Genomic DNA, 123,522 nt, shown 5'->3' on the forward strand with positions numbered 1-123,522 from the left:
ATAAGCATATCACGATGAAGTAGTAATTGGTGAAGCTCCATGGTTACGTGGGTTGTTATGGAAACAAATGAAAATCTAAAAGATATGGAGGCTCCTTTTGGAGATGCATCTGTTCCTTAGGTCTGACCAGATGATCTCAAATGTGGTTCTTCTCACAGTGTAAGAGAGCAGACACCCAAAGAGAGGTGCTGGCAGTCTGGTTCTTTCCGGAGACCTTGGGGAGAAATGAGTTCCATCTCTCTGGCTTCAGGTGGTCTCAATCACATTGGATGTGTGGTCCACCTAACACATCATTACTTCACTAGTTAGCTCTGTGAAGACTCCATTTCTAGGTAAATTCACATACTGAGGTCTCAGAAAGTTTGAGGGTATTTTTCTCAACCCGGTGCAAAAGCCGAGTTTATCTGCACATTGGTTTATCCAGGATTCTTTCACTGCATGTATCAGAAACCACCAAGTCCAGAAGGATTGCACATGCTTGTGATCCCAGCATTTGAAAGCCCAAAGCAGGAGGATCGTGGGTTTGAGGCTAATCTTAGATAAAAAATCATCTCTTGTTTGAGAAAACACCTGCAGTGAAGGGAACTGATAGCCTGCTGGGATGCCTGGGAGGTGTCCAGCTTCAACTGCAGTGTGAATTTGATGCTCAAGGCTCTCAGGAGCCTCACTCCTCATGACTGCCTCTGCTTGCCTTCCATGTACCAATCCAGAGCTGTGTCTAAACTCAGTCAGCCTAACCCCAGAGCTCACAGTTTGCCATCCCCTCCCATATGATAGCGGTGACTGTCAGACATATCCTCTTCCCATTGCTCTGCAGCAAACCCTATAGACTTCACAGCTTCAAACAACACCTGAAGTCCAGCCACAGAGAAGTTGGGGGGGGGGGAGAGGGCTCTCTGCTCAGGGCCTCCCAAGACCAAACTCAGTACACTAATTAGGCCATGCTCCCTCCTGGAGGCTCTGAGGAAGATGCCACCTCCAAGCTCATTCAGGTTGTGACTAGAATTTCTCTCCCACTACTCTGTGGATCCACTACTCTGTGGTCCCTGTTTCCCCACTAGCTGCCTGTCAGCGAGGAATGTCTTAGCACGCTGACTGCTTTCCTCAGTACACAGTATCCATTCATGTAGCCCTCTCAGGACCCACGTGCCCTACTTTTCTGCTCCCAGCCGGTCCTACTTTTAAACTAAAATAATCTTTTTTAATAAGTCTACAGTGAACGAAGTATATGCACACACACACACACACACACACACACACACACATATGAACTCTGGATGTTTAATAGGCTCCTGTGATGAATTCAGAGGCATCGTTTCCCTTTGGTCATGTAATAGGTACTGTGTGACATAATCTAATCACAGGAATTTCATGTATCATATCCTCACTTCAAGGGGTTACACAGTGAGTGTGTGCACACCGGTAGTGAGGGAAGCTATCCTTGGGAGGAGCCTGGGGTCCTTTCTAGCATGTCCCCAATTGCTTCTCCACCAGTAGGAGGCTAGTGTCTCAGGCAGCGTACATCTAATGAAGCCTGTTTTACCAGTGGAGAGAGGAAGTCCAAACTACCAGAACTACCTTCTGGTTTCTGTCTCCACTGTTAGATTTCTTTACTTCCTTCCCTGGGGGACTCAGCAGACAGCCTGTGGATACATATGTGCCCCCTGTGTTGTATATGTATGTGGGGGGAGTGGACTGTCCTTCCCTTGAAAGGTCTCCATTTGCTGCAGCAGCACAGGAGGTCACTATGAAATGTCGCCATCATGATCAACCTTGGTGACGTCCTGCAGGGCAAACAGTATCATGTCTGAGACATGAGTGTCTGCAGGTACCACAGGCTCTGTGGCACTAACCAGGAGAGGAAGCAGCTTGGAGTTTGGGGAAGGACTTTGAGCTAGCTAGCAATGGAGTAAGGAGGGAAGGGGAATGCCTTGGACAGGGCAAGAGAGGAAAGTCACAAGGGGGATAAGATCATAAGATAGACAGGGATGGGGAAGGAGGAACTAGAACATAGGAAGGCAAGGGAAACAACTGTGATGGATCAGGGTGATCTGTGGGGCTAAGGCCATCATTCATGGCTTCCTGGTGCCCATCCAGGGAAGGTTTTCAGAGTGTACTCCCTTCTATCAGGGAACCTAGAGCAAGCCAATGAGGAGCTGCGGGCCATCATCAAGAAAATCTGGAAGAGGACCAGCATGAAGCTGTTGGACCAGGTGGTGCCCCCTGCAGGTGGTAAGTACTCCCTGCATTCCCAGACCAGGGCTATGTGCTTTCTCCACTTTCTTGCCCTCCAGCTATGCTGTCATTAACAGGGCAGACACAGCCCTTGAGACTTCCATGCTTGAGTCTCTAGTGTTTCTGGATCCTTCTATTCTGGACCCTTCTGTGGACTCAGGGGCCCTACTAGGTTGCAATGTCCTACACACACTTGGATGCAAACCATCAAGTTAGAAATCTGCTGTAACCCCACGTACCTACATGGGAACAGGCAAACCCTTCCTTGCTATGGGTTTGGCAGAACTTTCCTGGGAACTCTATAGAATATGGATATATGTTTTCCCATAGGCCACTAGGCTAGCTGCTCTAGAGTTGTTCTAGAGCTCTGGAAGGAAAGGTGCCTGAGATTCACCATAGCTTTTCTAAAAGCTCATTTCTCCCCCAGAGTAGCGTTTCTCATGCCTACCAAGCCACAAGCCCCTTTTCCTAGCAAGTACTTCGCCCCAGCTGCAATCCCAAGGTGATATCATAAGTAACGTGCCTGCACTTGTAATTGCCACAGCACTAGTAGGATGCCTAGAGTGGAGTGTGCTAAAAGCAACTGCATCCAATCTACAAATGCTTGGTACGAGGCCTGTACAAAGAGCTACAGCAACTGATGGAGGTTACACACAGGCCTTAGAATGAGTAACTGTTGAAAGAAACAAGACCATGAATATTGTCAACACTTTCATTTTTTGAAATAAAATTTTATTGAATATTTTATGCACTTACATTTCAAATGTTATCCCCTTTCCCTGCTCTCCCACTCTCCCTCCCTTCTCCCCCTGCTTCTATGGTGATGCTCCCACTTCGACCCACCCACTCCCACCTCAACACCCTGGCATTCCCCTACACTGGGGAAACGAGCCTTCACAGAACCAAGAGCCATTCCTCCTATTGATGCCAACGTTTATTTTGTTAACATGCTAGATGAACCCACACATTCTGGAAACATCCTTAGGAGGTGATTCTTCCTGTTTGAGAGCCACCTCTGAAAGGGAGGCTATGAGTCACCGTGTGTCATCTCATGGTCTGCTGCACTGTTTTCCTTGCTGCCCGAAGCATCTCTGTGAGGTTCACACTAGGCACTGGTGTTCTTAGAAGGAATGCAGGTTTCCCAGTGAGTTCAGTGTAGACTTAGGCATCCAGCTCAGGCCTGAAGGAACCTAGGACTCCAAGTTCATTCTCAGTTTCCCTCATCAGGAGTCTACAGGGTTTTCTCTTCCATGTAGAAATGAGTCCCAGCTCCATGGCAAGCCCAGAACTTCTGTAGAGTAAGCTACTCGAGTTGGCTACTCTCAAGGAACAGCGAGGATCAGGAAAGCCATCACGGGTCCCGCGGCTCAGCCCAGCCATCTGTCTCTCTTACACATGGCAGGAGACAAGATGAAGGGGCCACTTGCTTGGCATGAAACATTCCCCTGGGAGCTTATAGTTTCCCTACCAGTTAGCTCACTCCTAAGATCTAGACTAGGTCATGTGTGATCTGGTGCACCCAACCTAGCAAGGACACCCGTCAAGCCAGTCTACCTGGCTGGAAGGGAAATCAACCTTGTGTTGGCAGTTAGGAGACTGACCATTTCATGGTAAGTGGAATCAAACAAGACTTAGTAATGTTCATTCTGGAGAGGTGAAAACTAAGATGGGAAATAACCTTGACAAGATCCTACTTTTTCTGTGAGGGGAAAAATGAAGAAAACAAAAGAGCCAGGTACAGACAGGAACGTATGTTTCTGGCTCCAGCTACCCAGATGGGTCACTTGATCCCAGGACTTGGAGGCCAGCTGGGCAAGATAGGGAGAACTTGTCTCAATTAAAAAGGATAAGAACATGCTTGCTTGTTTCTGGAGAGGTACTTGAGAAACTAATGTGATGAGCAGTCAAGGTGGTGAGTACGGAGACAGGGATGTGGTCTACTGAAAAATGGATAAAGCCAATATGCTAAAGAAATTTTAGGTGCTGAAAAAGAAAATCAAGGTGACCTGGTGGGATCTCTCATCTTTTTCTCCTCTCCGTGTGCCTTAGATGACGAGGTCACAGTGGGCAAATTCTATGCCACCTTCCTGATCCAAGAATACTTCAGGAAATTCAAGAAGAGAAAAGAACAGGGGCTAGTGGGCAGGCCCTCACAGAGGAACGCACTGTCCTTGCAGGTAAGGGGTTAGAGGGGATACCCACACTCAAAGGTCCTGGTTACAACTCTGTGACCCTATTAAGGGTCCAAACCCTGCTAGCTACCTAGAGGCTAGGTCCCCTCACAGCATTTGTGAGCACTGTAAACCTTCCTGAAGACAGCTATGAGAAGGCAATGTGCCCCCCACTTGCATTCTGGCCTGCATGTTTCCCTCAACAGTCCTGATGGCTTTCCCAGCCCCTGGTTCTTGCTGATCCTGTAACATGCCTTCATCCCCACTAGACAGACAAATAGATTCTTCTGCTCTAGAATGATGGGGGCAGAAGTGTCCAAGGGAAGCCTGTCATCTGGTGTGGGGTCCCAGCTGCCCGCAGAGCAGAGAGGCAGGGACTTGGGGAGAAGCAGCAAGGTCCTGGCCAACCAAAGATCAGTAAACAGGACTTGGATCTTCACGCGCCCTTCTGGGTTCCAGGCTGGCTTACGCACCTTGCATGACATTGGGCCTGAGATCCGGCGGGCCATCTCTGGGGACCTGACTGCTGAGGAGGAGCTGGACAAGGCTATGAAGGAGGCGGTGTCTGCTGCCTCTGAAGATGACATCTTCAGGGTAAGTGCCATGACTGGTGTCCTTCAGGAAGTTCAGTCTGGGACAACAGTGCACTAAGTCAGTGTTTTGCCTGGTCTCTCCGAGGAGTGCCCCACTCTTCCTAGTCAGCCATCTCCTGATCCCCTCTCCCCTTTCTGAGCCAACACCATGCCATCCTCCTAGGACACAGCAGATCTCAGAGAACAAAAGGACCCTGTTTCTAGAAAGACGTTTGCCTAGAGAAGTTTCTCATCAGAAGGTGTGGAGTAGGACCTTCCTGAGCCACATCTAATCTGAAGACCTGTTTTACTAACAACATTTGAATATCTGGCATATCTAAGTATAAATATAAACTTATGGCTTTTCTTGGAGGAAACAGGTTAAGTGGCCACACTGGGTGTGGGTTCTCACGTGGCAGCTAGACAAACAGCAGCTGCCCTGTCAAGATGGAGCTTGTGATATCCAGGTCACAGCGGTGCCCTCTAGGCCTCTTTTCCTAGAGTAATATTAATGCAGTGTGAAAGATCACACACTGCTGTGCCCTAAGACTCCAGTCTCCCATCTTCCTCCCTCTCTTGTTTTGTTGCCAATCCCAGTCCCCAGATCAGTTTTCAAGACTATAAAGCACACAGGGAAGCAAGCCCAGCACACCCTGCTATGGCCAGCCTTGCCATCTTATTGGCCTCACTAAGATGTCATCAGTGAATGGCTTCAGAGATACAGAACACCACTCTTACAGGACCCTAGAAACGCAAGAACCAGAACCCAAGGACCTTCAGATGTCAAGGGTTAGACAAACCTTACAAACCACCACTTCCCCCAGTGCTCACTCTGGAACGAAGTGGGAATATTGGAGAAAAACACATATCCCTGACTTCAAATCTCAGAGAATCCCCTACAGGAAAGGGAGCCATGCTATAACTGACCCAGCATATAAGCAGCTGGCTTCTGCAGAGGACAGCCATCTCAGACTTGTCCCTGAAACCCAACCTCAGTCTCCAGTGCTCTTTCGGGAACAAACTTCCAGGGAGGCTTCTAGACCAGCAACCTTCTGCCTGTCTGGGCACATAAGGAATTCCTGTCCTGGTGCTGTGTGGGAACTGTGGGGCTTTGAGCATCTAAGTCCCTCCCTTTACCGTGTGTCCAGAGTGTGACAGAGGTCAAGCTCGCCCCATGTGTCCTGTGCCTCTCAACCACTGCCATACAAGGGAGGCAGGGATGAGTGGGAGGGAGCTGTAATGGAAAAGCCTTCTCCACCTACACCTCTGTCTCTTCTACAGAGGGCTGGAGGCCTGTTTGGCAACCATGTCACCTACTATCAGAGTGACAGCAGGAGCAACTTTCCTCAGACGTTTGCCACCCAGCGCCCGCTGCACATCAACAAGACAGGGAACAACCAAGCTGACACCGAATCACCGTCCCATGAGAAGCTGGTGGACTCCACTTTCACCCCCAGCAGCTACTCATCCACGGGTTCCAATGCCAACATCAACAATGCTAACAACACTGCCCTGGGCCGCTTCCCCCATCCCGCCGGCTACCCCAGCACAGTCAGCACGGTGGAGGGCCATGGGCTTCCCCTGTCTCCTGCTGTCCGGGTACAGGAGGCAGCATGGAAGCTCAGCTCCAAGAGGTAAGCAGGAGGGTAGGCCTGGGCATGAGGCCTGAGGGCTCACACACCCTAACGAGATGACACCAGGGAAGATGGACTTAGAACCTAGGCCTTCTGCTCAGCCTTTGAGCTCCAGTGGTAGAGGTTGAAGCCAGCTTGCTACCCACAGCTGCCCTGCTCACACATGGCAGTCACAGTGAAGACAGCACTGCTCTGTTTCCCAGATGTGCTCCAAGATGCCACACCTCTGACAGTCCTCTCTCCTCTCATCCATCCTCAGCATGTTAACCTGTGACCCTCTAAGATGTGTGACTTGGGCTTATATAACAAAGCCTCTGCCCTTTCCCAAATCCCTAATGATGTCTTATTACATCACCCTTAACTAGCTGCCCTTGCAGCCCCCAGCAGGCTGCACAGATCCTCAGCCCATGGGTTCTTAGGGAGGCTGCCCTTTTTCTTGCCCTCTGTCCCAGAATACAATCAAGAATCTCAAGCATCTTTTCTGAATCCCAGACGCCCTGATCTGCTGTTCACGGAGTGACATACTTGCTCACTGGTTCTCACGAGATCCCACTTGCAAATGGTTACAAGTCTCCACGGCCATGCATTTGCCCAACTGAGTCCAGAAATGTTAATATGGTATCCATCCTACCTACTGTTCACTCGGGAACTCTGGCTGCTTTAACTGCTCAACAACAGTACAGCTGAACCACACACAGGGCACCAGACTGTGTGTTGCTCTAACAGCTGGCTCCCTAGGAGATTACTAAAATGAAGCAGTTATCCCATGCCTATTTTGGTGGCCCCACTCTTTTCTGCCTGTCCCACCCCGCCTTTTCCTGCCTGTCCCTCGAGCCTCGGAAGGGCTGATGCAGATGTCTCCTTAACACTAAGTACCCAAGACCATTTTGACCACTTTCAGCAAAAAGAAGCTTCTCCAGCCAAGGCTGAGAGGAGCACTAAGTGGGTACAAATGTAAATATTTAGGAGCTATTTGGCAGCATAGCCATGTCGTAGGGCAGTAGTAGGTTCCTGTAGGCCTAGAGCCCTGACACACTGGGTGTCTGAGACAGAGCTGCAGGGAGGTACTGAGCCACACACAGACAGGAAGAGGAAGAACACCTGGCCAGAGGGGCAGGAGGCCCTGTCCCAGAAAAGAACAGTGTTCTCCTCAAAGGCACAACCAGCTTCCGGGGAGTGGGGGTGGGGGGTGTTCTTAGCTCAGGAAGTACCCAGACTCAGAAGAGACTCAGGCTTATTCTATCTGCTCAGATAAGCCTTCTGTGTGGAGCCTCTTCTCTGTGCCTTCACTTCAGGGTGGGAACAGAGAAGTGCAGAATGTGATTCCAGGGACTTCTCAGTTGGGTTGAGCCACCTCCTCAAGGCTCTGCTGCCCACAGCTAGCTTGTGATTCTCTTTGACTTTCCACTCCAGGATGCTGCTTCAAAACCAACTCTCCACTTCTGTCTTTATATGTTCCAGTTTGTGTAGGGGTACATGTGCTTGTATGTACCAAGCCATGATTGATATCCAATATCTCCCTCACTTACTTTCCACTGAGCTGGGACATCTCACTGAACCCGAGGCTCACCAGTTCAGCTGGCTGATCTCATGTCCTCACGGATACTAGGGATCGAGCTTGGGCCCTCATGCTTCTGACAACTGCATTCCTGCCTAAGCCCCAGAGTCAGCCATGTTTCTCTATCCACTACTATACAGAAGAAAACTGAGGCATGGGGTGAGCTAAAGATCTTGGGCCAAAGAGTAAAAGTTGGGAGCAGAATTCAGACCTCGAATCTCCCACATGGAACCTTAACACAGCTTGGGCATCTATGTCTCTGTGGCTTCATCAGAAGCTGTGGGCTGTGTCTCTGTGTGTGCCCAATGTCATCTTACTTGCTGGGGAGGAGGCAAGAGACCTGATGGATTCTGATACTTTCCTCACCCTGCAGGTGCCACTCCCGAGAGAGCCAGGCGGCCATGGTGAGTCAGGAGATGTTTCCAGATGAGACCCGCAGTGTGAGGATGAGTGAAGAAGCTGAGTACTGCAGTGAGCCCAGCCTGCTCTCCACAGATATGTGAGCCTCCTGCCCCAGTGACCCTAAGTATAGGACAGAGTGGGGACTGAGCAGTACTGAGATCCCACCTCTAGGCCAGACAATGGCATGTCTGTAACACCTACCCAGGATTCCCTCTACAGCTTGGATTGCCTCACTGCAGAACACTCTCAGGAAACCTTTGAAATAGCGCTTTTTAAACTTTGGGACTGTGATCAAGGTGTATTTCCTAGTGTGAGTCAGTATACTTGTATACTGATGCTTGCATAAATGTGTTATGGAACAGCTTCTTTTAAGGCTGCCCTGAAGGGGAACAGTTGGCACACTTAGGGATGCTAGCACAGTTCTCTTGAGAATGTTTAGCTCCCATCTAGCTCTCCGAGTGGCTGTAATGCCCATCTGGTGAGCAGTGGTACTCTGAAGAGTTGGACTGACATACAGTTTATAAATAACTAAACAAGAGGGCTTCAAAGGTGCCAAACATGAAAGAAAATAAAAGGGGGCTCTTAACGTTTAAAAAACAAGATGAAGAGATTCTTGTTCTTACTAAATACTTTCCTGACTCCGAATAAACCAACTCTGAATCCAGGAGGTTTGTGCTAACCAGTTAGGGAGCTAAGAGATCACAGAAGTGGGAGAAATGTGGAGCTTTGAACCAGCTACCCACAGACTGCTATCAGTGCCGAGGGCCACAGACATGCACAAGTCCGTCAGCAGGGTAGCCAGAGTTGGGTGCCAGGCCAAGCAGAAGTCAGGTCTGCGGGAGAGTGGGCACAACTGAGGAAGAAGAAAATGTGCCGGAGTGGGCTGATCTAGTCAGGGATGGAAGCAAGGCTGGGCAGCGTCGGCACATGAGATCCTCATGTCCCAGTCTTTCCCTGCAGATAAATGCATTGCCGGAATCAGTGTGCTCGATTGCAGGGTGGAATTCAAATCAGACAGGCTGTAAAAGTGTCAGACTTCAAGATGTAAAGAGTTCTTAAAGCATAGCTTAGTGGTAGAGCATTTGCTTGGCGTGCTTGGGGTCCTGAATTCCATCATCAGTATTGCAAGGAAACAAAAATAAACTAGACACAGTCTGTGATCCTATCTACACTGAGGTTTGGGCTACGTCTGGGCTTCCCAAACTGAAGACTGGTCGGTGGAGGGTCATGCAGGAATGTCAGTGGGTGATAACAGTCTGAAAAAAAATACCAACTAAAGTAGTCCAGAAATGGAGAATAGGGTACATGCAGCTGAGGGAGTGTCTTCCTGTGGCTGGGAATGTCTATGATAGCAGGGATTCGTGTATAATAAATTTCTCATTGTGATACAGCATCAAAAAGTTTGGAAGCCATTAACTAGACAACCCTAAGGTCTGCTCTACTGTCTGCTGACTGGACGGTTACATGACCACTCTAGGCAGTGGCTTGTGTGGTTTTGGTAGTGAAGGGATAGCCATGCAGAAGTGTTGGAGGGGTAGGGGATGTCGTGGTAACACTGAGAATGGCCGTAGAGAACAGTATAGACCTATAGACAGGCATTTAAGGTCCTTTTTAAGAGAATGTTATATGGGTCTAGAATTCTTTCTCCAACTTTCTCTATACCCAAGAAAGTCTCCACTGGCTGAAATCAGAAATGCAAGAAAGGCTAGGGTCTAGGATAGGAGCTCAGTGGTAGGATGCTTATCCAGCATGCGTGAGACTGCATTCCTGTCCTCAACCTTGCGGGGGAGGGACAAACAAAAAATCGACACGAGGTTCTTGCACTGGATATATATCAAGAGCTGGGACCCCTGACAAGCAGCATATCCTGACACCTACTCCCCACAACACAGTGTAGGCACACAAACAGACATTGCCTTCACTGAGGAAAGCAGAAACTGCTTTCTGGGGATAGCAGCTGTCCTGACAGGCCGCAGCTCTGGGCCAGTCTTCCCGAATAAGCATTAATGCCTCTCCGTTCCAGACTCTCTTACCAGGAGGATGAAAACCGACAACTGACCTGTCCAGAGGAGGACAAGAGGGAGATCCAGCCATCTCCAAAGAGGAGTTTCCTTCGCTCTGCCTCTCTAGGTAAACTCACACCTGGCTCTGCAAATGTAGACGTAGTCACCTCCAAGATGGCAATGGTCAGACAGCGAGTGGCAACCGAGAAACTATTTGGGCCTCACTCAGACAACCTCTAGAGATGGCCCGGTAGACATGCAAAGTGACAAGCTAGCTCTTCAAAGACGTAGTCTGTTGGAAAGGGACATAGACATTGGCTACTCAGATGCCTCAGACACAAAAAAAAAAGAGCTTGGGGCTGACGGCACTGACCCTTGTACCTCAGCAGAGAGTGAGCCTGTCTTAGCTTTCTGACTGTATTAGCTTAAACATGAGAAAGACTAATTTGAACTCACAGATTTGGAGGCTTGGCTCGTTACTTTGGGGCCTGTGTCAAGGAGGCACATCATGATGGGAAATGTGTCCTTTGCCTCCTGGCCCGGAAAGAGACCAGTGTCCCCTGTTCACTTTGAAAGACATTCCCCCTGGTAGAAAGCTTCCCATGAAGCTTCACTTTTTAAACAGTCAATCAGTCTTTCAACCCTACCAAACTGGGGACCCAGCCTTTAATGCATGGCCCCGGTAAACATTGTGACCAAACTGTAGCGGAGCTGTCATGGGCCGGTGCCATCACCTGAGTCCTGATTCTGCTTCTCTGGCTACTTTTGCAGGTCGAAGGGCCTCCTTCCATCTGGAGTGTCTAAAGCGACAGAAGGATCAAGGGGGAGACATCTCTCAGAAGACAGCCTTGCCCTTGCATCTGGTTCATCATCAGGTATCAACATCTATGAACAGGCCACAGCCGCACACCCTTGGATGACAGTAGTTCCCCCAGATACCCTTCTGGCTTCCCTTCTCAGACCTCTGTGCATCAGCCCCTGAGCAAGGCTGACCACTTCTCTACACACAGGCAGATCTTCATGAAGTCACAGTGAGGATTCCTGGGGGGGGGGGGGGTCTAACTGGAAGCTTCAGGGCTCGTGAGCTTTCTCCTCACAGTGCACAGATATCCCTCCCCCGTCCCCACACTGCCTTACCCTGCATTTACCCAAATGGATACAGTATACCTGGGGATTGATGGGACCTGGAACTTGGACTTAAGAACAGTCTGTCTGTCCACTGCAGTGTAGATATGATGGTAGCACCGTCAGCAACACGGTTGAGGGTAGGAAATGCTGGGCATGGCTTGTTGTAATCACAGCATTCAAGAGACTAAGACACAAGGATAGACTGTTTTAGACTAGGCTAGACTGACAAAAAAAAAAAAAAAAAAAAAAAAAAAGACCCAGAGAGACTCATTTTACACAATCCGTCCTGGTACAGCCAGGAGTAGAAGCACCTACACCATACTCACTCTGAGAACGAGGAAAAACATTTACACTATGGCCAGTATGTTACCTGTGGCAAATGGGCTTCTACCTGAGCACCCCAGGTTACCTTTTTAATTACAAACTCCCTTTGGGGCATGTGCTTTCAACGTGTGTGTGTGTGTGTGTGTGTGTGTGTGTGTGTGTGTGTGTGTGTGTGTGTGTGTGCATATGCATATGTGTGTGCATGCATGCGCATGTGTGTTTGCTAAACTGATATCACTTCAGCTCAAAGCCAAAGCACGGTCTAAATAGGGATTATAGTCATAAACTTTTCCAACATAATGCACATAGCATTGTGCTCCCCTTAGATTTCCTGGTACCCAGAAGCTGGGAACCCTCATGAGCTGAGAAGTAGGAAGAAAAGCAGGCTGTAGAGACGCTATGTGTGCTATTTAAAAAGATTTCTCCAGCTCGGCTCGCCTGTCTGCCCTCAGGCCATGGGAAGGAAACCGTTTCCCCTGCTTATCTTTCTGCGGCCTCCAACCCATCCTCTCTGTCTCCCAGAGATGGACATTCCCACCATGTGGTGACATTCTTTTCAACAAGTGTATCACACCTGAACAGTGGACAGTGCTGAGACAGTCACAGTGACAGTGGGAATTCAGACCTACCCACAGGAGTCTCAGAAGCATTCGAGGACAGAAGGCAGGCGTGGATTCCTTTAGTCATGGGGCAGTCTAGTAAGAGTCCACAACACACTCTGTGGAGAATGACAAGAGTGCTACCAACCGGCCTATCTCACTGTAAACGTTAAAATTATGGGGGGCTGGAGAGATGGCTCAGTGGTTAAGAGCACTGACTGCTCTTCCAGAGGTCCTGAGTTATGGTGGCTCACAACCATCTGTAATGGGATCTGATGCCCTCTTCTGGTGTGTCTGAAGACAGCTACAGTGTACTCGTATATAATAAATAGATCTTTTTTTAAGAAGTTAAAATTATGGCTACTGGCTACTGGTGTTCCTAGGTCTCTCTGATGGACACTGTCTCTAAAAAGCCTTATTCTACTTGACATCACAAGGACCTATAGGTCAGTTCGTAGAGAGGGCTCTGGTGAACTGCAGCTCTGTGTACCACACATCATCATTGTCCTCTCTGTTCTGATGGGAAAGCCAGAGTGACCGAATCTAGATGGTAGAGCCAAATGTGGGATGATTTATGCTGTACTCAGTTGTAAGGTCCTGAGCTAAAGGGAACTGCTATTATGTCAGAAGGAAATGCTCGTGAAACTATATCTGGATATTATTAAATGTTACACCAGGTCTCGGTGAGGTAGGCAGAATCTTGACTTCCAGAATTCTAAGCAGAACTCACTGGAAAAACATTAGCTTCAAAGTTCCTCAGAAGGCAGAGGGGTGAAGCCTCCTGGTAACTCCTGTTTCTTATGTCCACAGGCATTGGCAGTGGCAGGCTTGAGCCCCCTCCTGCAGAGAAGCCATTCTCCTCCCACATTCCCCAGGCCTTGCCCCACACCCCCTGTCACTCCTGGCAGCCGGGGCAGGCCCCTACAGCCCATCCCTACCCTAAGGCTGGAGGGGGCGGAGTCCAGCGAGAAACTCAACAGCAGCTTCCCATCCATCCACTGCAGCTCCTGGTCTGAGGAGACTACAGCCTGTAGTGGGGGCAGCGTGGCCAGGAGAACCCGGCCCGTCTCTCTCACCGTGCCCAGCCAGGCTGGAGCTCCAGGGAGACAATTCCATGGCAGCGCCAGCAGCCTGGTGGAAGCGGTATGTAAATTCAAGCTGGGGGGGGGGGGAGGCGGGGGACAGAGAGGGCCCAGAAAGCAAGAGACTTTGGTGCAGAGAAGAAAGCCTGACTCCTTCCCAGGTAGATTGGGTGTCAAGTGTATAAACTAGAGAAATGCTGAGGGAGGGAGGGAGGGCATGGTCTGCAGCCAATCACCACCATGACCTACAAGACGATGACCACTGGTCGTGATGCTGAGGGAGAAAGCCCTTAAATCGAGGGTCCAGTGGACCCTGTGAAAAGCTCCACTGCTTTCCGGTGCTCACATTTCTCCTACCAAGAGGGCCACGCTTCACTATGCTCAGCTCTGACAGCTCAGGAGAGCACCCCCCCAGCTTTGGAAGCTTACCAAAGGAAACTGGCACTTTTCAGGGCTTCCTGCAATTCTAATGCGCGAATGGTCATGTTCACGGTGGCATCTTTTTTCCCTTCCTGGGCTTCTGTCTTTTCCTTTAGAGATATCTGAGTGGCACCAGTCCTCTGCCCTTGAGGACCATCTATTCCAACCCTAGCACCGCATTTTCAAAGCGGTTGACAAACTGTAACAAACCGTGGTCCTTAGAAACCATCTCCTAGGAGAACTGGTGGAGGGAAGACTTGGCAACAGAGATCTCTCCAGTATGAGGCCTGTAATGGAGTCAGCCTCCATCACTGGACATGTCAAGCAGAAGCTGCATCTGTCCTGTGGTCAGACAGACCTACGAGTGGAATTCACTCGAGTAACCTCTGGTGCTTTCTAGCTCTGAAATCCTGAGTTTCCCTCTGAGCTGGGATGTTCCTTATTCATCTCAGAGATCTGAGGCTCTTTCTACTTGCAGGGACTGTAGTGGAGGAAGACATTGGGAGACACGAGTTTTAGCTTTCTAGTTGCAGGGACTGTAGTGGAGGAAGACATTGGGAGACACGAGTTTTAGCTTTCACGAGCTCCCACTGTGGTGCTGAGGACAAACAGAAATAAACACAGTGTGACCAGAACAGGCAGGGTGTCTGTGCAAAATAAGGAGAGATGCAGGCAGAGGAGGAGGAACAGGATCCTGGGGGAAAGAGACCACTGGGACTCGGCCATGTTCCTCGGCCCCTAGGCTCAGAGACTTAATCTTCCCTCTAACTAGTCACTTAAGCAGCTGTCAGGAAGGACGGACACATCTGCAAACCTCCTAAACAAAAGCTAAGAGTGCATCTTACCCTGAGGCAGACAGCCTGCCAGAGGTAGGAGACAGGGCTTGACACTCACCAAACCAAAGTGAAGGCTTCTTGGACTGATAGGGCAATGTGAAAGATGCCTTTGGGGGGGGGGGGGTGGCAAAGAGGAGAAAAAAAGAAGGCTACTAAAATCTGTCTGTAAAAATGCAAAGCAGAGCCCCACTGCAAGTTTCTCCTTATTTGGTGATAGTGGCTGAATCCTCTAAAACCCTCTCCTCTGACCTGTGCATGCCCACTTCCGTTCAGACCATACTCCATCTCTATATTCCTGTGAGTGTCTCTCCTAGCACACAAATACAAACACACAAACGTACATACACACGCCGCACCCACATGCACACATATTCACAGCCCACACACATACCCACATGCTCGTGCATAGATGTGCTGCCTGAGTACCAGCCTGCAACTTCCTCCCCAGGGAACTTGGAACTCCAGTGACCACGCCCCTCTCCTGTTCTTGCCCCTCCTGTTCAGGTCTTGATTTCAGAAGGACTGGGACAGTTTGCTCAAGATCCCAAGTTCATCGAGGTCACCACACAAGAGCTGGCCGACGCCTGTGACATGACAATAGAAGAGATGGAGAATGCAGCAGACAACATCCTCAGTGGGGGCGCCCAGCAGAGCCCCAACGGCACCCTCCTACCTTTTGTGAACTGCAGGGACCCGGGACAGGACAGGGCTGTGGTCCCAGAGGACGAAAGCTGCGCGTATGCCCTGGGGCGAGGCCGGAGCGAGGAGGCGCTCCCGGACAGCAGGTCCTACGTCAGCAACCTGTAGTCCACGGGGCTGGCGAGACGCGGGTGTTTTTTATTCGTTTCAATGTTCCTAATGGGTTCGTTTCAGAAGTGCCTCACTGTTCTCGTGACCTGGAGGTAACCGGAACAGCGTCTTCATTCACTGCTGTCGGGATAAGCCTCAGAGCTGGGCGGTGTACGGAGTCGGCTTTTCAGGGGAGAAGGCCAAGGCCGTGGTGCGGGGGCTCCAGCACCTTCCCACGGCAGCACCGCCCAAAGGACCCCACCCCACCCCCTAAGCAAAAGGGTGTTTTCCCCTTGCTTGTATAAACAGTCATTTGCACATGTTCTGTCTGAGCCTGGCCTTCTCTATGGAGCAGGGCCCCAGGGATCTATGGCAGGAATGGGCCAGTGCCCCCAGTAGGAGCCAGGAGGTGGCTGCAAGGTTCCCAGCAGTGCAGATCTGGTCCCTATGGTCCCTTCAGGGACCCTTCCCCTGCAGGAGCTGAGATGCAGGTGGCAGGAGCCAGTGCAGACCACACCACCAGCCCCCAGCTAGCCAGGGGCGCAGGCTGCTGCCTGGTGCTCTGAGTTACATAGTTTGATGGTACTTGTTAGCATGTTGCGGTTTTCTGGGTTTTGATTTCTTTATTACTATTTGTTGCGTTTTCCCACAGGGAGGGGAGGAAGAAGAGCGTTTACAACTGTGCAGCCTCACTTCACTGTCTCCACACTTGCATATTTAAGTCGGATTTGGTTTTCTTGTATTCTTTAAATGGTGCGATCCACCCCCCACCCCCACCCGCATTAAAATAAGGGTTCAATATCACCACAGGGAGGTTTTACCTGCTCTGTGTATGCCCAGTAACATGTTACAATTTCCTTAAGTAAAAGCAATTTTATTTTTCTTTCGGGTTTGGTTGAGCATCACACTCTGCAGGTTAACAGTCAGTTAGATAAGGTAGTGTGTGCCTGGGTGACTGAGCCTGGCTCCTTCCTATGCTGGGCATACGGATTGGTACAGGAGAGAAGAAATATGGGCATCTTTGTGTCACACGTGTGTCCATAGTAGGTCGTCTGTGTGTCTGTGCACCCACACGGTATGTGAGCACCCCACCCCGCCCCCACACATAGTCTGTAGATCCCCGTTTGACTGCAGGGAGTTCTAAATCTGGGGCTATTCGAAAGCAAGAACAAATCACTGTCTCTGCTTCTGCTTCTGAAACGAGAATCGGTAACTGCATTTTCTGTCCCACGAGATATGCAAAAGCAATGCAATAATATCCATTTTAAAATATGATTGTGAGTTGTGTCAGCATTAAAATTCTATTTTAAAAAAAACACAAAATTTAAGGGAAAACTCAAGAAGACATTTTGCTTCGATATATTCTGTGTAATGTTTTATTGCATTGATAATGTTTCTGTTGAAGAAACTGTTATACTTGAATTCAGGTCAGTTTCAGTATTTTTCAAATATTTTTTTAAAACTGAATTGCAATTGTGCCAAGCAAATATAATGACTTAAGTTTGTTTTAAAATTCACTTCTTGTATATTTTGCTGCATGTAAAGTAAATCATTTTGTATTTGGAGTGTGACAAGCTTTACCTTTGAGCTCTTAAGTGCTTTTTCTATATGCGGTGGGGGAAAGATGGTTTTTCTTTCATTTGCAAAGTGAACAAAGGTCCCCCCCACCCCGTGTAAGTCCTCACGCTGCTCTCTACAGGCAGGTCTGGGAGGTGCCATTTTGCATATCTTGTGTTTTGCTTCCATATCCCTCAGTATTTCCAAAACCCCAGCCGTGAGATTGCTCATGCGGCATCTTGCTTTGCGAGGTCAGGATGTGTTCCACCCGGGTCTTCTGCTGACTTCGGCTGCTCTCTGTGGATACTTGTCCAAGATGCTCCAGCATCCTGTGGGAAGAGGTGGATGGCTTTCCCAAGCACTCCCACAGCATACATCTCAACTGAGAGAATGAGGTGACCATCAGACTGGGGCAGTTCTGGGATAGACTCACCTTTGACCCAAACACAGACAACCATAGTTGGGGGCTGGCGAACAGTGACTGGATGGACTTGTATCCCTTCCAGAAGATATTCATCCTTTCCTTCTTCTGAAGCAGGGAGGCAGAGAAGCGGGGGATCTCGACCAGCATGGAAGCATCAGGATCTCACAGGAGTGAAAGGAACAGATGTGTGGGGCTTTTATTTAGGATCCTCTGTATCTGCCTTCAACAACCCTTAGTGCTAGGCCCTTCTATTGTGTCTTAATAAGAATGGTTGAAGAGGAGGGGCTTTAAGGAAAATAAGACTCAACCATTCACTCAGAATTTACCTACGGAGTAGCTTCCAGTCCCAGTGTCCTTCCAGCCATTTATGGAGATTGTATGAGAATCTGCTAGAAATTTCAGCAAGGATATTCCTCAGTGGCAATGAGTCTGTTCTTGCGAGTTGTTGCATGAAAATGCAGAGAGAGGTACCCAATGTTTGCAGGTTAACCGGAGCCTAGAAGCAGCTTCTCTCCTTGGATTACCATGTGCCACTGATCAAGCATTTATGTATCCTTGTAGCACCCATAAGGGCTTCTAGAGACAATAATTAGATGGTGTCCTTTGTCTTGTTTCTGTGAAGTTCTGCAACTGTGTTAATGAGGCTTTAGTGGTAGAAAGAGAGCCCTACTGACTGGTCTTGTGGTTCTTGTTTGCATCTGTGCTCCCAGGAATATGTGGTATTCTGATTGATCCTACACACAAGTGTGCATTCTCAGTCTACCTGTGCCGCCTTCTGTTTTCCTCTGGACACTTTGATCCACATTGCTAGATTCCATTGACCAAGGACATAAGCAAGCTACAAGCTGAGTTCTTGCAGCCCCTGCCAAAACTCTGCCCAGCATCATTCCCAACTCACACCCCTTTCACCAGCCATACCCACACAGGTTGCTTTCTCTTTATGGCCAAGAAAACCAGAATAGCCTTTCACTCCTATAGGGACAATGGGCCCCTGGTCTTTCATGCTTGGCTTCAGGACCACCTGCATGTCACCAGACAGTGGGAAACAGTGTCTAAGAAAGCCAGTGAACATCTACACCAGACTATCTACTCTTCCCAACATGAAATTTCCCCAATGACTATTTTGAACATAATTATCAAACCTTGTGAAATCCTGACAGTTCCTGGATGGCAGGGGGATTAATGTGCAGCTAGGAACCAAAGGGACACAAAGGAGTGTAGATCATATGTTTTTATCTGTCCTGTGACTGGCTCTTTCTCTTTTGTTTCTGATCTTGTCATGTGTGTGGCCATGACATAGTCCAAGTAGCAGACAAGTTCAGTTAAGTTCCTTTCTGCCTAATCCTAGGTTCTTTGTATCTTCAGATGGAATAGAGATTTATTTTTCCTAGACCTTGTTTAATTCATAAATGTTTTTTCTATTAATTGGGGTTCCCATCTTCATAATCTGACTAGGAACCCAAGGCACAACTGTGTCTTTTACCCTCCTCTGGTGCCTTGGTTCCAAATTCTGGAACTTGTATGAAGAGAAGGTCTTAATTCCTTTCTAACAGTTCTCAAACATCCAGAGCTCTAGAGAAATCCAACTGAACATCGACAGCCCTTCTTTTGCCAAAGTCAGCACATTTCTGGAACACACTGGAAGTCAGTAGAAGGAATGTGGCTGGTGTATAGAGTCCTGGGGACATGCCCCTGCTGCTCCTAAATGTGGGCCAAGAGAGCAAGGATCTAGGTCAAGTACCGTGTAAACTCTGATAATCAGGGTTTTTAGCCTTATCACACAACTTTTCAGATGTCTCCAAGGAGAAGGATGGCCCCTTCATTCTGGGACCCTGAGTGACTGAGATGTCCTCAATCATGAGCTAGGGAAAGGAAAATGAGCAAGGAGCTGAGGAAGGACTGTCTGGATTTCAGAAGAGCTACTCAGAGGCCAGAAAAGCTGATATTACGTGTCCTGACTGATTCTGTTCTTCGACAAGCCCTGGCTCTGAAGCAGGTGTCTGCAGAGAGAGAACTAGAGGGATGAGGAGTGAGGAGAGGTCATGGCTCGACCCCCTCTGGGTCATCTCACTGTATGAAAAGCTCTTTTGTGTGGTCACCCTGATGCCAGCCTTGGCAAAGGCTGAAGGCTCACTCCATAAGCTGCTTTGCAAGTTACAGGAAGAAACAATCCTCACCCCGGGTGTTTTCCCAGCCAAATCAACCCAGCTATAGAAGTGTGGTTCTTGCCTGGCCATGTGACACTTCTCTACTGTGTCTGCCAAAGAATTTGCCAATGGGGAAGTCGTTGGGGGAACTTGGCTCTTGCTCACCAAAGTCCGTGTTCTACAGCAGCTGCCCTGGGGAAAGGCATCCTGGAAGCTGTGAGGAAAAAGTATCCTATCTATGATGTCAGGAAGGGGCACCTTCGCCTCCTTCAGCATTTCGTTATTCTTCTCTCTCCTCTTCCCCTTCCTCCTCTCTCTCGTTTCCCCTCTTCCTCTCCTCCTCTTCCTTCTCTACAAACCCAGTGAAGGAAACAGAGGTGAAAGGAACCCATTGGATATTCTTACAATGTTTTGGGGGGCGTTTGTTTGTTTTCATATGCCATATTGTCACCTTGCTAGGGAGTCAGTTGAATGCACACACACACACACACACACACACACACACACACACACACACCCTAAGATACAAGTGCTGGAGGTGATGGCCACATAGTAATCTTTTTTTTCTACAGAAGGGAAGGGCTGTGGTAGGCATGTTGAACCCTTCAATCTGTGTATCCCAGAACGCCTATGAAGGTGACCCAGCACGTTTACAGATGATGTCCTGTTATAACAGAAAAGCACAGGGTGCCTTTGAAGAGGGACACAAGGAAGAAACTAGAACAATTTCCACGGGTAGACATGGCACTAGTGTTCTTCATCTAAAGTGAGGAAACACTGCCATTCTTATGCTCACCCTCCTCCAAGCATCTTAAAAACTTTGATCCACGTAGAATGTTAGAAAGACGCTGGTCTTCCTGGCGTGTTAGCAAAACCTGTTAAGCCATCTCTGAAAGGGAGTTGGAGAATGGAGCCAAACAAATCAAGCATTGCAAATCAATCCAATGCCATGAGCAGAGTGAACTGAGATCTATCTAGTATGTTTCTCATAGGTCTCTGCTAGCAATAAGGAAGACCAGGCCAGGTAAAACTCAGTGCAGATGTGAAATGTCATATCACCAGAACCAAGTTTTCTCAGATGCTCACTGATTTGAGGTATAAATCTTGCATCCCCATGGGAAATCCTAGGCACTGCACTTCCCCAGAATCTAAATGACTTGATGGTGTAAAGCTTACAGAATAGGTGACCCATCACTTGTTCCAGCAAAACTGAGGCAATTATTGCAAATTTGCCACCTAATATCCCCTCATGCCGTGCTCAGTAGGTTCATTGCAGAGACAGTTTGGGAACGCAGAAGCTATAGGGGACTGGAGGACTGCTTTGGGAATGCAGAAGCTATAGGGAATTGTAGGGTTGTTCTGTTTCTTGTATTTTTCCCCCCTTTTTGGGGGAACAGTGTGAAGGTACTAGTGGTTGAACCAAGGGCCTTATGCATGCTAAGCAAATGCTTCAGCTTTTATTTCAGATAGTTTTTGCCTCCTAGGATTTCCCAGCATGGAGAAACACACCAAAGTTAAAAGCAGAAAGAAACTATTGGTAATTAAGGACAGATGATTTATAAGCAAGTAGGCCCTGCAGAGGGCCCCTTAGAAAGTGTCACAAGGACCCATAAACTATGGGCACCTTTCTGTTCTGCACACAGCACACATCCCAGTCCCTCAGACTTGAAATCCACCTCTCCGCCTTCCTCAACCATGAACCTATCTGTCCTGTCCTGCTTGGACATGTGCTTTTTTTTTTTTTTTTTTTTTTTTTTTTTTTTTTTTTTTTTTTTAATTTGCCCAGTGCCCTAAACAAAGCCTGGATGACAGAGAAATTGCAGGGCTTAAACATCTCTGTGATGACAACAGTCAAGAACAACCTGTGGGAAGAGATCGTCATTGAGAAATAGGGTGGCAGAGCCCCGGAGTGAGCGCTGCACTGTCTGGTACTCTCATAAATACTGCGATTCCACTTCGGTCTGCGAGGGTTACTAAGGAAAACTTCCCTCCATGAAAAGGGTCCACAGAAAGCCGCACCCTCCACTCCCGTGTGTGTGCTCAGTCCACTTTTATGTCCCCAAGAAAACCTGTCATGTGCCATGCCTGTGCCCAGAGAGGCATGGAGAGATGAACAGGCTTCCAGACCACTCATACTCACCTGCCCATCCATCCCACACCTGCCCCTCCAGGCTCCACAACACCACAATCTGACTGTTGTAAATATTGTTGTACAGTTTGTAATCAACTACTCCTGTCGTCCAAGGCCCTGCCTGCTGCGCCTTCTCCCCCTCGAGCAAGGCCAGGGAATCTAGAAGGGAAAACCTTCAAGGAGAGCTTCAGGGTCCATCTCTGTGTGAGACGCTACTGTATATTCCTGTAAGATTGCATTTTTATCTAAGGAATGATGTTATTTAAAAAACAAACAAAAACCGCAAAAAAGAATTGCAAATAAATTTCTTAACAATGTGGATCTTGGTTGAATCAGTATCTCCCCTCCTCCACGCCTGCCCTTTTCTCCTGTTCCCTAGAGGTCACAGAAATAGATTTAACCCTCAATATTTCACTTGTATTGGATCCTTCAAAAGTGCAGGGTTGGGGGGGGTAGGGGATGTGACTCCAGCATAATCTTTAACTTCATGACCACAGTTGATCTCACTGTTTACGTCTTCCATCTTTGAAAAGGTCAACACAAATGGCAAAAGATGACTTAGGAAGCAGAAGAGGATAAATGAAATGGTCAGCTCAGAAATTAGAAGCACTGTCCCCTAAATAACTGATTTTGGACAAAGTGTGGAAGGTGTGATAGGGAAGACACTGGGGAGATAAAGTTGGGTGTGCAGGACTTAGCAAGCTACCAAATGCAAAGTTCACTGGCTACTAGGACTAGAACTGGCTCAGACAACGCTTCCAGAATAATCCCCATGAGAAAACAACCATTGCAGAGCTTCCAGGAGGGCAGGGGAAGAGCATCAGCAAGCTGTCTCCTGCTTAGACAATGACTCTCCCACTGGACTCTGGCTCTGTGTAACTCCTCTGGAGCTCTGGAATCTGTTGACACCTTGAAGTACCCAAAGAGGAATGCCTCAAAAGTCAGTTCAGCTTTTAGCCCAGCCCAGGAATATATATATATATATATATATAGAGAGAGAGAGAGAGAGCCTGTGGAACCCAGAGTAGATGCAAAAGCAGATCTCCCCCAAATATTAATGAGCTGTAACCAGCAGAGATGGCTGTGTCTAGTCACAGAAGTGCAAACACAGAATCAGGAAGTCTTTATTGTAGCCCCATCACTGAAAACTGTTTCCCCATCCAACTGAAGTGACTCCCAGGATTTAAGGGACCAGTACCTGTTTTCATCCTCGTTTTCCTTTTTTCTCCTTTCAGAAACTAGACATTAAAGACGAATGCATCCAAAAGCAGCTATATAGCTGGAGAACCCTAAAAAGTGATTGCCCATAACAAAGAAAAGTTAGTCTCAGAAAAGATGCAAGAAAGCCGAAATTTATCCATCATACCTATCAAAACTGGTCTGAGAATGGAGCTTACATCTTTTCCTTATCGGTTTATAATATAATAAATCCCAGTACTCCGGGAGCCTGAGGCAGTAGGGTGGCAATGAGTTTGAGGCTAGCCTGGCCTACATAGTGAATTTCAGATCAGTCTGAGCTACAGAGAGACCTTGTCTCAAAACAAAAACAACAGGCGGAAAAAAATCCACCAAGCAAATCAGATCCCATAAAGAAAGAGCAAATAATAAGAAATGTGGGGGAAGGGACATCTGATTTACCCACAAATAAAAACGTGGCAAAAAAAAGTTACCACGTTTTTAAATTCAACTATTCATTTTGCAGCAAGAAATCACAAAAGAAACCAAAAATAGGCAATTATGACTCATTTGAAAGGGAAAAAAAAATCAACAGACCTGGTGAATAAGACCTGGAAAAACTACTGAACAAAGATTACTCTAAGTTACATTTGCTTATTTATTCGTTTATTTATTTTGGAGGAACGGGGCATGCAGCCTCACAGTACACATGCAGCCTCACGGCACACATGTAGCTTCACTGTACATATGTAGCTTCACGGCACACATGGCAGTCAGAGAACGACTTTCAGGAGCCAGTTCTCTCTGTCCAGAGAGCCAAGTTTCTTGATGATCTAAACTAAGAAAGACATAGAGGAAGTCAAGGAAATGGCACTAGACTAGAGCGACAGGTCTGTAATCCTAGTGCATTGAAATAGAAACAAGAAGACTCCAGGGACTTGCTGAGCAGCTAGTCTAACCAGTGAGAGTCAGCTTCAGGTCAGTGAGAAAACCTTTCTCAAAACTTAGAGTGCTGAAGAGGGCAGGGTGAGGTGGGAAGAAAAGAATAGAAAGGAAAAGCTGGTGATGGTGGTGCACCTTAATCCCAGAGCTCAGGAGGCAGAGACAGGAGGATCTATCTCTTAAGTTCGAGGACAGCCAGGGCTACACAGGAAGGCCCTGTCTGGAAACCCTACTTCCCCAAAAAAGAATTAAAGTGAAGAATGACAGATGGAGACACCGAACGTGGGTGCTTATGTGATGTGGAACATGAACCACAGATTAACAGTAGTTTGACCCAAAGAATGATTCTTTTAAAAGTCAATGGATTCAATTTTCAAATTCAAGATAGGGATCAGCAGAACAATTTGGATTTCTGTTTTGTTTTAGAAACAAGCTGTCTCACAGATGTCTCTTTAAAAGCTTAAATCTTAAAGATCTGGTCTTAAGGGGGAAATCACATGATCATCTCAATAAATACACAGTAAGCTTCCGAGTGTTCAACATGTCTAAAGGTAGTGGAGAAATTAAGAATAGGCAGCAGATCCCTGAAAACAGTGAAGGCTACACCTGACAAGCCTACCGACAGCGCAGGAGAGAGGGCAGCAGAGAGCATGGAGACAGATGCCCACTCTCTCCACACGTATTTAGTGAAGTTCATGTAGTATTAAGCCAAGCAAGAAGACAAAAGATATAAAAGGTATAAAATTGGGAGAGGAAGGAGTTGAATTCTCCTAATTTGCAACTGATAATATATTTATAAGATCTACAGACTATACCAGAAATCATATAGATTTAATAGTTTCAGTAAATTTGCAAGATTACAAACCAACACAAAATTCAGCACCATTCCCACATGCCAAAAACAAATGGAAAACCATCCAACCACTAGGCATGATGGTACAGGCCCTTGATCCTAGCACAAGAAGGCAGAGGCAAGCCTCATCTACAAAGTGAGTTCCAGGACAGTCATGGCTACTCAGAGAACCACCATCCGTACCCCACCAAAAAAGAAGGAGGAGGAAGAAAGAAGGAGGAGAGGAAGAGAAAGAGGAAGGAGGAGGAGAAAAAGGGGAAGAGGAAGAAGGAGAAAGAGGAGAGGGGGAGGAGAAGAAGATGAAGAAGAAGAGGAGGAAGTGGAGGAAGAGGAAGAAGAAGGAAAGGAAGGAAGAAAGGAAGGAAGGAAGGAAAAAAGAAAGGAAGGAAGGAAGGAAGGAAGGAAGAAAAGATTCTCATCACAATAACCCCTGGCAAAATAAAATACCACCGAATAACCCTGATGGCTGGCACTTAAATACCTGTAAAATGAAAACTTGAAGACATTTAAAAAATTAGAGATACTATATAATGAAAAGAGACCTTATGTGCACCCAAATTGATAGACTTTATACTGTGAAAATGGCTAAACTACCAAAAGTGATTTGTAAATTCCCTGAAATTGCCATTAAAATTACACTGATAATCTTCACAGAAATTGGGAAAAAAAAATGAAAGCACAAAGACCACAAACAGCCAAAGCAATCCTTTGACAAAAAGAACACAGCTGGGCAGTGTTGATGCACACCTTTGATCCCAGCACTCTGGAGGCAGAGGCAGGTGGATCTGAGTTCAGAGTCAGCCTGATCTACAGAGGGAGTCCCAGGACAGCCACAGCTACATAGAGAGACACTATCTCAAAAAAGGAAACAAAAAATAAAAGCCATTCAGGAAATGGAGCCAGTAAAACTGAGTATCTACCTGCAGAAAAAGGAATTTAGGATCTTACACAAAATCTGAAAGTGCAAAAGAAAACATAGATAATACACTCCCCCCCAAAAAAAAGAAAAAGGATATAAACAGATACTTTATAAACAGGAAACAGTTCCAGGAACTGACAATTGGGATCATATGAAATAAAAGGTTCTGCATAGCAAAGGAAACCATCAGCAGACTGAATAGATTACCCACGGAGTGAAAGAAAATCCTTTTCAGACAAGGGGGTTAATATTTAAAAATATATAAAACTTAAACACCCCCAAAGACCAAAGCTACCAATCAATAAATATATGAATGAAATGAACAGACAATTCTCTGATGCAGAAACACAAATGCAAATAAGATTTTCCCTTAAAAAACTGCAGATGAGTATTTTTGAAAGTATACAGCATCTTCAGCCACCTAGGAAATGGAAAATAAACAGCTTTGGGATTCAGCCCCCTTCCCAACACCACCAACAACAAAATGCTGATTTGGATGTAGGGAAAGCTGGTCACTTAATCTCTGCTGGCAGAAGGGCAAAGTCATATAGCCATGAGGGAGATTTCCCAAAGAATTAAAGACAGACTTCCATATGACTCAGCTATACCACCCGGGCACAGATGAAATAAGTCTATCCTACCATACAAACACATGCACATCCATGTTTATTGCTGCATTATTCACAATAGAAGAGAAAATATAGCCATTCTAAATGTATATCAACAGATGACCAGATAATGAAAATGTTTTATACACACACACACACACACACACATATATATATATATATATAACTTTATTCAGCTGTAAAAAATAAAAATAGGTTTCAATAAAATGGGTGGATCTGGAAAGTCTTATATTAATTACTTGCAAAGACAAACAACAATGAAAACAAAAGCCTTCCACATGTTCTTTCCATGCATTCCCTAGCCTAGTGTTTATTAGGTGTGTATAAGGCGTGTGAGTGCAGTATAGGCTATGAGCTAGTAAGGAGAACATGCAAGAGGAAAATGAGGGCCTGAAGAGAGTTTGCAACAGGAAATGTGTCACACAAGAGCAGAAAGGCTACTCAGGATGTTCAGTCAAGGAAGGCTGAAGGGATTGGGGAGGACTGTGGAATGGGGAAATCAACAGAAATGAATTTTGTTTAAAAATGTTATAATGAAGCCTACCGTCATGTATACTAATTTACATTATTAAGATAGACACACCTTTAATGCCAGCACTTGGGAGACAGAAGCAGGCAGATCTCTGTGAGTTCAAAGCCAGCCTGGTTAGCATAATAAGTTCTAGGACAACCAGAGCTATAGGGGGGGCAGGTTGGGGAGGGAAAGAAAGAAGAGAAAGAAAAGATAATGTTTGTGGAAATGAAGCCAAACCACCTTTCTCAGGGGCATCAGTGAAATGTAAAAATTTTAAAATAAACTGAAAAGAATTACAAGGAGGAATGGAAATAAATTGATGAAAATGCATGATATGCGTGTATAAAATTTTTAGGAATTAGTTAAAAATACTATATTATTAAAATGAAGAAGCCACCTTGATATAATAAAAAGGCTTGCACAAAAAGCCCACAGTGAACATCACACACTCGGTGGTGAAAGACAGACAGGTCCCTCTGAGATTGGGATCAAGTCAAGGATGCCCACTTCTGCCATGTCTATTCAAAACAGTGCCATGAGCTCTAGGCAGAGCAAGTAGGCTAACACAAACTCAAGGCATCAAGTAGGGAAGCACAAAGAAAAGCAACCTATTGTCACTGCTGTGATACACCCCTTCATTGGTCACTTTTCTACACACTAACACTACACAATACAGAAATGAAATGAAAACAGTCTTATCTATGACAGTAATAGCAAAAAAAGAACGAAATGCGTAGGAAGTCATTTAACTAAGGAAGTTTTTTAAAAAATCTTATGTGAGAGAAACTACCAAGTATTTCCAAATGAAAAGACATAATAAGAAGGCACACATTTCACATTCACAGATAAGATGTCAAAACTACTCAAAGCAATCATAAACCTCCATACAATTCCTATCAAACTCTCAATCACACTTTCTGCCAACACAGAAAATCTATTCTAAAATTCATAGAAAACCACAAAGGAATCCAAATATTTGAAACCTTCCTGAAAAAATAAGAGCCTTATGCTTGCTTTTCAAAATCCAGAAAGCAGTAAGGTTGTAGGATAATAGACTAAACACAGACATATGGGCCAATGGATGGTACAAAGATCCCAGAAACAATCCCCCATGCACATGAGAAGTCCATCTTTGATGAGGACTGAAGACCATTCATTGCAGGAAAGGTCAGTGCCTTCTATTGATAGGTCTTAGAAACTCCAATGTCAATGTGTGGGCAAAACTGAAGTTATAGCCATATCTAATGCACCACATGGAAACTGAATTAAGGGTATATATGAAGGAGCTAAAATTACAAAATATTCTAGAAGTAAATACAAGGAAATGGAATTATGACACTGGGTTGGATAATGGTTCTTTTTGACACAACACAAAATAAAAATTGGCTAATGCTTAGACTTCAAGAAATCTTAAAACAAATGTGTCTTGCTAGGCGTCAAGGTTCATGTCTGTCACTCCAGCACTGAGAAAGCTGGGCTAGCTGGATTCCAAGCTTAAAGCCAGATAGTGTTACATGTGAAAACTTGCTTTAAAAAAAAAAAATGTTTTAAAGGAAGCCTAGAGTGTTAGAAGGAAATATTCGTAAATCATATATTTGATACTGTGGCTCATGCCTTTAATCCCAGCACTCAGGAAGCAGAGGCAGGCAGAACTCTGAATTTGAGGCCAGCCTGGTCTACACAGTGAGTTCCAGGGCAGCTGTGGCTAAACAGAGAAATCCTGTCTCGAAAAACAAAGAAAGAAAAAATAATGATAAGAGATTCAGGGTTAATATTCAACAGCCAAAAACCAAATAACTGATAAAAATTATAAAAGGTGGCAAAAACTTGTGTAATTTTTTTCCAAATGTGTGTGTTTCCAATAAGCACAAGAGAAAAATAATCAAAAGCATTAATCATTTTTGAAAGACAACACAAAGCCACCAACTAGTATGGCCAGAAGGAGGCAGTGGAGAAGGAATAAAAGGAACAGGGGGAAAGTGTTGACAGGGATGGAGAGAAAGTCTGTGGAGAATGGGAAATGGCACAGCTGCCAATGACCATTTCTCAGGCAGCCAAAAACAGAATTGCCATGTGACCAGCTGGTCTATTTCTGGATATGTCCAAGTAATTGAAAGCAGAATCTTAGTTGCTCATAACGGCTGAAACGGAAGAACCTGGAGTGCCCATCAACAGTGGGATGGGAGCATTAAATCCAGTGCCTGCCTGAAGCGTCTCATTATCTGCCTGAGAGCGGACATTTTGACGAGTGCTGCAGGATGGAAGGACCTGGAGGAGAGGAGGGTGAGTGTAACAAGGAGTCGGGCATCAGTGTGCTCCCACACATATGCCGCATTGCACGTAGCTAAGAACCAGACACAAACAACAATGGCTGAAGAAGGTGGAGGGAAGGCAAGGCGGGGGTTTCTTTCTGACAAGTATAAATGTTTGGTTTTGTGAAATAAAAGGTTTCCAGACAAGACCGTGGTGGTGGTTGTATATGACTATGGGTGTATCAATGCTATTGGCTATCTGACTGAAAACTGTTTCCGTGGTCAACTATATACTGTGAAAATTTTCCCACAGTCCAAGAAATATATGTAAAATTATTTGAATATAATTTAAAACATGAAAGAGCAATCTAGTCTTCCTATTGATGACGAAAGCGACTTTTGGAATTGCAGGTATCAGCCATTGACCCTCTCCTCCAGAGCCTTCTCAACCTTCCCAATTACCAGGACCTGATCTCAGTATATGGAGTTCCAGGACTAAAGAAGGAAGCAGGGGATTGACTGTAGTGGGATATTGTCAGTGTGACTCTTACCTTGTCCTCCAGGGCATCTACTAGAGGAATTTTTCTAGCACAGGAGCATCTTGGCAGTTGGGAGCCAAGGAATACCTCAAAGTCACATCATGTAACAAACTTACACAAGAGATTTATTGGGGAGAGACACAGAATGGCTCTGCCTCTGACCTAGAACAGAGACGGCAGTGTTGCATGGAGATGGGGGCTTTTATAGATTTTTCTTTGGAGCATGGGCAGTAAAAAAGTATGTGGCAGGAAGTATTGTTTGGCCATTAATTCTGAGTTACAGGGACAAGGATTTCCAAGTCTCAGGAGCTCAGGAGCAAGGCAGGGGCAAAGTGTTTTCCCCTGGTCCTGGTCTTAAGGTCAAGTCAGGGGCGGGTGTTCTTTCCTGGCCCTTTTTTCCTACACCTCTGTCAAAGAAGTGTCACCTCCACTGCAGAAATTAGACGAATGTTCAGGGACTTGACAATATGAAGTAAAAGAAAAAGAAGATTTATAGGTATTAAGGGTTCACAAAGGGTTTTAATACATTTCTTGTACTTCAGCACCATTCAAGCCTGGTTATGACATGCTATGACATGGTGTCACCTGCAGGCATTCTGCCTAGCACTCTTGAAATTCCAAGAACATTTTCAAGAAAAGGAGATCATGCTATATGCAGGGTGCATGCTATACCCAGGGTGACCATATAACATGTCCATATATAAATGACCACAAAGGAACCCAAATATTCAAAACCATCCTGAAAATAAGAGCAAAGTTGGAGCCTTAAGCTTGCTTATTTCAAAACCCAGAAAGCAGTAAGGTTGTAGACTAATATATTAAACACAGACATATGGACCAATGTTAGTACAGAGATCCCCGAAATAGTCCCCCATGCACATAGAAAGTCATCTTTGAGGAGGAGTGCCTCCCAAGTTCTGGGTTTAAAGGCATACTGCTACCATACTCTTTACAGGACTTCTGAGAGTAAAGAACACATAGCCCCTTGGTGGCACCAGACCAACTGAAACTTTTGGAGCCTGAGGAAGCTGGAGTGTAGGTGAACTAGCATTTGGCAGTTAGAAGTCTGCTGGACTCCCCTTTGTCCTGTGGAGTCATGTATTCACGTGACTTACAGACTGGTCTTTATAAATAACTCAGACCTTATTCCACCTCTCCCTTCACTGTGTAAAGCTTTCCCTTCACACTTGGATTACAGTTGAGTCTGTGCTGCTATGGGCACCGCCTCGTGGGAGCTGATGCTGCCTGTTTCTGACTTTCAGACCTTATTTCCTACCTTCCCTGCCCCCGCCTACCTCCAGCTACAAGACAGATATATTCACTCGTGCCATTTGTCCATGAATTTTCCTCCCAGCTTCAAGTGTACTGTTATACCTTGCTCCATGATGCTAGAGCTTGACCCTGAAAGTCTGTCTTCTCTGTCAGCCAACTTGTTGCCAATAGCAGGGTTGTCAGTAGCAATCAATGTAAGGGCACTGTAGTGCTCTTTCAGAGTTTGATGACTTCCCTTTCAACTTGGGAGGACCTTCATGGCATGACCTGAACCAGCAAGACCTGAACTCAAGACTCCTGAATGGTCTTGAGTGGAAAGGCAGGAGATAAGTCATAAAGAAGACAAGATATAAAGAAGACAAAAACAATACCTGAGACCAGAAGGTCTTACATAAGATGATGACTTATGCCGAGCAAGTTTATTAAGAAGTCCAGCATCAGCTGGGTGGTAGTGGCACACTCCTTTAATCCCAGCATGCAGAGGTAAGTGGATCTGTGAGTTTAAGGCTACCCTGATCTACAAAGTGAGTTCCAGGACAGCCAGGGCTACACAGAGAAATCCTATCTTGAAAAACAAAACAAAAGTACAGCATCATATATACTATTTGCAGGGAAAACAGTTGAGATCAGCAAAGAGCTAAATCAGAAAATGTTTGGTGAAGAGAACACAGGATACTTCAGTCACAGCTGCCTAAGGACAAGAGTTGGGACCCCAGAAACCACATCGTTGGCTCCTATGAGGAGGCACTGGCTCCTGTGCCAGACAGACCTTGTCAAGCATGTTCCTGGATGTGGACACAGAACTAAACTTTCCTCTGTCCTTTCATCAGGGCCACCGAGACAGCCTTGGGTTGTTCTGGCTCCCCATAAGTCAGGGCGCCAGTGATGCTCAAAGGTTCCAACCAACCAGTTCCTGCCTGGAGTGTTTTCAGCATCTCTCTGGGCCATACTCCCAGGCAAGAGGACTCTTTAGCCCTGGCAGACTGAGTGAAGGGCCCTTTACCGCTCAAATCTCAAATCACTCTGCCCCAGAGGCAGGAGCTGAATTTTGCATTCACTATTTCTGATTTGATAATTAAGACCTTTTCGAGTTACAATTCCCATTCATATTTCTAGCGTGCTGTCTGCTTCCAGTTGGCAGTAGGAGTGGTCGGTGGAGACAGACTCAGCAATGAGAGCACAGGCGTGTTCACGTGTCATGTGTTCAGCTTTGAGGTTCTGGTCATAGGAAAGCGCATGTCAGCATACCATACATTCCATACATTCCACTCTAAGTGATTAAACCATCACCTGTACAGTGTTTTTGATAACGTGTTAACTGAAGCAGCCCTGGGGAGCCCAAGGGCTGCTTGGTTGCTGTGGGAATAGTGCTCAGCAAGCCTGCACCCTGTAACTGAGTCCCCTGGAAATAAAAAGAAACAGCCAAATTTACAGTATGAGAATCAGAGGGTTCCATGACGCCCCGAGAATATCACTCTTGGTAACTGCAAGACCACTGTTGTTGGAAATGAAAATCATTTTCACAAAATCAACTATGCAAGTGACTGGATTAAGTAGCAGTTGAATTCATGACCTTTGTGAGGCTTTCGTACAGATGCAAGATCAGGGTCTTGAGAGGGAAATAATGAGACCTGATACTTAGGACTGAGAACCCCAGCCTTCTGTTCCTGGAGCATGTTCTGATAATGTCTGGGTCAGAAGCCTAGTAAAGAGCTCTCCATAATTACTTTCTTTGGCCCTAAATTGCAGCTTGAATAAAAATCCAGCACACTTCAAAAACTCGGGTGCACAGTCTGATGAGGAGGACACATTTTAATCCGTAAAAATATTGGGAAACTTTTACAAAAAAATATGTATTAGACCAGGATAAATCCTGACTCCCTAACAAGTAGAAGACCCCTAGCAGGTAGAGTAAAGCCAAAATGTAGGTTATCCAGTTCAGCTACAGTTCAGTAATTCTATTCTTCTATTCCAGGAACTGGCTGACCATAAAGAATCAAGGTTAGGGTGGCTTTGTTCCAGGAACTGACCATAAATAATTTAAATTAGACAATCTTGAGAAACCAGGTGTTTCCCTTGTGATTCTTCACTGGTATTTTCAATATTTTCCATGACGCCCTCCCTACCCTCTTTGGGTTGTGGTTTTCTCCTTTAAATACCCCTTCTCCAAGCTACTCGGGGTCCAGCTCCTCTACCCCTGTGTAGGATATGAGTCTGGTTCCTGTCAATTCCCATCAATAAACCTCGTGTGATTGCAGCAAGGACAGTCTCTCGTGAGTTCTTGGGGGGTTGTGTTATCCTAAGACTTGAGTGAGGGTCTTCCCTCTCTGGGGGTCTTTCAACAGAACCATAAGAAATGTGAGTATGATTCTAAAAGAGGGAGACCAGAGTGGGAGATGACACTTTATTATAGCCAGCTTGTTTATATGGAGTGCTAACTGGAGATTCCAGGTCATAAAGTACACAGCTGGGTCTGCCTGACACTCAGACTCAATGGCCTTTCATTCAGTGTAGAAAAGATGCTGTAGTTTCCGAGGCATGGGGAGGAAAAAGAAGAACATAGAATCTATGCTACATTCCCAGAGTAGGCCTAGCAGGATTTCTCATCATCAAAGTATTGAAAGGCATACAGATAAAGGAACAGCCACAGCTTTTAGAAGTCTGTGGGTGCTTTCTTGGCATCAATATTTGTATGTATATTGTATATATATATGGGTGGGGATAGAAAGAGTCCCACAAATTAAAACAAAACTATGATACAGGCTCAGCAAACTGCTGGGATTAAGGCATTATAAATAACCACATAAATTCCCTCATAGAGCACATAATGTGTTTTTCTTTTACTTGGAAAATCATTGTCAGAAAATGCTGATGACTGTTTACCAAAAGATAAAAAAAAAAAAAAACCCACTGTAGCAAAAATTGTATGATCTGTATGTGCATGGATAATTATAAAATCCTCTATAAAATTCATTCTTACAAATTGGATAGAAGCAGTTTGACTGTTACTTGAAAAGGAAGTTTTTTTCTAAACTTGTCATTATGGTCTATTCCCTTTTCCACTAATATAAGTCCTTACCTTATTCTCAGAACTTTAATGTTTAAAATTTGCTAAACTAAAAAAAAAAAAATGTTTTGTTTTGTTTTGTTTTGTTTTGTTTGGGCAGGGTGGATGTAGGGCTGGAGAAATGGCTTATCTTCCAGAGGTCCTGAGTTCAATTCCCAGCAACCACATAGTATCTCACAACCATCTGTAATAGGATCTGATGCTTTCTTCTGGTCTGTCTGAAGACAGTGACAGTGTACTCATATAAAAACAAACAAACAAAAACCTACTCCTTTAATATTAGTAAATGTTCGTTTACCTATGGAAATCCCTCCTTGGAGTACATGGATTAGGAATAGAGTTTTGACTTTCATCTGCATAAATTATCAGAGCCATGCAGTACAGGAAGTAGCAAGAAACTGAGCTTCTGAGAAATAGACACAGTTCTTAACTGAGAAATTGTAAGTCTAAAGATGAAACCCTAGTAAATTTAGCCCCTCCCCTCCCAGAATACCCAGCTATGAATGCAAGAGAACACCAAAACTTAAATTCTAAGCCACAAGAAACCACTTAAAATAATATTTATGTCAAAGCAGAAGAGGAGCAGAGGAATGCCACTCCACCACAGGACTAAATAACCAATTGCAATATTTAGGAAAACACCCTAGTGCTAAAAATACCATTAACGGCTGTGAAGAGTTGGCTCAGTGGTTAAGAACACTGGTTGCTTTTCCAGAGGCCTGGGTTTGATTCCTAGCATACACATGTCAACTCACAATCATCTGTAACTCCAATTCAAGGGCAATCCAACATCCCCTTTTGGTCTCCACAGGCACCAGGCAAAAATATAATGTACAGACATATGTGCAGGTAAAACATTCATACACATAAAACATTTTAAAAAAAGGTTAACACTGAAAAATTACATAGGAAAATTTGTGAGAAAGAAAGTGAAAAATTGATAAAAAAATAATGAAATAAACTATTGTGAATATTAATAAGGTTAAAGGTGTCGAGTGAAATTATATCAGCATGGAGAAAGAAAGCAAAATAACGACAAATCGGGAAGGGATTTAGTGACAAAAATTACAATTGTGGTGGGCGATTTGAGGTCTAAGACAAAGGACTGCACCTTAGTGAAATTTAATGCAAATGAAAATAACTCGTGTCGAATTTGAAGAAATTGTATTTAAAAGATAGCCACAGACACAGAAAGAAAACCCTTCATAGCTGACACTCATTTGCTTTCCTTGCTGTGACAATTTTATTGTAACTGTATCCTTGTTCCCTCTCAAGATAAGTTTGTAACTGGGGGTTTTACTTGTTTGTTTTTTGTTTCATTTTTTTAAATTTTATTTATTTGCATTCCAGTCATTGCCCCTGTTCCTGGCACCCCCTCCCACAGTTTCTCATCCCATTCCTTTTCCCCCTTGCCTCTGAGAGGGTGCTCTCCCCTGCACCAGGCTTCCCCCTTCCCTGAGCCTCAAGTCTCTCCAGGATTAAGTGCATCTTATTCAACCGAGGCCAGACCAAGCAGGCCTCTGCTATTTATGGGCCTGGGCCAGGGGATGGGGAATGGACCAACTTGTGTATAATGCCTAGTTGGTGGCTTAGTCTCTGGGAGCTTCCTGGGTTTGTATTGAGACTGCTAGTCTTCCTATGGGGTCACCCTCCCCTTCAGCTTCTTCAATCCTTCCCCTAATTCAACCAAAGGTGTCCTGACTTTAGTCCAGTGGTTGGGTATGGGTATCTACATCTGTCTCAGTCAACTTCTGGTAGTGCTTTTCAGAGGACAGCAATGTGTCTGTAAGCACACCTTAGCATCAGTAATAATGTCAGGCATTGGTGAACGTCCATGACAAGTTGGGCCTGTCACTGGGCAGCCTTTCAGTCTCCTCTCCATTTTGGTCCCTGCAGTTCTTTCAGACAGGAACAATTCTGGGTCAGAAATTTTTACAGTGGATTAGTAACTCCGTCTCTCCACTTGAGACCCTGTTTAACTACTGTGGGTGGATTCTTCGAATTCCCTCTCCCCATTGTTGGGTATCTTGGCTAAGGTCACTCCCATTGAGTTCTGAGAGTCTCTCACCTCCTGGGTCTCTAGTAGTCCCCCTACCTCCCTCTCCCCAAGGCTGCATATTTCTATTCATGCTTCTGGCCCTCTAGGCTTCTCTCTTGTTCCCCTACCCCCATACCTGACCCTGTTCCCTTTCCCCTCTCCCAACCCTCACCTCTCCCACCAAGACCCCTCCCTCCCTCTGCCTCCCATGATTATTTTCCTCCCCCTTCTAAATGGGATTGAAGCGCCCTCACCTAAGCCTTTCTGTTTGTTACACTTCTTACTGCCTGTGGGTTTTATCCTAGGTTTTTTGTTCTTTTTGGCTAATATCTACTCATCAGTGAGCACATACCACACATATTCTTTTGGGTGTGAGTTACCTCACTCAGAATGATGTTTTCTAGTTGTTTATTGCCTGTAAAATTCATGATGTCCTCATTTTTAATAGCTGAATAGTATTCAATTGTGTAAATGAACAACATTTTCTGTATCCATTCTTCCGTCGAGGGACATATGGGTTGTTTTCAGCTTCTGGTTATTACAAATAAGGCTGCTATGAACACAGTGGAGCACATGTCCTGTGGTATGGTGGGGCATCTTTTGAGTATATGCTCAAGAGTGGTACAGCTGGGTCTTCAGGTAGATCTATTTCCAATTTTCCAAGGAAGTACCATATTGATTTCCAGAATGGTTGTACCAGTTTGCAATCTCACCAGCAATGGTAGATTGTTTCTCTTTCTCCACATGCTCACGAACATGTGCTGTTAGTTGAGTGTTTGATCTTAGCCATTCTGATTGGTGTAAGGTAGAATCTCAAGGTCTGATGACTAAGTACTTTGCACATTTCTTTGAGTGCTTCCTGGCCATTTGAGATTCTTCTCTTGTGAATTCTCTGTTTAGTTCAGTTTTTAAATTGGGTTATTTGGTGTTTTGAAGGTTAACTTCTTGAGGTCTTAGAATATTTTGGGTATTAGCCCTCTGTCAGATGTAGGCTTGGTAAAGATCTTTTCCCAACCTGCAGGTTGCTTTTTTGTCATATTGACAGTGTCTTTTGACTTTTCAGTTTCATGAGGTTCCATTTATCAATTGTTGATCTTAGAGCCTGGACTGTTGGTGTCTGTTCAGGAAATTTCCCCTGTGCCCATGAGTTTCAGGATCATCCCACTTTCTCTTCTATCAAATTCAGTGTATTTAGTGTTACGGTAAGGTCCTTGATCCACATAGACTCGAGCTTTGTGTAAATAAATAAATGTGGATCTATTTTCATTCTTCTACAATACAGACAGCCAGTTAGTCCAGCACTATTTATTGGAGAAGTTTCTGTATTCCACTGTTTGTTTTTGGCTTCCTTGCTAAAGATCAAGTGTCCATAGGTGTGTTGGTTTGTTTCTGGGTCTTCAATTCTATTCCATTGATTGACCTATATATCTCTGTACCTTTGTTTTTACAGGAGCCCATTAGTTAAGAGGCTTTAGGTTTTTATAGATATCTTGGCCATTTAAGTGTTGCCAGTATACTGCTAATAAATGAAAGGGATTCGCTTCAAGTGATGTATTCATGACAAAGTTCACAAGGAATTGAATGTCACAGATTTTGCCAATGAGACACCAACCTAGAAGTAGATAAGTAAAGGAAATCTCAATTAAGAAATCAGACTGGACTGTGGGTGTATATGGGTGAAGATTTTCTTGCTTGTTGGTTGATGTGGGAGAGCCCAACCCAATGCAAGTGGAACCATCCCTGGGCTGACGCTCCTAGGTCATTGAAGAAAGCAGGCTGAGCAAGCCATGAGGACCAAGCCAGTGAGCAGCACCCCTCCATGACCTCTGCTTGAGGTCCTCCCCTTCAAGGTTACTGCTTTGGGTTTCCACTATGGCTTCCTTACATAATGGACTTCAAACTGTAAGCAAAAATAAATCCTTTTCTCCCAAGTTACATTTGGTCATAGGGGTTCATCAGAGCAAGAGAAACCCTATCACAAATATAACAAATGCAATGTCTAAAAATAGACATCACTCTTAAATGTCAAACAAATAAATGACGAGACATCACTCTTAAATGTCAAACAAATAAATGACGTTTAAAATCTGGAAAGAAAAGCTTGACAACTATTGTAATAAGTATACTAAGTTAAATAACATAAATAAGTATTTTAATTTGTTTAAATAGTATTTAAATGTATTAAGAAAGGACATCAAGTAAATAGTATATAGGTGAAGATTTTTGTATTACTATTCTTAATGATACAACTATTTACTTAGAAAACTCAAGACTAGCATAAAAATTATCACCAAAATTCTTACCTTACAATAGGATATAGATACAAGATAAAATTGGCAAAATTAATAGCTTTACTAGGAAAATTCACCAAAAAAAAGAAAAAAAAAAAAAGGCAATCAAGGGCTGAGGAGATGGTCCAACAGGTAAAGGCTCTTGTTGCTAAGCCTCGTTATCTGAGTCCACAAAATAATTAAGTTTAATAAAAATAAATAACTCCATAAACAATCGTAAAAACTACACTATCTAGAAGAAATATAAGTATAAACACACAAACCAAGGTCTCAACAAAGAGAAAAATACTGCTTCTGGATAATGAGATCTGATGGCTTGAAAAACTTGTGCTCCGGGACTGCGGATCCCACTGAGCTTTAGAGTACTTGCCCTGGGTTCCATTCCCAGCACAGCATAAACTGTGTTTGGTAGTGCCTGCCTATAATCCTAGCACTGGGGAGGGAAAGGGAGGAAGATCACAAGTTCAAAGTCCTTCTCAGTTATATAGCTGGGGTAGGAGACCTACCCTATCTAATAACAGAAAAAAGTTATGACCGTACTTTATTACACATTTTTAAAATGCATTAAAACAGATTTATCTATTATTTCATGTATATGAGTACACTGTAGCTGTCTTCAGACACACCAGAAGAAGGCATCATATCCCATTACAGATGGCTGTGAGCCACCAGATGGTTGCTGGGAATTGAACTCAGGACCTCTGGAAGAAGAGTTAGCGCTTTTAATCACTGAGCCCCTAAAATGCAGTTTTATTGGATATTTTATTTATTTACATTTCAAACGTTATCCCCTTTTTCAGTTTACCCTCTGAAAACCCTTTATCCCATTCCTCTCCCCCTGCTTCTATGAGGGTGTTCCCCCAACCACCTACCCACTCCCACCTCACTGTCCTAGCATTTCCCCACACTGGGTCATTGAGCCTTCACAGGACAAAGGTCCTCCCCTTCCACTGAGTCATGGGTCCCTCCATGTGTACTCTTTGGTTGATGGTTTAGTCTCTGGGAGCTCTGGGAGGGGGTGTCTTTTTAATCTCCTGACTTCTGTACTTCTTCCTCTCCTTCCATAACTAATCCTGTCCTCCTTTTCCCCTTCCCTTCCTCTCTTCCTCCCAAGTCCTTCTTAACCTCTACCTCCTGTGGTTATTTTGTTCTCCCTTCTAAGTAGGACTGAAGCATCCATATGTTGGTCTTCCTTCATCTTGACCTTCATATGGTCTGTGAATTATATCGTGGGTATTCTGAGCTTTTTGCCTAATATTCACTTATCAGTGAGTACATATCATGTGTGTTCTTTTATAAGTGGGTTACCTCACTCAGGAAAATACTTTCTAGTTCAATCCATTTGCCTGTGAATTTTATGAAGTATTGTTTTTAATAGCCGAGTAGTACTCCATTGTATAAATGTACCACATTTTCTGTATCCATTTCTCTGTTGAAGGACATCTGGGTTCTTTCCAGCTTCTGGCTGCTATGAATAAGGCTGCTATGAACATGGTGAAGCATGTGTCCTTGGCATATGTTGGAACATCTTTTTAGTATATGCCCAGGAGTGGTATAACTGGGTCCTCAGCTGTACCTTTGTGCAATTTTCTGAGGAACCACCTAACTGATTTCCAGAGTAGTTGGTTGTACGAGCTTGCAATCCCACCAGCAATGAAGGAGTGTTCCTCTTTCTCCACATTCTCACAAACATCTGCTGTCACCTGAGTTTTTGAGCTTAGCCATTCTGACTGGTGTAACGTAGAATCTCAGGGTTGCTTTGTTTGCATTTTCCAGATGACTAAAAATGTTGAATGCTTCTTTAGGTGCTTCTAGGTCATTTGAGACCCCTCAGCTGAGAATTCTTTGTTTAGCTCTGTCCTCCATTTTTAATAGGGTTATTGGGTTGTCTGGAGTCAGCTTTTGGGAATTTCATATGGTACTGTATTACATCATTTCTACCTAGTCCCCTCTCCCTACAATCCCTCCCATGTCTCCCTTACTCCCTTTCAAATTCATGATCTTGTCTACTTTACTGTTTTACACACACACACACACGGATATATATTTATATCCTGCTGAGTTCCCTTGGAGTTGCTTGTATTTAGGCCTGACCACTTGAAATCAGGTAAGTTATCATGGTTTGTTCCTGAAAGAGTGATTCTCCACCTCAGCAACCCTTGACTAGCTGTAGCTGTTCATCTAGGGGAGGGGTCTTGTGGAATTTTACCTACCTACACTGGAATATCAATTGGTGATTTCATTATGCAGTTCTTGTCTAGACTCCTATGATGAGGTTTTATGGGTGCATTTTCCTCTCATATCCAGAAGACACTAGCAGGTGTTTGCAGGTCTCTTGTTCTAACAACCATTCTAACCCATAAACTTCTATGGAGTTCCTGGGGCTTAGATTTGTGTAGGTTTTGTTGTAGATGTATCAGTTGGGGTTGAGCACCCTATGGTCTACTAATTTTACATTCGAAGCTTCTATTTTATGTGTATGAGTGTCCAGTTTGCATGTATGTTTATGTACCACACACATGCAGAGCCCATGAAAGGTAGAAGAGGGCATCAGATCCCCCGGAACTTGTGTTAGCGACTGATGCTCATCATCGTATGGGTGCTGGAGCGGTCAGTGCTCTATGGGCTGAGCCGTATCTCCAGCCCCTGTACTTGCATTCTAAACACCCATAGATGAGCATAACTCTCGCCCCCTCTCAAAGCTTCTTTTTGCAACAGATGGAGGTTATCAAAGCCACCCACCACTGGTCAAAAGGCAGAGAATAACTAGGTGAGAGTAAAAGACCCAGAGAAGTGTGACAGAAAGCAGGTACAGTAGTCTACACCCAAACACCAGCTTTCCAAGACAGAGGCAGGGGAATCAAAAAGTTCGAGGCTAACTCAGGTTAGAATGAGATTCTGTTACGAACACACACACACACACACACACACACACAGAGAGAGAGAGAGAGAGAGAAATGTAATCATAGAATTTATTTCAATTTTTATTACAAAAATATAGTCAAATCATAAAATAATCAAATAAAAAAAAACAATCAAATCATTACAAAGAGGCCAGCATGTAAAACAGATCCGAATTGTGCAGTACTAGGATTCCTGGAAAAAAAGCTGTACCAAAGGGACTGGCTGATCCGAACTATAGCCATAGCCAGTATTGAAAAATGCAAGTCCAGAACCAAACTATGTTGAGCCATCTTGTTCTCCTCTGCGTGTGACCTAGCTTCTTTGTGACTATTAGGTAAAATCTCTGGAATGTTCACTCGGACTCCTCGGTTCCATCAGCCAAAAGAGCTAAGAAATTCATCAAATGCCATCTGAGGAGTATTAACAACCCCCCAACTCCCACCGCTTACCTGATGTACCCACCAATGTATTTGAAAGGTGTGTTATTTGTTGTGCTTTCTATTAAAATTAGAACATGGAACAGAATTTAGCATAGCCTGAATCTGTGCTCTTGGGGCCACTAGAGATCATATTAGGCTTCAGAATAAATGGTACTTACTCCCTTTGAGGTGAGTTGTGCTTTTTAGATGGAAAAAAAATGTATTAACAATTTAAAACGTCAAGGTGAATATTTTCACTGGAAAACTCTTTACTATTACTTTTTCCAAGTCCAAAACAAAACATTTAAGGTCACATCGTTTCATTCAGGCCCCAAATGCAGAGAACTTATTTTTAACTTCCATCAACTTGCCTTACTCACACTTTTTTTTCCCTTTATTTATTTAATCCACATCTGGGAGGTTCAGACAAATAGTTAAAATGCATAATTTGTTTCTCTATGTCTGTGTTTTTAGCTGTTCTTTATCAGAAACCCCTATGAACAAAAACAGGTGCGAAATTAGGGGAGTTTAAGGAAAATTAAAAGCTAATCAGAGTACAGAGCCTTTAAAATATAAAAACACTAACTCACACTCTTGACACTCTGTGCTATGAAACACAACCATTTATTGTTGCACTAATTCCCAAACTACTTAACGGATTAGCTTGATAAAATCTCTTCCCTTAGTCTTCCATGCCACAATTCCAACCATGCAGTTTGTAGTTTACTCTACTTTTTGATTATCGCCTGCCTAGAGTCCAGTGGGTTTGCTCCCCATGACTTTAGAACTGGCAACAAAATGCAAGGCCAAAGCTTAGCGGGGAAGCGGGGCGCCAGCTGCTCTGGAAGGTTCTGAGCCCATCTGCCAGGCGCCCTTGAAACCCTCAGTCCTGGAGTGCTGGGTCTGGGATCCGCGTAGGTGAGCGCCCCCCAAACTCCATTCCTGTTGAAACCTTGCGGCGATCAACTCCAAATCAAGGTTAGCTCGGGCCGCTGGGAAGACACTGTCCACCTCTACCTAAAGTTTGGGGCTAGAGAACCCGCAGCGGGGTTGCAACGTCCTGACCTCTAGAACAGCAGAGAAGGCGGAGCCTGATCGTACGCATGCGTGTTGGGCACTGGTCGCTGCGGGGCCTGTGTGAGCATGCGCGCGGGGGCTAGAAGGCGCGGGTTGTTAGTTTGCAGGTTTGCTTGGCGATTATTGTGCTTTAAAAACCTGCGGGGCCATGCTGTGTCTTTCCCGTTGGGATCCTGCGAGTCTAGGCTGGCTTTTCAGTAAGTGCTAGGGCTGCGTTGTGGAAGCAGCCGACTCCACGCTGGGGAGAAAGTGCCCGTGAGGGGCGTACCCTCGGCCATGAAGAAGATTTTTGGCTTCAGGAATAAGGGCCCATTGCCCTTAGGCCCCTCTGCCCGCCCGCGGAGCAACTGCGTGGGCTTTGGACGTGAGAGTGCTAGTGGCTCCCACGTGCCCAGGTACCACATTCACGACAAGGATATGGGCAAGATTCACAAGGCTGCAAGTGTGGGTGATGTTGCTAAAGTACAACATATCCTTATCCTTGGGAAAAGTGGAGTGAACGATAGAGACAAGAAAGACAGGTAATGAATGGCCCGTGAGCTAGGGAGGCGGGACGAGGCTGGTGGGGGAGCGTGCACCTTGTCTGTCTTTGGGGCTGGAAGACGGAGCCAAGAGTCTGGCTTTCACTAAGGAAGCTTGGCTCTTCCCACCTTGCTCTGAATGCCTAAATCTTGGTGGGGTCTGTGCTCCTCCCTGTATGGACAGCAAAGACAGCTGGTTTCTGATCCATTCATAGTTCCCTTCACTGGCTATGTAAAACGAGCTAACTAACAATTTAATTTTCTGCATACATATAAAAATGTTTCCTATTGTAGAAATACATATTAGGAGAAATGTTTCTGTTCAAGGTTAAAAATTATTCCACTAATATGCAGTATCCGTCTTATATCACCGTACACCTGTGTGCATGTGGATTTTTACTTCATTTTAAAGTGGGAAAATAGTAATGTGTTCTCTAATCGAAGATTGATAATTCCCAGAACATGAACTCTAAGTATCATGATCAGTTTAATGTAAACCAAATACGACTGTCAGCGTTTTAACAATTTTGAGTTTCTTGTGCTTGCTTTTGATTTTGTGATGACACTAGAAAAAACTTTCTAAAAAAAAAAAAATCAAAACTGTTAGTTTTCCCAGATCAGTCACTTATTAGCCGCCAAGGAGACACAGCAAGGAGCAGAGCAGAGTAGAAAACCCAGAAGTACAAAGTCAAGTATATGTAAGAATATAGAAATTGATTCTGGTAACACCCCAATTAGTAGGGAACAACACTCAGGAATGAAATGGCTGTTAACATGTTTGGAAGAAACTAGCTACATTTCCTTGAGACTAAATTCCTAATAGAATATAATTTAAACATTAAAAGAAAGCAGTGATTAAAGTAACAAAACAAAAAGACTAAGACTGCAGAATTGCTCTCTCTGTGTGTGTGTGTGTGTGTGTGTGTGTGTGTGTGTGTGTGTATGCACGCATGTCTGTGTATTAGTGATTGAGTGCAGGTTTGTGGATACATTCTAACACTGAGCTTTTTAAAATGAAGTATATATTCAGACTATACAAAATCTGAGGGTAAAGTGACTGTACTTACAGAATATTTTATATATATATGTGTGTGGATGAATATCACATGAGAAACATCTTCATTTTACAGAAAATTATTTTAAGTTAATGAGGAAAAAACAAACTCTGAACACTTTATTTTTCTATCTGGCCGTTTCTATGTTGTTGCTGGGGATCAAACACACAGCCTCACATACACTAGGCAAGGTCTCTAGGACTGAGCTGGATTCCTAGTCCAGGAACTCTTGATTTCATAAAAGCCACAAGTAATCTATGGATATTGGAAAATTATTTTGTGTTAGTGGTAAGAGCAGGAAAGTAAGTTAAGGGAGAAGTGAAATGTCAGTTTTCAGGGACCATCGTGGGAGGATGAGAACAGTCAGTGTTCCTGCCAAAGCTTGTGGTGCTTAGGGCTTTCCAGTAGACACACCAGTAGTAAACGGTGTACCGCATTCTGTCTCTGTCTCTAAAATGGGTTAGGAAATAATGAGGCAACTCTTTTTCTTGGCACTTCTTAAAATAGCAGTGTATTAAGAAGCCAGAGAATGTATTCTGTACGTTGCAGCGCATCCATACGATGAATTTGTGATCACTGAAGGGGGTGATATGGATTATCATGGATAGAAGGTATATCAAATACGGAGAAGTCAGCTGGGTTATACATATGCACAAACAGTATGGTCTGTCTTAGCCATAATATAACAAAGTGTGGTAAAATAAGGAATAAAGAAAAGTTGCTGATTTCTTTTTAGATTATAATATAATCATGTTATTTTCCTTTTCCTTCTCTCCCTCTAAATGTTCCCTTATATCCCCTTGCTCTATTTCAAATCATGGCCTTTTTAAAAAAAAATGAATTGTTATTACATGTATCTTTGTATATGTATACACATAAGTATTCTTAAGTATTAACCTTTTCACTCTGTATAATGTTATTCATATGTATGTTTTTCAGGGCTGACCATTTGGTATTGGCTAACCAATGGTGTATTGAGGAACACACACACACACACACACACACAGACACACACACACATACACACACACACACACACACAGCTATTGTCCTTGTTCAGTTCACATTTGGGAGTCATGTTGGTGAGCCTATGGCTGTGGCTTCTGACATTTCTAGGAGACACACTCGTATAACAAGCTCCCTGCTCTTTGGCTCCTTTTTTTTTTTTTTTCTTTTTTCTTTTTTTTTTTTTTTTTTTTTTACTCCTCTTATGCATAGATCCTGAGCCTTAGGTGCAGGAGTTTTTTATAGCTGTGTACACAGGGACTGAGCTCCACACTCTGCATTTTGATTGGTTGTGGTTTTATGCAGTAGTTTTTGTCTGTTGCATAGAGAAGTCTCCTTGGTGAGGGTAAGGACTACACTTCTCTATTGGTGTAGGACAAATATTTAGAATGTAGTTAGGGGTTGTGCTGGTTTAATAAAATGCTGGTTGTAGGGTCTCATCCGAGATACTTCACTAGCCTGAAGTAGTTGGCTAGGTGTTCAATACCAAGCATGGTTTCCCCCTTGTTGTATGGGCCTTAAGTTCAATTAGAGGGCTATTGGTCACCATCAAGGTATGTGTGCCACTACTGCCCCCTTAGAGTTATAGTTCCATGCTTGGATGTAGTTCACAGGCATCACAGCTGAGTAGGACTGCTGGTTGCTTCCCTCCTTTGGAAGCTTGTTTGCATGGTGCTTCTGGGAGAAGTATTCAGGTCATTTCCAGTTCAGGGTTCTTTGGGCCTAGTATCTGAAGTAAATGGTGTCTTCAGAAATAGAAACTTACCTTCTATCTTCTGGGCAACCAAGTGTTATTGATTTTTATGTTGATTTGTATCGGGTTGGCTGTGGGAGTATATCTGCTACCATCTTTTAGTTTGTGTGGCTTTATCAGTGAGATGTGTTTCCCTTAGACAGTGTTCTGGGGATTTGCTGATTTTTGTGATCCCCTTACCCACTCCATTGGTTCAAATAGGGTTTATTCTTTTGTATTTCCAGCATAGGGGTTTGCTGGTATATTGTTAGTCCTTTCCATCCCCAATTCTCATCTGTGCATCTGTTCACTTTCATACCTGCCCCTCCCTCCACACACACATATACAAGAACTGTGGGTGTGCCCCGAGACCAGGGCTGTTACTATTTTCTTTCTTTTTAAATAGTGTTAAAGAGAGATGATTGACACATAGACAGATGAACGGATGGATGGGCAGATGGACAGACAGGCAGATTGTGTGTGTGTGTGTGTGTGTGTGTGTGTGTGTGTGTGAAAGTGTGTATATGAAAGTGTGTATATGCCATGCTGTACTTGTGGAAGTCAGATAACTCTCAGGAGTCAGGTCTCCTTTTAACATGGGATGTAGGGTGTGCATTCAGGCTGTCAGGCCTTTGTAGCCAATGCTTTTGTCCAGAGAAAGGCTAAGTGATGGGTTGTAAGCAGCAGACCTTAAAGCAGTGTTGACATCTAAGTCAAGCTACATCCAAAGGCTACATGTGTTTCTTTGGTGATTGGCTGCTCTGGGCTAGGAATGTAGCTCAGTAATTGTTTGCTTAGCACAGGTCTCAGGGCTTTATCTGCTATAACACACACACACACACACACACACACACACACACACACATACGCACACGGTTGTATTTTCAAGAATGTACTATTGTCCGAAGAAAACCACTTGTTTTGAAAGAAGACCTTACATACTGGTCTACATTGCATGACATGTATTTTTCCATGATACTTAATTTACTAAGACATGCTCTCGTTTTCACAGGACTGCTCTACATCTTGCCTGCGCTTACGGCCACCCAGAAGTGGTGACTCTCTTAGTAGAGAGAAAATGTGAGATAGATGCTCGTGACAGCGAGAACAGCACAGCTCTCATTAAGGTACCAGCAACCAGCACTTCCAACAGGGATGCAGCTGATTTAGATACTTGGGGCAAAAAGACATCGATTTGATATAAATATAGTAATAAGTAAAACCTAAAATGTGTTTATCTTGAGTTTATAAACTGATTATCTTTTTCTTGGTGCGATAACAACAGGCCGTCCAGTGTCAGGAAGAAGAATGTGCAGCTATACTGCTGGCCCACGGAGCCGATCCAAATGTAGCGGACAGCAGCGGCAACACCGCCCTCCACTATGCGGTCCACAGTGAGAACACGTCCATAGCAGCCAAACTGCTCGCACACAGTGCCAGTATAGAAGCCAAAAACAAGGTATAACCGAAGACACAGAGACACATTATGACGGTCATTCTTGTCACCATGACTAGATTGAGAAAACACACTTCTGCGTATCTTTATAGGAATATTTTTAGAAACAATCAGACCATGAGAACTCTGGATCTAAGTAATGTTTGAGTCCATTGGGTGGACTATGAGATTGAATATAACGGTTCCTTAAAGATTCTTTAATTGTGATAAAAATATTCCATACATCAGTCAGGAACTCACTGATTAGACCAGTGTCTTTTTGGTTTTTTTGTTTTTTTTTTTTTTTTTGCAGTCATTTTTTGCTTTCTTTGTAGGAGTAGGAGGTGCACGTGCCCACGGTGGACATGTGGAGATCAGAGAACAACTTTAGGGAGTTGCTTCCCTCTGACTGTACGGGTGTTAGGGTTGAACTCGGAGTGAGGGGCTCAGCAGTAAGAACCTTTACCTGCTGACCCATCTGTCTCCCTACCTCTCAACCCAACTGCATTTACATTTTTCCTTTTTACCCTTTTAGAAAAATTAGAGAAATAGCTCAGTGGTTAAGAGCACTTGCTGACTTACAGAAGATTCGAGTTCTGTTCCCAGCACCTGCATAGTGACTCACAGTCATCCACAAGTCCTATTCCAGGGACTCAGTCCTTGTTCCTTGTCTTCTACTGCTTTTGTGTTTAGATGGCTCTTTTTTCTTTCCGAGACTTCGAGGCGTATCATTAGGTTTTTTCTCTAAGAGCTCTGACTTTTCAGTGTAAGCACTTAAAGCTATAAATGAACCTCCTCCGTGCCCCAGAGGTTCTGCTGAGCTCAGCTTTCTTATTCGTTTCATTCCAGGAACTTTAAAATTACTGCCTACTATCTTCACTCTCCTGATATGTGTGCAGCCTCTTTGCTTTTGATTTCTAGTTTTCTTTCACTATGGTAACACAAGAAATGACTTTGGTTCTTTTGTGTATGTTATACTTGATTTGGGGTCTAGAATGTGGTATGTTTCAGAGAAGCCTGGAGAGGCTGTTGAGACGGACATGTATTCCATATCTGTTGTATGGACTGTTGTGTGGAGATTGCTGGAGTGCATTTATTTGGTCTGTGGTGTAGTTTAACTCTGAGGTTGCTTCCTAGAATTTTAGTTTGGGTGAGCTATGAGAGTAGGGTGTTGACATCACCCACTGTTATCCTATCAGAATCTGACCTCATGCCCTTCATAACTCTGTTAGTTTATCTGTGATCAGATTACTGTTCATTCTTTTATTTATCATCCTGTTAAGAGTTCTCTGTTCTATTGTTTTGAACATGATAGCTCTCCTTTGTTCCTCTTATGAAATTTGAATATTATGAAATATCCATTTTCTCTTTTCACTGTGAAGTCATGTCATCAGCAAGTACTTTTTTAAATTCATTTGGCAGACTCTTGTAAGGGTATTTTACAGTGGTGGCTTACTTGTTGTGAATTGCCTCAGTGTGTCTGTGTGGGCATGTTGTGCAGTGTTCTTATGTGTCATGTACTTGCAAAGGATATAACACAAGAGTCGGCAGTTACTTTCAGGGCTTGAAATAATACTGGTCCCTACATGCAGACAGCGCTCCTGGCTGGTTACTGACAGGCCACTGAAGAGAGAGGTGATGTTTGCCTTCGAAGTCAGTTGGTGCTTTGACATCTTGACTGTTATCTGTCCTGGTGCATGTCTTCTCTCAGCATTGATGCCTTTTGTTTTGGATGCTTCTTTTTTTTTTTAGTTTTGTGAGTTTTCTTTTGTTGTGATTCCCCTTCCATTAGTGTTCTCTCAGCACCTTTGTCTAGCCCACAGGTTCTTAAGTGTTACATTTGTGATGGTGATTTATATTTCGCCTGAGATTAAGTAACAAGAACACCTGGGTTTCAGTTACAGTGATGCCAGAGTACAAAAACAAATGAAGAACAGTAAGGTCTCCGGGTTCTTCATGAGCAAGAGTCACCCTTGCTCCTGCGCCTTGCAGTGGAGACAGCATCCCTTCACGCTGTAAGAGAAACCCCACCGACCTTTTAGTAATAAGCCGTGAATGTCCATCTGCATCTAGGTCTTTTAATTTAGTGCCCATCTTCTTAGTGACTCGCTTGAAACAGGAGTGTCTGACACCTGAGCCTGGAATCCTGGAATACACAGAGGAGAAGCAGCCAGTCTGCATGGCCTAGAGGAACTTCCACACTTTTACAAACTGTTTCAACCTGTTTCCTCAAAACTTACTCCTTCTGTCTTAATGTTTGCCACAAAAAATAATAATTTTCAAATAAAGCTTGAGTAGAGTTGGAGACTTTTTTTACCAGTCATGTCAGTTTATTAATGGATATGATCATAGAATCTTCTGGAAATGCTACTTCTAGAGAAGCCAATGCCATTTGGTGTTTGTTTTAAGACGCCTTCTCTGAAGGTGCTAATTTTGCTCATTAATTCAATAAGACATTTAGAATTTTTAGTTCTGTGAGAGCTCCTGACACAAAAGTTAGCATCACTGCCTTCGAGAGATGCTTGACTGGGTGGGTCGCAGTCACATGATTCCAAAGTATAGTTCAGTTGACAAGTTGGTAATTTGTGAATTATGGATTGCTTGGGATGTCTTACAGGATGACCTAACACCTATGTTACTCGCTGTAAAGGAAAATAAACAACATATTGTGGAATTCTTAGTGAAGAAGAAAGCAGGCATTCATGCAGCTGATCAGCGTGGAAGGTAGAGTCGCTTACTTTTCCAGGCATTGTGGGTAAGAGTGCTTGCTGTGAGTTTGAATCCCTAACACCAGGCATGGCTGGGCTTGCTTGGGATCCAGGTGATGGGGATGGAGAAGCAGGTGGACTGGGAATTTCAGATTCAGTGAGAGACCTCTTCTCAAAACAGAGGTGGAGCCTGACAGAGGAAGACGCCTACTGTCCTCCTCTTGCCTCTGCACATGTGCACACCTACACATGCACACACACACACACCACACACACGAAACGAGCAAAACCTGGTCTTGTAAAGTGTTAACAACCACTCAGAAATATAAGTGAAGGAGGAGGAAGAGAAGATTACTTCAATTATTGAGATATATCAGGAAAAACCATCAGTACCTATATTAGCTGGGTGGACAAGCAGTTATTTGAACTAGGCCACACAGCCTATAGCTGGATTGACCTTCCCTTTTACAGTGAGTGATGTTTGTGACCAGGCCTATGATCTTAAATTAGCTATGCCAATTTCACACTAGTGACACTGAGTTCTCAATGTTTTTGTAACGTTTTAAACCTCCCTTATATACTTTACCTTTTACCAGAATGCACCAAGCATAAATAGAAGTTGCACACCTTTCTGTCTTTGTTTTTTTTAAATTACTTTTGTGAAGAATGTTGACGTTGTCATTATATGCACTTCTTAATTTTTTCCCTCTTTTGTTTCTAATATTCTAATACATTTCTAATTTATTTTTAAGTAGTTTGAGCAGAGGAAAGGGCTAATTTTTTCCTTTAATGAAAATAAGCCATTGGTAGATAATAATGGAAAAAAAGATAGTTTTAGATTCCCATATTACCAACCTAACACCTGACTTCCTCATATAAAATGGAGGGTACTATGTCCTTTGTATTATACTGTGGTTGAGAAGGTAACTCAGTGGTAAGAGGAGGAGCTTAGTTAGACTCTCCAGTCCCTGTGCAAATAGCCAGGCCAGGTGGTATGCCTGTAGTCCTAACATTGAAGGCAGAAGCAGGCAGATCCTGGGGCCTTGCTCTTTGGCTAAGCAGCCAAGAGCACATCTGGTTTAGTGAAAGAGCCTGTTTTAACAGAGTGCAGTGGAGAATGATAGACCAGTAGCTCACCTTTTAGGCCAGGCAGGCAGGTCCGCAAGCTCCCAGGATCTGCTTTTACTTTTCAAAGGATTTAAAATTTGGATTAACAGGGAAACTTTTCAGCAGCATCTCTAAATCAAAGTTGCTTACACTCCCACACCACCTAGGTCCTCATGACTAACTGTATATAAAAGAACAATTTCTCTTCCACAGCAATTAGCGATAAATGTAGAAATTAAGCATTAAAGAGAGACGTACTTGTTCAGAGTTTGATTAGACAAGAATAGTGCCCAGGCCAAGTCTTAGTCTTCATGGTTTCTGCCCTCAGTGACTGGATCATTCAGTCATAGTAAACAGTTACCTAGTTTAATGAGATATTTAAGTACATTTAGTTTCCAGTTACTATGTAACTGTTTTGGCTCAAATGGCCACAGAGAATTGAAGTGCTAATATCAAGGGGAGTGCCATTATTTGTGACTACTGTGACATTATTAGAAACTGTGAACACACTCACATTCTTGTCCATTCTGCTTGGAACTCCAAGATAGCTTTGTGTGTACTTATATTTAACCGACTGCCTTCAGTTCCTCACCGACATTTCACCAACATTTGAATCATGTGGGATATGATCCTGATATTAGCTCTGATTTTGTCTGTAATATCATTGTGAATTTAATTAACATATTTAGTCATTTTTTAACTTACCAGAATTAAAATAATAATTTTTGTCATTTTTTTTAACATAGCAACAGGCAGATATTTGAATATGATGGGAAGAAACCAAAAAATTCTGAAAACCCAGGTAAGGTTCCTCATAAAGAATCACTCCTGTGGACCTTCCTTGGGTAGCCGTGCAGATGAAGAATGTTTTGGTCACAGAAGAGCAATATAAAACACAAATGGTTATGGGAGTGTCATGTCTGTGCATTTATTTTCACTCTAAAATGGTAGATTATTTTAGAAATTAGTTAAAGGAATTTTACAGTCTAAAACAGCATTCCTGGGGATGGAAAGCTTTTCATCTTGGCCCTGAAATCCTTAGAAAAGAGAATTTCAGTCATTACATTGTACGCTTCCTCCATCCACATTACAGCTAATTGAATGTAGCAGAAGAATGGATTTCACAAGAAGTGGTTACTTTATTACGAGAATGTTATTTTAGTTTAAATTACTAATAAAGTATGGCAACTAAAAGTAGGTATAATATTTTTTTAAAATAATTTTTAATCTGTGTCTTCCCTAGATATAGAATTAGAATTGTTCTGTGTATTTTCAGAATGGCTTACTAAATACTGTTTTCAATCAATAATTTTTTCTTTTTTTCTCTGTGTGTGTGTGTGCACGCTTGCACATGTGTGGAACCTGGGGCCTCATGTATTTTAGGCAAATGTTCCATTTTGAGCTTAAATCCCACTCCCTAATAACTTTAGTTTTTAGGGGAGATTAAGTTTACAGCAAAATTAACAGGAAGAAACAGAATTTCCCATATCCCCTGGGACTCCTAAACATTCTTATATTGTGATTACCATCTCCCTGAGCACGAGTAATGGATATGTCTGTTCAAATGTTAATCCAGCTGGGTGCTATGGTGCATGTCTTTAATCCCAGCACTTGGGAGGCAGAGGCAAGCAGATCTCTGAGTTTGAAGCTAGCCTAGTCTAATAAACAGGTTCCAGGACAGCCAGGGAAACCTGTATCTAAAAGCAAGAAAGGGGAAATAGTTAACCCTACAATGATACCTCGTTCTCAGTCTTGGACATTCTGTGGATTTCTGCCAGTCTAGGATTTGTATTTACCACTGTAGCAATGTAATCAAAATAATCTCACTGACTTAAATATTTCTTGGACTTCACCTATTTTTCTCGCTGACCCCCACCTCCTGCCCACTGCTCTTTTTACTATCTTCCGAGTTTCACTTTTTCCTGCATAGTCTTGTGTTTCTACATGTTTGGAACAGTAAGTACCAAGGTAATTAAATATAGTCACCTAAGGTATTGCTTCCATCCCCCATCCTACCCCGACTATCCCATTCCCACACCACCAGGCCATCACCATCCCACCAGCCCATCATAACCGCCAGCCCGTTTTGTTTAGTTCTGTTTTGTAGGGCAGGTGCTCCTCCATCGAACAAAGCCTCAGATTTGACAGTAGGATCATAGGAAATACCAAAACACTGACTAGATTGTTTAATTCATACCTTGCATGGAGTGAGAAAAAATTTTTTTTCTTTTACTGGAAAAAGCCAACTGTTAACACATTTTAAAAGCTTGGGTTAATAGTTTTATTTTATCCACTAAGAAAAAAATGAGATGCTTACTGGAAGTCACACAATGCTCATAAATTGTGCTTGTTTGTGATGGAGTTTTATCCTCAATTGCAGTGCTGACTAACAACCTGGGAGAGCCAGATCTCACCATAATAAAGTAGTTATACCCCTGTGGTTGTTCCCGTGCTATTAGTCCAGACAAATCCTGCAGGCAGTCCGGATTCTGCTAATGATGCCAGCTGCTGTCATTCTGATGGTGTTCAGTCAGCTGCAGCCATGGTACCAGCAGGCTTCCCTTTAGGTATCATAGCTTTATAAATTCTGTTCCTTCCTGGGTTTGGTTAATATGAAGGGGGACCAAGCATTTGTAACGGACTAGTTACCTATCAGCAATATTAGCGTTCATTCTAGGATATCCTCTAGGTGTAGTACCAAAGAGAAAGTATTAATGATAATAACATCTTATTTTACATTGTTCTGTTGTTGGTTTAAAATGTACTTTCTATTTTTCTTTAATAGTGGATAATGTTTCTGAAGATGGCTCTTTAACCAGGTAGGTAGGAATATATAATGTTAAAATGAAATGTTAATAGGTTAGAGAATATAGAGGAAAGAGACTAGGATTTGTTAAGTGTTCTGTTTTGAGCTGGATAACTATATTGTATAGTATGGCTAACATTTCTTAACAGTGGTCACAAGAGCTTTGAAATGGGGTCTCATACAGTCCAGGGTGGCCTCAGATTTGTTATGTAGTCAGGGATGTCCTTTAACTTCTAATCTCCTGCCTCCCTCTCCCTAGTGCTGGGATTACAGGCATCAGGCATGAAGCAACTGAACCCAGTCTCTGTGCATGCTAGACAAGTGCTTTATCACTCCTCTGTCCTAGATGATGTTTTAAATTGATTTCTTAATTTACAAATTTCCCAGTGAGTGAGTGTGTGTGTGTGTGTGTGTGTGTGTGTGTGTGTGTGTGAGAGAGAGAGAGAGAGAGAGAGAGAGAGAGAGAGAGAGAGAGAGAGAGAGAGAGAGAGAATATGAATGTGTTTAGGTATGTGACATTAAAAAGGCTTAAGGTTGATAGTGGGAACTTCTTGATTGTTCTTAAGCTGTATCCATTGAGGGTAGGGGCTCCGAATTGAACCTAGAACTTGCCAATATGTCTGGTCCTGCAAGCTGGCTCACTGGGGATCCTGTTTTTACCTTCTAAGGCTAGAGTCACAGAAGGGCAGCCACGTCCTTCTGGCATCCATGTGGGTTCCTAGGGACCCCACTTCTGGTTGCTACACTTGTATACAGAGTCCCTCTGATTGCTGCAGTATCTCCCAGCTCACATCTTACTTCCTTAACCATTTTTAACTTGCATTTGGTTTTCATAATTAAATTTTCTCAAATAAATTCTTCTTTCCTACTTTCTCTCTGTCAGCTAAGTATTCCTGATATTCTTTAGACAAAGTGAAAACCAGTAGGATTTCAGAATTTTAAGGAAACTTAAGAGATTTTTGCTGAAAACTGCTAAAGTCGTTTGAGCTGCTGTGTAGACTTTTAGTAGACAGAAATGTAGCTCCATATCTGCTGTCACCCCAATTCACAGAAGGTAGTATAGAACCCCCTCAAGGACCCGAGGACTGGAGGTACATGTGTCTGTGCCTCTTCCCAGCTCACTGATGTCCTTGTGTGGGCAGCAGAAGGGCAGCAGAAGCCTGGTAAGTCATGAGCATTTTACAGGTGGTTGGCAGGTGATGGAGAGAGGTCATTCACAAGATAGAGTCACTGCTTGCTGTCATTGAGCCCGACCTTGTCTCGGGAGCTGTGCCTTGAGTAGGTGAAAGTTTAAAGGTTGAAAGTTGCCATTGAGCCCCACAGAAAAGGGACCTGGGAGTGGAGTCCTATAGAGATAAAGATATTTAGATGGTTCGTAGGGAAGTAAAAGGTATAGTTTCTGGGTACCTAGGATTGGTTTCTGACAGAAGCCATCTACGAAAGGCTACAGCAAGTGAGTTTCCTGGAGAGAGATTGCACAGCAGCAATGGGTGTACTCTGAAGAGGCATGGCCTTAGAGACTTTATCCCAGGATTGCTTCTCACTGCTGTATGCCTTTCCTGCCACTATTCCATGGCCTAATGAGTCCTGGGCATCAGCCCACCCTATTAGAAAAGTTTCCTGCAGATCAACATGGTGATGAACTTTCATGAATTAATGCTGTTTAGATGAATTAATGACTTTATAGCATTCCTGATTTGATTCAAATTTTAGGAAGAAAGTTTAAAGAAATGGTTTTAGTTGTTTAGCCAGAAAGATGTAATAAAGTTAGAATCAAGAATAGAAGGTGCCCCCTCCTCCTAGAATAGCAAGTAAAGGCTGCATGACAAGGAATACAATGAACTTTCATAAATTGCACTAAGAAGGAAAATAGGCTTGGGACAAATTTGTGATCAAGGAAAAATATTCTAGGTCAGATCCGAGGATGAAGCCACAGGTGGGCACTATGATAAAGCAAGGCCATGGGAAATTGTTGCTTTGAACTTATAATGAGCTTATGGAATGAAACACCACTTTGAACTTACTATCCATATCCTTCTGTACTTCCTTTTGTGTAACATTTATGAGGTAATTTTATAAAGAACTTAAAGAAGGTATAAAAAGGCTGAGAGAAAAAAATAAATTGTGGCTTTTGTGGCTCTGCTCCTTCCACTAAATGTGTATGGACAGTTTGTATGTAGGTATGTATGTATATATGTATGTATGTATGTATGTATGTATGTATGTATGTATGTATGTATGTAAGTATGCACATGCACTTATGAAATTGATGAAACAGGTGGCCAGGACCCCCAACCAGAGAGGAGAGAGAGATACAGAGGGGGTCGGAAGGGGGGGGAGACTGACTTTCTTTTCTTTTCCCTCTGACTCATGAAGAGTTAATGAACTCTGAGCCTCTTCCCTGGCCACCAAGAGCCCTTGAACCAAAGAGAAAAGAGCCTAAATAACTAAGAATTTTTTCTTACTCCCCTGATAATATTAACAGGAATTAAATTGCCAGAAGCCGCCAGCTTCTGGCCCCAGAATAGCAAAAAAGTAAAATTGCCAAGAGTCGGCAGATTTTGGCCCCAATTGCTGATGCCATCCATACCTTTCCTTGCCTTCCTTGGGTACTTGGATTCTGGGTGGGTCCTGGCAGGCTTCGAGGGATTGGTAGTTTATGTACACTTAAGTAGTGCATGACCTGCTTAGGAAAATGATTGGGATTTTAAAGTTCTTAATGTTTGTTTATTAATTATAGAGTATTCTGCCTACACGTCAGAAGAGGGCACCAGAGATTATGAGCCACCAACCATGTGACATCTGGGAATTGAACTCAGGACCTCTGGAAGAGCAGCCAGTGCTCAACCTCTGCTCTGAGTCATCTCTCCAGCCCCAGTTTTTAATGTTTTAGTCTGTAGCAAATATATTGCCAACGCAATCGTTTGTACTGAAATTTACTTTAATTTTGTTCTCCAACTCTTTAAATATTTCATGGGATTCCCTATAGTGTTTTAAGGTACCTGGAAACTATAGGGTGATAGCACCTACTATAGAGCCCTCTGTGGCTCTGTAGTAAACCAGACTGACCTTTGACTTGTGGCATTCTTGGCTACTGTATGGTTGTAGGCATGTGCCATCCAACCTGGCTCATAGGGTCTTAACAGGTCTTTCCAGGCTGAGCACCAAGGCTGCTGGTCCTTAGTCCCTGCTGAGTTCTTGAGCGGGGTAAACAGGGCAGAACAGACAGTCTGTTCCAGGCTTTAGGTTATCAGATTCCTTTCAGTTCTGAAGACAAAAGAGATGTCAGACATCGATGAGATTTCAACACAGCCATCAGCACAGGCAGGTGTGAAACGAAATCAGTCATAGGCTCACCAGTATCTTGACTGTCACAGTTTAACATGGAACCAAGAGTGAGTCAAGTATTTTAGAATTGGAGAAGTGGGGGCAGAAAGAGGCAACTAAACCCTTTTTGAGAAGAGGCCAAATTTGAATCACATCCACCAAGAGATGTTTATTATACTGATTACTGATATGTTCCTAGATTTCTCTTAAGCACTCACTCACTGCTGGAGAGATGGCTCAGTGGTGAAAAACACTGGCTGCTCTTCCAGAGGTCCTGAGTTCAATTCCCAGCAACCACATGGTGACTCACAACCATCTATAATGAGATCCAGTGTCCTCTTCTGTCAGGCAAATTAGAGCACTTGTATAAATGAATAAGCAAACACACAAAAGAGCTTGTCTTACAGTTTTTGTTGGCTGTTGTTCTAAGGTCTTCTAACACACCTGATCCTGCTGATTCCTGGCCTACATCAGATGAGGATGACTATAACTTTGATACCAAGGTAAAATGCAGTTTTGTGAGAATAATGGTTTTGCTTTGAGTTTGTTTTGCTGGATGTTCACTCTTAAAATTTAGTGATGGTCTATCATTGTTTATGTGGATTATTGATCAGAGAAACATTTTGCAGAATCATGACTTGTTACATTATTGTTTTTTATTTTGGTGAATATCAAAGACTGATTGTTCCTTGGGGAAGTAGAGGCTGAGAAAATGAATGAGCTGGAAAAATCATAAAGATGACAGGAAATTTTCATCAGGGAAAACTTTCTACAATACACAAAATAGGAGATTGGATCAAGAATTACTTTAATAAATATACCTTATTATGACTTGTAAATTGTATGAGTCTGACTATTATACCTAAATTAAGTTTCTGATGGGCCCAGTTAGACAATAAATCATGGCCTCTCCATGGTGACTTTAGTTTCAAGGGTGTAAGCACACAGCATGCAGTTTCTGTTGATCATTTTCCTTGGACACCTCTTGGTAAGATACAGTTTTTAGGTAAACTCTTTATTTTTCTCCTTGGTCCTTGGTAAAATTACCATACCACCAGAAACTGTAAAAATATGTAAGTTATTTGTTTATTACAGTCTATGCCCCCTGTCATTCCCTCAAGACTGTTGCACATCTTCATCTGTAGACCTGAAGAGTGGATGTTCTGCCCCAAACAGTCTCTTGAATTTCTGGAAACATGACTCACCTTTATATTCCTTTTCATGTAAACTCGGGTGCATTATGTTGAGAAAATGTCACATATAAAACCATAATGTCTATTGAATTCTTAAAAACATGCTCACCTTGTGATGTTTAGATGTGAGCTTGTGTGACACTGAGGACATGTCATGTTAAAAAGACAAAGCCAACCAGATTAGAGAAGCGTCATGAACGGGGGAGACGCAGAGCATTGCTTTTCCCAGTGTCTTCTTTATCTAGTAATGACGATAGCTAGACAAGATTAAGCATTATGTACTTATAGTACAGATAGATTAAACTTTTCATTATATTAATGTCTTCAAAATGTACCCACAAATCATTATTAAGGGTGCACTATGAATCAAGGTTCTCATACTTCTTTACCAGTCTTAGGCTTAAATGTTATGCTGGCTAGAATTATTTCAACTTTATACAAGCTAGATTTATCAGAAAGGACAGAACCTCATTTGAGAAATGCCTCCGTATGATCCGGCTGTAGGGCATTTTCTTAATTAGTGATCTATGTCTAAGGGCCTTCCCTGGAGTGGTGGTCCTGTCTTGTAAGAAATCAGGCTGAGCAAGCCATAGGGAGCAAGCCAGTAAGCAGCACCCCTTCATGGCCTCTGCATCAGCTTTTGTCTCCTGGTTTCTGCCCCGCTTGGGTTCCTGTGAGACTTAAAAGTGATGTGGAAGGATAAGCCAGATAAGCCCTTTCCTCCCAAGTTTCTCTGGTCATGGTGTTTCATCACAGCAATAGAAACCCTAACTAGGATGGGCTTTTCTCCTTTCTTCCTCATTCAAACTCATTCATACGTTCCCTCCCTCCTCACTCTTTCTGTCCCTCCCCTGCTTGTGATGTGACTTCTCTGCAGCCTAAACCTTCCTTCAGGACACATGACACCTGTCTGCTATGTCTTTTTCTTCATGGTTGGCATGTTTAGCCACACTTCACTTCTCTTCAGTCCCTGTGTGTGGCTTTGCCCCACAAGATTTATTCTTTTTCCCTCGATAGAGAGAGTTAAATGTGTATAATAATTTTCATATTACTTTTGCACACAGGGTAGAATCACTTACACTGTTTGCAGTTTCAACCCATGAACTACAGACAGTAGTAAGTGCTTGTAGCTTCTCCTCTAGATGCAATCAGGCAAATACAGGTCATGGTGATATGTTCAAGGGATTTTAAATTTATTTAAATGCTATTGTTTTCAGAAGTACTCTAAATTGTGAATAACTTTGTTCTACATTATTTCATTTAAATTATATACTCAAGGACATCATAAAATTTATGTAATAATCATTTGGTGTAGGGAGAGTGAAGTTCTGATGATATTCCTATCCCATAATTCTAATGCAATAGCAATATGAAGACTAGTAAATGGCATGATTAATATTTGAATCTATCTTAAGGACTCACAAACTTACTCTTGCTGTTAGATCTAATAGTGAGAGCAACTATTATATTTGCTCCACTACCACGTTATTCTCAAAATTATTTTTGTTTTTCTAGAATGCCCCCAAAATTAATTTAACAGAGTTGTGGACAGCTGCTCAGCAGTCTAAGAAAAACCGTAAGTCAACATTCAGCCGGTGGTTCGGGGAGACTTACCTTTCACCTTAGACCATGGCCAAGTTCATCCGTAACTTTGCAGAGAAGGCACTGTCTATGACGGCCACTGCTGTGACTTCCTTGAAGCCTCGATTGGCCACATTTTGGCACTACGCCAAGGTTGACGTGGTTCCCCCAACCCCTGGTGAAATCCCTACAGCTATTCAGAGTGTGAAAAACAAAATTCAAAGTGCTAAAATAGTTAAGGAAGCTGTGCTGAATAGTTTGGTGGCCACTGAGGTGTGGATGTGGTTTTATATCAGAGAGAGCATAGGCAAACATGGCATTGTTGGCTATGATGTTTGAAGACCAATCTTTACCTTCCATTTAAGTTCTTATTTAAATGTTCTTGGACCATGTGTAATGAGACCGATCTGAATAAAGTCCTAGCTGTGGAATAGTAAAAGCAAAAAACAAAAACTAAAAACAAAATCCATAAGTCGTTTAATGATGGCCTATTCTTGTGCTGTTCATTGACTTAAAAGTATTTCCATTTTTTTTTCATAATAGAAATAAAATGTGGCTTTGAGGGACTAGACAATAGAACCCTGTTTGACGATAGTAATTCTGCTAGTGAAAATGAAGATGCCATTGAGATTGAGCCTGCATCATCAGCCAGAGTCCAGACCCTCTCCCCATCCTGTCAGTCACCTGACCCTGTGGTACGTACAGTCTCTCATCTTAAAAACTCAGGCATACTTTAGACTGGGCTCCTTTCTCTTTCCATGTAAATTGGGTCATAACTCTCTTTTTGATGTATGTATATATGCATATAGGCCAGAGGCATCAGATGCCCTGGAACTAGAATTATAGAAGGTTCTGAGCTTCTGTCTTGGTGCTGAGAATTCCAATTGTGTCCTCTGAAGACAGCAAGTGTCCCTAACTGCTGAACCGTCTTCCAGCCCCATGTCCTCCCCCAAATGCATGTTTCATGTCTGCCTTTCAGTTCCTTTGTTTACCTCAGACCGAGGGCACAGAGCTTTCCCTTGCTAACTGGCCTGTGTCGCTCATTCTCACCAGACTGAATAAAAGCACCCTGTGAGCTGCAGGCTAAGGAAGTTGCCCTTTTCTTCCCCATAGGAAGGAGCACCTGAGCCAGCAATTGAAGGAGAAGAAAACGGCACTGATCTCATTAAAAGCACTTCTCAGGAGCAACCAAATCATGACAATTTAGCCCGTGCTGATGGCTGGCACAGAAGTAATAAAAGTGGTGGGTTAACAAATGCTCCAGGCATGTCCGTGCTTACCCACTGTTATAGAGCACCGAAGTGCCAAGAACCAAAACCTATATCTGTTTCTTCTATGTTTCCTTTTGCTCGTTCTTGCTACTACCAATTCTGTCTGAAGCTGCTTCAACCCACCAAATGCTATCATCTTTATTGTAATTTTGTGAATATAGATAAACATGCATGCATTTAAAGTTCAGTGATACATGTTCTCATTAACGTGTATGTGACTGCGTTCTACAGAAATGATGTCTGCATTAGGATTAGGAGAAGACGAAGATGAAGACTCACCTTGGGATTCTGAGGTACGGACGAAACATAAGCGGAGCTGCTCACTTTCTCACCTGTATGTGCCTTTGAGGGACTGTTTCCTCTCATTGTCAACCCACAAACAGTACTTGTATATAAGTACTGCACGTAACACAATTCTGCTCCTTTGTATGCTTCATTTAAAGATGTGGAAGTCAGAGGAACCACATTAGACTAAGTTTAAATTAAAAGGTCATGTCTTCCAGTGATCTAAAAGATTCTGTGATAGATGTGGGTGTGTGTAAGTTCAGTGGGATTCAGAGGGAAGGTGTGAACTGTGATTTTTATTTTTAACCCCTGAACTATGAAAAGATAACATGTGAGACTTGAAAGTGTCATTCAACCTGGGTTGTAAAGCATAAATCTGCAAGAGAACTATCAGGAGAAAGAAAAGAATCAGTGTGGCTTTATGGAGCCATAGCAATTTTGGTAAAAATTTGTTTTAACTTAATTCCTTTTGTAATAGATTTAAATAATCTTCCAAATGCATTTATTATCAGTGTAGGATCCGTCTGTTCATCCTGACCCATTTTAATGACGCCACCATGGAAAGAGTTGGGGTGGCTTGGAAGTGAGGCAGCCATGCATACTAGAACCATGTCAAAAGACATGGCCATACTTGTTTCTGGCATTTAATATTTATAGAATCTAGGGGGAAGTTAACCTATTTGAACATCAGAGACTTTGTTGTGCCTTGACATGAGATGCACAGGTGAGGTGAAAACATAAGAAGCTCATTTGTGAGGAGTGAAACATGCTTACACATGTGGCATCTACACACATGACAGCTACACACGTGGGAGCATGATCCTAGTGCTCTTCAAAACACACGAAGAGATGTAGTGTCAGGGAAGGAGGGGACGGTGCAAGGGCACGCAGATCTTCATTGGGAAAGTCTCACCAAATCACTGAGCAAACCTGGAAGAGATAGTGATTCCATATGTAAGGTCTTTCTGACGAGGACTTAAATGCTTTGCCTAGAGTCAGTTTCTGTGACTGAGTTACCATTATAGCTGAGGCAGTAAGACACTGAATATTACATGTGAAGGCTCAGTGTTAGTGTAGCAATAGATCAGAAGACCAAACAAGTCATTGTCAGTCTCCCTGCTTCATATAAAGAACACAGGAGGGAGTTTGGGTTTTAGGTGGAGTGGAGGTGGCATTATTAGGGCTCTGACTGAGGATGACATTCAGACTCCTGACTAAAGGGCAAGAGCAGCAGCCAGCCCACGGAGTCACATTTGTTCTTCACTTTGCTTTAAATGTCCAGAGACTAAGCATGAAGTTGTCAGAAGCACAAAGTCGAATATTCATTTATATACGTATACTCTATACAAAATTATTCCTTAGCATATTTTAAACACTTAGACATTTCTACATCCTTTCTTGTCCAAGCTTCCTACATATTTTGGAATTCCTTTTTTGATTGGAAGGGATCACATTCTGCCTTAGATGTTTGTGGGCTTATATTTATACAAACAGAAAAGAGGTTCTTTATCATTTTATTCAGCCATTTTTTGCTGCCTGTAAAAATTTCACACAAAATCACTCAGATTTTTCCAAGCCTTGGTTTGCTTAAATATAGCAACTTGTACAATGCCGTCTGTAATCATTGTGGCACAGTCTGAAGTTTCTTACCACAGGCCAGGCTTCTTATTCCGACTTTGGAAGTTTCTGTCGTTGTACATATTTTAAATGTTTCATGCTATATTAAAGCAGATGAACTTACAAGAATCTCTTAAGATATCTGTCTTTTTAGCTGTCTTCTCACATTGCAGGAAGAATGAGAAGCGGTGCTGGGTGTGTTAAGCTTAGTCGCTTGCTGAAGCATGGAAAGAAATTAATTTTTTATGAATACCCTGCTCTGACCTTCCATGCTTTCCTTCATAGCTGGTAACGAGACGAAGAGAGAGGATGGGTCTGATCTAGAGAAAACATATGCAGTCTCTTTATTGACATGGTTTTTTTCAGCGCATGCTTCTTATTTTTCTAACAGTGTTTAAAACAAGAACCTGAAGCATCATCTTAGAAAATGATTAAGAAACCTTTATGTAACTCATTTTGATATCTGCTCCAACAGAGTATCTCTGAGAGTGTTTCACTGAGAGACGGAGGTGGGACTGCAGATCAAACAGGAAAAAGGAGAGTGCATGGACAGATAGAAGGTAAGAATGGTTTTATTTTTTAAAAGTCATTTGACAGGTGTCTATTAAGAATATGTGACAGATGTCTATGTAGAATATGACGTGTTCGGCTGAGGACAGATACTCAGTAACTGTACTTAGAAAAGCAATGGAAGGTTGTGAACAAATTTTCAAGGTTCAGCAGCAGAGTAAACTTCCTGACAGCTGCACTGCACGACTTGTTCATTTGAAGCTGTTCTGAAGCTTGGGGGAAAGGACAGGAAAGATAAGAAAGCCAGAGAGCAAGGACAGATGAAGGACAAGAAGAGAGTGGGTGGGAAGGAATAGTAATTCTGTAGTGAAGAGTGTGGCAGAGATAGAGAAGAACGTGGAGGAACCTTCAGTACCAAATGCAGGAGAGTCAGAGTGAGCTCCGCTCCTTTCCGGCTGTTGAGAAGAACTGGGTCAGAGTGTCTGACCTTTGCAGAGTTATTGCTGTTTCCCACAGACACCCATGTACCCAAGAATTACCTACTCTTCTTGTCACCTGACCAAGTGACTGGCAGGAAACAGCGTCGGGATTATTTGTGTTTGCAGGTTACACAGGGCCCAGTCTTTCCTAGGGAAGCATAGTGAAAGGGTGCAGATAGCTGGCCTCACTGTCTGAAGTCAGGAGTAGAGAAGGGGCAGGAAGGCAGCATTAAAACCTCTGGACCACTCAGACCCTCTTCCTCTAGCAAAGCTCCACCTTTAAAACCTTCAGAAACAGCGCCACCAGCTGAGCACCAAGAGTAACACATGAGCTGTGTGGCCGTTGGCTCTCTCACTGTAGCTACATGAACATGCGTGATGTATAACTTAGCCTCTAAATGGCCACTTCATAGCGAAATTTTCCAAAGACTAAAACCATCGAAGAAAATGGTGAGATTGGTTTTGAAGGGCTCAGGGAAGCCACGTCCTGACAGAAGTCCATTAGAAGGATGAGCTCTGTTCTTTCTCTGAGGATGATAGTAATGTAAGCTTAGTTTCTTAAAGTACACATAGGAATTTAGAATTAGACTCATTACAGAGCAGTTTCTCTAACTTCTAATGAATCAGTTGCTGATATTGACATAAAATGCAATCCTGACCTCCAAAGAAATAGACTTCTGGAGCCAGACAGGATTGTTGATGACTTGTTCATGTTCCAGTGTGATAACAGCTTCATGGAGTTTTTATACCAACAAAGCAAAGCAATCGTAAGTCAGCCAGCATGCTTTACAACACATTATGAAAGCTGGTTCTGGTTTTCTGTTTGCTGTGCAAGTGTGAAAACCAGCATACGATTACCTAGAACCCACATTAATAAAGTTTATTTTATTTCCTGCCCCCTAAAAGGGAAAGAACAAAAAATCAGGTGGCATTTAGTCCATCCAGAACTGGGGAGACAGACAGGCAGACTACTGGGGCTTTGCTGCCTAGTCAGCATAGCCTGCTGCTTGGTGAAATACCAAGCCAGTGAGAGATTCTGTCTCAAAAAAAATACCAAGAATTCCTCCCCCTCCTCTCTCCCTTCCCTTTCTCTTCTCCTCTCCCTCCTTCACTCCCTCTCTCCCTCCATTCCCCTTCCCTCTTCCTCTTCTCCTCCCACCTCTACACACACACTGCATAATAACTGGGTAGAAACATTAGAGGAATGGATTACAGAAAAGCAGTGACGTCTCTACTCAAGGCTTTGGAGGATATCTAATCAGGTTCTTCTTAGCCTTTGAGTTGGCGGGAGCTGAGGGTCTGTCTATTCCAACAGGGGTTGCCCCTGTTAATCACAAAGTTGATGGGCTAAGTGCAAAGATGGAATAAACTGCTGGCTCTTTGAGGCTAGAAGTAGCTCAAAATAATTTGGCTCTGGGCCTGAATAATTCCAATTCACTTTAATCATTGGTACTTTAGTCAGCCTTGTGGGATGTTTAGCATACAGAGAGCTTTATTTCCGTAAACTTCAGTTCCTACTTTCCTTTGTTGGCCAGTGACTTATGTCAGATCCTGAGGTCTGATTTGAATGGCCATTGAGAGTGTTAAAGACAACTCAAGATAACTTGGTTCTGGACCTGTAATTTTCCATGGTCTACAATCATGGTTCCATTTCAACCACTGGAATCTTTAACACAAATGTGGTTTGTTTTGTTTTTCTGAGAATATTAGCCCACAGCTCTCCCAGTTGGTCAAGCATCTCATTTTCTGCAGTCAAAGGTCAATTATGCTTTTATGTCTTGAGGTCCTGGGAAGATTCGCTTCTAGGATCTGACAAAGATGAGGCTGTGTAGTAGCAAAGCATCTTCTGGAAAATGGTGGGTAGAGCTGTAAAGAAGAAACCCTATCCTATCAGGTCTGCTGCCAGTATGATGAGAGTTTGATATAGTTATTAATTTTCCCTGTTACCTTACAAAATACACCCATGTGATATACAATTATAATAGGAATATTGTTCCTAAAGTTAAAGAAATCAAAACCAGAGTATGGCCTTAAAAAGTAAAGGAAATGGGCATTTTTAAAATACGTATTCTATATATGAGTGTTAGTGCACCAGTACACCAGAAGAGGGCATCAGATACCAGTAAAGATGGCGGTGAGCCACCATGTGGTTGATGAGAATTGAACTCTGGACCTCTGGAAGAACAGCCAGTATTCTTAACCACTGGACCATCCCTCCAACCTGTAAATAGACATTTTTAACTATATTGAACTAGTTTTTAAAAACCACACTCTGAGCAACTACACTGTATTCTCCTCTTGTTCCCATAGTGTTTATATTCTGGAAACTGTTTAACTGAAGTTCATAGTATTTGAAATGATTTATTATTTTGTCCTTTCTTCTGGCTAGTTTGAATCCAGAGACCTAAACTCATGTGGATTTGCTAGTTCTAATTTTAAGAAAGATTGGCCAGAATCTGATTACTGTAATTCTTTATTAAAGATTTATTTATGTGTATGTTTGTTTACCTGTGAGAGTTTATGTGTACCACATGTGGTCTGGAGTTCACATGAAAGCCAAAAATGGCATTGGATCCTCTAGAACTGTACCAGGTAGTTGTGAGCTACTATGTTCATTTTAAAACCCAAAACGGGGTCTTCTGAAAGAGGAGTAAGTGCTCTTAACTGCTAGGTCATCTCTCCAGCCTCATATCATGATTTTGGAATAATTATTTCATCTGTCCTGTTATCTTGGTATTACACCACATGTTAGTTTTGAGTAATCAAGTGGAAAGTCACATTACAGAAGAAAACAAATAACACTATAGTTTGACTTTTGATTTCCTTTTAATACAATTGTCTATTTTTGTGTACCAGATATTAGTGACAGAAGGAATGAGACATTAAAATTTCATAGGTTTTATAAGCCTTTTAAGTAGAAAGGGAAAAATGGTTTATCAACAGGAGTCTTTGTAATGCCCACTTTTCTAAATAAGAATATTATTTAATTTTAAAAATACTAATTAGAGTGAATAATGCAAGAGTTCTTATTTGCAGATAGTGACAAAGGCGGACTCTTTAAACATGTGGACTATGTTCAGGTAGTGTAGGATGCTTAAGTATGTAGACATAACAAAACCATGATTAATGGAAGCAGTGATGTTTTCATTGGTGACTTACTAAAGCCATGTTTAGCATTTGTCACAGGAATATATTAATGAAAAACATAATACCTAGATATTAAATTATTTAAGAAACATAAAACGTAAGAGGATTTTTGTTACAAGGGTTTTGAGTTGAGTTGCTTGAGGTGGTCATTAGGCAGTGAGTTGAAGATAAGTCCCCAGCTTTTCCATGTGGATGAGCTCTTAGAGGCTGGCAGAAGCTGGAGGTGAGAAAGATAGGTTAAGAGTCCACCTCATGGGGTTGCTGTACAGGAAGGAGGTAGGTAGAGGTCCCCTGTGAGTCCTTCCTTTCTGGGCTGAATGAAGTCTGTTCTGATGTCTTTTCCCGTTGATAGCGCCACCTGGTGTTAGCTCTCACTCTGCCAGTTCTCTTCCCCTGGGAGCTTGCATACTCTGGAAGGATGCCGATCAATTCTGGGTTTTTAATTACCTCGTTTAGAAGTCCCTCACAGTTGTGTCTACCTCCTTCATTTTTATTTTTAATTCTTTGAAAAATGTTTTCGCATGTGGCATCTCCTAGTATAATTTAGAAATATTTATCTTATTTCTGGCTTAAAAGTTTTTATATACTATATTTTAAAAGACAAAAATAATAACATAACAAAATAAAAATTTGAATAGCCATGGGCTCCAGTTTTGTGCTGACAACTCTCCCGAGCGTGGGGCCTGCTCTGGAACGTGGTTGACATACCCGGTTTTACCACATTGGAAAAAAACTGGTTTTCCCTTTTCCAGCAGGTATCAATTGCAAACAGCTTCTTTGTTAGGAGTAGAATTTGTGTCCTCTTCTTCTTTGTGCCAGGATTGTGCCATGTGCATGTGTTGTGTGTGTTTTCAAAGTCTCTGAGTTCCTGTTGTGCCTGTTGTGTCTGGAAGACATTCTTTTCCTGCAGTCCTCCACTCGCTCTGGCTCTTAGACTCTTCCTGCCCCCTCTTCTGCATAGAGCTCTGAGCCTTGAGAATACAGATTTGATAAAGACACTGGTTGCATTTGCAGCTGAGTGTTCCGGAATCTCTTCAGTCTGCACAGTGCCCAGTTCTGGGTCTCTGTGTTTGTCCCGCGCAACCGTCTCGCCTGCAAGAACGACGCGGCACACAAAATAGAATCCTTCTGCGGTAAACTTTATTAATCTGGAAAAACCGGTACTTGCTTCACGTAACGAAAAAGACGGAGAAAACCAAGAGATCCAAGGAGACGAACAGGACGAACAAGCTCCACGAGACGGCCGAAAACCAACGGGAGAAAGAGAGGAAGAAGAGAGGAAGAGAGAGAGAGCTATCCAGCTCGCCCCCTTATAAAGGGATCAGTCCTTGCCTTGGACGCGGAGCCCCCTGATTGGTTGAAACTCACCAGGCCCTATGACGCCACGGGAAGAGGCGGAACTCATGAAGCGGAAGTTACCCAGCCTGTGCGCACATGGCTTGTTTACTGCTAACTCCAGCCAGATATCAGCGCCATCTTGTAATGGCGAATGCGTGGGAATGTGTGGGCGGCGCCCCACAGCCGGATATCAGCGCCATCTTGTAATGACGGAAGCGTGGGAATGTGTGGGCAGCGCCCCACAGTGTTAATCACCATCTTCTGGACAAATGGCCTCTCCTGTGAGGGTTCAGCAGTGCACTAGTCCTCTACCAGATTTCTTGATGACAGCTATTCTGATAGGGTAAAGATGTGTCTCAAAGTAGTTTTCATTTTTGTTTTCCTGATGACCAGAGTTTTTCAAGACCTTTAAAAATAGTTATTAGCTATTTGTGTTTCTTCTTTTTTAAGCTGTTCATTTCATTAGCCCATTTGTTAGTTGGTGGTTAGTTAGAGTTAGTTGTAACTTATGCAGTTCTTTGTAAATTCTCAATGTTAGCCCCCTGTTTGCTTAGTTGGTAAAGTAGCCTTCACATACAGAGCAACAGTATACTCTCGGAAAAAGAATTTTTTTAAAAAAGCACTTACAATAGCTTAGAGAAGTTAAGTGCACATGGAATATTCCTAACCAAAGAAGTGAAAGACCTTTCCAATGAGAATGTCAAGACACTGTCAGATGTCGGGAAGAGCATCTGCCCACACTCCTGGACTGGCAGAACCGCTGTTGTCACATGGCTCCCTGTTGTCTCAACATACTGAATTTTGACCCTGGGAATTTTTAATTTTGTGTGCATTGGTGTTTTGACTTCATGTATGTCTATGAGAGGATGTGAGATCCCCTGGAACTAAAATTAGAGACAGTTGGGAGCTGCCATGTGGGTGCTGGGAACAGAACCCAGGTCCTCTGGAAGAACAGCCAGTGCTTTTCATTGCTGAGCCATCTCTCCAGCCTTGATAGTAGGCGTTTTTAATAACCATTCATTATAGCTAACTTAGCTGTTATACCCACTGCATGCTTTTAAGTTTTACCTTTTCCACACTCTTAAAGACAAGCTTTAGCCTTCTAGTTGTTTATCGTCTATTTTCCTTTTTTAAAAAACCCTTTGCTCTAGGCTGGTTATATAACCACATAGTATCTTCTCACACTTACAAGCATCCCCTCCTTTAATAGCTAACCCAAAACAAACTTTATCTATAACTTACATCCCTCTTCTCACTGACTGTACCTTCAGTCTTTGTTTTTACATAATTAGAAAATATTTCCAATTATATTCTAAGTAAAATCCAGGAAGTTTTATATGAAACACTAGAAATGTGGATATTATGTTTGGAATATCTGGGAGTTATAAATACAGACTGAGCGTGCTTCCAGTTAGGAAGTTCAAAAGGACGGAGAAATAGGGATTGTAATTCAGAGTTACTGCTGAAAACAAAGGAAAGAAGGTGTTGGAATAGTCTGTAGAAAACATGTAAAATGAAAGTCCTGCATGTCAAGATCCAAAGATGACTGGAGAAGAGTCACTTCTGTGGAAAGGATGGAGGGAAGAAGCCGGGCACTGTGGGAGCTAACACGGGGTGCTGAGGAGTGTACGTCAGACTCTTGCTGATTCACTGTTACTAGAATTAGGAAGTAGTATTAGAATTTCGTTTACTAGAGCCTCACAGATGTCATCTGAACAACTAACAGGCACCAGAGACCCGGGTTTCATTAATATGTTACATAGATTGGATTAATTAAATACAGAAATATTTGCTGTCTTTTGAGATAGCTAATTTTCTGAAGAAGTAGTTGTTTCATGAAAATCTATTAAAGACTAATGTAGTTAACAGCTAAACTAAACTGCTTTTAAATCAAAGAATTATGGTTTACTTCTTAATTATTTTAAGTAAATATTAAACTGATTTTGAAATAAAAGTTTATCAATATCTACGGTTCTGATATCTGATGACTCAGTTTACTTTTCCTTCTTTATAATCATTTAATATTAAAAACATGTACATTATTTCTTAGATGTGACTTATATACCTTCTTGCATGAGTGGATCAAGAAACTTTAAGATGGCTAAACTAGAGGAGTCAAGAAATGTAGGCATTCCAGTAGCCCACATGGGTATGGAAAAAATGGTATTTTATTAACTATTATTCTACAAGTATATATCTAAATCTAATCAACTTTTAAAATCTTCTCTGGTAAGAAATGAATTGTATGTTCAACTAAACTATTATTCTATCTTTGTACTTTCTAAATTAGAGGGCAAACTGAAAAATATGATAAATGCTTGTAGTATAATGTAAAAAACCATTCTGGTGTGCTTCATTAAAGACATGCTTTTACCATTGTTTCTGAAATGTATCTTCACAGTCATGACTTGCTTCTCTAACTAACAATCATGTTTCTGCCTGTTCATCAGCATGTTTACATTGGCGGAAACACACATTTCTATTTTAGTCACAGTCACTGGACACACCTCATTTTGGGTCCTAACTGCATGTTTTGTCAAACTTACTCTCTTGTTCTTTATTGAATAGATTTCTGATTTGTGGGTGGCCTTAGCCGAGGGGAATAGCAGAGCTGATCATTTTCAAATGCATCATGAGGGTCATCGCCATAGTAACTGCAGAAAGATGTTTGGTTTACCATATTTATGTATAATAAATTATACATTTCCTTTTGCTTTTCAGAGGCTCCCAGGAAATATCCAGTCATGGAGGTATAGTAATATTTCATCATGAGTTTTTACTACATGTTATATGAAGTATACATTTGTTAAATGCTATTTTCACACCCATCCAGCCTACTATCGAAAGGAGGGCTCCTGTTCTGAACAAGACAGAGACAGTGGGAAAGAAGGATACACAGACTTTCAAATCAGGTAAATTGCAGAGTCCTCTAGGGGAAGGCGCATTACACATTGGAAATGTTCAGTCTTCTGATTCCTAAACATTTTTACTCCAAGTTTTATTAGAAAGATTTGGAGTAAATAAAACAACATTGTTATCAGTTCTTGTCATTGGTAGGTACCACACTGTCACCTTTGGAAGCCAGGAGTTACCTAAATTGCTTAGGGGCTTTAACTAAGTCAAACTCGGGATTTGTGGCTTCGACACAGAGAAGAGTGTTCAGATTAGACAGGATGAAATAGAACTGAGGTTTTTAATTAAAGTAGAGAGAAAGACACTCCAGAAATGAATAAAAGCACACCTAAGCATGAGTACGCACGTTTCATTGAGCCCTGGCTCCTAAGCAGAGGAGTGAAAGAGACATGTAGGAAAGAAGTCATGCCCAAGTGTGGGTGTGGGCTTCTCGGGAGGATCCGAGTGTATAACCGTTAACCATATCACTGTGGTGGCTCTCAAGTTACAGCTCAAAGAGTTGTTTAGATTTTTTTTTCTTATACTTTCATCTTGTTTTGATTATAAAGTAGTTCTTAGTCTTAGAATGGGATTATGATCTGATAAGTTAAAATTAGGGCCATGCAAGGGAGTTATGTCTTTTAGTGTAAATAGGATTTCTGGTGAGACCTCCAGAAATCTGTAGGTTTACGGCTTAGAAGACAAAAGTCTCTAAAGCAGTGGTTCCCAACCTTCCTAATCCTGTAATACAGTTTAATACAACCCTTTAATACAGTTTCTTACGTTGGAGTGACCACCATCCATAAAATTATTTCATGGCTACTGTTATGAATTGTACTGTAACTATCTGATATGCAACCCCTGTGAAAGGGTCATTCAGTCCCCAAAGGGGATGTGACCCACAGGTTGGGAAACACGAATCTAAAGCAAGTAGTAATTGTTCTTCCCTCTGCTTCTCAGCTGACTAGCCATGTATACTATGGTGGTGGCTTCTTTCTTTTCTCATGTCCTCATAATTGTCAGTGTCTATTACTCTTCTGCACTGGGCAGGGCTACAAAGCTACACCCACAGTGACACACTTCCTCCAATAAGGCCACACCTCCTAACAATAGCACTCCCTAAGGGCCAAGCATCTTCAAGCCATCACAGTGTGAAATGACTAGGCGACTTCAGTGGTGAAATGGTTCTTATAGTTTCACTATATTTTCCCTTTTGTCTTCAGAAGCTTAATGGCCATTGTGCTTAGAAAGAAAAAAGAAACAAATACTTTTGTTATGTTTGTATTTCCTGTCTCCTTTTTATCCGGTCTGATTTTAAATGGAACAAGACTCACTCTATTTGCACATGGGAGACAGTAGATAACTTTGGATATCATTTATTCTTGTAAATGTATGTTGTTTATCCGTGTCCTGAAAAGGGAACTCTGAAAATACTTGGTGTACATCAAATAAGTAGTACTAACAGACGAAAAGAAAATAGATAACTGAGCATCTCTGAGTGAATGGGAAAAGGGACATGTGACATATAGTAAGTATCCCATGATGAGTATCGAGTTTGTGAGGCAACGGAGGCATTGGGATGCTTCTCAGGGAAAACTTTGTGCACCTTATGTTTGTATCATGTATGTCCTAAGGAGTGAAAACTTTATGCTTAGATTCATCAAATTGTACTGATTTGACCTTCCTTGCCTAGGACCCATCAAAGATTTTGTTAAGCTGATAATAAAAACGCATTTGTAGCACAGTCAGGGTCAAAAATGCAGGTGCACGCACAGACTCTGCAAAGTTGTCCTGAGGAGGAAATGATGTTCTGCGTGGCTTGTGTGACTCTTAGCAGACAGGAAAGAGAATAAAGAACTTGCAGCTCCAGGGTTCTTCTGCATATCTTTATAATTCTGTAGATGCCATTTTCAAATAGTTTGTTAACATTGTAAATGAATGAATTCCCTAACATATGAAGACCTGAGACCAAACTACAAAATAAACACAAGCTAACAATTCAGATAGTTTCTTTTTGCAATGAATAGAGTCTAATATTTAAGAACTAAAAATTGTACAATTCTTTGTTAAATGAAATCTTGTTCTGTTCTAGGCCCAGGTAATGTTATATCCTAAGTATTTCTAGAAATCTTCCCTCCGTCCAGCTCTCCATCCCTTCATTTTGCTTCTGGCTTCTACTGATTTATTGACTTCCATTCCTGCTGGGATCCTGAAGCACTCTTTGGTGTTAGGGCCACACATCCCACAGTTACCTGTGAAACTCACACGCTGACTTCTGGCCAGCTTACAGTCTTTGAGTCTTTCTTCTGTTTCTCTCTCCAGTTTCTGACATTACTGAATTGCTAATAATGTCCTCTTCTTTCCATCCCATGAGGCACCACTTTCAAACCTCTGCCTTTCTTGAACTGATGATTCTTTTCTGCCCTTTATCTGCCTAACCCAATGGTTTGCCTTTAGAAAAGCCATTCTTCACACCTGTCATTAAATGCTTTTGACCCCAAAGCCTTGCACTTAGTAAGAACTCAAGAACTGGTTCTCAAGGAAAGTAAAAATCTTTTGATGGTTATTAAAAATTGACCTGTCTTGTACAGGAGCAAAAAGAATATACGTGTAAGGAGGGTACAAGTGATAAAGATGTGGTGGGAAAATTGGTAAGATAGCCCCAAAGAAAGCCACACCTCTTAGTCAAGAGAAAGACAACTCTACTTAAAGTTTGAAGTAAAAGAAATCCATCAGAACAGTGGGTGAAAGCATTTCACATGTAATACGGTGTTCAGCAATAAAGGGTGTTAAGAAATAACAGTAATTTTGGAAGCCAAAGTCACTGTTAGGAGGTGGAATTGTGTGCACCGTGAGTTTATGGTTTTGTTTATGTTTATGTTATGTGAGTCTCCAATATTTTTAATGTTCTACTTCAGAGTGTATTTATGTTGAGTGAATTTGTGCATGAGTCATTGAGATTTTATATGTAATGATTTTGGCTCCAGATAGTGTCTGAAGGATTTGCTGAAGTTTTGGGTAATTAGGAGTATTTTCCTAAAGAAATAAATATTTAGCTTTGTAGCTAATGATTAAGCGTAACTTAAACTCTTAGAACAAAAACAAATTATTTTTCTAGGCTTGTGAAGTTTTTATCTAATAAAGAAGTTTAAGTTAACTCAGTGTGTGTATTTGATTGCAGAGCCAGAAATAGTATCAAGAGAAGAACAGACAAGGCTCAGTGGCAGTGAAGACAGCCAGCAAAAGGTATGTGAAAGCTGAATTGCTGGTTTACTGTGATCTTTGTTTTAGGAAGAGAGCATGTTGGGTGAGTATCATTCACACTAGCCTTCTAGGATCAGTAGGTTATAATTTATTATTTAATTTAAAGTGAGTTTCATTTTCAATTATATGTATATGTATGTGGACAAGTGCTTATGTGTGCAGAGACCAGAAGAGGGTTAGGACCCCTTGGAGCTGGAATTAGAAGCAATTATGAGTTCAACAGGGTCTGAGAACCAAGATCTTCTACAAGAGCAGAATGTGCTCTTAACCACTGAACCATCTCTTCAGCCCCTAATACTTCATTTTAACTAGTTATAAAATTTGAAATGGGGCTGGGGAAATCCATCCTTGGGTAAGAGTGCTTGCTGTGTAAGAATCTGTAGACCTGAGTTTAAATCCCCAACATTCATATAGAAAAGTCCCAAGGTGTTGAAAAGACATGTGTGTTGGTAACTGCAGTGCTGAGAGGCGGAAGTAGCAGAGTCCGAGAGCTCAGTAACTCCACAACATAACCCTTAAACTAGTCTCTGAACCAGCACACAAAACAACCCCCACCACCTGTTAGAGAGTCGCAGCTCTGGAGTGAGGCCTCGGTACTGGGGTGCTGGGTGATACACATTAACTTTTGACTTCGATTTCACCATCAGCAAATGCCCCAAAGGGCTCCATCCACCATCTTTGTTGAATAGAAGATGTATCAGAACTGGACTTAATACAAATGACACTGTCATAGTTTATAATGGAATTAATGTTGCTCTTCTTTCTAATTGGTATTAATTGGCCTTGGCACTTAGTAAAGTCTGCCTCCTCTCCATCTGGTGATGTTTAGAAAAAGGACTTAATCTACTCTTTAATGAGGTGAGCTTTTGTGACACTAAAAAATAAGCCATACCTTCTAATCTGCTTCTAGTAAGTGTAGCACATAATTGAGTGTAGCACACACAGCAGACACATTCAGTCTGCTGGGCCACAGTGTCCTGTTACACACAGGGGTAAGTTCACTGTTACTTCTTAGTTACAATTCGGTGATTTGAAAATAGCTAAAAACATTTTTATTGGTAAGACTTCAGTTGTTTTCTTTGTTTATAATCTTTGTTTATTTAAAAATAAAGTTCCTTAAAAATATACAGCCTTACAGAAAGTAATTTTTTTTAACATTTACTTATTTTTATGGGTATTTTGCTTGCACGTACGTTTGACACAAAAGAACACATCAGATCCCATTACAGATGTCTGTGAGCCACCATGTGAGTGCTGGGAACCAAGTCAGCACTCTTGGCCATGGGCCATCTCTTCAGCTCCTCCCACAAAAAAGTCCTTTTTTTTTTTTTTATTTTTTTAAATCAAGTTATCCTTCTGTCCACTTTTCATTAAAGGTTGAAGAAAAGAGAAAGTACAAAAACAATGAGGCAGAACCATCGGGAAATCTATACACTGGTGCTGCTGACAGTGGTGCTGATGCTGTAAACCCACAGAGTGAAAACACTGATACCCAGCAGTTTCCCGTGATGGGGAGTGAGGGACATGACAGGTAGGAGTGGGCAATATTTAACAGTGGATAGTTGTTACTATAAAACCAATTCTGATTTGAGTCACTATTTATTTTTAAATAAATTTTGTCATACGTGTTAGACATATATCAGCTTTACATGATCATCAGAAAAGCATTAAAGGACATATTTTTCCAACTGTATTAATTAATATTTTGTTTAAAAATAAATGCAAAACATATATCCTTAACATACATTATGTTATTTACCTATAATATATGATAAATATACAAACACCCTTAACATGTTTTTGTTAAGAATGCATATGTTTGTAGGTCATGTTTTTCTATCCAAAAGGATCTGATCTCTGGAATGGAGCTATTAACTGTCATGTTAGGGTGTATTTCAGATACATGTAATACATGCTATTAAACTATTTGCAAAAAGTATTTACCATTTTCTGTAGTAAGAATTTTGGTTTCCTTAAAATTCAGTTATGTTATGAGAATATGTGTGTGTTTTAATCCTAGATGTGGGGTATGGGGCTACTTCAGACTGTCCACAGCTGCTAACTGTGATTTGTCTCGTGCTAGGCAGGGCCCTGACTCTGCCAGCTGAAGACAGTTCACATTTGGAATTCTGTGGACTCTTGAGAGGATACAAAATGGGCCAGAGCCCCAAGAGGCAGGGAGGCTGCTGAAGGAGATTAGCTTTGTGCCCTAATATATGATCAGTGTTAGAGAGAATTTCCTGGGGTGCTGAGAAAAATGTATCTTCAGTGTTTATATGGGATGTTCTGTAGCAGTCTGTTAGGTCTGTTTGATTTATTAAATCATTTAAGTCCAACGATTCTCTGTTTAGCTTTGTGCTGACAAGCTGTCTGTTGGGAACAGTGGGTGGGGTACTGAAGTCCAGCACAGTAACTGTGCTGTGCTACTTTATGGTTTTAGTCCAGTAGGATGTCTGCACACACCTCTGGCTGGTGCATTTGTGTTAAAATTGTGGTACAGTTGGGGTGCCCTCTTAGTGAACTGTTTCTTTAGTGAGTATACAGAGTCTCTCCTTTACCTCTGCTGACAAGTTTTGTTTTGAAGTCATTAGAGTAGCTATGCCTGCTTGTTTCCTAGTTCCATTGGCTTACAGTAAACCTTTCTATCCTTGTTCCTTAAGATGTTGTATGCTGCTGCTGCGCTTCATGAAGCCTGTAGAAAGATGGATCCTGTATTGTTATTCAGTCTGTTTGTATGTGTCTTTATTAGGGATGGAGACTTGATATTAAGAGTCACTACTGGAAGACACATTGTGTTAATCAGTGTTCTCTAAAGGAGCAGGACTAGGGAATAAAAGCTATGTTGGGGGTTGTGTTAGACTGGCTTACAGGCTGTGGTCCTGCAGTGGCTGACTCCTGGGGAAGAGGTTGAGATTCAGTCTATAAGGCTGGATGTCTATGCGGTCCCAGTCTAGCACTAGAGTTCTAGAGGATTTCCTGGCAGCAGGAACAGGACAGACAAACTTGCCAGAAAGTGGGGGCAAGCTGGCAAAAAGCGGGTTTTATTCTTCCATCCGTTTCATGTAGGCTGCCACCAGATTTCAGGTAGCTTGTCCTGCTTCAGATAATTTGTTTATAAAAATTCCTCACAAGAGTACCCAACAGCTTGGGTGCGGGGTATTTCCAGATGTGGTCAAGTTGGCAGCCAAGATTAGCTGTCACAGATGTGTATGAGCTCTTGTCATATTGTTACTTTGTTCTGTTTCCTTGGGTTTGTTTTGCTGAACTCCCCTGGCATTGTTGATTTCCTGTGATCTCTTGGGTGTGTTCCTCTTTCCCTTCAGGCAGAAGTATTCATTCTAGTATGCTCTACAGAGCTGGCTTAGTGATAATACATTTCTTTAATTTCTTTTTATCATGGAAAGGTTTTCTTTATTCAGTCTTTTTTTTTTCACTTTTTTATTGGATCTTCTCTGCATTTACATTTCAGATGTTATACCCTTTCCTCCAATCTCACCCCCCTCCCCTCCCCTCCCCTCCATGAAGGTGTTCCCTCTCCCAACCACCTCTCCCACCTCAGCGCCTTGGCGTTCCTGTACACTGGGAAAACAAGTCTTCGCTGGACCAAAGACCTCCTCATGTTGATGCCAAAGCATGCTGTCCTCTGCTGCATATGCACCTGGGGCCATGGGTCCCTCTGTGTGAACACATTGGTTGGTGTTTTAGTCCCTGGGAGCCATGGTGGGTTTGGTTAGTTGATAATGTTGTTCTTCCTATGGGGTTGCAGCTCCTTCAGTCCTTTCTCCAGCTCCTCCACTGAAGTCCTCGATCTTCAATCTTAATAGGTGTTTTTGCCGGATATACTTGTTGTCTTCCAGAACATGGAATACATGTTTCCAGGTCCTTCTGACTTTAGAAGTGTTCTGTCAGATATTCCTTGGCCCTGCCTTTTTATGTGGCTTGACCTTACTCACAATGTTCTTTATTCTTGGTTTTTAATGCTTTGACTCTAGCATGCCACTGGGAGTTTTCTGATCCTATTTCGATTTCTGGAGGCTTCTTATCCTTGGATGGACATCTCTTTCTCTAGGCTTGGGAGGCTTTCTTACACCTCCACTGTGGTCATATCTTCTATAGATGCCCAGAATTTGAAGGTTTGTTCTTTTCATAGTGTCCCAAAATGCATTCAAGTTCATACCACCACAGTATCTGCATTTTCTTCAGGTCTTTGCTCCCCCTCTTACTCCTTGGTGTCTATTCATATCCTCTCAGTCATTTGAGCACATTATAACCATTGTGTTAGATTTATTGTCTAGATGGTCTTCTGTGTCACTTTCAGTGGTGTTTATTGCTGTGGAGCTAGTAATCTGGGGAGCACACACTGGGGTTTTTATGTTTACTTCTGTGCAGGAATTTTCACACCTAAGGAATTTGTGTCTTTCTTTCCTTTGGCTCAACTCATCTTTCTGTGAGGAGGGTTTAGTTGTAAGCATTGAGACTTGGGTTGTTTTTCGGAACTTATATTGATGGCTGCAGGTCCGAGAGCAGCCTGCTGTTTTCACAGACTTTGTCCAGCATCACCCGCTTGCTGTTCCTGCTAGTGTGACTCCAAGTGTGATTGTTCTTCCTTGAGTAAACTCTGGCCAGTGAGCAGTTGGGAGGAGGTCTGAGGGAGCTGGGTGTGTAGTCAGGTGGCTATGCAGTTGGGAGAGGAGGGACCGGTAGGGAACACTTACAGGATAGGAAGGAATGGGCTTAGTTTAAGGGATGGGGTTGAAAAATCCTGGAGGAGGCAGAGGTCTGGCAGCACTTAGTCATGGATCTCTGAGGAACCTAATTTCTATAGGGCCCAATGGAGTGATGCCTACCTGTGGCTCCCAGAGGGGAGTCAGCCTCTGCTCCTTCCCATTCAGTTCTTCTCTGACGTGCACTGTTGTGTATTTGTTCACTTGCTGAGCATGTGATCAGCTAGTGTGCCAAGTCAGCATTGTTCCAAAACTACTTTTCTTTTATTCTTTGACAGTAGAATTATTTTTAAAAAACTATTCTTTTTAAATAGTATTCCTGCCTTGCTTATGAAAGAAGCAAAGAAAAAGGAAAATGAGAAATGGGTATCTAAAGAGACTGTTCTGATGGCAGTGACAGAGAGCGCTGGCTTACCAATTGGTGGCTCACTACAAATGCAGGACGGCTCCTGCTTGAGTGACACGGACCAAAGCGGATCCAGGTAAAACATTTGTCAGGTTTTTATGCTGGGAACGATAATAGTGGGTAATGACCGAAGAAGATGTGTGATTTAATAATCTTCTTTGAAGCCGGAATGTTTGTGTAGTTTCAGGAATGATCCAGCAGAAAAGTCTCTCCTTAACTCAGTGTGATGTGGTTTGTACATCTAAGTTACTTACACTAGACAGTTTTGAGCAAGATGTTCTAGCACACAACTCTGGAGACAGAGGCAGGCAGATCTGTGACCTAGGCTAGCCTGGTCTACAGAGAATTTCAGAATAGCCAGGTCTACAACAGAGAAAACCTGACTCAAAACAACAACAACAAAAAGATTTACTTCAAAATCGTGGAGGTATAAAGGTTTTTTATTTAGAAAATGTTTATAAGATTCAGAAATTATTAATAATTACAAGTAGTAGTAAAAAATAATGTGGGTTCATTTGCCGTTGTGTCAGTGTAACTCGTGGAGATGCATAAGCTTGTGCTCAGTGTAGCAGGCTCCTGTGTTTGCTGCCTGTTCTGGTTTGAATATGCTCAGCCCAGGAGTAGGTATGTAACTGTGGGCATGAGCTGTAAGACCCTCATCCTAGATAACTGGAAGTCAGTCTTCCACTAGCAGCCTTCAAATGAAGATGTAGAACTCTCAGCTCTGCCTGCACCATGCTTGGCTGGATGCTGCCTTGATGAGTATGGACTGAACCTCTGAACCTGTAAGCCAGTCCCAGTTAAATCTGTCCTTATAAGAGTTGCCTTGGTCGAGGTGTCTCTTAACAGCAGTAAAACCCTGACTAAGACACTGAGTCTGCCACTGATCCACTGTGTGCTCTAGAGCTTTTCTTTACCCCACTTTGTAAAGTGCCTACTGCATCTTGACCTGTCTCACAGGATTGTGAGGACACAGTGAGGTTAGCACATTAATAGTACTTATGGTAATGCACAGTAATTGTAGGTCCAGAAAAGGCTATGTTTGTCATCATTTAAAAAGAAAAATGGTTCTGGGGCCAGAGAGATGGCTCAGTGGTTAAGAGCACTGGCTGCTTTTTCAGAGGTCCTGAGTTCAGTTCCCAGCAACCACATGGTAGTTCATGATCATCTATAAAGAGATCTGATACCCTCTTCTGGCAAGCAGATGTCCGTGTACTCATACATTAAGACAAAACATAAATAAATAAATACATTTTAAAAAAATGTTTCTAGTCCAGGTGTAGTAGTTTATGCTTGTAATTCAAGGCTAAGGCAAGAGGATCATTATGAGTTCAAAGCCAGCTTGGAGGCTTACCTAATCTACGGAGTTATCTGCTATAGGCAGACCTGTAGGACATTTACCTTATCTCAAAATCAAAATGGTTTCCTACGTAAGAACTCCTGAAGCACTTTCTGGATAGGTTGTAGTGCCCACAAACAACAGTGACAATGAAAATGGGGCCAGCTTATAAGATGAAAGCACTTGCCACCAAGCCTGAGGCCCTGAGTCTGATATCTCAGAACACATACGGCCACAGGAGAGAACCACACCTACACATTGTTCCTGACCTCCTCACTCATGCTATAACATACACTTATGCACACAAGTGTGTGCACATTTGCATGCACACACTAAAAAGAAAAGTAAAAAACTTTCTTAATGTTATCTTTTGTTCTATCAAATAAAGCAAGTAATGTATTTTTTCTTTTTCTGTGGTCATTGGAACTTTGACCCAAGTTTAATTCTTTCTGGCCTGGGGATGTGGCTCAGGTAATAGAAACCTTGCCCAGAATTCACAGAACCCTGTATTTGATGACCAACAGCCCACTGTGGTCCTTGGTGGCACAGTTAAGACCCCAGTGCTAGAGGTCGAGGCTGGAGGCTCGAGGTGCTCCTCAACTGAATAAAGGAAATGTGTGTGTTCTGTTTCTTCTTATGATAATAATTATTCTTATCTCTTACGCTGTTTATAACTAAACTCCCTATAGAAAATAAGTGTATTTTAAATAGGTTGTAAACTTTATTAGTGAAAGAAATGTTTCAAATGTAGTGGTTTTATATGAAAGTCAATCTTATATATTCTTTATATTTTACATAATATTAGTTTTAAATGATTTTTATGTTTTTTCTATTTTAGGCCCACAAAGAAAACATCTAATAAAAATAACAAGGTAACGTAAAAATATATTTTGTTTTAAAATATGAGGTAATGTTTAAAAATGTAAGTTAAAAGATAGAAATGACAAAGGGAAGAGAGAGGACCTATTACCAGGTAGGAAACAGTGTCAGTTGACAAGTGTCCTTTTGCCCACAGTTGAGTATGTCTAGAAAGTGCCTCTTTCTTTTGTATAAAGCATATTTCATGTGTAGTGTAGATGTTAGGGAACAGTGTAAAATAGTGTTTGTTTTACAGGACAGCAAGCAGACAGCTGCTGTGGACAATCTTGACGACCTAACAGAGTCATCTGAAACAGCCTCTGAGGAACATGAGCTCCAGGGCCCTGATTATGAGAGCATCTTGTGTGAAGTCGAGCATCTCAGACTGGAGTGTAGCGGTATGAGCTTTGTGTACATGGAAGGCCTTTTTATGTACAGTGATATACGTCACTTAGCTTAGCTCTGTCCCTTGAACCCTGGCATGTGACAGTACTGTTCCTGTCAGAGATCCTTGTTACAGTAATTGTGTAAGCTGCTCGCTATACCGTCAGCCAAAGCTCTGCAGTCCCTCTCAGGGGACTGACACATCCAGTCTTTTTGTTTGTCTTCTTTTTCTTCTGTGTCTTATTGTCACCGGGTGACGTTACCTGGTGTGCTAACTGGTTTTATGTCAACTTGGCACAAACCAGAGTCATCAGAGAGGAGGGAGCCTTAACTAAGCATGTGCCTCCATAAGCTCTGGCTGGAGGCAGACCTGTAGGGCATTTACTTCATTGGGAATGATGAGAGGGTCCATCCCATTGAGTAGTATTACCCTGGGCTAGGTGGGGGTCCTGGGTTGAGCAAGTCATGATGGGCAAGCCACTGAGCAGCACCCCTCCATGGATTCTGCATCAGCTCCTTCTTCCAGGTTTCTCCCCTTTTATGTTCCTGTCCTGATTTCCTTCAATGATGAACAGTCATTAGAAGCCTAAACCAAATAAATCCTTTCTTCCCCAAGTTGTTTTGGTCTTTGTGTTTCATTAGAACAATAGTAACCCTAAGATACCTGGTCTCTGCCTAGAATACTGTAAAACTAGAAAGTTGTTTCTCTTGCTAACCCACCTCCTACAAACATGGTCTTTTGTAAGGATTCAGATATGATCCTATGAACCCTTTGCTACAAGATTAAACTGCTCAGTCCTTAGCTTTTTCCTGCCTTTTCTGTGTTTCAGTTGTCTTAGAAGCTGCAGTAGAATGTTTGGTTTTATAGTTTCAGCAAGACATATATAGAAAGGGTAATTTGGTTAGTTTCAACACATGTATTAAACACATATTTAATTACCATAATGAGCGCAGTTAACAGATCTGTGGAAGACCCTCAGTTTCTCCCAAGCTCCTTGTTAAAAAGCTGACAGGTTGTTCTGCAGCATGTCTCATTCTGTGATCCCATCCACGAGATAGGAGAGCTGCTCCGCGTGTCCTCAGAAACACTGCCTGTCAGTATTTTACATCTTAGCTATCCTAACGGGTGCACAGTATGCATATTATTCTGGTCTTGTACATTATACTAATTAATGTTCAGCGTTTCCCATGTATTTCTTTTCCTGTCTTTCATGAACTCCTTTCTGATCGGTATCCATTATCTTCTTAGTGGCATTTGTTCAGCCTGACTAAACAGAATAGATATTCTTCTTATAGGAGCAATGGATAAGATTTCATCTAATCTTTTCAGATATTTTATCCTTGATTGATATAGTTTCTTGCTATACACGTATTGTTCAGTACTTGGCTGAGTATTCCAGGCCCTCTACAGACCTGTGGGTTCTTTATCTGTGTTGCTGTTCCCCTCTCTGGTCTGTCCTGTGATCTCAAACTGTTTTTGATTATCAGACTCTGAACTTAGTCAGCTCAACTCACCAAGTCTGGGGAGCTCTACTTCAGTTCTTTATTCATGAGTAATAGAGTCAGACCTGGGATGCTCATAAGTTTTGTTTGTCTATTAAGGATCATTGTTGTAAGAATCATTATTTAAGATATTTTATATGTCTTCATTTGGGTTGTTTCAAGTGGGAACGTGGCTCCATAACTGTTTCCTCATCTTGACTAAAAGTAGATTGAAGTAGAGGCTCATTAAATGCTTTTTGTTTTTCTGTTTTAAATCCAACATGGAATGTTTGACTGAGTTTAACCTAACATGAAGATCTCCGGTTCTATCCCGTTCTCTAAGAACAACCCCACTGTGTATAAATTCCACATTTTCTTTTAAACTGAACCAGGGCAAGGGTCACCTGTGTTATTTGCAGAGTAACGGGTTCCACATTGTAGGCGCTTAGTGTAAGTGAGTGAACGCAAGCATGCAGGCTTCTAATATGCACACTCATTCTGTCTGCCTCTTATTTTCTCCTCATCCAGATACTGTTAGTCTATTGAAAATCCGGGATGCCATTTATTCATATAAAAGATTAATAGAACTGAAAAGAAGCCACTGTGAACTACTTACAGGAAAACTGAGAAGAATGGAAAACAAATATAAGGGATTACAGAAGGAAGTGTCAGAGACAGAAGAAGTGAAGTCGCGGTTGGAGCATGAAAAGCTCGGCTGGGAACAGGAGCTCTGCAGGCTGAGGTGCCTCTCTGTCTTATTTTATTTATAAATGTTGAATGTTCTGTTACACTCACTCATTTATATGCAAGTGTATCCACCTTGGCAAGTGTGTGGAAGTTGAGTGTTAACTTGGAAGGGTTGGTCTTCTTCCACCATGTGGGTCCTAGAGATCCAACTCAAGTTGTCTGGCTTAGAGCCAGTGCCTTCACTCCGACCTGTGTCCCTAGCTGCACTAGCCCACCGTTGAAGGTTGGCTTCTACCAAAGACACCGCAGAGATGCACTTGACTTTTGGTCTGTGTCGACTTGTGTCATGGAGGTTTACAGATGAAAAGATTTTCTAGTCTTCTGAAATGTGAAACTCTTGTAAGTAATGTGGTGAATTTAGCAATAAATTATTCTAAAAGTTAAACAGATATTCTTTCAAATCATAGTTTTAATGGCTATATAAAAACAGCCAAAAAAGTACTCAGTATTTATTGATCAAATAACTTTTTAAAGTTTTATATTAGAATACTGTTATATGTTGAATTCTATGTAAATATTTACTTTTTAAAAACTCTTCAGCATATGATGTGAACACTTGATCTAATCATGCAGCCTGTGCTTTCTATGTAATATCTACACAGGAGCTACAGAGGGAGGGGGAGGAGTGTCACTAGGTATCATGAAGATTGTTTTTAATCTGTAGATAACTATTGGTAGCTTTTGCTAAATTACTTCTGTCAGTCCATGAGCATGGAGCATTTCTCTACCCTCTAGCATCTTCAGTGTCCCTCTCAGAAGGACTGAAGCATACATTTTTAAATCTCTTTTTGGTTTAACTTTGGTATATCACATACATTATGAAATTCAATGGTTTCTTTCAAAGTTTCCAGTTGATGGAATAAAGATCGTGAAAGTATATCCTTATTACCTATGGATTTTTTTAAAAAAACAGCCATTTTTGTTTCTAATTTTATTAATTTGGACTTTTTTTTTAACTTTGCCAAAGTTTTGGTGTATATGTTATATAGAACATTAGAAGGTGCTATCTTAAGATGCAGTGCTCTACAGGAGAAAATTTCCTGAACAAAACACCAATGGCTCAAGCTCTAAGGTCAAAGATTAACAAATGGGACTTAATGAGATTGCAAAGTTTCTGTAAGGCTAAGGACATCGTCAAGAAAACAAAACGGCAACCACCAGAATGGGAAAAGATCTTTACCAACACCACATCAGATAGAGGCCTAATATCCAAGGTGTACAAGGAACTCAAAAAGCTAGACACCAGAGAATCAAATAACCCTATTAAAAAATGGGGTACAGAGCTAAACAAATCATTTTCAGTTGAGGAACACCGAATGGCCGAGAAACATCTGAGGAAGTGCTCGACATCCTTAGCCATCAGGGAAATGCAAATCAAAACAACCCTAAGATTCCACCTCACACCAGTCAGATTGGCCAAGATCCAAAACTCAGATGACAGCAGATGCTGGCGAGGCTGCGGAGAAAGAGGAACACTTCTCCACTGTTGGTGGGGTTGCAAGCTAATACAACCACTCTGGAAATCTGTCTGGCGATACCTCAGAAAATTGGATATAGTACTACCTGAAGACCCAGCTATTCCACTTCTGGGCATATACCCCAGAGACACTTTAATACACAACAAAGATATATGCACCACAATGTTCATAGCGGCTCTATTTATAATAGCCAGAAGCTGGAAGGAACCCAGATGTCCTTCAGAAGACGAATGGATACAAAAATTGTGGTACATATACACAATGGAATACTACTCAGCCACCAGAAACAATGACTTAACCAAATTCTTAAGAAAATGGCTGCATCTAGAGAAGATCATCCTGAGTGAGATAACCCAGTCACAAAAGAACAGACATAATATGCAGTCACTGATAGTGGGATGCTAACCCCAGAGGCTTGCACTCCCCCAGAAACAACTCACAGACTATATGAAGTCCAAGAAATAAAGAAAACAAAAAATATACATATATTCACAAAACAAGAAGACTTTGACTATTTCCATGTTGCGTTTTGTTTTGCATGTACTTTACGCTTATTGCAACTAGTACGTTTTCAATGCATACTGTCAAGCCCTTAAAAAAATCAAGTACCGACTAAAAAACATATTCACATGGTTTTATGTAAAATTTATTTTAATGTCTGAAAAAACAGTACTGACAAAAATGTATAATTTTAAGCAAAAAATGTTTAAAATCTTTACATCTATCTTTGTTTTGAAAAATAAAATCGTTTAAAAAAAAATCAAGTACTGACTATAAATATATTCACATGGTTTTATGTAAAATTTATTTTAATGTCTGAAAAAACAGTACTGACAAAAATGTATAATTTTAAGCAAAAAATGTTTAAAATCTGTACATTTATCTTTGTTTTGCAAAATAAAGTCGTTTAAAAAAAATGCAGTGCTCTAGGGAGGACTGAAATGTTTCATAAAGATAGAACTTTATTTCTGATACACAGTATAATCTTTATAACTAGTGCCTTTTAAATAATTAACTAAGTTTAAATTGTTTATTTTGATTAGGAAGTAAATACAACTGTGTATAAAGATAATTTCCTTTTTTTTAAATTTACTTTATGAGTTTGGGAATTTTGTCCGCATGTCTGTCTGTCTACACTGCATGTGTGCAGTGCCTATGGAGGCTGAGAGGGGCATTGAGTCCTTTAGAGCTGTTGCTGCAGATGGTAGTGAACTGCCGTGTGCATGCTCTGAGCCAACCGGAGTCCTAGAAGAGCAGCCCGAGCTCTAACCCTACAGAAGATAATCTTCAACTTGTGACTTTTCTGAATGAGTTCAAAATTCCATTTCAGTAATATTGGCCAGACTTCTAGAAACTTGCTAATTAAAAATTTTATTCATCCTTATTATCATCAAGAGTATATGGGCTTTAGAAAGGATTAAAATAAGAAATTAAACTCATAAATCATAAAGCAAAAAAAAATTTAACAACAGAGAAGTTTTATTAGGACAGTACATCAACATCTTGAGGTCCAGCTCACAAAGTGATTTTTGTTTAGTATAAACAAGTTAGGTTTAAGGTCTGCATGTTTAAGGTCTGCACGTTTAAGGTCTGCATGTTTAACTTCAGATTTGCACTGAAACAAGAGGAAGAAAAGAGGAGAAGTGCAGATCAACTTTCTGAAAAAACTGTGGAGCAGCTTAGAAGGAAGGGCGAGCAATATCAGAGCGAGGTGGAAGCCAGGCAGCAGCTTGAAGTCTCTCTCAGAACCCTGGAGATGGAGCTGAAGACAGTGAGAAGTCATCTTAGCCAGGTAAGCTAATCTCCTGTAAATGTCTTCCCCGCCTTTATTTATTGTATTTAATGTCATTTTAATAATATAAGCATGTGCACATGCATGCATATCTCCATGTGCCACTTGAGATAATGTAAACGTCATGACATGGGAGAGGTCATGTGAGGGGCTGCCAGGACATATACATACAGAGCCAGCCCATTGTTGACTGATGGCACCTCCTGCTGAGAACAAATCTTAACTAGGTGGCTGTAATTATTTATTGTACCTCTTGGAAAAAATGGATACTGCACTTACCTGTTTGAAGTAATGGAAGGTAAGTTTAATCTGTAAAATAAAGTTAGTCTAGCACTCTTAAATACAAGCCATCTTTGGAACTGTTTAAACTAGTTCAATGTTTGTAATAAACTGTAGTTTACAATATACTTTCTACATGTAGGAAGCAGTGTAGCTTTTTAAGCAATTTAACCATAATGCAGCACAAATTTGAGTGTTTTGTGAGGGTTCCTCATGTTTTCCTTGGCTTTCTCCAGTTTGTTTTATGTTCTAGCCGTAAATAAGCTTTTAGATATTATGTCCTCAACAGTCACAGACGTGTGTGACGGAAAACTTCATCACTGTCTCTCTAGGCTGTAGAGGAACGCAATGAGACTCAGAGGCAGCTTTCACGAGAACAGAATGCCAGAATGTTACAAGATGGGATTCTTGCAAATCACCTCTGCAAGCAAAAGGAGATAGAAATGGCACAGAAGAAAATGACTTCAGAGGTATTTTCTGTAGTTTTCCAAAGATGCATGCATTTATGTATTTACATATTTTCAGAAGCAGCCTTATGGACCACAGAAAACAGGATTTCTGAACCATATGTGAACATACATAATAAACCTGTTTCTGGAGGTTTCCTGCTGTCTGAAGTCACGTTAAGGAGTAAGTGCTTTGGTAAGGGAGCACCAGCCACAGGGCAAGGGGACTGGGGAATTCTCCTGCTTCTTACATTTTTAATCTCTTCTCACAATGGTCGTGACAACAGTTCACTCACGTGTGCAGACACACTTATTTATAGTGCTTACTTTTAGCATTTATCAATAAATGTGGTTTCAGTGACAGACTAAAAATAGTGTTAGAAAAGTCTTTCTGAATGAAAAGAACCAAAGGAGCTTTAGAAATTTCTTCTGTGTAAGTAAAAGACGTAAGGATCTTACTGCAGACTGATTATTTCCACTGAAGTGTAAACCTGATCTTTTTCTGCATGTGTGTGTGGTGTTTGTGTGTTCACATTTGTTTGTGAGCACATGTGTGCATGCATGCAGAGGTCAATGGTAGGGAATTTTGGTCTCTCTGCACTTCTACAGAGCCAGCTTGCCCTGGGGATCTTCCATCTTGACTTCCCATATGCTGAGGTTGTAGGTGGGCTGCCACTCACCCCAGCACTTACATGGGTGCTAGGAACCAGGCTGTGGTCCTCACGTGCATGAAGCCAGCTCCTGATATGAGATGTGAACAAATTTAGTAATCTTGGACTTGATGCCTGAAGCCTTTGAAGTTCAGAGAAAGGCCTTTCCAGTGCTGAGTTTCTTCAAAAGCATTTCTCTCTTAATTTCATAAAATCATTGTCTTCAATATGTTTATGAACACTTATGAATTATAATTCCATAAGCTCAGAAATGAGTTTATTTTTCTAGTTGTTACATGTGTTTCGGCGCTTAGGTTGAGAAACTTTACACACTGCTCTTGAATTCTATATGAAACTGTGACATTTCATAGACTGCTTGCTAAATGTCTCTTTTCCTACTTAGGTTTCTGTTAGTCATGAAAAAGAAAAAGATCTATTGCATAAAAACCAGAGGCTGCAGGATGAAGTTGCCATGTTAAGACTGGAAATGGACACAATAAAAAGCCATAGCCAGGAGAAGGAGAAGAAGTATCTTGAGGATATTAAGATTGCAAATGAGAAAAACGATAATCTTCAAAGGATGATAAAGCTGAATGAAGAAACATTTACAAAAACAATATTCCAGTATAGTGGCCAGCTTAATAACCTTAAAACCGAGAACACAATGCTGAGTTCTAAGCTGGACAATGAAAAGCAAAATAAGGAGAGACTGGAAACAGACGTTGAGTCGTTCCGATCTAGACTGGCTTCTGCTCTGCACGATCATGCCGAAATTCAGACGGCAAAAAGAGACCTAGAAATTGCTTTCCAGAGAGCAAGAGATGAGTGGCTTCGTTTGAAAGACAAGATGAATTTTGATATGTCTAACCTCAGAGATAACAATGAGGTTCTCTCCCAACAACTTTCCAAAACTGAAAGAAAATTGAATAGCCTAGAAATTGAGTTTCATCACACAAAAGACGAGCTTAGAGAGAAAACACTGGTTTTGAAGCATGTGCAGAGAGACCTGAGCCAGACACAGTGCCAGATGAAGGAGGTGGAGCACATGTTTCAAGATGAGCAAGGGAAAGTGAATAAGTACATGGGGAAGCAGGAGTCCATAGAGGAGCGGCTGGCTCAGCTGCAGAGTGAGAACACGCTGCTCCGACAGCAGCTAGACGATGCCGCCAGCAAGGCCGACAGCAAAGACAAGACGATAGTGAACATCCAAGACCAGTTTCAGGATGTGCTAAACAGATTCCAAGCCGAGAGTCAGAAGCACAGCCTGAGGCTAGAAGACAGAAATCAGGAGTTAATCAGTGAGTGCAGTCATCTAAAAGAGAGAATGTGTCAGTACGAGAATGAGAAAGCAGAAAGAGAAGTAAGTATCAGAGAGAGAGGTATAGTTTAAACGTGCTTATCTCTATCTCGTGTGTGTGTGTGTGTGTGTGTCTGTCTGTCTGTCTGTCTGTCTGTCTGTCTGTCTGTGAGCCATGTGCATGCTGTGCATACTTAATGTTTACAGAGGCCAGGCGATCACATCAAATCCCTTTGGATGGGAGTTACACATGGGCATGAACTGCCATGGGAGTGCTAGGACTCGAACCCAGGGTCTCTGGAAAAGTAGTCATTGCTCTTAACCACTGAGCCATCTTTCCAACACCAAGAAAGATAAATAAATATCTTTAAAACATCCCAAAGGGAAATTCAAAATAGTGTTTGTTAATACTAAGTGTTAAGTTTAGCTAAATATAAAAGATCCTGTTTGCTCTGCCCAAAGCTGGGCAGAGTCCTTTGGTGCTTGACCAAAGGACGGTAACTGAAGACCCGGCACAGAAACACAAGGACCTCATGATCTTCCTCTAATGATCTTAATAAGCTAATTTCTTACAAGCTCCAGATACAGTAGTGGTTCTCAGAGCTGGGAGTGAGATGAAGAGGGAGGCGTGGCTAGAGGCAGTGGGTCAGTTACAGTGAAGAGCGGGAAACGTGAAGCTACCGAACAGTAATACAGTGTGTGTGTGTGTGTGTGTCAAACATCTAAGAGAGAGGATTTCATCATAAAGAAACGTCAGCATTTGAAACCATAACTGTGCCTGCCTTGATTTAAGCACTAGATAGTGTGTACATGTATCCAAACAATACATGCACTATGTACACTATGTTGTGTTTTACATGTCAGTTAAAAGATGAAATTTTTATGAGTAAATTAAAAATTAAGTATATAAAAAGTTTCACAATGTAGAATTCATCTCTGCCAGTCCCACTGACACATACTACTATATGCAGTGATATTCCTCAGAGTGTGTGGAAGAAATACATGATACTAATGTTGTAATGTGTTTTATAAATTAGTAACAAATGTCTTATCAGGTAGTTGTGAGGCAGCTTCAGCAAGAGCTGGCCGATACCCTGAAGAAGCAGTCGATGTCAGAGGCTTCACTCGAAGTTTCCTCCCGTTACCGCAGCAGTTTAGAAGAAGAGGCCAGAGACTTAAAGAAGAAACTAGGCCAGATCAGCAGTCAGGTACGTATGAATTTGGTATGCTAGCTGCTCGGGGTGATTCAGCAGACAGCTTCCCTTTAGATTTTTATGTAATCTTCCATCACCTTTATAACGGACTTATTTCTTTAACTCCACTTTAAATCTACCGTTTTTTTTTTTTTTTTTTTTTTTTCTTTGACTTAAAAAACTGCATTTATCTTGCGAGGAAACAGGCCAAGCATGCCTCCTCCTTCCAGGGGAGGGCAGAGGACAGCTTGTGGGGTCTGTCCTCGTCTTCCATCACATGGTCTCTAGAAGTCTGGCTTACATCTCAGAAGGCCACAGACACCTTCAACCTCCAGAGCCATCTCATTGGTCCCATTGTTTTATAATTTCCCAAGTTTTTCTTTTTAATATTTATTCTTATGCAAATTGAGAACTATATAATTTCTCAGAGATATTTCTATTCCAACTGAGATAAAGTTGGTTAAGCTCAAAGATGCGGTTTATGGAAAGTTCCAGAAAATCTGCTTGCTTTTTATCCCCACTTTTGTGAGTGGATACAGTATCTTTGAAACTTATTTAATGAATTTCAAGATAACTTGTACAGAAAGGCCATATATGTTGCTCAAAAATGCAGATGTTAGCCAGGTGTGTTAGCATACCTGTAATGTCAATTATTTGGAGAACTGAGTTTGAGGCTGACCTGAAAAAAGTTTTAAAGGGACTGAGGCGTGTGTTCAGGTGCAGTGTTTGCATCTAACGATTGAGTCCTTATGTTCAATAACCAAAAATAAACCAAAAGCAAATGTTTTAGGATAATTAAAACTCTGTCTCCAAAGTTAGGCATTACTTTGATTTAGAAATATAACCATATGGAAATGTTCAGATCATATATAGTATTCATATCTAAAACAAAATGAAAACAGTGTCTGGATTCTACCATCTGTTTTATGTGTTTGGTTTAGAATCTCTGTAGCTCCAAACTGGTCTAGAAGTAACTGTATGAAGCAGGCTGTCCTGCAGTTTGAAGCCATCCTCCTGCCTCCTCCTCTCACGTGCTCCTCCTCTCCCTTGTCCTTTTTATGTCTGTATGTAATTTCTGGGTTTGGAGCGTTTTATATTATACAGAGTTAATCCATCTGAACGGCTGTGTTCTCTCTGCATGTTGTTGTCAGTCCTTTGTGTTTTCCGGTTGCTGTTGGCTGTTGCTATGCCTGCGTTAGCGGGCAGGCATAGGCTGCTTACTTCCTGGCTGTCGTTAATGCGCCCTTGCGCTCGTTTACAGAGCACGTCATTCTCTATGCTGCGTTGCCCCACTGTGCTGCCTGCACGCCTTTGCTCACCACATTTCAGTTTTCTTGGGTTTTATTCATTTTTAGCTCGTTTATCTAGAACTGGCTCACAATTAACGTTTTCATTAAGCATTCCCTAACTTTACCTTGCTCTTAACATCCTGATTTTTCCATTACTCTTAAATGGTTTTTGCTTTGTTTGGTTGCTATTTGTATGAAAGTAATCTTATTAGGATATACATTTACTTAGACGGTGAATAACGTCTGGTGTGCATATACCCTTGAATAATTTAAAAGTGTTTTTTGCTTAATTGTCATTATACTAGAATTAGGCACCTCGTACCTTACCAGTAATTACTAATTTTGAGACCTGAAGGTGATAGGACTTTTTTTTTTCTTGAGACATGGTCTCATGTATCCTAGGATGGCTTCAAACTGTAATATAGCTAAGGATGGCTTTGAACTTCTGACCTTCCTGCCTCTATCTTCCAAATGCTACAATTATAGGCAAATGCCTTCATGCCTGGCTTATGTATCGCTGTGGCTCAAACCCAGCATATACCTACCCTAGAGTAAGGCTCTTACTCTAAATGAAGTTTAGGGAACTGCATATGAGATGGAAAGCACAGTCTAACAGGAGAAATGTCCTGTCAGAGGTGCCAGCTGTGAAGCTCTGTCTTCAGCTTATCTGATATCCCTACTGCAAGACCTCCATGTTTCATTAGAGGACCAGCTAAAGCAACCCAACACACTTTTGGGGAGTGCATTGCTTTAAGGACCTCAGTTTATCCAGAGAGCCCCATATCTTCAGCCTCTGGCTGTCGTGCCATTTACTGCTTACGTCAGGAAACAGTTTAGTGCACCGTGTGATCCTCGCCAGCTGAGTAGTATGGAGAAAAAAGAAGCCAAAAAGCTGAGCACGTGGACAAAGCTACTGGTAGCCGAGAAATTTCTGGAAGCTACAGGAAGTGCTAGGGATATAGTATGGTCTTCAGTCTCCTCATTTCCTGCCATATCCAGCTACGTAAGCCAGTTTGTATAGAGGACCTCTTCAATGGTTGCCATGGCATCCACCTAAAATCGCACTGCCATGTATGCGTCAAGTACTTTATATTCCCTAGTTAATCATCACAGTAGCCCGTTAATGGATGTAGGATTGTGTCCATTTCACAGATAAAGACACTAAGACACAGAAAGTTTATTTGCTTGGAATCTGCACATCCAGCAACTGGAGAAGATGGGGCTTGTACCCAGGCATTGTGGCTTCCTTGTGTGTATACCTCCACTGAAACTGTGTCATAAGGCAGCCCAGTATCATTAAAATGCTATGTTCATCAAAGCTGACAGAGCTATGACAATTTATAGATATATAGGTACATAAGAATTTTTTAAATCACAAATGACAAGATGGTGTTGGAAAGAGACTCCCTGCTCTGCTTGCTGGGCCAGGCCGTAGTAGACTGTGACTCACAAATGGGGCTGTCAGTCACAGCAGACATCACTAACTTTTCTGCAAAGGGCTGGGTAATATTTTAGTTTTGAGACCATAAGATTCCTGTTGCAATAAGTTGGTTAAATTTGCCTTCGCTGCAGAGACGCGCACACCCTGCATTCGTGGGCAAGCACAAGATCAAAGTGCAGATTTAGAAGAGCGTATTAGTAAAGGATTGCTTTATTCTCTGTTCCAGTTGCAGGAGGCACAGGACCAACACAGAGAGGCCGGACAGCGTGCTGAGAAGATGCAAGACCATCTACAAAAGTACAGTCTAAGCAGTATGACTCCAGTGTTGATGAGCATATAAGCAGTACATTGTGGGCTGTGGCCACTGTGTCACTTATGAAAGCAGAACCCTGAAGCCAGGGCACCGTTTCCCTCTGATTTCCTGAAGTGCATACTTTCACAGAGGGATGTACTTAGGGTTTTAGTCTGTGCATGATGCGGGCTCAATTCCTAACCCACAAAACATACCTAGAGAAAGCGTAGTTACCAAATCGTCTGCTTTCCAGACCTTTAAGAAAGCATTAAGTGACTGTTCTGTTACAGAAATTATGTGATATTTTAAAAATTGCTTTATAAACATAATTCTTTTAAAATATAATTTTAGGCTTGAACTTGAAAATTCTAAGTTCAAAATTACGATAAAAAAGCAATCAGAGGAAATTGAACAACTTCAAGAAAACCTGTCAAGTGTGAATTTGGTAAGTGGTCCTCTTCCTGGACTCTCTCCTGCTGAGAGGGAGGGTCTCTGCTGTCTGAGATCAAGCAGGTAGTCCTCTGCAGTGCTGTGGGAACACAGAGGGCAGTGTACAAAGTCGTGGTATTGTTTCTGTTCACATTGCCTGCTCCTCACAGAACAAGTCCACTCTGCAGAGAAGTCGGCTGAGTCCATAAATGAATGATTATCACAGGACTTTATATGATCATAAACTGCTGCTGTAAACACACCCTGTCTATGATCTGTGAGTTGGGCTTGTGTGAGCTTGGTCTCTTGGTGGAGAGATGTAATGTTGCTGCAGACATCAGACAGCATTACCCCACTAGAGCTGTATGGTAGATCTTTACAGTCTAAGAAATTTAAGTTATTTGATCTTCACTTCTGAATTTTTCTAGTAATCAAAGCCTTTCACTGAGATTTTGAGAATGAATTACAGTTTTTATTCGTCCAAAATAGATAGCAGATCATGAAATGGGTGTTTTTCTTAGAGAACTATGTTTTCTACTCTGAATTTTTTAAAAAAGAAGAAGATGAAATAGAGAACTAACACTAGAAATGGTCACAAGATGGACACAGTGGACAGTAACACTTTTCCTGACATGAGATATGTTGATGAGCATGAGACTGGCAGAAGATCGCCAGCTGGAGTCTTAGAGGAGTGTATTAAGAGCACAAGTTTAAACTTATGATTTGAGTCTCATTTTGTTTTGGTCTTTTGAGACAGGATTTCACTGCATAGCTCTGGCTGTCCTAAAACTCAAAATGTAGACCAGGCTGGCCTCGAGCTCAGAGAGATCCATCTACCTCTGCCTTGCACGTGCTGAAACTAAAGGCACTATGCCCAGCTCTTGTTCCCTTTCTTTATTTCCTTTGATGGAAGGAGAGACATGCACATGCCATGTCCTGGGTGTGGAGGGAGTGGGTTCCAGGGATCAAACTCACATGGTCAGGATTGTTAGCAAGCACTGGGCCACCTCACTGCCCCTGAGCACTTTATAACAGTGCTTCACACTTGTTAAGCTTATTCCAAAGTGATGGCAGGTTTTCTGTACACTCTAAGAAAATGATAAGAATTCAGAATGTGTGATATTTCGAAGCCTTCTCTGTGAATTAAGAATTTAATAAGGTTAATAGATGTAATCCCAGCATTTGGGAGACTGAAGGCAGAGAATGACCAAAAGTTGGGGCCAGCTTGGGCTGCATAGTCAGTGCCATGCAAGGCTGGGGTTGATCTTTCTGAACAACTTCAAGTCAAACCAAACCAAACAAACAAACCCTAAATGTTGGCATGATGGATCAGGCAGATAAAAGCGTTTGCCACCAAACCTGACCTAAACTTGAAAGGAGAGCACTGACTCCTGAAAGAAGTCTGATGTGCGTGCAAACACACAGACATTCACACATGCACACACACACACACACACATATTCTCACATACACAGACACACAAAGATTCTCACATGCACAGACACAGACTGTCGAGAGCTCATGCACAGACACACAGACTCACACACGTGCACACTTGCAAAACACTCTCAACAGACACACAAGAGAAATAATTTTTAATAAAGTAAAAATAAAAATTAATTTCTCTAAAAATCTATTTCCAAAGTCTGAAGAGGATAAGGAAAAGCTGAAGAAGCTTATGGAGTTGAAGGAGTCTCTGGAACATACTCTGGATCAAGAGCAGAGGAGAGGTGACGCGCTGGAAAAGGAACTGACAGAGTAAGGTTTCAGAGTTTCCGTCTTCTCAGCCATTCTTAACTGATTTAACTGCAATAGTACTAAAGCCTACATACAAGTTCATTTCTACCTGCACTTTAATAATAATTAAATTACTTTAAAATTTACTTTAGAAACTGACAAGACTGAAGCTTTTTCTCGCTAAGCTACTACATTTACTCTAAGGTTTTCTAAGACAATTGCAATGCCTTTGGTGTACAGTATCAGCTGAACTGTTGTGATGGTTTGTATATGCTTGGTCCAGGGAGTGACACTATTAGGAGATGTGGCCTTGGAGTAGGTGTGCCACTGTGGGTGTGGGCCTAAGACCCTCATCTTAGCTGCCTGAAGTCAGTCTTCCACTAGCAGCCTTCAGATGAAGATGTAGAACTCTCAGCTCTTCCTGCACCATGCCTGCCTGGATGCTGCCATGTTCCTACCTTGGTGATAATAGACTAAACCTCAGAACCTGTAAGCCAGCCCCAATTAAATTTCCCTATAAGACTTGCCTTGGTCATGGTGTCTGTTCACAGCAGTATGACCCTAACTAAGACAACTGTTCATCAGCTTTGAGTTTCACTTCCATCTCACTCTTGATCTGTTTCCTTCCTTTGCAGTGTCCTTCTCCTCCTCATTTAGGCATTTTGATATCTTAAGACTATTTGTGATTTTTTAAACTATATCATAAATTACCTTTATATAACATATATTTTCTTTCTCTTTCTTCTTAGTTACAAAATTTTATGGAGATAAGTTTGTTCCATGGGCATCACCCATGTGTATATGAGGTTTACATGATATTGAACTTCTGTTTTAAATAAATGCACATATCCACACATAGTATATAGTCATATCATCCCTTCATACTGGTGCCAGAATATAGACAGAAACCTGACTCTGAGGGTCCCTCACTGCAGTTGACTAAATGGTAAAAGGGCCAGTGAACAGAGTGCAGGACATTGTTCAGTGAACTCATAGTGGGAAGAAGTTGTGGTGCCCTGCCATCCAGCTGATGACAAGAGCATCAGGTCTATTTAGAGAAGGATTGGGGGATGGGAGAGAAATACGCATGTGGTCAGATGGGGATCCAGTTGATCGTTTTCTTAGGCTCTGGGAGATTCTTACCAGTAAAGTGGATGATGCTGTCTAGGAAAAGCTTCAGCTATTGTCAGTGTTTATACAGTGCCTACTATTCCTAGAATCAGAGAAAGTCTGAAAGGGAAGAGGGATCCGGTTCCCTCGGACTGAGAGTAATGACTGGAGAGTTCCAGGCACCACACCAGGGGCCTGGAACATGATGTTGTAAAGATTGGCATTGGACACGCTTTTGAATATTTTGTGCCTGAGCATCTTAAAAATACCCTGTTACTCATGGCATTGTGTCTTTAGACTTAAAGGAGGGTTGTCAGCTAGCTATAGATAAACTTTTCTTAAGTGACTAACATAGCTGCAGACTTGAACCACAATGTGATCCACAGTTTAGGGTCACAGAGGGGATTAAAAATGTCAGCCAAATCAATGGGAAGAGAAGTCCTTGGTCCTGCTAAGGCTTGATGCCCCAGTGTAGGGGAATGTCAGGACAGGGAGGTGGGAAGGGGTAGGTAGGGGGCACCCCCACAGAAACTGGGAAGGGAGTTGGGATAGAGGGTTTATGGGAGGAAAACTGGAAAAAGGAATAAAATTTGAAATATAAATAAAATATATCCAATAAAAAAAAAAAAAGAATGCCAGCCAAGCTTTTATCTGCTTCGAGTTTCCTATTAAACATCCAGAGGCCTAAACAAAGAGGTGGTGCTTTCAGTAAAATTAAAGTCTGGGTTTCTTTCTACTATGGCATTTCATCTAGGACACCCTACAGATAGCAGAATCTGACTTCTCGGGTCCCTTAAATAAAACAGTGTAGTGTTTGTACTTCACCGTCTCCCAGCTTCCAGTATGCCTCTCTCCCCTCTAGATTACTTCAAATACCAAAACTAGTGTAACTGTTAATGAAGTATTTGCTGTCTTCTGCTGGTTAGGGAATAATGGCAAGAGAAAGGATTTGCACATGTTCAGTATAAACACAGTTTTCCCTTTTTCACTATTTTTAGTGCAGTCAGTTGAATTCTTAGATATGGAGCCCGTGGGTACGCAGAGCTGACGATATCTTGTGCTTACAAATGTGGGTATGACTTAAGTACAGTCAAGCGAGCATTTGTGTTTCTCCAGCCCCTCCATTGAAAACAGATTTTTTTCTTCTCATGCATCTTGATTACAGTTTCCCCTCCCTCTGCTCCCCCAGTCCCTGGCCACCTTCCCTCCCATCTGGACCACTCCCTTTTCTCTCATTAGAAAAGAGCAGGGCTCTGAAAGATAACAACATAGCAAGATAAAACAGAGCCTGTCACATTGCTGGACAAGAGCCCAAAGAAGGCCCAGGACTCAGACCCACTTGTCCCCATAAAAACGCTAAACCAAAAGCTGTGACCGTCGTGCAGGGTGCAGACCAGCCTCCTCAGTCCGTGTCCTTAGTCTCTTAAAGTGGGATCTTTCTTAGTGTTTGCAGCTTTTCTGTTTGCTCCTGAGGTTTGGGGTTTTCGGTCTGATTCTGTGCAGCAGCCCCGGGCTCTGTCTGCAGTTTTACATCTTTTGGGTTTTGTAGATATCCCTATCATAGACTTAGATCTTTTTCTTTTCTCTATAAGTCTTCCTAGACTGTTTTCCCCTTTCATTTCTTATGAAGTTCTATTTAATTTTTCCCTCTACTCAAACTACAAAGACTTGGTTTTCCTTCCCCCTTTTCTACCTTGGACAGTCTCCTTGATACTTTCTGGGTTTGGATGCTAAGCATTGGCTCCACTGCATCCTCGCGTTCGGTTGTGGGCTTTACCTTGTAGAAGAGGCCAATGGGTGACAGCATTCCAACATTTTCCCCTGAGTTACTGATGTCTGGGTTACGGCCAGCGTGCAAGAGTGTTTTATAGTGATATACTAAAATAGATATAAATAATTATAGGTGTTCTGTACATAATTACAGTATTAGCTCTATCTCTCATGCATAGCATAAATTTTTTTCATTTACCTAGGATTTTGATTTTGTTAGAATGCTTTCAGATCTTAGTATACAATGAAAGAGGGCCATCACTTACAAGTTATCCTTCTGTTGTGGTGGAACAAATCTACTTTCGAAGTGTTTTCTTGTGTAGCCCTGGCTCTCACAGAGACCCATCTGTCTCTGATGCCCCAGTGCTGGGATTAAAGGCATGAGCCCCAGATTTATCTCTTTTATATGACGGAACTTAGTATCTGTTTAAATCATTGTTGAATGTATTCTTGAAAGTCTTCATTTATCCTGTGTATTTTTGCAGATTTAAGGAAGTCTTAAAAATAACCAAAAAAGAATTAAATGAATATGAAAACAGAGAACTTATTCTTCGTCAAGATATGAAAAGCAGTCAACTTGAAATGGATATCCCAGTTAATACCCTAGTAAAAAAGGTAATTTTAAATCAGTTTTAAATCTAGTCACAAGGACTTAGACCTGTGTTTTTTGCTTAGAATTTTATAGTTTTATTGTGTTTAGCTGTTGTCTGGTTACTGTTTTCATGGAGGTCCCACTTGTCCAAGGAGTGTCTGTGCTGCACAGATGTTGTTCACATCGTTCTTATCACACAGGCTGAAGGTATCACATGGATACCTTTCTTTATCACACTTACTGAAGTCAGCTCACCATGGATACCTTTCTTTATCACACTTGCTGAAGTCAGCTCACCGTGGACACCTTTCTTTATCACACTGGCTGAAGTCAGTCACCGTGGACACCTTTCTTTATCACACTGGCTGAAGTCAGCTCACCATGGATACCTTTCTTTATCACACTTGCTGAAGTCAGCTCACCGTACACACCTCTCTTTATCACACTGGCTGAAGTCAGTCACCGTGGACACCTGGCTTGACCTTTTGTCCCCTCTTTCTGTGCAGTGCTCTACACTGGCTCCCCTAGGCCAGTTCCAAATCAAGTTGGCTTCTCGGGGAGAACTTTCCAGTCGTGTTGCATATTTCTAGATACCATATAGAAGGCCTTTAATTTCACTCCTGTGGAAACCTTGTTTTCATCTAGAAGCTTGTGGCCATTTTCTGCCTTGCTGACCCATGATACAATGTAGACTTGTAAAGACAGGGTCCATTCACTTTCTTCATTTAAACTTTGGTTTCTTGCCAACTGCTTGTCACTTCTGTTTGTCTCTAATCTGGGGCACAGGGCCCACTGCTCAGCATGTTTACATTTACTACACTGTATTTCATTCATTCATTATAATTTCTAAGATCATCTGTAGATCTCTGCCAACTAGAAAGATTAAGTATGAGCTTCTAGCTTTTCCTACTAGAAATTGAGTTGATTCCAGAGTTCAGATTTGAATTATGTTTCCTTCCTTCTTTCCCTCCTTTCCTCCTTCCTTTCTTTTATTTTTTTTTTTTCCTTCAGGATCTTGCCATGTAGCCCAGGCTAGCCTTAAACTCATGGTCCTCCTTCCTCGGTCTCCTGACCCAGGGACCGTGTTCCACAGTCCCAGCCCATCCTCTCTCAGCCTATTTTCTGAGTCTTAGGAAAAGCTCCATTTTCTTGGCACAGAAAACAAGCTAAAGCTTCGTACATCAGTATGCATGCAGGAACCTGGCACTGGGATACACCTCTCGACCCAGAAACTGATGCTGAAAAATTGCAGTTTAGAGCCAACCTGGACTACCTAACAAAGCATAGTCTCTAAAAAATAAAAGCACTAGAATTCATGCATTCCATAAAGAATATAGTTTTCAGGAGCACAGCACTTTAAAAATCAGATGGTATCTAGACAGCTCCAATTTCAGAGGAGCCATTTGCATTTCCAAGTCAGGCTGGTGAAGTGGCTTGTGGGTAAAAGGCTTTTTTTCCCTAAAAGGTACTTAATAAATGGTAAGCATTCCTTTAAACATCCTAACTGGATATTTTCATTAATGAATTTATTTCAATATTTTCATTAATTAATGTATTTACTTTACATCCCAGTGGGAACTTCCACTTCTTTTCCTCCCAGTCCCTCCTCACCTCACTGCTCCCTGTGCCCCTCCCTTTCTCAGAGAAGGGAAGACATTCCACAGAATTCAGCTAACTCCAGAGTTCAGATTTGAATTCTGCTAGCAACCCGCCCTCCTTGTCATAGCAAGTTGTACTAGGTGCATCTTCTTCTGTTGAGGCTGGACGAGGCAGCCCAGTTAGGGGAACAAGATCCAGGGGCAGGCAGCAGTCGGAGCAGCCCCTGCTACTGCTGATGGAAGTCCCACATGAGGACCCAGCAGCATCTGTTACATATGTACAGGGAGATTAGGTCTGTCCTGTGCATGCTCTCTAATTGGTGGTTCGTTCTCTGTGATTCCTTTTGTCCAGGTTAGACAATTCTGTGGGTTTCCTTGTGGTGTCCTTGACCTCTTTGGCTCCTTCAATTCTTCCTTCCCCTCTTCCACAAGATTCCCGGAGCTCCACCAATGCTTGGCTGTGGGTCTCTGTTTTCATCGGCTGCTGGGTGAAACCTCTCAGATGACACTTATGACCTCCAGTCTACAAATATAGTAGAATATTATTAATAGTGTAAGTGTGGGCTTTCTTGAGAAACTCTGTGGTTAGTTGGTTAAAGCACTTGTCTGGTAAAAGGCATTTACTGTCAAACCTGAAGACCCGGTTAGATCTCAGAATCCATGGATGAAAAGAAAGAGACTACTCCATAGTTGTACTTTGACCTGCACACACTAAATAATACAGTAAAAAAATGTTTAAATTAATTACAAAACCAGTATGGAGAAGTATTGGGTACAGCGTGTAGATAAAGCTCATTGAGTTAGTTCATTTCTCCACCATGTGGCATCATCTGGGTGCCATGAAGTTGGGGACCAGGACTTAGGATACTTCATTCTTACGGCTTCTATGAAGGCAGGGAGCACAGTTACAGATTTGTTTTTGTTTAGATTTGTTGTTGTTGTTTATCTGTTTGTTTGTGTGACTTGTGACAGCATTTCTCTGCATATCCCTGGTTATCCTAGGTTGGCCTGGAGCTCACAGATCTGCCTGCCTCAGCCTGCCTCTGCTTCTCTGCCTCTCTGCCTCTGTCTCCCAAATGAGTATGCCACCATGCAGATTTTCCAAGATGCCTAAGAGTCATTTTGAGAAGGAAAGATAGGAAATATTCACATAAAACAAGTCTGACATGAGTGTTCTGGTGTGTAAAAAATAATGATCACAAAGAGTATGCTGTGTGACAACTGCTACTTTTGACTAGAAACCTCATTATGAGCCTCATTACAAGGTGGCACACGCCTTTAGTCTCAGCAGTTAGGAGGCAGAGGCAAACAGAGCTCTGAGTTCAAGGCCAGCCTGGTCTGCAGAGTGAGTCCCAGGAAATCCAGGGTTACACATAGAAACCCTGTCTCGAAAAAAAGAAAAAGAAACCTGATTATAAGAGTTATTGCAGGCTATTTTTAATCGCAACTGATCTTAGGTAGGATTTGTGAGCTGTTTATGCTACACTGTTCTCAGCTGCCTTCTTTATGACCAAACTGTTGTGTTTTATTCCTTCAGATTGATGATCTTACAGAAAAACTGGAAACTGCATCTTCAAAATGTCTACATCTGGGTAAAAAGAATCAGCTGCTTCAGCAGGAATTACTACTGATGGGAACTATAAAAAAGCAGTGTGGGAAACTAGAGAAGAGCAAAAAGAAGTTGGAACAGGAGGTAGCGAGCCTTAGAAGTCACATGGAGAAGAACATGGTGGAGCACAGTCAAGTGCAGCAGTTTGCGCGGGAAGTTGAAGAGCGGGCAAGGCAGGACTTGGTGGAGAAGTTAAAACAGGTCAACCTCTTCTTGCAGGTCAGCTTGTTTCTGTGGTGCACTGTGGTTCTCACACTGCAAGTGATGCTTCAGTGTGTATGCAGCGTGTGTCTCCTCGAGTTTCAGAAGAGGGCATGTGCTTATCCCTAGAGTCTTAGAGAGAAGAGGGCATGTGCTTATTGCTGTGTTCCAGTGATTTTGTTTTTATAACTTGGTTGACCTTTCATTAGAGACTCGTTTGACTTCAAAGCTAGTTTGCAAAAAAATAAGATTGCTAGAAGGGAAACAATTGATGTATGAAGTACACCATCAAGAATAACTTCAGTTATTCTTAAGTCATCTAGTTGAAGCTTCACATTTTGAGCTGATCCAGTTCTTTGAATTATAAGATCACTGAGTACATATGTGTCATTCAGAGCTGGGCATACACCACAGTGGTAAAGTGTTCAGTTAGCACGCACCAGGCTCTGGATTTGAGTCCCAGGACTAAACAAAGCTGGAGATTTGATTTTTTATAATTCCCATCTTAAATTCAGCATCAGTATCTGTTGTCAGGTTTCATTCAAAACAAATGGACCATAATGACTTGGATATAATTGCTTCTAACGTGTATTCTTTTGGTCTGCTGTAGGCTCAAGCAGCGTCTCAGGAAAACTTGGAGCAGTTAAGAGAGAACAGTAACGCTTCGGTTAGAAGTCAGATGGAGCTCAGGATTAAAGACCTGGAATCCCAGCTCTACAAAATGAAAGCCCAGGAAGACTTTGACAAAATAGAACTAGAAAAGTATAAGCAACTCTACCAAGAAGAATTCAGAGTTAGAAAATCCTTATCAAGTAAACTAAACAAGTAAGTCCTAACCTTGGATCTCAGAAGATAAACTCACAGTTCTATCTCTCCAGCATCCTTTTCAGTGAGACTGGAGGCTGTGAAAATAACTGAACAACACAAGTCTGGAAGTAATGTTGTAAGTGACCCTCAAAATGTTGATTTGGGATAACTTTTTAAAATTCTCCTATCTTAGTTAATATGGTCAATTTTAAATAGATGTTTTTGAGCTTTATAGTTAAGAAAGTTAATTGTTTATTCACATTCCCTTAAATAGAACTACTAATAGGTTTGATTGTGTTTTGTTTTGGGAAGATGATAACTTAGTCCCAAGGATCGGAAACTATAATATTCTCCTCTGAGCAATTTCAGCATTTGGTATTTTAATTTTCTTTGACTGTCATCTGTACTGTTTCCAGTAGAGGTCCCTATAAACTGTAATTGACAGGTTTTCTAATCTGAGTCTTTACATGCACATGTGATACAAGGAAACATTAGTATGAGATGGAAGCTTAAGCACAGCACCTCGTTCTCAGCTGTGGCTGAGTTATTCCTACAATCAGATACTTAGTTTATCCTGAGTAATGGGGGCAAATGCTTACATGTCTCCACTTACATGTCTTCAGGAATGAAACATGTTAATTATACACAGTGACATATCTGCTTGATGAAGCAAACTGATACATCAAGCATCTCCCATTTAACACTTAATGCAAATGTTTCTGAGGTCCTCAGGAAGCCAGAAAGCAGGGACCGTCCAGAAGGTAACATGGTTACTGGAGAAGCTGCTCATCTCAACAGCCATGTCTCTCTCTCCTACTTCCCTGGAATTTCTCCTAAGCTAAGATTCCCTCTAGAAATACCTGCACATTTTAGAATATTTTTAAGCCTGTAATACTCAGTAGGTACATTCTGACAAGTATCCTAGACTGAGTCACTGTTGAGTTGCAAATCCTTGTATTCACGGCAGCTTCTTAGACAGCTGTGACTCAGGGTTCATTTGGGACCCTGGAGACACTAAGTATTTGCCTTCTGTGGTCTTCACAGGACTACTGAGAAACTGGAGGAGGCCAGCACCAAGCTGCTTCTGGAGGAGCAGCAGAACAGGTCTTTGCTGAGCTCTCTCAGTACAAGGCCTGTTGTAGAGTGTCCTTGTGTTGGAAGTCTTCATAATAGTTTGGTATTCAATAAAACTCTTATCCCAAGAGAAAACATAGTGGTTCCTACCTCAGGTCTACAGCCATCAAATAAAAGAGTGGAGATCTACCTGACCAAGGTTAGTGTATTTCTTTTTCCTTTGGGTTTCAAGTTCCTGATAAAATTCTCACTTTTAATTTAATACATGATACTGAGGTTTTTTGTTTAGCCAATGCATACTGTCATAATAACTTACGCTAAAGGAGAAAAAGTATTAAAGTTTCTAGAATTCTCATTTCAGTAAGAACTCACTGATACTTGCTTCAGTGACAGTAGTTAAACCAATGCGTTTCTTTAAAAGCTGTGCTTGCAATTTGGAAAATTAATATGCCTGTGACTAAAGGTATAGCTTGAAATATCCTGGCACACTTTATGTTAGTACACTATAGGTGTTTTCAGACAGACCAGAAGAGAGCATCTGATCCCATTACAGATGGTTGTGAGCCACCATGTGGTTGTTGGGGATGGCACACTTTTTAAAGACGAGAGTTTCCTGGGGCATCTCAAGTTTTCCATTCTATCCACAAGAGAATGGCTGACATCCTGACACCTACATGTAGATATGTATCATTTAGAAGAATCTGATACAGAGTTTCATCAAGACTGGTGGCCTGCCCGCAGGTTGCTGAGTGCCCAGAAGAGCTGCAGGAGAACTCTCACTCCTGAGCACAGGGGTGAGTCCACACTCCATCTCCACTGACTATCCCAGGAGAGGCGGCCCAGAACTCTCAGGGTGCAGGTGGTGGTGCTGCCTAGGAATAGACACTTCCAGCCCAAGGCCAGACCTGGCCCAGCTACATCAGGACTGGTGCCCTGACCACAGGTTGCTGGGTTCCTGGAAGAACTGCAGGAGGGGTCTCACTCCTGAGTGCAGGGATGAGTCCACACTTCCACTCCACTGACTAGCCCGGGAGAAGCCGCCTGGAGCTCTCAGGGCACAGGTAGCAGTGCTGTCTAGAAACAGACTCTTCTAGCCCAAAGTCAGAGCTGGCCCAGTTGCATCAAAACTGGGCACTGCTATTGGAACTCACAGCCTACCCAGAAAGCTGAACACCCAAGAGCAATCTCCCTCTGGAGACCACAGGCTCACAGACCCACAGGAGAGACAAGCTCTAGTAAGAGACAACAAAATGGCAAGAGGCAAGCTAAGGAATCTATGAAACAGAAACTAAGATTACATGGGAACATCAGAACCCAATTCTCCCACCACTGCAAATAGTGGAAATCCCAACTCACCAGAAAAACAAGATTTAGATTTAAAATCTTACTTCTTAATGATGATGGAGATCCTTGAGAACCACAGAAATAACATACCTAAAGAAGTACCGGAAAGCCAGGAGAACACATGCAAACAAGTTGAAGCCCTTAAAGAGGAAACACAAAAATCACTTAAAGAGCTAAAGGAAAGCACAAACAACCAGGTGAAAAAACTAAAAACAGAAATTAAAACAATGAAGAAATCACAAAAAGAGACAACACTGAAGTTGGAAAACCTAGGAAAGACATTAAGAGTCATAGACGCAAGCATCACCAACAGAATACAAGAGATGGAAGAGAGGATCTCAGAAGCAGAAGATACCATAGAAATCATTGACACAACAGAGAAAATGCAAAAATCAAAAAGATTCTAACCTAAAACATCCAGGAAATCCACAACACCATGAGAAGACCAAACCTAAGGATAATAGACATAGAAGAGGGCAAAGACTCCCAAATAAAAGGCCCAGTAAATATCTTCAACAAAATCATAGAAGAAAACTTTCCTACCCTTAAGAACGAGATGACCGTGAACATAGAGGAAGCTTGCAGAACTCCAAATAGATTGGACCAGAAGAGAAATTCTTCCCAACACATAATAGTCAAAACAGCAAATGTTCAAAACAAAGAATACTAAAAGCAGTAAGGGAAAAAGGGTAACATAAAGGCAGACCAATCAGAATTACACCAGACTTCTCAACAGAGACTATGAAAGCTAGAAAATCCTGGACAGACATCATACATACCCTAAGAGAACACACACAAATGCCAGCCCAGGTTACTATATCCAGCAAAGTTCTCAATTACCACAGATAGAGAAACCAAGATATTCCAGGACAAAAACAAATTTACACAATATCTGTCCACAAATCTAGCACTACAAAGAATAATAGATGGAAAACTCTACCACAAAGAGGGAAACTTCACCCTAGGAAAATCAAAAAACTAATCTTGCAACAAACCCCAAAGAAGAAAAGCACACAAACATAATTCTACCCAAGAAACAAGCTGGAATAGCCATCCTAATATTGAATGAAATAGATTTTCAAACAAATTCATCAAAAAAGACAAGGAAGGACACTTTTTACTCATCAAAGGAAAAACCTGTCAAGATGAACTCTCAATCCTGGACATCTATTCTCCAAATACAAGGGCACCCACATTCATAAAGGAAACTCTACTAAAGGTAAAAGCATATATTGCACCACACACAATAATAGTGGGAGACTTCAACACCCCACTCTCATCAATGGACAGATTATGGAAGCAGAAATTGAACAGACACAGTGAAGCTAACAGAAGTTATTAACCAAATGGATTTAACAGACATCTATAGAATATCGCATCCTAAAACAAAAGAATATACCTTCTTCTCAGCACCTCATGGCACCTTCACCAAAGCTGACCATATAGTTGGTCACAAAACAGGCCTCAACAGATAAAGGAACATTAAAATAACCCTCTGCATCCTATCAGATCACCATGGACTAAGGCTGGTCTTCAAAAATAACAAAAAGCCCACATACACATGGAAGCTAAACAATGTTCTACTCAATACCTTGGTCAAGGAAGAAATAAAGAAAGAAATCAAAGACTGTTTAGGATTTAATGAAAGTGAATGCACAAGATATCCAAACTTATGGGATACAGTGAAAGCAGTGCTAAGAGGAAACCTCATAGCTCCAAGTGCCTCCAAAAAGAAACTGGAGAGAGCATACATTAGCTTGACAGCACAGCTGAAAGCTCTAGGACAAAAAGAAGCAGATACACTCAAGAGGAGTAGACAGCAGGAAATAATCAAACTCAGAGCAGAAATCAACCAAATGGAAACAAAAAGAACCATACAAAGATTCAACAAAATCAAGAGCTGATTCTTTTAAGAAAATCAACAAGATTAATAAACCCTTAGCCAGACTAACCAGAGGGCACAGAGAAAGTATCCAAATTAAAAATTCAGAAATGAAAGGGGAGACATAACAATAGAAACTGAGGAAATTCAAGAAATCATCAGATCCTACTACAAAAGCCTATACTCAACTAGAAAATCTAGAGGAAATGGACAATTTTCTAGACACATACCAGGTATCAAAGTTAAATCAAGATCAGATAAACCATCTAAACGGCCCCATAACCCCTAAGAAATAGAAGCAGTCATCAAAAGCCTCCCAACCAAACAAAGCCCAGGGCCTGATGGATTTAGTGCAGAATTCTATCAGACCTTCATAGAAGACCTAATACTAATACTCTCCAAATTATTCCACAAAATAGAAACAGGGAATACTACTCAACTCATTCTTTGAAGCCACAATTACACTCATTCCTAAACCACACAAAGACCCTACAAAAAGAACTTTAGATCAATTTCTCTCATGAACATTGGTGCAAAGATACTCAATAAAATTCTTGCAAACTGAATCCAAGAACATGTCCAAATGATCATTCACCATGATCAAGTAGGCTACATTCCTGGGATGCAAGGATGGGTCAATATACAGAAATCCGTCAATGTCATCCACCATATAAACAAACTCAAAGAAAAAAAAAAACACATGATCATCTCACTAGATACCAAGAAAGCATTTGACAAAATTCAACAACCCTTCATGTTAAGAGTCTTGGAAAGTTCAGGAATTCAAGGCTCATACTTAAACATAGTAAAAGCAATATACAGCAAACCAGTAGCCAATATCAAACTAAATGGTGAGAAACTTGAAGCAATCCGACTAAAATCCGGGACTACACAACCTGCCCACGCTCTCCCTACCTATTCAGTATAGTACTAGAAGTATAGGCCAGAACAATCAGACAGCAAAAAAGCTGTCAAAGGGATGAAAATTGGAAAGGAAGAAGTCAAAATATCAGTATTTGCAGATGATATGACAGTATATTTAAGTGACCCCAAAAATTTCACCAGAGAACTTCTATAGCTGATAAACAACTTCAGCAAAGTGGCTGGGTATAAAATTAACTCGAACAAATCAGTAGCCTTCTTCTACTCAACGAACAAACAGTCTGAGAGAGAGCTTAGAGAGTCGACACATTTCACAATAGTCACGAAGAATATAAAATACCTTGGGATGAACTAACCAAGCAAGTGAAAAATCTATATGACAAGAACTTCAAGTCCCTGAAGAAGGAAATTAAAAGGGTGGAAAGATCTCCCTGCTCATGGATTGAAAGGATCAACTTGTAAAAATGGCCATCTTGCCTAAGGCAATCTACAAATTCAATGCAATCCCCATCAAAATTCCAACTCGATTCTTTTATAGAGTTAGAAAGAACAATTTTCAAGTTCTTTTGGAATAATTAAAATCCCAGGATAGCAAAAACCATTCCCAACAATAAAAAAAGCTTCCAGGAAAACACCATCCCTGACCTCAAGCTGTATTACAGATCAGTTGTGAAAAAAACTGCATGGTATTGGTACAGAGACAGGCATGGAATAGAACAATGGACTAGAATAGAATACCCAGAAATGAACCCACACACCTAGGGTCACTTGATCTTTGACAAAGGAGCTAAAAACATTCAATGGAAAAAGGACAGCCTCTTCAACAAATTGTGCTGGTTCAACTGGCAGTTAGCATGCAGAAGAATGCAAATCGATACTTTCCTACCTCCTTGTACAAAGTTCAAGTTCAAATGGATCATAAAACCAAGTACACTGAAACTAATAGAGCAGAAAGTGAAGAAGAGCTTAGAATATATAGGCACAGGGGGAAATTTCTTAAACAGAACACCAGTGGTTTATGCTCAAGAATCGATAAATAGAACCTCATGAAATTGCAAAGATCCTGTAAGGCAAAGGGCACTGTCAAAAGGACAAAACAGCAACCAACAGATTGGGAAAAAGATCTTTATCAATCCTACATCTGAGAGAGGACTAGTATCCAATATGTACAAAGAACTCAAGAAGTTAGACTCTAGAGAATCCAATAATCCTATTAAAAAATGGGGTACAAAGCTAAACAAAGAATTCGCAACTGAAGAATATCAAATGGCTGAGAAGCACCTAAGGAAATGCTGAACATCCCTAGTCATCAGGGAAATGCAAATCAAAACAACCCTAAGATTCCACCTCACACCAGTTAGAATGGCTAAGATCAAAAACTCAGGTGACAGCAGATGTTAGCAAGGATGTGGAGAAAGAGGAACACTCCTTCACTGTTGGTGGGATTGTACAACCACTCTGGAAATCAGTCTGGCCGTTCTTCAGAAAATTGGACATAGTACTACCTAAGAACCCAGCTATACCACTCCTGGGCATATACCCAAAAGAAGCTCCAACACCTAACAAGGATACATGCTCATCCATGTTCATAGCAGCCTTTCTTATAATAGTCAAAAGCTGGAAAGAACCCAGATGTCCTTCAGCAGAGGACTGAATGCAGAAATTGTAGTACATTTACACAGTGGAGTACTATTTGGCTATTAAAAACAATGACTTCAGGAAATTCCTAGGCAAATGGATGGAACTTGAAGCTATCATCCTGAGTGAAGTAACCCAGTCACAAAAGAACACTCATGGTATGTACTCTAGCCCAAAAAGCTTGGAATACCCAAGAAACCATCCACAGAATTTAAAGGAAGGCCATAAAGTGGATGCCTCAGTCTTTCTTAGAAGGAAGAAGAAAACATTCATGGGAGGAAATAAAGGGACAAATAGAGGAGCAGGAATTGAAAAGAAGATCATCCAGTGACTGTCTGTCTCACTTGGGGATACACCTCGTATGCACCCAATAAACCCAAGCACTATTGCTGTTGCCAGGTAGTGCTTACTAGCAAGAACCTGATGTCGATGCTTCCTCAGAAGCTCTGCAAGAGCCATATTGATACAGAGGAGGATGCTTGCAGCTAACCATCAGACTAAACACGAGGACCCTAATAAAGGAGCTAGAGAAAGAACTGAAGGAGCTGACAGGGTCTGTAACCCCATGGGAAGAACAAAACTATCAATTAGCCAAACCCACCACAGCTCCCAGGAACTAAAACACCAACCAATGAAAACACATGGAAAGACCCATGGCCCCAGTTGCATATGTAGCAGAGGATGGCATTGTCTGGCATCAGTGGAAGGCGAGGCCTTTGGTCCACTGAAGACTCGTTTTCCCAGTATTGGAGAACATCAAGGTGCTGAGGTGGGAGAGGGTGGTTGAGAAGGGAGCACCTTTATTGAGACAATGGGAGGGGGAGGGGAGAAGGGATTGGTGGAAAGGGATAACATCTGAATTGTAAATACAGAGACTATCCAATAAAAGTTGAAAAAAAATAAGAATCTGATACAAATACTATTATTACATAAGTGAATGTGTTGGGTTTGAGGATTTAGTTCAGTGGTAGAAACGTCCTCAGCTCCAGGGGCTAAAAGACAAATGTGTAACATTGCATAAGATTAATTTCTGAGTCAAATCTTCACTTTTTTAACCATTATACATATTCATTTCATTTCAGATGCATCAAGAGTTGGAAAAAAGTATAAATAGAGAACTTAAAGAAGGTATGTGTCAAAATTTATGATTTAACATTAGATTGATTAGTTTTTAAAATAAATGATAAATATTAAATGACATAATTTTCCTTGTTAGATTAATAGATTTAATAGTAAGCATTGTCTTATACAAAATTAAAGATGTAAAGATATTTCCTTCAGGGTTTAATTCATCAAATGTTGATTTCATTTGAGAATTTCATATGTAAGTCCACTGCATTAGCGTCATTTCCACCTCTACCCTGCCTCCAGTTTCACCCCATTCCCTCCTCTCAAATGCATGGCCTCTTCTCATACCTGTAACCTGTGGGCCAGGTTATAGTGCCGCCCTTATTTGCCTGTGCTCAGGACTAACCACCTAGGAGTGAGCCTCTCCCTTGAAATAGACGGGTTCTCCCTCTGGCAGCAGCCATCCTGCTGTAGCTCCTCACCTCAGGCCCCTTCGTCAGCTGTGCTGAACAGACTGAATCCTAGGCAGAGCGTCCTTTCTGCATGTCTGTATGTCGTGTGTGTACTTATGTGGCCGTCCGGCAGTCTCAGGTTTCTCACTGCCGTCTTGCCCGATTGGAGCCGATGGTGTGCAGGGTGATACAGAATCTAGTCTTATTCCACATGTGGGCATCAGCTTTCCCAGCACCACTTGTCACAGAGGTTTTCTTCAGTGTGTATGTTTAGAATCTCGTCAAATACCGGACGCTGTGAAATGGGGTCTTATGACATGGTCCAGTGACATCCCCACAGTGGTCTACATGCCTGTTTGTGTGCCAGAGCTATGCTCTGTGATGTAACCTCTGCGTGATCATCTCATCTTGTTCCTGTGCTTGTTGTTGTAGTTTTCACATGATTGTTGAATAAATGAGTCAACACAGGCACTCTGGCATTCACAATGATAATTAAGTATGCACCTGCAAACAAGTTAAATTTAGTCATGCTTGTGCACTGCAGATACATATGCATATCACCAATTCAGGTTCAGCTCTTCTGACTTGTGCTTCCGTAACTGTGAACTCTGATATACATATGTCCCTTTCGTTCCAGCTACTGCTGAACTTGAATCTGAGTTCTGCAGAGTTTCTCCCCTTGGGTCAGCTACTAAACCAGGCCAAGATCTACTCTCAGAAGCATCGCAAGAATATATTGACATTTTAAAGAAAAAATACATGCTCTGCTGAATTTAAAAAGAAAAAAAGGAAGAAAAGGCATGAAAATATAGTGGGACTGTTTGGGAGAAGGACCAAAGGAAGAGAGGACCAGAGAAGATAAAGGGGCGTGCACTGTATGTGTCTGAAATGTCTCGGTGGCCTGGGAGTACTGGCTCGTGTCTGACTCTAGCACTTGGGAAACAGAGGCTGGTAGATCTCCATATCCAAGGACAGTCAGGGATACGTGTCTCACAGAAGAATAATGTCACAATGAAACCTATTTTGTACAAATAATACACATTAATATATATGATCTAAAAATATATATATAACATTGTACGCTGAAGAGATGGCTCAGCAATGACGACTCTTTCAGAGGTTCTGAGTTCAATTCCCAGCTACCGCATGGAATGTAATCTGTGTAATGGAATCTCAAGCCTCTTCTGGCATGCAGGGTTATGTGCAGATAGAGCACTCATATAAATAAATAAATAAATAAATAAATAAATAAGTAAATAAATAAGTAAATAAATAAGTAAATAAATCTTTAAAAGAGAAAAAGATATAAACATTAAAATGAAGTAAAGCATTGTATTTATTAAACTGTTTATATATTTTGATTGTATTAACTGTATGACTTGAAAAACACAAGTGGGAAAACTTTTTTGTCATATATATTAGAAGTTAATATATTTACCTGCAGTTTTTTGGTGGTCTTAGGCAGATTTTACAAACTTTTACATACGCAAACACCCTAAAGCAAGTTGTTTAAACAACCAAGTTAATCGTGAATACTTTGGGATGAAATAGTATCCTTGTGTTTATATTTTTCTATTTTTATCACAACATAAGTGCCAAAAGATTTAGCCAGACACCAGTTCAGTACGCTGCTGCCTTAGCCGCTGTTAATGTTTTCATGATCCACAGCCGCGGTACCACCGTCACACTTAACTTTAAGCGTGGATAGTTCTTGATCCTGTAGAAAAGCACAGTTACCTAAGGCTTTCCACTTCTTCTGCTTATTCATTTGCTTGATACTTTTTTAGATCACAAAATCAGAAAGAAGTTCAAATAACTACTCTCCTTGAGAGAGCCTTGCTGCCGTCCGTCGTCATCCTTGACTGTGCTAGTATTTATCGTAACTACAGCACTCTAAGTATCTGTAATAAGAAGGCTAACACAGCTGGAGGGATTGCTCAGTGGTTAGAGCACTGACGGCTCTTCCAGAGGTCCTGAGTTCAATTTCCCAGCAACCACATGGTTGCTCACAACCATCTGTAATGAGATCTGATGCCCTCTTCTGGTGTGTCTGAAAACAGCAACAGTGTGCTTATATAAAAAAGAAGGCTGCTAACACAAATAGATCCATCCTAAAGTTTAATCCTCAGCTTCCTTTCCTGTGTGGCTCCTTAGAGTTCTTAGACTCCTTCAATCTGGAATATTGTTTAGTCTTTCCTTGACTTTTATGACCTCAAATCTTCAAGGAACAGTTTGTATAGTATGTTCTTGAATTGAATTTTCTGTTTCATTATGATTAAATCATTCTTGGCAAAAGTATTACAGAAGTATTTTTTCTCACTCAGTCCTATGTGATCTACAATAGCAATTTCCCTTGCTATTATGATGTTGATATTGGTCAGTAGATTACTGATTACTTACTGTTTTTTCTCTATATATTTACTTTTGTAATAATTGTTTTGTGAAGAGATAATTTGTGACTGTAAATATGCTTCTTATCAAACTTACAATATGTTCATTTACTAGTATTCATATAATACTTCCTTTTATTTAATTCCTAATAACAAATTATTTTTATATTTTAATAAACTAAATTTTGAGAATGTCATATGAGTCCTATATTTACAGCATTTCCACCTTTTTTCTCTCCCCTTCAGCTTGTCCTATGTCTCTCCCAACTCTCTCTCAAAGTCATGGCCTCTTACTTTATAGATGGATGGATGGATGGGTGGGTGGGTGGGTGGGTGGGTGGGTGGGTGGATGGATGGGTGGGTGGGTGGATGGATGGATGGATGGATGGATCTATAGAAAATTTTATGAACAGTACAAAGAAATCTTGGTTATCACCATTCCTTCCCTAAATGTAAACATTTGTTTTTATCCTTCTTCCTCTTCTCTTCCTCCTTCAAAATGAATGCAAATAAATGGATATAAAAGAGCATTGTCCCTTGTGAGCTGCAAATGTGACACATATTTATTTCTAAAAACACATTTCCTCTAAAAACAAGATGTCATTATGTACCTGTAGCGGAATGATCTGAATCAGGAAGGTCAATAATCTGCAAGCCCTTTTTTGGTGTTAACAGTTATCTCAGGGTGTCCTTTATATAGAGAGAAAGTTCAAAATGAGGCTTTGTGTTCACCTTCTGTCTGTGATGGGATGTTTGGCTAACCCTTGCAAAGGTCTCGTAGCATGCTGGTACATTTGCCCTGCTGTGTTGTCCACCACCTCTGGTCCTTATAGTCTTTCTGCCCCTCTTCCATAAAGATCACTGCCCCACCTAGGCTTAGTGCTACACAATCCAGGACCTGATATTGACCAGTTGAGGGTTTCTGTGTTAATGGCTGTCTACTGCAAAGAGAAGCTTCTCTAGGAAGAGCTGGGTTCTCCCTAGGCCCGTTACGTTATGGCTTACCATAGGGCAGGTTCTTGGCCCCTTGGACAGGTTCCAGGTATGGTTTTATCTCATTAGGTGGGCCTTAGATCTAAGCAGAAAGTGATTCATGATTCCGATAACATCCATACCAGTTTTGTACAGTGGGCGTGTCTTGCCGGGCCAGCTGTAGTTGGCTTTTCTCCTCTGGTAGCACACATAGCTTTGGGCACACTGAAAGATGGTCATCAGGCATGGAGTTTACAGAAGAGTATCAACTTGATTCCTCTCTTCCATTACTTCACATAAGTAGTGTCCTCAGCCACAGGCTCGAACTGTCGGGCTGGCAGAAGACTAATGGTTGAGAGTCTGTGTAACCCACTGGCCAACAGTCAAAAAGAGGTATTGGATGTATTGTTTTCTAGCATGCTTTTAGGTAGCTCCTCCAGTACCAGGCTTCCATGTGGTTCTTTCAAAAGGCTTTGGTGTTAGTTATCCCTCCACATAGGCCAGCCTCTACCCTGCTCTCCAGCTCCCACCCAAGTTTAACATCTATCCCATTATCCCCCTTTCTACCTCTTATTCCTTGAAGACTGCTTGCTCCCCATAAGCTGTGGGTGTTCCTAATGGGACACACATATCAGAAGCTTAAAAGCTAATATCCATAATGAGAGAGCACAACTTTTGTCTCTGTCTGGTTTGCCTCACTCAAAATATCATTCCAGTTTGGGCCGGTCACTGAACCTCCTTTCCCTCAGTGTTGTCTCCATTTTTGTCCCTGCACTTCTTTTTAGACAGGAACAATTCTGGGTTAGTCTTTGACTGGGAATAGCAACCCCATCCCTCACTCGATGCCCTGTCTTTCTACTGGAGGTGGACTCTACAAGTTCCCTCCCCACTGTGGGGCATTTCATCTAAGGTTCCTCCCTTTAAGTCTTAAGATTCTCTTACCTCCCAGGTCTCTGGTACATTCTAAAGGGTCCCCCCACCCACTACCTTCTGAGGTTACCTGTTTCCATTCTTTCTGCTGGCCTGCAGGGCTTCACTCCTGTTCCCCCAATTCCTGATCATGTTCTCCTATTCCCGTCTATGTCTTTTCTCTCACCCAGGTCTGCCCCTGCCCCCATGATTGCTTTCTTCTCTCTCCCAAGTGGGATTGAGGCATCCTCACTTGGGCTCTTCAGCTTGTTAAGCTTCTTGAATTCTGGGTATTCTGTACTTTTTATTTTTTATTTTTTGGCTAACATCCACTTATTAGTGAGTACAGACCATACATGTCCCTTTGGGTCTGAGTTACCTCACTCAGGATGATATTTTCTAGTTCCATCCATTTGCCTACTAAACTCATGATGTCTTTGTTCTTAGTGGCTGAGTAATATCTCATTGTGTAAATGAACCACATTTTCTGTATCCATTCTTCTGTTGTGGGACATCTAGGTTGTTTCCAGCTCCTGGCTATCACAAAGAAGGCTGTGGTGAACATAGTGGAGCACCCTGTGTATGGTGGGGCTTCTTTTGAGTATATGCCCAAGAATCGTATGGCTGGGTCTTCAGGTAGATCTATTTCCAATTTTCTGAGGAATCCCCAGATTGATTTCCAGAGTGGTTGCACCAGTCTCTTAGAATGCTTACCTTCTCGCCTCAATATACTGTCCCTCAACTTAATTTGCCTATTGTGGGATGAGGAGCTGGACTGGCCGGTAAGAATCCTCCAAACCTTCAAAACATGGGTTTATTAAAAATGATCTTTAGTGTACTCACTGGGGTTCTGAGAAAGCTGCTGAGAAGCAGCGGTGCAAGTGGCATCCTTGCATGTTCCCTGATTTCAGTGAGGACACATCTATGTTTGAGTCGTTGAGTGTGATGCTCAGGGGCTGGAGAGGTGACTTAGCCCAGTGCCTAACAGTGCTTGTTGCTCTTTCAACAGGTAGAGTTTGGTTCTCAGCACCCACACTGGGCAACTCACAGCTGTCTCTAGCTCAAGCTCCAGAGTTTCCCTCCCCCTTCTGCCCTTTACAGACACTTCTGTAGGGTCACACACACACACACACACACACACACACACACACAGAGAGAGAGAGAGAGAGAGAGAGAGAGAGAGAGAGAGAGAGAGAGAGAGAGAACAACTCTTAAAAATATGATGCAAGCTGTAGTGTAATGATTCTTTCTTATTCTGAAGTTTCTTTCCCATAGATATTCTGTTGGTGGAAAAGTTTTCTCATGGGTGGGTGTTGAACATCATCAAATGTTTGTTTTACAACTATTGATATGATCAATATCAATACGACCACAGCTTGCTACCAGCCTATTGATGATAGGTTACACGGATTATTCGATGTTGAACCAGCCTTGTGTAAAGATTGCTATGTACCGTAATAAATCCCTCATGAAGACACTGAATGAATTATTTTAATGCACAGTTAATTTGATGATTTGTTGGGGATTTCATCATTTTCATGAAAGATTACCTGTAGTGTCAGGACCCATAATAGGACCGGCTAATAATTAGCAGGTGATCTTCTTGAGATGACCTGCTTCAGACTAATTTGCAATAGATTTGCTCTATAGGCAAGGCCCAAGAGAATTCATTTTAGGAAAGATTACCATTATTAACATGCTTTTTCTGTTATTATTAAACATATATATTTAATATATAACAATATAAATAACGACCACTAGGTATTAGCCTACCCTTTAGAGCAGATCTCTGCAGAACAACGAAGATGTACTGTCTTGTAATAATGCTATATAGATAAATAGATGGCTTCATTCTTTATGATAATCCTGTAAGAATTCCTAAAATTATATCAGTGATTATTAAGCTCTTTTATAGTGGGACTGCTATTAGATCCTTTTCTGATGGTCAAAGCTGCAGTGAGAACTCTGCAAGTCTCCCATGTGTCACCAGTTAATTGCCTCCTAGATAGTAAGCAGACATTCTACTACTCAGAGCACATTCCAAGAGGTTGTAAAACCATTAACTAGAGGTCATAAAAAGGGAACTAATGATTTGTTATAGATAATATAGATAAACAGAAGATAAAATATTGACTGGGTTTATCAATTCAAAATTTCACTAATTACTTAGTTATGGTTTTAAACCTTCAGTGAATTTGTGGAGCTGAGACAGGTGGTGGATGTTTAGGCAGATAATTACTCCTAAAGGATATGCATGTAAACATTCTCTGCTGAAAACTACTTCAATTTATGGTTTGAATTTTATGTATGAACCTGTGATGAACTTTTTAGCATGTGATCAAGTGTTCTAAAAGATGTAAAAGTACTGAGGACAGAGAGATGAGATGAAATTTTTTTTCTTTGCCCCACTTTGGATCTTTTCACTTTCCCTTTTTCTCTTAGATAGCTTTAATAGAAAAAAAATTTTAAGATTAATTTATTTATTTTATGTGAGTACACTGTAGCTGTTTTCAGACAGACCAGAAGAGGCTGTCTGATCCCATTACCGATGGTCGTGAGCCACCAGTATGATTGTTGGGAATGGAACTCAGGAGGTCAGTGTTCTTAACTGCTGAGCCATCTCTCCAGCCCTGATAGGAAACTTTTTATAACTTAGTAATAAACGCTATAATCACTTTTCAAAGTGTCCCTTTTTCTTCCTGTAACTTCCTACTAGCAGGCTGAAAGTTAGAGCCCAGCAGTTCCTGCTGAGATAGTACAAAGTACTTAATCCTTGGCTGTTTTAGGAAGAGGTGCTAAGGGCCAGAGACTGCAGTTTCAGGCCTCAGAGGAACACAGAAGGCAGGTCAGCTACAGTTGCAAAGTAACTTATACTCAGATAAGCAAACTTTTTATTATTATACAGCAATCCTAAATATCTTGTAAAATGAAGTCTTACCCTCCTCCAACACTCCTCCCCCTTGACTGCCTCAAGAAGAACCGGCAAGAAAGAAGACTCCACCAGGCTGGCCCCCAGAACAGTAGTTTTCACTTTTGAAATGTCTGAGTAGCATCTGAGGACTACTTACCACATGGAATAGTAAGTCAGGGAGCATGCCTTTTGTTGTTGTTGTTGTTGTTACATTCTAACGAAAATAGAACCACTGGGACTTCTACCCAAGATGTCTGGTAGAATTCACCTGTGGTCCCATCTAGTTCTGTTTAGAAGATTAGTAATTAAATTCTTAAAATATGCCCAGATATTAAAATATACATTCAGAGTTTATCCTTACATGAGTTTTGATAGAATCTACCTTAATAAAGTTCATCCACTTAAGCTAGGTTGTCAATTACTCTAAGTGGCACTGTACAAAGGGAATATACATATACCCCACCCCTTGGTGCTGGGGAATTAGCTAAGGGTCTTACACATGCTGGGAAACTATTCTATAGATACACTGAGCTGTACACCCCCAAATCAACACATACTTTCTATGCCTTAGCACTTGGACATAAGAAAGAAACCTATTAAGGTTTCTTCCCATAGCTGTGAAGTAGAAATCTCTAGTGTCTTTGAAAAGTTAGTTATACCAAATGATGTTTTGCTGAGGCACATAGGTAGGTGCAAGGATGTCTTGCTAAAGCCAACATTTGAAAGACTTTTCCTGAAGCAGACACAAGTGAAAGGATGTTTTGGTACAGCATACATGCGGAAGGACCCGTGATGAAGGAGTCTAAATCTGACCCCACAGACAGTGTAAGATGAGCACTGAGCACTGGTTTGGTTTGCTCCACCTCGATATTCTTCACTAAAGACACACATGTATTGATTTGCCTTACATAGCGTTGCTGAGCTCAACTTGTGGCAACGCTGCTAAATCAAAGCTTGGTGTTTGCTGTGAGACTGAATTTCTGAGAAAGAAAATCGGGTGTGGAGAGCGGGTGTGGAGGCAGTCCAAAGATGGCGCTTGGGACTCCAGCCTAGTCTTGTGACTAGCACCTGACTTCCTCCTGTCCCCGAGATTAGCCATTCCCACTGTGCGAGCTGCGCAGGCACACCCATGATGCGAGATCAGGCCAGATGACTCGGACCTATGAACTGCAGCCATGCAACATGGACTGAGGAGGTGGAGTTGAGAGAGGATAAAAGGAACTGCACTTGGGGGCAGAAGGACAGAAAGAGAAAGACAAAGAGAGACAGAAAGGAGACAGAAAGATTTTCGCTTACATGCTGTAAGGTTCCTGAATAAACTGCTTTGAGAAGAACGCTGTGTCGTCGCTCCTTTTCTGCTGGTTGGAGACGGTAGCAACAATTGAGCTTGTCCCCAAAGAGCTGTTGCTGAACAGCTCCACTTCCCCCATATCTTAATAACCTTTTTCTTCCACTACCTCACTGGGTGGTGGGCTAAAGGAGAGATTGAACCCTTATTAAAGTAGGTTACAATAAATATATGCCTACATAGATTTTTAGGGCTATTGTATTATTCAATTATCTGTTTTTAAAGCTCATCAAAATCAAGTGATTTCTAGGCTTAAGGATGTAGAAATGGGGTGTTTTTCTCGTGCATGGACTCAGAAGTGCAGTACAGACACTGGTGTGTAGATAAATGTTCATATATTCCTTCTGTCCATATGACTGGTGTGTAGATGAACATTCATATATTCATTCTGGTCACATGACTGGTGTTTAGATAAATGTTCACATATTCATTGTGGTCATATGACTAGTGTGTAGATAAATGTTCATATATTCATTCTGATCATAGGACTTTTTTCTCGTGTTTGACTTTTGGCATACAGTGAGGTTTAATTTTTGATTTAACTTTCATGTCTCTCCTTTGTGGGTATGTTTAGCAACGTCCGATTTTTTTCACTAACAGCACACCGGCAAGATTTGTCCTGTGTGAGTCCTGTGGTGTGCTGGGTGTGGGGGGGGGGTGTGACTACAGGGTTTCCCACACTCCTATGTTTGCTCCCCTGTGTGTTCATTCTGATGTAAAGCAAGCCCTGGCTGCCCATGGAAATGTTTTCCACAATCATTACGTTTGTAGCGTTCTCCTGTGTGGATTCTCTGCTGTACAATTGGAGCTGACTCATACAGAATACGCTTTTACATTGAGTACATTCCTAGGAGTTTCCCCCTGTGTGTGTTCTGGCTCTGTGCTCTAGAGCTGTGACTTGTGGCAGAAATGTTTCCAACATTCACTGCCCTCATATGGCTTCTCCCCTGTGTGTGTCCTACTATGTTTAGTCAGGTATGGTTTGTTGTAAAATATTTTCCACATGTATGACACTCACATGGTTTCTCCCCTGTATGTATTCTCACATGTTCTGGCTGAATAATTTCCCGAATTTCTGTACACATAAAGGATTCTCCCCCTGTGTGAATTCTTTCAGGGGCTGTGAGGTCTGGCTGGAAGCAGAAGTTCTTCTCACATTCACATCATTCATAAGGGTTCAGTCCTGTATAAATTATCTGATGCCTGGTGAGTAGAAACTTTCTCCACATAACTTACAAACATAAGGCTTGTTCCCTTTATGAATTCTCTGATGTGTGTGTAGGATGTGGGTGGGTTTTGACCAAAAGATTCCCCACAATCTGGACATAGAAAGGGTTCCTCACGAGTGTGTGCCCTTCCATGTGCTCTAAAGTGTGAACTCACAAAACGATGTTCCATATTTGTGATATTCATAGGGTTTCAGCCCTGTGTGTGTGCTCTGATGCTTGGGAGGTCTGACTTCTGGTGAAATGTTTTCTCATGTGTAGCACACTGGTAGGGTTTCTCACCTGTGTGTTCTCTGGG

The 123,522-nt window shown here is 42.0% G+C and overlaps 3 protein-coding genes across 28 annotated transcripts in view; all 3 read left to right on the forward strand.

Annotated features, from left to right (window-relative positions):
• The window catches only part of CACNA1C (calcium voltage-gated channel subunit alpha1 C), a gene marked incomplete at its 5' end in the record, with an annotated part of 581,859 nt that extends 566,012 nt beyond the window's left edge, over positions 1 to 15,847 (forward strand). For 20 of the 26 annotated variants that reach the window (XM_080914120.1, XM_080914140.1, XM_080914139.1 and 17 more), the window contains 9 exons: positions 2,131 to 2,232; positions 4,285 to 4,412; positions 4,866 to 5,000; positions 6,260 to 6,612; positions 8,544 to 8,669; positions 10,596 to 10,702; positions 11,347 to 11,450; positions 13,437 to 13,769; positions 15,469 to 15,847. In XM_080914120.1, coding sequence (XP_080770246.1) covers positions 2,131 to 2,232; positions 4,285 to 4,412; positions 4,866 to 5,000; positions 6,260 to 6,612; positions 8,544 to 8,669; positions 10,596 to 10,702; positions 11,347 to 11,450; positions 13,437 to 13,769; positions 15,469 to 15,771 — 1,691 coding nt within the window. In that variant the 3' untranslated portion in view covers positions 15,772 to 15,847. Of the gene's footprint in view, positions 1 to 2,064; positions 2,233 to 4,284; positions 4,413 to 4,865; positions 5,001 to 6,259; positions 6,613 to 8,543; positions 8,670 to 10,595; positions 10,703 to 11,346; positions 11,451 to 13,436; positions 13,770 to 15,468 lie in introns of all 26 variants that reach the window. The other 6 variants (XM_080914144.1, XM_080914143.1, XM_080914121.1 and 3 more) reach the window with 1 other exon arrangement.
• Positions 15,848 to 43,017: 27,170 nt separating this feature from the next.
• ANKRD30A (ankyrin repeat domain 30A) lies at positions 43,018 to 114,599 on the forward strand. The gene is made up of 34 exons (XM_080914847.1): positions 43,018 to 43,425; positions 47,231 to 47,345; positions 47,504 to 47,677; positions 50,271 to 50,377; positions 52,215 to 52,270; positions 54,254 to 54,287; positions 58,032 to 58,104; positions 60,310 to 60,370; positions 60,919 to 61,070; positions 61,489 to 61,618; positions 61,878 to 61,939; positions 64,024 to 64,108; positions 71,073 to 71,171; positions 71,744 to 71,772; positions 71,856 to 71,934; positions 75,096 to 75,160; positions 76,555 to 76,709; positions 80,217 to 80,384; positions 82,486 to 82,519; positions 82,762 to 82,903; positions 84,900 to 85,113; positions 88,205 to 88,388; positions 89,000 to 89,137; positions 90,167 to 91,123; positions 92,116 to 92,268; positions 95,210 to 95,280; positions 95,627 to 95,720; positions 97,350 to 97,462; positions 100,807 to 100,936; positions 104,049 to 104,339; positions 104,932 to 105,146; positions 106,173 to 106,401; positions 113,031 to 113,076; positions 114,106 to 114,599. Exons 1-34 carry the CDS (start codon positions 43,181 to 43,183, stop codon positions 114,237 to 114,239), a joined length of 5,034 nt encoding a protein of 1,677 aa, XP_080770973.1. The 5' UTR covers positions 43,018 to 43,180; the 3' UTR covers positions 114,240 to 114,599.
• LOC308419215 (ATP synthase subunit g, mitochondrial-like) lies at positions 60,424 to 60,714 on the forward strand (the record flags this gene model as incomplete). The annotated part of the gene is made up of 1 exon (XM_080914848.1): positions 60,424 to 60,714. The coding sequence occupies one exon, from the start codon at positions 60,424 to 60,426 to the stop codon at positions 60,712 to 60,714; it is 291 nt and encodes a 96-aa protein (XP_080770974.1).
• Positions 114,600 to 123,522: the final 8,923 nt, after the last annotated feature.

This window comes from Micromys minutus (genome assembly GCF_963924665.1).
Source record: "Micromys minutus genome assembly, chromosome: 3".
Lineage (NCBI taxonomy): Eukaryota > Metazoa > Chordata > Mammalia > Rodentia > Muridae > Micromys > Micromys minutus.

Excerpts from the sequence above, each read along its gene's own strand:
- ANKRD30A (XM_080914847.1), top strand. The coding sequence starts at position 43,181 with ATGAAGAAGATTTTTGGCTTCAGGAATAAGGGCCCATTGCCCTTAGGC. Across the intron at positions 82,520-82,761 it reads CATCTAATAAAAATAACAAG|GACAGCAAGCAGACAGCTGC; the intron begins GTAACGTAAAAA and ends TTTGTTTTACAG. Across the intron at positions 100,937-104,048 it reads TTAATACCCTAGTAAAAAAG|ATTGATGATCTTACAGAAAA; the intron begins GTAATTTTAAAT and ends TTATTCCTTCAG.